The 144,179-nt window shown below is 46.0% G+C and overlaps 5 protein-coding genes and 1 long non-coding RNA gene across 7 annotated transcripts in view; 5 read left to right on the top strand and 1 right to left on the bottom strand.

The window, feature by feature from the left end:
* The window catches only part of LOC138795299 (b(0,+)-type amino acid transporter 1-like), a 12,560-nt gene extending 8,393 nt beyond the window's left edge, over nt 1-4,167 (top strand). The window contains exons 5-7 of the mRNA XM_069974289.1: nt 202-326; nt 1,617-1,704; nt 3,937-4,167. Coding sequence (XP_069830390.1) covers nt 202-326; nt 1,617-1,704; nt 3,937-4,167 — 444 coding nt within the window. The remainder of the gene's footprint in view (nt 1-201; nt 327-1,616; nt 1,705-3,936) is intronic.
* Nucleotides 4,168-10,455: 6,288 nt separating this feature from the next.
* On the top strand, nt 10,456-48,186 carry LOC138795298 (b(0,+)-type amino acid transporter 1-like). Its single transcript, XM_069974288.1, has 10 exons — nt 10,456-10,628; nt 23,188-23,347; nt 23,435-23,638; nt 24,728-24,858; nt 28,652-29,417; nt 30,337-30,470; nt 31,247-31,376; nt 42,131-42,255; nt 42,909-42,996; nt 45,589-48,186. Exons 1-10 carry the CDS (start codon nt 10,456-10,458, stop codon nt 45,817-45,819), a joined length of 2,142 nt encoding a protein of 713 aa, XP_069830389.1. The 3' UTR covers nt 45,820-48,186.
* Nucleotides 48,187-52,012: 3,826 nt separating this feature from the next.
* On the top strand, nt 52,013-68,071 carry LOC138794489 (b(0,+)-type amino acid transporter 1-like). Its single transcript, XM_069973129.1, has 6 exons — nt 52,013-52,937; nt 59,565-59,698; nt 60,627-60,756; nt 62,866-62,990; nt 63,386-63,473; nt 67,479-68,071. The coding sequence occupies exons 1-6, from the start codon at nt 52,212-52,214 to the stop codon at nt 67,707-67,709; spliced, it is 1,434 nt and encodes a 477-aa protein (XP_069829230.1). The 5' UTR covers nt 52,013-52,211; the 3' UTR covers nt 67,710-68,071.
* Nucleotides 68,072-73,484: 5,413 nt separating this feature from the next.
* LOC138794487 (b(0,+)-type amino acid transporter 1-like) lies at nt 73,485-82,879 on the top strand. 2 transcript variants are annotated; one of them, XM_069973128.1, is made up of 7 exons: nt 73,485-73,566; nt 73,929-74,737; nt 77,564-77,697; nt 77,840-77,969; nt 79,346-79,470; nt 81,164-81,251; nt 81,563-82,879. In XM_069973128.1, exons 1-7 carry the CDS (start codon nt 73,512-73,514, stop codon nt 81,791-81,793), a joined length of 1,572 nt encoding a protein of 523 aa, XP_069829229.1. In that variant the 5' UTR covers nt 73,485-73,511; the 3' UTR covers nt 81,794-82,879. The 2 variants fall into 2 exon arrangements, with proteins under 2 accessions (XP_069829229.1, XP_069829228.1); XM_069973127.1 differs by having other exon boundaries at nt 73,519-74,737.
* On the bottom strand, nt 81,840-128,083 carry LOC138794488 (uncharacterized). The gene is made up of 4 exons (XR_011363457.1): nt 127,952-128,083; nt 126,302-126,466; nt 125,281-125,377; nt 81,840-82,165 (listed from the first exon to the last, which is right to left on the bottom strand). It is a non-coding gene; the product is annotated as an uncharacterized lncRNA (long non-coding RNA).
* Nucleotides 106,198-107,286, top strand: RHOB (ras homolog family member B). The gene has a single exon (XM_069973126.1). The coding sequence runs from the start codon at nt 106,357-106,359 to the stop codon at nt 106,945-106,947; it is 591 nt and encodes a 196-aa protein (XP_069829227.1). The 5' UTR covers nt 106,198-106,356; the 3' UTR covers nt 106,948-107,286.
* Nucleotides 128,084-144,179: the final 16,096 nt, after the last annotated feature.

Genomic DNA, 144,179 nt, shown 5'->3' with positions numbered 1-144,179 from the left:
AGTTTTCTGTTGTCTGAACTATATATGTACCTATATAGATGACCGGAATGTATCTGTATTTGTATAGTATAAATGGTCATATATACATATCCATAACACCTAAAAATTGTGGGTTGCTAATAATCCTGCCGCTATATGCTCGTCCCCTGGATTATTTTACCTCTAATGACTATTTTTGACTCTGACTATTTTTTGTTCAAGCCTGACACCCTATCCATGGTCCACGTGCGATACCTAACCCCATCTCCTGCCCTCATCTTCACCTGTATCATCTCCATATTACTGATCATTCCGGGAGATTTCAGTAGTATTGTCAACTACAGCGGGTATGTGCATGTTCTTATTGTATATAGAAAGGGGACTGTCCGCTCGCTAGCATGTCTGTTTAATCAAGCTTATAGGAGCATCTTTTTCTAGAACTTTGTCCCCTTCTTCTGTTATTCCTCCTGGAAATATAGGAATATATTGGCAATTGGCTGTTACCATGCCCTTTGCAAATATGATGTGTCCCTGTACACTGCCAGCACTGATAGGACAGAATCGCTACCTGTTTTTAAAGGTTAAAGGGGGATCACATTAAAGGGGTACTCGAGCAAAAAAATTCTTTCAAATTAACTACTGCCAAAAAGTGGCAGAAATTTGTAATTTACTTCTATTAAAAAATTTCCAGTCTTTCTTTACTTATCATTTGCTGTATGTCCTGCAGGAAGTGGTGTATTCTTTCCAGTGTGACACCTCTGTCCAGAGCAGGAGAGATTTTCTATTGGGATTTGTTACTGCCCTGGACAGTTCCTGACATGGACAGAGGTGGCAGCAGAGAGCACCGTGTCAGACTGGAGAGAACACACTATTTCCTGCAGCAGCTGATAAGTACTGGATGACCAGAGATTTTTTAATAGAAGTAAATTACAAATCTCTGGCACTTTCTGACACCAGTTCAATTTAAAAGGAAAAAATAAATACTGGAGTTCCCCTTTAATTAGTCACTTAGGCTGGGTTCACACTTCTGCCAATGCTCCGTACGAGAAGCTGTGACTCAAACAGTAAGTTTTTGCTTGTTCAAATTCTTCAAAATAAACAGGTACCAGATAAAAACCTAAAGTCAATGCCATCTTTCAGGTATTTGCTAGTTTCCATTCTTGAATGGACCATCTGGCTCTGGTGCTAAAATCTCTATAGGGACTGCTTTGGCACTGGCTTATCTATTCTAGAACAAAATAGTCAAGCGTCAAAAATCCAGTAGACTGGACCTCTCTCTCTCTCCACGGACATCATCAGTTGGTGGACATTCGGGAGCCACCAAACACTGAACTTGTCAGCAGTGGCATGGTATAGTAGCATCTATAAGCACAAGAAAGACCATCCTCATCCTTTCAATAAAGGAGCAGGGCAAACAGGCAACAGTGGCAAGGCAGTGTGCCAGACATAGTTAGCCTAATACTTATTACTCAGAAACCTATAAGAGACAGCAGTGACGCCAGACCTTCCTGGGTCAGGTGACTGTCTGAATAAACATAGTAACATACAGTAGGTTCCCATGTAATGGCCCCAGACAGAACACACAGATATATTATTTGCTTCACAAATAACTCCTATTATATATTGTCTGCCTTCAGCTTCACGACCTGGCTGTTCTACGGTCTTACAATCTTTGGCCTCATATGGATGAAGATTAAAAAGCCGGATATCCCCAGACCGTACAAGGCAAGTAAACCATGCTTTTACTTCTTTGCAGTTTCTAATGGTGCGGGGGGTGTCTCATCAAGGACAACGCCAGACTGATGTATTGTAGTGTCCCAGCACAGGTGTGTCACTAACTTTCTATTGCACCTGGGCAAAGTAACTCGGATCAGGTTCTCATAGTGGCATATAATCTAAGTGTATTCTGTGTTTTCACCACTAGGTGTCAGTACTGTGTTTTTGTGTGCCTTATGTTCTGCGCAGCTGAAGGAAACACTGGGTTAACTGTTCTTGCCTCATGTTATTCTTATGTCCAGTCACAGGTGCAGGCCTGTTTTCCTCCTTTTTCTGTCCTATCTCCTTCCTTCTCTCTTTTGCACACACAGCTCCACCAATCACTAGGAGATTTAGATTGCCTCTATAAAGGGAGGTTAGTTAGTCATGGGGGTTTAGTCACCAGAGAGAGCAACACAGAGACAGTTCCTGCTGCAGTGAAGCCAGGGCCTGGTTTAGGCCAGGACCCTTGTCAGGGACCAAGAAAAGACTTTATTTCCTTATGCATGCAACCACCGCTAGCATGAGTGCTAGACCCCTCAGGAGGAAAGGACGTCCTCTGGAGATCACCTTGTCCACACCAGGGATACAGGGAAGTATACCTGATTATGGCACTGACCCCAGTAGGACAAAGTTGCCACGTGCCTATGTATCCTGCTGTAACACACAGCTCTTCTGAAAGGTTTCAGGAATTCTGCTTCACCCAGCACAGGGACCTTCAGTATGATAGGTCTTAGACCTTTGCCTAGTGATCCATACCCTTTCTAGGAACATGTTCAGAGACAAAAGAGTAAGGTGACATTCACATGTTGTTCGCAATATACAGTCAGTGCACAGACAATATGCCGGTGACTGGAATGCAGAGCTTCCGGCATCCCCATTCATTATGATGCCAGGAGTTTCTAAACAGTTTCACTCTTCATGTTACAGTACTGACACAGCCGCCTGTAATCAACTACATTAGAATGCAGTGGTAGTCCTCACACGTGAATTGCTGACCCATTCATTTTGTATGGAAGCTGTGAAGACAGTCGAGTACAACTATATTCTAACGGGGGGGAACAGGTCCCGGTTAAGATCTTGGGGTGCCTCAGCAGTCTGACCCCACCTGTAATCCTCTAGTTATAACATTCTAATATGAGAAAACCCTGTTAAAGGGGTAGTTCACTAAAAAATTTCTTTTAAAGAGGACCTGTCACCCCCCGTGCCGGGGTGACAGGCTCCCGACCCCCTGCTGGAGCACCCTATACTCACCTGATCCCGCCAGGTCCCGCTCTTGGAGGTGGTCAGGTGACTGAGATATGAGCACCCGAAGCCCGGTACGCGTGGTCATCAGATGAGTCCAACACTCATATAGAATGACGGAGCGTTGGACTCGCCTGTCATTCTCTATGAGTGTTGGACTCATCTGAGGAGCGCGCGCGCCAGGCTTCGGGCGCTCATATCTCAGTCACCCGACCACCTCCAGAAGCGGGACCCGGCGGGATCAGGTGAGTATAGGGTGCTCCAGCGGGAGGTCGGGAGCCTGTCACCCCGGCACAGGGGATGACAGGTTCCCTTTAAATGAACTGGTGCCAGAAAGTGCAAGAGATTTGTAATTTACTTCTATTGAAAATCTCCAGTCTTTCAGTACTTATCAGCTGCTGTATGCCCTGCAGGAAGTGGTGTATTCTTTCCGGTCTGACACAGCGCTCTCTGCTGACACCTCCGTCCATGTCAGGAACTGTCCAGAGCAGTAGCAAATCCCCATAGAAAACCTCTCCTGTTCTCCAAACTGGAAAGAATACACTACTTCCAGCAGGACATACAGCAACTGATATGTACTGAAAGATTGGAGATTTTCAATAGAAGTAAATTACAAATCTCTGGCACTTTCTGGCACCAGTTAATTTGAAAGTATTTTTTTTTTGTGAACTACCACATTAAGCCTACAGTTGTTGAAACTGATCTATGACAGTGGGCAACAATCTTTTGAACAGGTGAACAATCTTTCACCATTATTGCCCAGAAAGATCATTGGTGTAATGGCCTCTTTCACCAGACACAATCAAGTTCTGTCTTCTTCTTCCCAGACAATGAAAAAACAATTTCTTGTAAACAATTGTTTGTCTGAAATAATGTATGGCCACCTTACCCACACTTGTCTTTATAAACAATGAGCACTCTACTTTCATAATGCTACTTTGCTTCATTGTCTTCTAGGTTCCGATCATCATCCCTGTGATAGTGCTTATTGCCTCCATATACCTGGTGTTGGCCCCGGTTATTGACAGCCCCCAGATGGAGTACCTCTATGTTACTCTCTTTATCCTCAGTGGAGTATTCCTTTACATTCCGGTCATCCACTATAAATGGTCTCCGGGCTGGTTCCGTTCTGTCACGCTCCATCTTCAGCTCCTGCTGCAAGTTGCCCCGGCTGATAAAAATGACTGACGTTAGGTTGCTTTTTAATGAATAGTGACATTATGTGCTTAATTCTTCCAGTAATGAAGCTGAATAGGTTTCACGTTTGATTGGTTCTTTATGCTCAACGATGTACAGTATGTTTTTCGGTGATCATGGTCCATGGCAAATTGGGTAGACTATAGGTCCTTGGCTGTTTCCCAAACTTTGTTCCCCTTTCCACAACACAAGCCTAATGCCGATTTGCAAAGGTTCAGCCAATCGGTGCTAGACTTGATTCCTACCTAGAGAGAGTGGATCCTCATCTATGATTTATCTATGATCTATTCCCATCTGAGTCCCATAGAGTATGAATTGGGTGGTAGTGCCTGATCACTATTCTGTTCACACAGAGAAACAAATGTACCCTGCTCTCATGATTGGCAGGGGTCCCAGCAGTCAGATACAATGCTATGCATAGGTTATAAGTAGAGATGAGAGCAACTCAAGCTTGCTCATGTTGTCTTGCTCGGAATTTGAATACCGTTGGATGCAGCCCTAGGCACTCTTCTTCAGCCACGGTATTCAAATGCCAAATGACCAGACTCAAGCATGCCCCAGCTGCGTTCATCTCTAGTGAAGGTATTTTCCTACCATGGAATATGCGCCGAAATTTCAAGGGGAGGCCGCGTGCTTAAAGTTCCGCCTGTCCCATAGACTCAATGATATTCTAAAGCTCAATCTGCCATCCACCCAAAGAATTGACATGTCAATTGTTTGGGCGCACGATGGAGTCTATGGGACAGTCAGAACTTTAGGCGGAGTCCGCCATGCGGCCTCCCCTTGAAATTTCGGCGCATATTCCTTAGTGAAAACAAACCGTAATAAGGTATTTGTAGGGAAAACCTCTTGATCCAATTTGAGGCTATGTTCACACAACGTAAGTAAAGTATTAATCATGCCCGTTGTTGCCGATTTGCAACACGGCCGTGATTAATTCTTTATCTACATTGTGCTGCAGCTGAGGGAATCCCGGCCAGAGTGTATACAGATAGTATTCACTCTGTCTGGGATTGCTAGCAGCGCCACAAAAAACTGACATGTCAGTTTCCTGCAGGCCGCTATTCATTGAATAGCGGCCACAGAGAACCTGTCAGTTCACACTGGAGCCGGAGCCGCACGCTCCATTGTGTGCAGCGGGGAATTCAGATGCGGGCGCATACGGGTGCGTCCGCATCTGAATTCAGCAGAAGTGAAGATCATCCAGGTGGGTCACAGAACGGTCAGTGTCTTATGCCATGTGAACATGGCCTGATCTTGTTTCAGAAACAAGGGGGGCGGTGACCTCAAGTAGCCAATGATTTGCACAGCAGCCATTAGAGTGATGGCCGGGGATTTCTGTTGTAAAATTGAACAAACAATTTACATGTTTCGCTATGGGTTTGTGTTTATTACTTTTTGGTATTGAATGCCATATTATGTTTCTGTCTTTTTTTTTCTTTTAGTTATTTTTTCATAAATGAAAAAGCTGAACATGTGAGGGGTAAAGAAAAAAATGACAGAGGTAGAAAATGGTGTTTGTAGGGGGTTAAATTACAAGGAACCTGCATTAGAACACAGATTATAATCATCCCCTGTGGTCAGTATTGATGAGCGAACAGTAAAATGTTTGAGTTCGAGTCGAACTTCGAACAGTAGTGAAGTTCGGTTCGAAGTTCGATTAAAGTCAATGGGAGATGTTCGGGTTAATTTTGACACCTATATGTAGTAGGAGAAACTGTAATTATCACCTAGAAGAGTAAACTGGAAAAATGGAACAACTTATAGCCTGAAATTTGGCTTTAAGAATGAAAGAGATGGGCGAATAGCGAAATATTCGATAATTCGAACAGAATAGCTCCCAATATTCGTACGAATATGGAATCGCATTATAGTCTGTTAGAAAAATACTTGGGAACTCCTCTGTACGAAACATCGATACCTCTAACAGATGAGATTATTTTTTTTTTAAAATTGTTCTGCAATGCAGACTGTCAAATATGGGCTCTTTACCCACTCAGCATAAATGTAACCACCAACTCCTCTAAACGAAACATCAATACATCTAACAGATGTTGAGATTGATTTTTCAAAAAATTATTCGGGAATATAAACTGACCAAAATGGGCTTTTTAGCTACTCATGAAAAATTTAACCACCAACTCCTCTGTAACAAAGATTGATTAATCTAAAAGATGATCAGATTATTTAAAACAAAATATTTTGCAATGCAGACTGAGAAAAATGGGCTTTTTGCCCACTCAGAAAAAATTTAACCACCAACTCCTCTGTACCAAAGATTGATTAATCTAACAGATGTTCAAATTAATTATAAAAAAAATATTCTGCAATACAGACTGACAAAAATGGGCTTTTTACCCATTCCTGAAAAATTTTCCATTTTCTCCAGCGGGGAAGAAGGAGGTCGCAGTTCAACTAAATTAGGTAGTAGAACATGGCAGGAGAGAAGGAGGCATTTAAAAAATAACCATTTGGAGGCCTACAAAGAGGAGGAGGAGAAAGAGGTGTATGCAGTGCTCAGTGATCAAGCTCATACAGGTGTATTTTTCCAAAATACATTCAGCTGTAACACTTGGAACACTAGCTGGGGGCAGCAGAAGTATCCAATTTTTAGAAGCAGCAGACATAGGAACTACAGACGTGAGATGTAGTATAGTGTGTATTTCACATTTCCAAGTAGACATGCTACAGTTTACTAGTCAGTGACATCGGCAACCGGGGCAACAAAATGGTCAGAGATCCACGCTTGATTCATTTTTATAAATGTCAAACGATCCACATTGTCAGTGGATAGACGGATACGTTTGTCAGTTATCACCCTGTCAGCTGTGCTGAATGTGCATTCCAAGATAACAACTGAACTCAAAAATATAGTGCTTTTCAGTGTTTGGCTGCTGGGCAAGATAACGCTTCCATGTCGAGCAAGCTCAGGCCATTCATCCAGTTTGGACATCCAGAAGTTGAATGGGTCAAGACTAGTGATGAGCGAGTACTAAAATGGTTGGGTGCTCGTTACTCAAGACGAATATTTCCCGATACTCGGGTGCTCGTTTCGAGTAACGAACCCCATTGAAGTCAATGGGAAACTCAAGCATTTTTTCAGGGGACCCAGGCTTGGCACAGGGAAGGTTGTGGGAAAACCTGTCAACCTCAGAAAATGATGGAAACACCACAGAAATGGACAGGAAACAGCAGGGGCAGCATGCATGGATGCCTCTGAGGCTGCCTAATCGCACCATTACACCAAATTCTGGGCAACAGCATGGCAGTGAGAACACAGTGAACCATTAAAACAGGGGTAGCATATGAACAAGCCCAAAATTTAGCCTGACACAGCATGGCAGTGAGAACACGGGGAACCATTAAAACAGAGGTAGCATATGAACCACCCCAAAATTTTGCCTGACACAGCATGGCAGTGAGAACACAGGGAACCATTAAAACAGAGGTAGCATATGAACCACTCAAAAAATTAGCCTGACACCACAGAACACCATGGAAATGGACAGGAAACAGCAGGGGCAGCATGCATGGATACCTCTGAGGCTGCCTAATTGCACCATTACGCTAAATTATGGGCAAAAGTATGGCAGTGATTACACAGTGAAGGATTAAAACAGAGGAAGCATAGGAACCACCCCAAAATTTAGCCTGACACAGCATGGCAGTGAGAACACAGGGAACCATTTAAACAGAGGTGGCATATGAACCATCCAAAAACTTAGCCTGACACAGCATGGCAGTGAGGACACAGAGAACCATTAAAGGGGTTATCCAGCGCTACAAAAACATGGCCACTTTCCCCCTACTGTTGTCTCCAGTTTGGGTGGGGTTTTGAAACTCAGTTCCATTAAAATAAATGGAGCTTAATTGCAATCTGCGGCTGAACTGGAGACAACAGTAGGGGGAAAAGCGGCCACGTTTTTATAGCACTGGATAACGCCTTTAAAAGTGAGGTAGCAAGTGAGCCTCGCAAAAATTATGCCAGACACAGCATGGCAGTGATGACAGAGTGACCAAGGTAGAAGCGGTAGCAGGTGCTCCTCCCAAAAATGCCAGACACAGCATAGCAGTGATGACAGAGTGACCCAGGTAGAAGCGGTAGCAGGTGAGCTTCCCAAAAATTATGCCAGACACAGCATGGCAGTGAAGACACAGAGAACCATTAAAAGTGAGGTAGCAAGTGAGCCTCCCAAAAATTATGCCAGACATAGCATGGCAGTGATGACAGAGTGACCCAGGTAGAAGCGGTAGCAGTTGAGACTCCCAAAAATTATGCCAGACACAGCATGGCGGTGATGACAGAGTGACCCAGGTAGAAGCGGTAGCAGGTGAGCCTCCCAAAAATTATGCCAGACACAGCATGGTGGTATTGACAGAGTGACCAAGGTAGAAGTGGTAGCAGGTGAGCTTCCCAAAAATTATGCCAGACACTGCATGGTGGAGGAATAATTGGCTGTTGGCTGAGAATTGAAGGAGGGGGAGGAGAAGAGAATATACAAAGAATCCTCACGTTGAGCTGCTTTCCTTGGGTGGACAGTTGAATTCTGGTGAAATCCAGGCTTTGTTCATTTTTATAAACGTCAGCCTGTCAGCGCTGTCAGTTGACAGGCGTGTGTGCTTATCAGTGATGATGCCACCAGCTGCACTGAAGACCCGCTCTGACAACACACTAGTGGCAGGGCAGCCTAGCACCTCCAAGGCGTAAAACGCCAGTTCGGGCCACGTATCCAGCTTTGCAACCCAATAGTTGTATGTAGCAGTGTGATCGGGAAGGACGTTGATATGGTCAGCAAGGTATTCTCTCACCATCTTTCTGAAGGCATCGCCCCTACTCTGTCTAGACTGGGGACCGGTCTAATGATAAAGAAAGAGGTGGGCACCACAAATAAAGTTGAAGGTCCAAAAAAGTAGGGTGCAGCCTACTACCCTATGAAACTATAATACATAGTACAAAAAGAAAGGAAAGAGGAACATAGGGTAAAAAAGTGAGGCGCACACCTGTAATAGCAAAATATAAAATAGCTTTATTATTACCGGCTACAAACTTATTAAAAACATTAAAAACCAAAACGACGGCATCCTCCTAAAATGCAGGAGGTTGCTAACTGCTACACATACAAGCTCAATAAGCTAAGGAGGGATAACCTGAACCATCAGATAGTCCAGCTTCATATTTTGTATAGACTATACTATACCCCTGACTTTCTTGGGGGTGGGAGGGGGTTTGGGGAAAAATGTATATACACCTAGATGTTAAATAATGATGATCTATTGAATTTGTATGTATTCGTATATGTTAATAAAAATATATTTAAATAATAATAAGCTAAGGAGGGACTATAGCGATATATACAGAAATACATACAAATCAAAATACAGATAACAGCATGATAATATATATGGTCAATACCACCTGAAAATTGAGGAGTCCCTGTGTGGCAGAGAAACAGTTACCCCACGCGTATCGCCGCTGCCCGGCGGCTTCGTCAGGAGTCTGGGGACCGGTGACATAGTCTTGCTGGGGTGCCATGAAACTGTCAAAGGCCTTGGAGAGTGTTCCCCTGCCCCTTGACAAGCTGCTTGCTCCACCCCTCCTCTCCCCAACTTTTTGGCCCACAGAACTACGTCCTCTGGCGCTAGTCGTGTCAGATGGCAAGTACATTTTCAGCTTCTGCACCAGGGCCTGTTAATATTGATTCACTCTTATATTGCGTTCCTCGGCAGGAATGAGAGTCGAAAAGTTCTGTTTGTACTGAGGGTCCAGGAGGATGAAAACCCAGTAATCGGTGATGTCAAAAATTTTTTTAACCCGAGGGTCACGGGAAAGACTGCCTAACATAAAGTCAGCCATGTGCGCCAGGGTCCCAACAAGCAAGAATTCCCTCTCCTTAATAGGCTGACTCTCAATTTCCTCCTCCTCTTCCACTAATTCCTCCTCTTCAGGCCATATACGCTCAACAGATAAGGATTGAGCATGGATACCCTCTTCAGTCGCTTGAGCAGTCTGCTCTTCTTCCTCCTCCTCTACTTCGTGCTGAGAAACAGACGTAAACAGAGGTAAACCTTGGCTACCATGTGGAAGGTGGAATTCCACCGCGTGGGCACGTCGCACAGCAGTCAGTGAGCTGGCAGTTGCAAGCGCCTTTGCACTGCCCTAAGAGTGGCAGCATCTGTGGTTGACTTGCGGAGATGCACCGCACCTTGGTGAGCAAGTCAGCCAAATTCAGGTAGGTTTTAAGATTCCGCAGCGCGAGCCAAAGATCGGTCTTCGCCATGATGCCCTGCAACAGTTCCTGGGTGGTGTGCCTCTTGTCGCCTAAGCTCAGCGATTTTAACACCGCCAGTTGGCGCTTACCCACCGCAGTGCTGATGCACCTAGCGCTAACAAATGGATGCAACGTGCTCATGGAGGGTAATAGAGAGGAGGAAGAAGAGAGACCGCAACCAAGGTAGGCCCCGCAATCCTCGATGTGGGCAGCACATGAGCCGAACCAGGGTCAGACTCTGTCCCAGCCTCCACCAAGTTGACCCAATGTGCCATAAGGGAGATATAGTGTCCCTGCCCACCAGCACTTGTCCAAGTGTCTGTGGTTAGGTGGACCTTGTCACTGAGGGCGTTGGTCAGGGCATGGATGATGTTATCTGACACGTGCTGGTGTAGAGCTGGGACGGCGCACCGTGAAAAGTAGTGGCGGCTGGGGACAGAGTACAGAGGGGCAGCCACCACCATGAGGTTCCTAAAAGCCTCTGTCTCTACCAGCCAATAGGGTAGCATCTCCAGGCTCAGCAGTTTACCTATGTGCACATTTAGGGCTTGTGCATGTGGGTGAGTGGCAGTGTATTTGCGCTTCCGTTCAGTTGTAGGGACAGTTGAACGCTGCGCTTGGACACCTTGCTGAAGGGTGTGGAGCATAGTGGAGGTGAAGGGGTGGGTGTAGGGCGGGAGGCGCTCGTGCCTGGGGCCTGGGCGGGGGGACTGACAGAGCCAGCACATGACACAAGGGAAGGAGAAGGGGTGTGACTTGCAGTAACTGAATGGCCTTGGTTCCACTGAGTGGGGTGTTTAGCACTCATATGCATGCGCATGTTCGTAGTGGTTGGGCTGGTAGTGGTGGCTTCCCTGCTGATCCTGGTGTGGCACAGGTTGCACACTACATTCCGTCGGTCATCTGCACTTTCTATAAAGAACCTCCAGACTTTTGACCATCTAGGCATGGCCACGGGAGTTTGACTCTGTGAAACAATTGCTGATCTACTTGCTCTGGCCCTGCTTCTCCCTCTGCTCACCCCTCTTCCTCTTCCAACTGATTCTGTGGCTGAACTTGCCTCCCCCTCAGAAGCACGGTCTTCACTAGGCTTATCCACCAAGCTTGGGTCAGTCACCTCGTCCTCATCCACCAGCTCCTCACTCTGCTCCCCACTTTGAGTTACATTCATTACAACGTCACTATCTAACAACCGGTTTTATCGTCATCATCAGACACCTATTTCAACCCCGCTTGCAAGTCCCCAATCTCATCACCCACTGACTGCGTGAGCTGCATATTTTGGGCATCGAGACAGATCGACTGCTCCACTCCCTTGGGTAGCGTGGGTGTACTGCGTGGAATACTGGGTAGTGGATAAGTTACTGGACACATTTTCCGCTATCCATGTGATCACCTGTTCACGCTGGTGCGGTTTCAATAGCGGTGTACCCTAAGGCCCTGTAAGTTGTGAGAAGAAGCTAGGGAGTGAATGTCTGCGGTGTGCCACTCCTCCCTCCTCAACAGGTGCTGTGTCACCCTGCCCAGAACCACGGTCTTTGCCCACTGCATCGCTTGAAACCCCATGCCCATGCCCATGCCCTCGTCCTCGACCCTTACCCCTGGGGTTCACCATTTTATGGACACTGCACAGTCAAGACTGAGATAGCTGCACTATAGATCACAGCAAGCCAAGAAAATATATTACTCAGACTACTTTTAAAGTCTGTGTGTATGTGGTGCTATATGGTGTATGCCAGCCTCTTACACAGGGCAATTAGCAGTGAGCTTGGATATGACTGCACTAAGAAATAAAGAAATAAGAAAATATACTGGTCACACTAGTTTTTGGAGGTTGTCAAATACAATCTGTTGGTAAGTGCTGCTATATACTGTATGCCACCCTCTTACAAAGGGCAATTAGCAGTGAGCTTGGATATTGCTGCACGAAGAAATGAAGAAATAAGAAAATATACTGGTCACACTCGTTTTTGGAGGTTGTCAAATACAATCTGTGGGTAACTGCAGCTATATACTGTATGCCACCCTCTTACTGGTCACACTAGTTTTTGGAGATTGTCATATAGTCTGTGTATAAGTGGTGGTATATGGTGTATGCCACCTGTTACACAGGACAATGAGCAGTGAGGTTCTGTGCAGCTGTACTACAAATCACAGCAGTACAATGTACAACAGCAGCAGCACCAGCCACAAAAAAATATAATAGTACTGAGGACTTCTTTGGGGTCTGTATGCAACACCAGCTGTCCCCTTTTTGACAGCACCCGATCACCACAGTGTGCTGCTAAAATCGTGTTAGCTGCACTGCAAGTCCCAGCCAGCAGTCTGGAATAATTAAAAAAATAAAATAAAATTTAAGCCCTTTCAAGGGCTAAGTTCTTTCTATAGTATATCTGCCTACTGGAACGCTAATTCCCTCCCTAACGCTCTCCCTGACAAGCAGCAGCTCTCTCCCTATTCTCTTCCAGCATGCATGTGAGCCGAGCGCCACCGGCACAAATTTTTATATGCCAGGGTCATCTGATCTGGCCAACCAATCGCTGCTATCGACATGTATGGGTCCCACGTGATCTCAGGATGTACCAAAGAGTCTCCTCCATGTTGATTGGCTGAGAAATTGCGCCCAAAATAACAGGAAACGGATGATGCCATTTTCTCGAGTATCGTGAGATGCTTGTCAGAGTAACGAGTACCATTGAGTACCCTAATACTCGAACGAGTAACAAGCTTGGACGAACATGCTCAATCATCACTATGAACAAGGCATCATCTTTCCCCAAACCTAATTAAGTTAAAAGTAAAAGAGTGTCCCAGTGCCTCTGATGCATGGGCAACTCAATGCAGCCGCACAGGATGTTCCTTATCACGGTTCATTTGTCACATCTAGTTCACATTCCCCTTCATGCCTCATTTGTCATGTCTAGTCTGTGCTACTGATTGATGGCCGCCTTGTAGTTTAAAGGAAGTCAGACACCTTGTGGGTTACAGTAGAGTCATCTGACTTATACATCTCAGTAGGGCCTGAAACAGGTCAAAGAAATAAGCAAGGGAGATTAGATACACAACTTACATACTACTGGTGAATGCTATTCAGACTGCCCATTAAAGGGGTACTCCAGTGAAAAAAATCTTATAAATCAGCTGGTGCCAGAGGTTTGTAATTTACTTCTATTAAAAATCTCCAGTCTCCCATGGGATACTGACGGTGGGCCAATTATTTAGTCAGAACGTATTCAAATCATTTGACCAACTGCAGGCAGAGTATGATATGCCGAGGGGCTTCTTCTTTAAGTTCTTGCAGATTCGTCATGCCATTGCGAGTCAATTCCCTCACCCCAGAAAGCCTATCTCTGATTACCCATTGATAGGAGTCCTTAAGACCCAAGGCCCGAAAGGACTTATCTCCATCCTCTACACTCACCTTTTAGCGTATAAGACAGCTGATATGCCTCTTGGAGCAGAGACCTACTGGACGACCTGCATTCCTTCTATGACTGCGGAGGACTGGCAGGAGGTTATGGCCTCACACTGATCGGTTTCTCCGGCAGCTAATCACAAAATCATTCAATTATACATTATCCACCATAGCTATCTCACACCCACGCGGCTTTTCCGCATGGGGCGTCTGGACAATGATGAGTGCCATAGATGTCACGCACCCCGCGCGGATTTTTGCCACCTTATATGGTCCTGCCCATACCTATCCGCATATTGGAATGATGTTATTTCCATATTGTCAGAAGTTCTGACTAGGCCCTTACAGATAGACCCTCTCATTTGCCTGTTCGGAGTCTTGGATGAGGAGGCCTGGAATCCCCATGAACGCACCTTTCTTAAAGAAGTGCTTTTCCTGGCACGCAAGGGGATCGCCTTGAGGTGGAAGAAAATTGTAAATGGTGTTCTTCCCTTCTCCAAAATTGTATACAAAAATCGTGGCTGCCCTAAGAAATACGATAAGGTGTGGGGCCCCTGGTGTGAACACCCATTGACACAATATTCGGTACACAACTATAGAACGACCATTGACTCCATGTTAGCATCTTTGTCAGGTTAAAATGAGTGCCGAGCTGTTAGGCTCACTATGCTACATTCTGTTTTTTTTACTACTGCATAATGCTGATTCTTTTATGACTTATGCTGAAGATTGTATGGTTTCCTCTTTTGTAGTTACGCTTGTGCAGAGCCCCTGCGAGGGCAGCTAGTAAATCCACGTTAATGCTTCTGTATCAACATGTATGGTTATTGAACTCTGCACATATTTCAATAAAACGAATTTAAAAAAAAAAAAAATCTCCAGTCTTCCAGTACTTATCAGCTGCTGTATGTCCTTCAGGAAGTGGAGTTCTGCTGTATCACTGTTAGCCGCACCACGGAGCAGAGTCTAAGGGGCTGCTGGTGATCACCAGAGCCCACCGCAAAGTGGGATGGACTTGCTGAGGCAGACGACCCCCAGGTCACTACCCCTGGCTTGGCTTGCTGGTTCTGATTGACAGGTCTCCTCACCTCTGGCTTTCTGTGATTCTCTTATGTGTTTCTCCTGCTCTACCTATCAGCTTGGAGTCCAGGACTTCTGTTCCCTTATAGCTTTGTCTCTCCCTTCAGTCTGAGCTCTTGATAGTCTTGTGCAGCTTGTCTGTCAGCTAGATCCAGCCTCATCATATTGTTTGTTTTCCTGGTTTCCTGTTCCCTTTGCCTGTTTCTTGTTATTCCTTGTCTTTTGGTTCAGTGTTTCTTGCTCTGTCCTCAGTGTTCTTCGCTTAGTCCTCAGTGTTTCTTGCTCTGTCCTCAGTTCATCTTGTTATTGTCTCTGGTTTCTGTTTCACCGTTTACCTTGTCTACTCTCTGTTATTACGCCTAGTTCCTAGTGCCTTGTCCTTGTATCTCCTTACCATCTGTATTAGTGATTCTGACCTTTGGATTTCATGACCTCGACCTTGCTTAAGGATTCTGACTTTCTACTTCTGCTGCCCGTTTGTTGCCAACCTTGCCCGACGACTATTCTTTTGTTGTGTGAGTTTCGTCTTGTCTTGTGTTTGCACTTACTGTAGCGTAGGGAATGCCGCCCAGTTGTCCGTAGTTATTTAGAGCTGTTGTAGCAAGTAGGTAGGGCGAGCTGGGGCGGGTGCTAGTGTTAGGATTGCACCAGTCTGTTATCTACCCAGTTCCCTACCTGACACAATCCTCATGGAAGCCGATCAGATTAGTCTGGCAGGGTTGATCCCTCATAAATCCATGCTGGTGCTGCGTTATAAGATTATTTTCATTAAGATACTCCAGTATAGCATCTCTTAAATGTTGGACTGGGGTATCTGGGGCCCACCAGAGGAAATGGTCCTGGGGGCCCACTTATGAAGAACCAGTGAGTAATAACATGTCATGCTGTATTTGCGCAGGTTCTAAAGCTGGGGGCCCACCTGAGGATCCTTTGGTCCTCTGGAGGGCCAGTCCGATATTGCATCTCTTACAAACCCCTCAAATACTTTACCCACTGTAGATGTCACACTTGCCAGCCTATAGTTTCCAGGATCACTCTTTGACCGCTTTATGAATATTGGTACTACATTAGCTATGCGCCAGTCCTGTGGCACAATCCCTGTCATTATAGATTCTTTAACCCCTTAGTGACTGCCATGCTGCCTTTTCACAGCGGCCACTAATGGGCTTTATTCCGATGCGTACACCTTTTAACAATGCAATGTGGCGACAGTTTTTGTGGGTTTTTGCTAGGAAGATAGTTTCTATTGCGCCAAAGTGATAATAGTTAAAAAACCTACACAAATGTGGTATCACCGTAACCGTAGTGACCCAGAGAATACATGTATTATGCTATTAGTGACCGCCGATACGGATTTTTACGGCGATCACTAATGGGCTCTATTCTGCTGCCATCAGCTCTTTATGGCGATGGCGCAGAATAGTGCAGCAGCGCCGGTAATGCCCGCAGCCCCCTCCTTGGGGCAGAGTGTGGGCTCAGTCCCGGCCACTCCCCGCACCGACAATCGCCGTTATTACCAGTATAACGGCAGCCACCGCTAACGGGCACTGCATGCTTTCATCTCCTCTCACCATTAATCCACAGTGAGAGGAGATGAATGTCCCCCCCCCTGTCCCCCCCGGAATAACCTTAGTTTTCACAGTGATTAATTCCTTAGGGTACAAACACACTTTCGCAGTGAGACTCGCTGAGGATCCCGGCCCTGTGTACTCAATGGCAGACAAAGTCGCAGCAGGGATGTACATCCCTGCTGCAAGTTTGTCCAAAGGCGACCCGTTAACCCCCCGGCCGCCGGAGACTATACGTCACCTGGTCCCGACTATACATCACCTGGTCCTTCGCTGATTCCAGGCACGTCCCGCCAATCACTGCGCTGCCCCACCGCAGCACTGATTGGCTGAATGGGCAGTGAAGACGTCGGGAGCCCCGTAGCCGGGATCAGGTGACGTATAGTCTCCGGCGGCCGGGGAGTTAAAGGGGCGAGCTGCGGACAAACTCGCAGCAGGGATGTACATCCCTGCTGCGAGTTTGTCTGCCATTGAGTACACATGGCTGGTATCCTCAGCGAGTCTCACTGCGAATACGCAGCCAGAAACTCGCTGCAGATACGACAAGTGTGTTTGTACCCTTAAAAAAAGATCAAACTCTCATTCTCTCCACCACCAGAGGTGGCGGAGAGCATGGGGCAATGATCAGGGACTAGCCAATGTGGTCCTGGCACAAGTGATCAGCGGTATATACTATATACCACTGATCACTTGTTCCAAATGCTTCCGGCACTTTTTGTCCCGTCACCAAAAATCATTGGTAACAGGATAAAAAGTCAAGTGCCCCGGATTACCTGTAACCACCTCGCATTACCTGTAACCACTCCGCATTATCTGTAACCAGCCCGCATTACCTGTAACCACCCTGCATTACCTGTAACCACCCCAGATTACCTGTAACCACCTCGCATTACCTGTAACCACCTCGCATTACCTGTAACCACCTCGCATTACCTGTAACCACCCCAGATTACCTGTAACCACTCCGCATTACCTGTAACCACCCCACATTACTTGTAACCACCCCAGATTACCTGTAACCACTCCGCATTACCTGTAACCACCCCACATTACTTGCAACCACCCCAGATTACCTGTAACCACTCTGCATTACCTGTAACCACACCGCATTACCTGTAACCACCCCAGATTACCTGTAACCACCCCAGATTACCTGTAACCACTCTGTATTACCTGTAACCGCCCCAGATTACCTGTAACCACCCCAGATTACCTGTAACCACTCTGTATTACCTGTAACCGCCCCAGATTACCTGTAACCACCCCAGATTACCTGTAACCACCTCGCATTACCTGTAACCACCCTGCATTACCTGTAACCACCCCAGATTACCTGTAACCACCACGCATTACCTGTAATTACCTCGCATTACCTGTAACCACCCCAGATTACCTGTAACCACTCCGCATTACCTGTAACCACCCCACATTACTTGTAACCACCCCAGATTACCTGTAACCACTCCGCATTACCTGTAACCACCCCACATTACTTGTAACCATCACAGATTACCTGTAACCACTCCGCATTACCTGTAACCACACTGCATTACCTGTAACCACTCCGCATTACCTGTAACCACCCCAGATTACCTGTAACCACTCTGTATTACCTGTAACCGCCCCAGATTACCTGTAACCACCCCAGATTACCTGTAACCACCACAGATTATTCATAACCACTCCAGTTTACCTGTAACTGCTCAGATTACCCGTAACCACCCCAGATAGCCAGTAAACACCCCCAGATTGCCTGTAACCACCCCAGATTGCCACAGGCTACCCATAACCACTACCGATTACCACAGATTGCCCGTAACCACCCCAGATTGCCCGTAACCACCCCAGATTGCCCATACCCACCCCAGAATGCCTGTCACTCCTCCCCCAGATTGCCCATCCCCCAGTTTGCCTGTGACCCCCCCCCCCCCGATTGCCCGTCGCAACCCCAGATAGCCGGTAAACACCCCCAGATTGTCCGTTACCACCCCATATAGCCAGTAAACACCCCCAGATTGTCCGTTACCACCCCAGATAACCGGTAAACACCCCCAGATAGCCGGTAAACACCCCCAGATAGCCAGTAAACACCCCTAGATAGCCAGTAAACACCCCCAGATTGCCCGTAACCAACCCAGATAGCCAGTAAACACCCCCAGATTGCCCATAAACACCCCAGATTGCCACAGACTGCTCGTACCACCCCAGATTGCCCATAAACACCCCAGATAGCAAGTAAACATTCCCAGGTTGCCCGTCACTACCCCAGATTACCTGTAATCTCATGTAAAAAAATTTTTTTTAGCACCTGCGCTATTCTAATAACCGATACTAGCTGCGGTTTTGCACCAGCAAAATTACGCTCCTTCCCTTCTGACCTGCTGCGTGCCCATACAGTAGTTTATGCCCACATATGGGGTACCGTTGTACTCAGGAGAACATGCTTTACAAATTTTGCAGTGCATTTTCTCTCCTGTTTCTCGTGAAATTGAGAAATTTCAAACTAAACAAACATATTATTGAAAAAATAATTTTTTTTCATTTTTACTTTCTAATTTTGAATCCTTTCCTCTAATACCTGTGGGGTCAAAATGCTCACTGCACCCCAAGATGACTTCTTTGAGGGGTGTCCTTTCCAAAATGGGGTGACTTTTGGGGTTTTTTTCTTCTGCGGACACTACAGGGGCACTGCAAACGCACCCAGCGCTCAGAAACTTCTTCAGCAAAATCTGCACTGAAAATGCTAATTGGCGCTCCTTCCCTTCTGAGCCCCGCTGTGTGCCCATACAGTGGTTTATGCCCACATATGAGGTACCGTTGTACTAAGGAGAACCTGCTTTACAGATTTTGGGGTGCTTTTTTTCTCCCTTTCCTTGTGAACTTGAGAAATTTCAAACTAAACAAACATATTATTGGAAAAATTCTAGTTTTTCATTTTTACTGTCTAATTTTGAATACTTTCCTCTAATACTTGTGGGGTCAAAATGCTCACTGCACCCCAAGATGACTTCTTTGAGGGGTGCCCTTTCCAAAATGGGGTGACTTTTGGGGGGTTTATCTTCTGCGGACACTACAGGGGCACTGCAAACGCACCTGGCCCTCGGAAACTTCTACAGCAAAATCTGCACTGAAAATGCTAATTGGCGCTCCCTTCCTTCTGAGCCCCGCTGTGTGCCCATACAGTGGTTTATGCCCACATATGGGGTACCTTTCTACTCGGAAGAACCTGTGTTACAGATTTTGGGGTGCCTTTTCTCTCCTGTTCCTTGTGAAATTGAGAAATTTCAAACTAAACATACATATTATTGGAAAAATTCTAGTTTTTCATTTTTACTGTCTAATTTTAAATACTTTCCTCTAATACCTGTGGGGTCAAAATGCTCACCACACCCCAAGATGTATTCTTTGAGGGGTTATCTTTCCAAAATGAGCTGACTTTTGGGGGGGGGGTTTCACTTCCCTGGCACTACAGGGGCACTGCAAACGCACCTGGCGCCTGAAAACTTGTACAGCAAAATCTGCACTGAAAATGCTAATTGGCGCTCCTTCCCTTCTGAGCCCTGCTGTGTGCCCATACAGTGGTTTACGCCCCCATATGGGGTACCATTGTACTCAGGAGAACCTGCGTTACAAATTTTGGGGTGCTTTTTCTCTCCTGTTGCTTGTGAAAAATTAGATACTTTAATCTGAATGAACATATTATTTGAAAATTTCTATTTTCCATTTTTTTCCGGCCTAATTGTGAATACTTTCCTCCAGCCCCTGTAGGGTTAAAATGCTCATTATACCCCTAGATTAATTCTTTAAGGTGTCTAGTTTCCAAAATGGGGTCATTTATGGGGGTTTCAAGTATACAAGCCTCCTAAACACACTTAAAAAAAGAACTGGTCCCTAAAAAAATTAGTTTTGGAAATTTCATGAAAAATTTGTAATTTGCTGATACATTTCTAAGCCCCGTAACACCGAAGAAAAGTAAAATATGTTTACGAAATTATGCCAGAATAAAGAGGACATATTGGTAATGTGACCTAGTAACTAATTTATGTGATACGACTTTCTTTTCTTAGAAGCAGAGAATTTCAAAGTTTGTAAAGTGCTAATTTTTCAAATTTTTCATGATATTTTTATGTTTTTCACAAAAAACACAAAAGATAGTGACCAAATTTTACCACTAATATAAAGTACCATATGTTACAAAAAAACAATCTCAGAATCGCTAGCATACGTTAAAGCATCACTGAGCTATAAGCGCATAAAGTGAGACAGGTCAGATTTTGAAAAATGAGCCTGGTCATTAAGGCTCAAATAGGCTTGGTCCCTAAGGGGTTAAACATTAGGAATAAAGCTCTATCTAACACAGTACTTAAAGGGAACCTGTCACCCCCCGTGCCGGGGTGACAGGCTCCCGACCCCCGGTTAGAGCCCCCTATACTTACCTGGGTCCCGCTTCTGGAGGTGGTCGGGTGATGAAGATCTCAGCCGCTGCAGCCCGGCGTGTGCGCTGAGAGATGAGTCCAACACCCATAGAGAATGACGGAGCGCTGGACTCTCCTGTCATTCTCTATGGGTGTTGGACTCATCTCTCAGCGCGCGCGCCGGGCTGCAGCGGCTGAGATCTTCATCACCCGACCACCTCCAGAAGCGGGACCCGGCGGGATTAGGTAAGTATAGGGGGCTCTAACGGGGGGTCGGGAGCCTGTCACCCCGGCACGGGGGGTGACAGGTTCCCTTTAATTCTTGCAAAACTTTAGGATGGATATTTTCTGGGCCCGATGATTTATGGATTGTAATGTTTTTAAGGGGTCGCCCCACTTCTTGTTGTGTTAGGCAGGTGAGATTTATGGGAGGATTTACATTATCCCTAGTCATGTCGTCTGTCATCAGATTCTTCTCTGTGAATATGGTAAAGAAGAATGTATTTAGTAGATTGGCCTTTTCCTCCTCCTCCTCCTCCTCCATTACACCCATATTATTTTTGAGGGGACCAACATTTTCAGTTTTAAGTCTCTTATTATTTATATAGATGAAGAAAATTTTGGGATTTTTTTACATTTTATGTGGCAATCCTTTCTGTTGCAATTTTCCTTCTTTTATTTGTTTTCTTTTTACACAATTTATTCTTCTGCTTTGTAACACCCCCTAATGGAGCTTCCAGTGTAAGGAGGGGGTTTTGGTTTGTTTCACCTTCTCACTCAGCGCAGTGCCTCCACCTGAGTCTTGACAAGAGCTTGCGTGGTATGCAGGAGATTGTCACTCTTCTGCCAGTGGCTGACTCAGGAAACCCCCTCAGGAACCAATTTAATGCTTGGTAAAAATCAATACTGGTCTTGACAATGGGGTATGAAGAAACAGGGAATGGATATGACATAAACATAAATGTGGCAACACAGAACCTTCCCCCTGAAAGCGGAACACTTCAGCAGCAGGAGGGGAGAGGGGGTGGGGGGGGTTGTTCGGTAACAGTGGTGAATAGTGTGAGCACACTAACAATTTAGACTCTAGGAGGTGACATCACACACAGTCACTGCACACCAAGCCTGCCAACACATACATCCACACTGACTATATGCAATAAGTGAGACTGCAGCCATTTAGTCAGATAAATGTCTATACGTTGGGGCCCAGTTGCCGTGGATGTTGGCGCACTTTAGAAGTTGTTGGTGCACTTAAAAACAAAAGACTGGCAGCTTGAACGATCCACCAGGTCACAGCTCTTGTGAACAGAACAGATTATTTGTCACTGTCCAGCCACAGCTTCACCTGCCAGGATACAAAGGGTTACTGACACTTCTGCTGCTGATCTTTGGAAATCCGCTCCAATTTTTTTTTTCTTGCTTTCTAAAATGGCAGCCGCCATTCTAGAAAGCAGGAAGTGTTCCGGGCAGGAAAAGCGCTTTCCCATTATGCCCGGAACACATCCAATCAGCAGGGATCTTGTACTAGCCCACCCACCGTGTGACGTCGGTATTGTTTTAAAAGGAGCGGTCACATAGTGTGTAGAGGGGGAGAGAGAGAGAGAGAGAGGAAGCAAGCTGCTGTTGTGTACTACAGACTACTGAGAAGATATTGTGGGGAAGGAAAGATTAGGAAAGCGGAGAGGAGAAACATCTAGTGATTGAGAGAGAAATATAGAGAGGGCGAAAGATAGAAAGATTAGGCATAGGACAGCAAAGGGTGCACGGAACCAAAAAGTGCAGTACAGATATACAAGTTTTATCCTGAGAGACTAAAATTCTTGGTGCAGGTGTAAGCATTATATTTAAAAAAAGAGCTATATATATATATATACACACACAAGTCCTATATATTACAGAAAATACTGTTCTCATCTACCAAGTGTAGAAATCATAATTTGAATATAAAGTCATGGCACAGCGGCAGCAGGAAACCTCACAAAGCGTTTCAGGCAGAGGGCAGGGGGCAGAGAGTCTGGCTCAAGGGGCAGAAGAGTAAGTAGCGCAGGAAGAGGGTCCAGTGGCAGGCCTGAGCTTCCTTTGTCACACCAGGGTCGTGTCCACACGTCTAATTCCACAGTCCTGGAGTGGCTGGCTCACACTTCAACGTCCACAAGGATGAGTAGTGAGACAGCCAGCCAGGTATCTGTGGGTACCTGGGACACGACCCTGACTTGGCACGGGCACGCAGCAATTCCCCTACATCCTCCATCTGACATCCTCAGCAACATCCCGCTAACTTTTGACGCGCCGCCTGCAAGGGAACTGTTGGCGTCTATGAGCAGCGAACTGCTCTTTGAAGACAATGAGCACATGGGGGATGAGACAGGGGACAATCAAGTGCAGGGCATAGCTGTGTCGGAGGCGATATCAGAGCAGGCCCATGTTAGGCCTGGCAGGAGAGCAGTAGGCAGTAGACGAGAGAGGACTGGGCAGGAGCCTGATGAGGATGATAGCATCATTCTGGAACAGGATGATGCTACATCGGATGTTACATGGGATCCACGGCAGGATTTGGCTTATTCAATGGATTCGTCTACCGGGAATCCGTCCGCCAGCAGGCCTGCGACAAATAAAAAGCAGACAGTCAGCAGTAGTCAACTAACAAGTCGGAAGCGTAGACGGGACAAGCAGATGACCACTGGGGAACCCTTCTCCACTGCAGGTCCTAGTATCGTCAGTGCCCGCTCATCCTCACAGCCTGTCGGTACTAGACTCTATACCTCGCCTGTGTGGCAGTTTTTTAAAAAGTGCCCGGAGGATACCTATTTGGTCATCTGTCGTCTGTGCGACATGCGCATTAAAAGAGGCAAGAGTTGCCATCCTGGCACCAGTGCCATGGCTGCCCATATGAAGTGCCACCACCTTTCCGCCTGGGAGAAAAGGGGTGATAGTGGGTCACAGCAGGCCCAGGCAGAGCCGCGGTCAACAGCAGCAGGAAGCAGCAGTGGTCAGGGGGGCCTTTCACAGAGTCAGACCTCCTCTAAGGAAGGGAGTGTGGCTTCACTCCCTTCTTCGGCTGGTGGCCCCTGTGTTGCTAGCAGTAGGCAGCCTGTCATCATGGAGTCCCTATACCGGAGGCAGACATATGCACCCAGCAATCCCGCAGCAGTCAAACTGAACGCCCACCTGGCCAAGTTGCTGGTGCTCCAGGCTCTGCCGTTTAAAGTTGTCGACTCGGCACTAATTTTCCAACACAGCTATCCCGGCCATGTACAGCTATGTTCGCGAAAAGGTTGCTGACTCGCTGAGCCATTCAGTGAGCAGACATGTACATTTAACTACAGACATCTGGAGCTGTAATTATGGGCAAGGGCAGTATATGTCCATTACTGCTCAGTGGATAAATGTAATATGGCCAGCGGACCCCCAGCAACTTTTCAGGGAAGGGCGATGACACCACCCCGTTGTCACAGCAGGGTTCCTGTGTCGCGGTCCTCCTCCACCTCCTCCAGTAGGTCCAAAACCTCCTCAACCGCCAGTGTTCCTCCCTTGTACCACTTGGGTGTAGCACGGAGGTGTCACGCTGTGCGCATCTAGCCTGCCTGGGTGAAAGGAGACACACAGGGGAAGAGCTGCACCGACTGCTCGGGAAATCCTCTTGTGGCTGACTCCACGCCATCTTAAAGTTGGCACATGGTGAGTGACAATAGGAGCAGCATTCTCTCCGCGCTGCGCCGAGGAGCTATGAGGCACGCTTCGTGTATGGCACATGTTTTAAACCTAATAGTTACACACTTTCTAAAGCCTTCATCCCATTTACAGACTGTGCTATCAATGGCTCGAAAGCTGTGTAACCATTTCAGCCATTCAAGTCACTCTCACTACATCCTCCTCGACCTGCAGCGCAGGAATGGTCTTCCCAACCATCGTCTCATTTGCGATGTGGCCACGCAGTGAACTCCACCCTCCACATGTTGGACCGGCTCTATGAGCAGAGGAAGGCCTTGACTGATTTCCTCTTGATGCAGGCGGACACGGCGACCCCCCTTTGTAACCTGGAGCTCGGCCAGTGGCAGCTCATGCGTGACACGCTTGCTACGACCCTTTGAGGAGGCCACCTTTCTGGTCAGTAGGCAAGACACAGGACTGAGCGCCATCATAACCATGCTTTATGTACTGGAGCTGATGTTGATGAGACTCAGTGGCGAGGGGGAAGAGGTCTTGCCACTGTCAAAGCCTGGCTCGCTGGAGGAAGGCTTAGCAGAAGAGGACGTAGAGGAAGTTTAGGAGGAGGAGGACCTGAACGCACAGGAACTCTTAGGGGAGATGGGTGGAGAAGAAGGAGATGAGCCTTCCTGCCAGGCCAGAGGGGGGGCAGAGGAGGATATTCAGGGCTATGAGGAGGATGGAGGCAGTACCCATTGGCAGTATGCTGTGGAGACGGAGGTGGGGACTCCTTCCCACTCCCTGGTGGAAATGGCTAAGCGCATGTTGATATGCTTTCGGGCTGACCTACGCTTGCAAAGGATTCGTCAACGGGACGACTTCTGGCTGGCCAAACTACTGGACCCACGGTATCGCAACAAGCTGTGTGAATTCATTCACCCTTCCCAACGGGAGGAAAAAATGAATTATTATAGAGAGGAGTTGGGTGCACAGTTAGTGGCAGCCTTTGAAACACGGTGCTCTCATTTACGCCATTCCCACCAAGGCCACACCAGCAGCGATGCCTCCTCCACATCCTCCTCTAGCAGCTTGGGTGGCATGAGCAGCGGCACCAGTCTGAGCCTGATGTCCATGATGCACGCTTTCATGCAGCCACAGGCCGGGGTAACAGGAGCACCCGCACAGCAGCAGGACATGGCGGCACACCTCAAACAGCAAGTCCAGGTGTTTTTGGACTCTACGTTGCCACCTAACGTCCCTGAACCCCTGGACTACTGGGTGGGAAAATTAGATGTCTGGCCACAACTTGCTGAATTTGCTTTGGACATACTCTCCTGTACGGCCAGCAGTGTGTCATCCGAGCGAGTTTTCAGCGCAGCAGGTCATATGGTCAGTTCCAGGAGAACCAGATTGTCCTGTGATAGTGTGGAACGTCAGACTTTCTTCAAAATGAACGCCACATGGATAGATAAGGACTTTGTGACACCTGCTCCTGATACCACAGAGTAGGATTTGGTCCTGTTGTCACCAAGATGTAGGACCTTTTCTGCATCTATTATGGCTTATATGTGAACTAGACCTTACTGGTCATTCCACCATTCCTGCTGCCCTGCTACCTCTCGCCTGTCCATGGACCTCATTATTCTGCTTCTGCTGTTCATGTCACCCTATTACAACTGCTACTCCTGCCCTAGCCTTCACTGGCCTCATAATTGGCTACTGCTGGGCCTTAACTGGCATCCATGTTGACTACTGCTGTGCCTGCCCTTGCCTCCTTGTTGGCTACTGCTGGGCCTTAACTGGCATCCATGTTGACTAATGCTGTGCCTGCCCTTGCCTTCTTGTATGCTACTGCTGGGCCTTAACTGGCATCCATGTTGACTACTGCTGTGCCTGCCCTTGCCTCCTGCTGGGCCTTATCTGGCATCCATGTTGACTATTGGTGTGCCTGCTCTTGCCTCCTTGTTGGCTACTGCTGGGCCTTAACTGGCATCCATGTTGACTAATGCTGTGCCTGCCCTTGCCTCCTTGTTGGCTACTGCTGGGCCTTAACTGGCATCCATGTTGACTACTGCTGTGCCTGCCCTTGCCTCCTTGTTGGCTACTGCTGGGCCTTAACTGGCATCCATGTTGACTAATGCTGTGCCTGCCCTTGCCTTCTTGTATGCTACTGCTGGGCCTTAACTGGCATCCATGTTGACTACTGCTGTGCCTGCCCTTGCCTCCTGCTGGGCCTTATCTGGCATCCATGTTGACTATTGGTGTGCCTGCCCTTGCCGGCTACTGCTGGGCCTTAACTGGCATCCATGTTGACTATTGGTGTGCCTGCCCTTGCCTCCTTGTTTGCTACTGCTGGGCCTTAACTGGCATCCATGTTGACTACTGCCGTGCCTGCCCTTGCCTCCTTGTTGGCTACTGCTGGGCCTTAACTGGCATCCATATTGACTACTGCTGTGCCTGCCCTTGCCTCCTTGCTGGCTACTGCTGGGCTTTACTGGCATTCATGTTGACTACTGCTGTGCCTGCCCTTGCCTCCTTGTTGGCTACTGCTGGGCCTTAACTGGCATCCAGGTTGACTACTGCTGTGCCTGCCCTTGCCTCCATGTTGGCTACTGCTGGGCCTTAACTGGCATCTAGGTTGACTACTGGTGTGCCTGCCCTTGCCTCCTTGTTGGCTACTGCTGAGCCTTAACTGGCATCCAGGTTGACTACTGCTGTGCCTGCCCTTGCCTCCATGTTGGCTACTGCTGGGCCTTAACTGGCATCTAGGTTGACTACTGGTGTGCCTGCCCTTGCCTCCTTGTTGGCTACTGCTGGGCATCCAGGTTGACTACTGCTGGGACTTAACTGGGATCCATGTTGACTACTGCTGCTCCTGCCTGGCCTCCATGATGGCTACTGCTGCTCCTGCTTGGCCTCCATGTTGGCTACTGCTGCTCCTGCCTGGCCTCCATGTTGGCTACTGCTGATCCTGCCTGCCCTCCATGTTGGCTACTGTTGCTCCTGCCTGTCCTCCATGATGGCTACTGCTGATCCTGCCTGTCCTCCATTATGGCTACTGCTGCTCCTGCCTGGCCTCCATGTTGGCTACTGCTGAAACTGCCTGGCCTCCATGTCGGTTACTGCTGATCCTGCCCGCCCTCCATGTTGACTAATGTTGCTCCTGCCTGGCCTCCATGTTGGCTACTGCTGCTCCTGCCTGGCCTCCATGTTGACTACTGTTGCTCCTGCCTGTCCTCCATGTTGGCTACTGCTGCTCCTGCCTGGCCTCCATGTTGGCTACTGTTGCTCCTGCCTGTCCTCCATGTTGGCTACTGCTGCTCCTGCCTGGCCTCCATGTTGACTACTGCTGCTCCTGTACTGGCCTCAAATGACTATTGCTGGACCCCCACTGGCCTCCAATGACTACTGCTGCTCCTTCACTGCATTTGTGACCTTTTTACTGCATAGACCCTGTAATGGTGAGTTTCCTGCATAGACCCTGTAATGGTGAGTTTCCTGCATAGACCCTGTAATGGTGAGTTTCCTGCATAGACCCTGTAATGGTGAGTTTCCTGCATAGACCCTGTAATGGTGAATATTGAAGTCTAAAAAAAAAAAAATGACTTTGAGACATCGAAAAGATAATGATGTTACTGACATGTAGAGCCCTAAATTCAACCAAATACCCCCGTATCATATAGATGCTTTAAACTATGAAATCCTACGAAATCCGAAATTGGGTCGAACCGAACTTTCCGAAAAAATCCGGAAGTCCGGTCGGACCGAACTTTTGAAAAGTTCGCTCATCTCTAGTTACATCTTTACTTTCTTGTTTTAGTGGTCTGAATGTTTTTTTTAATTTATTTATCATTTATCCCTTACAGCTGTAGTTAACCATCTTTCAGCATAACTTATGGTAGCATCCATATGTCACCTATCCCTCATCACTAACCACAATATATGATTTATTAGCTGTTTAGTAGCAGATCATTAACCATAATACTATATAGAACGTGCTATGTACTCGTCATTTTAATAATTAACTTGGGTATTAAATATACATATATAATAAACAACTGCAGTTCTTTTCTCTTTCAGAAGCCTTGGTTCAGAGGACTACACTGACAAGATGGGGATAAAGGTTACTTCTTCTGATGATGAAAAAATGGACAATGACACAGGGAAGATCTATCTGAAACGGGAGCTCGGCCTCACCAGTGCTGTGTCTATGATAGTTGGCACCATCATAGGCTGTGGGATCTTCATGTCTCCACAATGGGTCCTGTACTACATGGGAAGCCCTGGGGCTAGTCTTTGTATATGGGCAGCTTGTGGCCTCCTGGCTATGCTAGGTTCTCTATGTTATGCTGAACTTGGGACTGTCATTAAGGAATCTGGAGGAGAATACATATATATTTTAAGGAATGTTGGCTCCTTACCGGCCTTCCTCTTTGCATACACCTCGGTCATTGTGCTGAAGCCGGCCGGGATAGCTGGCGTCACCCTCAGTTTTGCAGAATACGTTGTGACTGCTTTCTTCCCAGACTGTCCATCTCCAGAAGTCGTCATCAAGTGCACAGCAACCGCCTGCGTCCTTGTCATGGGAATTATCAATTGCCTCAATGTCAGACTTTCCATGTCCGTCATGGTCTTGTTCACGGCAGCTAAGGTGATAGTCCTGGTGGTAATAATAGTAGGTGGCATAGTCCTTCTAGCCCAGGGAAACACCCAGGTTTTACAGAACAGCTTTGAAAACACAGCGGTTGGTTTTGGTCCTGTTGGGATGGCGTTTTATCAAGGTCTCTGGTCCTACGATGGATGGAATAATCTGAATTTTATTACAGAGGAACTGAAGAACCCTGAGGTTAGTAAGTGTTGTCCTTTCTAGACAACATCTTCTTTTGATCTAGCCAGTTATCACTCGGGTAAGCCTCTGGAGGTCATAGAGCAAAGTATTGTAATATAGCATCTACCTAGCTATAGTCATATGCCGTAATAAGCTATACTGACAGTGGTGGTCTCAGTAGGATAATCTTTTGCCTTACCTACCTGCAGTAACTGAATATATGTGGTTTAGAACACTGTCCGATTTTCCAAAGTCTATAAAGAACTCCCAAGTATGCTTTAAAGCGACTCTGTACCCACAATCTGATCCCCCCCCCCCCCCCCAAACTACTTGTACCTTCAGATAGCTGCTTTTAATCCAAGATCTGTCCTGGGGTCCGTTCGGCAGATGATGCAGTTATTTTCCTAAAACTTTTAAACAGGCAGCCCTGTGCCCAACGGCCGGGGCTTAGAATGTGTATGCATTAGGCTGGCACACCCTCTCTGTTCCTCCTCCCCGCCCTCCTCATCATTGGTAATGCTCCAGGCAGACTGTCTCCTATTCCTCACCTGTGTGAATACTGAACATGGGCTGGATCGTTAAGGCACCTGTGCAATGTTCAGACAAAAGAAAATGTTCCAGTGGCATTCCTAATGATGAAGAGGGCGGGGAGGAGAGACGGAGGGGTGGTACAAAGTTAGGGCACATATACTCTAAGCCCCAGCCGTTGGGCATGGGGCTGCAAGTTTAAAAGTTCTTTTTTAGGACAATAACTGCATCACCTGCCGAATGGACCCCAAGACAGATCTTGGATTAAAAGCAGCTATCCGAAGGTACAAGTGGTTTGGGGGAGGGGGGGGGTCAGATTGTGGGTACAGAGTCGCTTTAATCTTCTTTTACATCGTTCATAGAGTGATGCTTTGTAACTTTATTGTAACTCCTTTTGTATATGTTTTAGGTGAACCTTCCTCGAGCGCTGATGATCGCAATCCCACTTGTCACATGTATTTACCTTCTGGCTAACGTCAGCTATTTTGCAGCAATGACACCGCAGGAGTTACTTACATCAGATGCTGTCGGCATTAGTTGGGGGTCAGTCTATAAATTGTAATTTGTTTATTTAATTTTTTAAATGGGTGTTATGGCAAAAACCAGACTCTGGGTGCAAAAGAAAAAAAAGTTCTCCTCTGCTTCCATCTCTCATCGCTGCCGTTCCAACAATGCTAGATTCCTGCTGCTCCCCGCTTCCTACATATCAATCCTTCCAAGAAACACTCACTCACTGCCAATCACTGCTGTGGCTTAGAGGGCATTTCCAGCAGGGTCAACGCCTTCTAGGAAGCAGGGAGCAGTTGTGAGGAGCTAAGGCCTGGTGAAATGGGTGTGGGGGGAAAAGGGGCAAGTGAGTATGCTTTTTTCTTTTCGGTATTTTTTTTCTACTTTTCACTCCTGTCCTAAATCACTTAAAAGAGTTATCCTGTGTTAGAAAAAACATGGCCACTTTCTTTCAGAGACAGCACCACTCTTGTCTCCAGTTCGGGTATAGTTTCCAATTAAGCTCCATTCACTTCAATGGAAATTAATTGCAAAACCTGCACCCAAACTGGAGACAAGACTGGTGCTGTCTCTGGAAGAAAGTGGCCATGTTTTTCATATGCTGGATAACCCCTTTAAGCCTAGATGTAGCCTTCCCATTTGTCATATGCCGCACAGGGAAAGAGAGAGGGAATGGGGGACAGTCACTCGTTTTGAGTAGTTAGGGAGGTGGCGGTGAAGCTATGTTATTTTATAGGTGGCCGTCCTGATCTTTACTTTTTCAGACTACAGTCCAACTTATTTCTTATTTTTCCAATAACCATTTCCTGCAGATGGAAGGTGCTGGGGACATGGACGTGGATTATCACTTTGGGGGTCGCATTTTCTACTTTCGGCTGTGGAAATGGGAATCTCTTCACTACAGGACGAGTGTGCTATGTGGCCGCCAGAGAAGGACACCTGGTAATTCCCATGTTTAACCCTTTCTGTGTTTTATATATATATATATACAGATGAGCGAATAGTGAAATATTCGATCATTCGAAATTCGATCTGAATAGCTCCCGATATTTGACTATTCAAACGGCAGGGCAGGCCAGCACCGCCAATGCTATATAATGAGAGTTCGAGCCACGTGTCAAACTTGGGGACCCAAAACAGGTAGGGCGCCGAGGGATCAGGGAGGACAGGGTTGTGTTCGGCCAGGTACTCCCGCAACATCCGCCGATACTTGTATCTTCTGTTCGTACTAGGCCCTGCAGTTATGGAACTTTGGCGAGGGGGTGCCATGAACGTGTCCCATACTGTGGAGAGTGTTCCCCTGGTGGCTGTGGACCTGATGGATGTTGTCCGGCTTTGGGAGCAACTCTCTTCTCTACCGCCAGCAATGGAAGGTGGGAATATCTCCATCATATTCTGCAGCAGTTCTCTCTGGTACTCAAGAAATTTGGTGGTCCTCTACTGTACTGTAATAAAAGAGGAGATATTATCTTCATACCGGGGGTCCAGCATTGCGATAACCCAGTATTTTTTGCTCCCCATTATGTGGACAACGCATTTGTCCCTCGCAAACTGTGAATTGGCATCACTTTGCTGCTCCCACCAGAAGGATCGCTCAATATTTCCTCCTCCTCTGCCTCCTTTTCGCCCCATCCTGGCTGGACCAATGGGACGCACACAACTGCACCGCTAGCCTCGCTGACAGTGTGGCCAACAGCTTTCTCCTCTTCTTCCTCGAAGAATCGACGCTGAGAAGCTGACAGGAGTGTAGTGTGACTGTCTAGTTCCGTCACGTCTCCTATCCCGGCCTCCTGTGCGTGCAAGGCGTTCTATCTGATGGCGATGAGGGATTCTTTAACAACGCATAGCAGTGGGATGGTTACGCTCACTTTGGCATCGTCGCAGCTGACCCTTTTGGTGGACTCCTTGAATATCCTTAAAACTTTGCATAAGTCTGCCATCCATTGCCACTCATGTTTGGCAAACAAACTTAAGGAGCAGAGTTGCTTTATGCCTTGGAGATACGTGTCCGGGGTGGAACGAATGATGAAACGCAGGGCATTTCCGGTTCGCCGCCTGAGGTGGAACGCATGATGGAATGCAGGGCATTTCCGGTCTGCCGTGCGTCGCGTCACTTACGGCCCGGCGCGAGATCCATACAGCTTTCCGGTGATCATGTAAGTAATCATTACTATAAAAACTCTATTCTTTGTAAATACTGTTGGCTTGAAAAAGGTGGCATATCCACTGAAACGCGTTGCCGTCTACATTTGGAATAAACCATTTCTTGGAATATATATCTGCTATATGCCATCTGATGCCATTTGATATCAAGCGTCCTGGAGGGGGTCAGGTCAGTGTATATGATCTTTCCCCCATAGTGAAGTAAGTGGATTATTTCGCTCTTTTTTCCCCAACACAACATATTGACGAGTGTCTATCTCTGAGCGCTATTGTTGTTTTTCTTGTGTTTTAAACATATGATATGTAGAATTCCAGCGAGTGGTAACATCGCACAACAGCCGGTGTTCGGGCAAATGCAGGTGTTTTTGTAGCTTTTTAAGGCTAGCAGCCGCCATGGTGGACTTCCGAAAGTGGGCGCACAGGCGTCGCACTTTCACCAGTAGCTCCGGCAGGTAGGGGTAGGTCTTTAAAAAGCGCTGCACCACCAAATTAAAAATGTGGGGCAGGCATGGAACGTGTTGGAGTTCTCCAAGCTCCAGAGCTGCCAGCAAGTTACGGCCATTATGACACACGACCATGCCTGATCCCAGCTGCAGCAGCGACAGCCAAATTTCTGCCTGCTGCAAGATGGCCTCCTTTACCTCTGGGGCGCTGTGCTGCTTATCACCCAGGCTGATAAGCTTGAGCACGGCCTGCTGACGTCTCCCCACGCAAGTGCAGCAAAGTTTCCAGATCACGGCTGAGGACGATTTTACGGAGGAGGAGGAGAGGGAGGGGTTGTCAGAGCCCGTGCTGGCAATCTTAGGCGGGGGGAGAAGGGAGGCTGTCCCTGCTTGAGACCCGGTACCCGCCTCCACAACATTCACCCAGTCTGCCGTCAGTGAGATATAGCTTTCCTGGCCGCAAGCACTTGTCCACGCGCCAGTGGACCTTCGCGCTAACCACGTAACTCAGAGCCCACCCAATGTTACGGGACATGCGCTGGTGCAAGGCGGGGACGGCACACCCGGAAAAGTAGTGGCTAGGGACACAATACTGAGGTGCGGCAGCTGCCATCAGGTCACGGAAGGTCTGCGTCTCCACAAGCCTAAGCGGCAACATCTCCATGGCCAGCAATTTGGAGATGTGGCAGTTTAAGGCTTGGGCAGAGGGGTGAGTAGAGGCGTACTTACGCCTGCAATCAAATGCCTGAGTGATGGACAATTGCTGTGAAGAGGCGCATGACGGTGCAGGCGAAGGAGCAGACGCAGGCAAAGGGGAAAGTGAAGAAAGCACCAAAGTGGCCGAAGCACAGGCAGATGGCGAGGTGTCTTGGCTGGTGGTTTGGACTGTAGCGCTGGTTCTCCTGTGTTTGCTCTTTCCCACTGAGCCCAGTGCTTTGCTTCCAGGTGACGCCACATGGCCGAGGTGGTCAAGTTGCTCTTCTCCAAGTCTCTACTTAGTTTGGAGTGACATAGAGTGCACACCGCACTCAGCTTGTCATCCGCGCAAACATTAAAAAACCTCCACACCAAAGAAATGCGTGACCTCAAGAGAGGAGCTTGGCGTGACTGGCTGCTTCGGAGAAAAGCTTCGGCCCTGGTGACTCTGGCCTGCCTTCAATGACTCATCTGTCCTCTACCTCTGGACATCCCTCTGCCTCTTTGCTCCTTTTTTGGTGCTGCGCGGGCCTCCACACCTCCATTACTTGCCCCACTGGACATCACCCCTTGCCAGGTCGGGTCGTTCACTTCATCGTCCAGCCCCTCCTCTTCTATCTCCTCACTCTGCTGTTCCTCCTGCACACTGGGCATGTCAATTGTTTGGCTTAACGGCAATTGGGTCTCCTCATCGTCAGTCCTCACGACTTCAGGTTGCCGGTCCACAACAGCAAAATCAACTGGACATGGCGAATGCTCCAAATTTTGTGCATTGCTACAGATATACTGTAATCTTCAGGTAGCTCCTGGGATTCATCAAGTATTTGAACACTGTCCAATTGGGGAAAAGGACCCGAAAAGAGCTCCTCGGAGGGGGCAAGGGTGGGATGACTATGATGGACTAATTGTGCAGGTTTGGAGACATGAGGGTCAGACTCTTGGCTAGCCTCGAGACTGGAGTGAGTGGATAAATGACTGGAAGCACTCTCCGCCATCCATCGTAACACTTGGTCACACTGATCGGGCCTCAACAGTTGTGTACCCCACCCCCTGCACAACTGTCCTATAAAGCTAGGGATGGTGGATGCATGGGATACTGGACGTCCCTCTGAAGCACGAGCTGTATCCCCCAATCACTTGACTGTGGCTTGAAACCCCAGCAGCATTTCAGTGTCCCTGTCAGTGTCGCTTTGCACTACACATTGTAGTAGCCGTGTCACGAGTGGCTGGGGGAAGATAAGACACAAGACAGTGGGCCCTAAATCTGACCCCACCCACTGTCACCTGCCTACTTGCCTCAGTCGACCCTAGGCGGTCGCGGACAACCACGAAGACAATCCCTATACTGTATACGTGCAGAACATAAAACGCAGACAGACAGACAAACAAAATGCGGAGAGTCAACTAGCCGAGTCAGGAACCAAACGAGCAACGCAGTACAAAATCAGAACCGAGCGGAGAATCAGGGGACAGGCAAAAGGTCAGAATCCAGGCAAGACAAAATGGAGAAGGATAGGACAGAATACAAGGGACTGGGGAGCTGGGATCAGGACAACTAATAGCCAGCGATAACCTGCTGGCCACACTGAAACTTTATACTGGACCAGGAGCCCGGACCAAAGGCTGATTGGTCCGGCCTCCTGAGTCCAGCCTCACTGCAGCTGTTGCACTGCAGGCTGAGCGGCCGGGCGACCTGTCACTCAGCCCGAGTGCAAAACACATCAGCTGCGTGCCGGCCCGCTAGCTGACGGTCACGTGACCCCACGGCGTCCCCGGTTGCTAGGGACGCCGTCGGGTCTCCGTGACGTCACTCGGCTCCGGCGGGCGGAGCAGCGGCGCGCTCCCGAGCCGACAGCCGGAGCCGAGCTGGAAGGAGACGCCGCTGGAGCCGGACAAGGTAAGTTCCTTACATTACCCCCTCCCCTATGAGGGGCCTCAGGACCCTTAGTAACAGGACCTGGTTTAGACGGGTTGTGCAAATGATATTGCCGAATGAGACGAGGTGCATGCATATCCCTACTTGCTACCCAAGTGCGCTCCTCTGGGCCAAATCCTCTCCAATGAACCAGATACTGTAAAGAACTCTGAACTCGGCGAGAATCCAGAATCCTCTCTACCTCATATTCAAGTTCACCCTGAATAATCAAAGGAGCAGGAGGAGCAGACGGTAACACGGGATTAATATATTTCTTTAACAGAGACTTATGGAAGACATCGTGAATTTTTAGACTCTTAGGCAACAGTAACTTAAACGAAACTGAGTTGACAACTTTTACTATGGCATAAGGACCAATATATTTAGGAGAAAGTTTACCAGATGGTGTTTTCAATCTCAAGTTTTTAGTAGAGAGCCATACCTTGTCACCTACCCTGTACTCAGGGCCAGATATACGTCTTTTGTCTGATTGTTTTTTACAATTTTCTTGGGCTTTAACCAGGTTCTGAAGAGCCTGGGCCCAAACTGTGCACAGTTTTCTGTAGATTTTTTCGGCGGATGGATTAATGGACTCGGCCGCATGTACAGAAGAACAACGAGGATTAAACCCAAAATTACAAAAAAATGGTGACATTTTGAGAGACTGACTTTCACGATTATTCAGGGCAAACTCTGCCAAAGACAGGTATTCTCTCCATTTCTCCTGTGACCCTGCAACAAAACATCTCAAGAACTGCTCCAGTGACTGGTTAACCCTTTCCGTCTGACCATTGGACTGCGGATGGAAAGCTGAAGAAAAGGACAAGGATATGCCCAGGCGACCACAAAACTCCCTCCAGAATTTAGACACAAATTGTACTCCCCTGTCAGAAACAATATTCTCTGGTACACCATGTAAACGTAAGATATGATTAATAAAAAGAGAAGCCAAGGTACGAGCATTAGGAAGCTTGCTGAGAGGAATTAAATGGCACATCTTAGAGAACCTATCAACCACCACCCAAATCACAGTTTTACCCTTAGAGGGTGGTAAATCAGTTATGAAGTCCATTGAGATGTGGGTCCACGGTCTAGCAGGTACCGGTAGGGGTTGGAGAAGTCCCTCGGGTAATCTGCGAGGAACCTTGGACCTGGCGCAAATCTCACAAGCCTCCACAAACAGCTTAGTATCTCTGACCCAAGATGGCCACCAATAATGACGAGATAATAAATACTTAGTACCAGCAATACCTGGATGACCTGCCAAAACTGAACAATGTGTTTCTTCCAGGACTCTCAAACGAAGATTTGGGGGAACAAACAGTTTGTTCTCCGGGGTATTTCTAGGCGCCATAGATTGAGACTGGACGACTTGGGCAGCCAGATCGGGCTGCAGTATAGCCACCACCACCCCCGGAGATAAGATGGTTTCAGACTCCTTTATGGGGACTTCATTGACGTCGAAACTACGAGATAAAGCATCTGCCCTTACATTTTTGGAACCCGGTCTGAAGGTGATTTCAAAGTTAAACCGTGTGAAAAAGAGTGCCCATCTGGCCTGTCGTGGAGTAAGACGCTTAGCTTTATCTAAATAAACAAGGTTTTTGTGGTCGGTTAAAACCTTAACTTTGTGTTTAGCCCCCTCTAGAAAGTGCCTCCATTCATCGAACGCCCACTTAATGGCAAGGAGTTCCCTATTGCCTATATCATAGTTGCATTCTGCTTTGGAGAACTTTCTAGAGAAATAGGCAATGGGTCGGAGATTGGTGAGAGTTTCAGGACCCTGTGAAAGAACAGCCCCCACCCCTACCTCTGAGGCATCCACCTCGACAATAAAAGGTTGCTCAAAGTCAGGTTGAATCAACACCGGAGCTACAGAAAAACATCTTTTAAGTTTGTCAAATGCCAGAATGGCTTCAGGAGTCCAGTTATCCACATCAGCTCCCTTTCTGGTAAGATCTGTTAAGGGCTTAGCAATCACTGAAAACCCCTTAATAAATTTTCTGTAATAGTTAGCAAATCCCAAAAATCTCTGTAAAGCTTTAAGATTCCTTGGGCGCTCCCACTTGGTAATGGCCGTCACCTTAAGGGGATCCATCCCAAAAGAACTAGGGGTGATTTTATATCCCAAAAAAGAGACCTCCTGAACACCAAACTGGCACTTTGACAATTTAGCAAACAAATGGTTAAGTCTTAGGAGTTCCATAACCTTACGAACATGACCAACATGCGAAGACCAATCTGGAGAGAAAATCAGGATATCATCCAGGTATACCACTAAAAAACGTCCCAGGTAGTCGCGAAAAACATCGTTAACAAAACGTTGAAAAACTGCAGGTGCATTACACAACCCGAAGGGCATGACAAGGTATTCGAAGTGTCCTTCGGGGGTATTGAAGGCAGTTTTCCATTCATCGCCCTCCTTTATACGAATCAAATTATAGGCCCCCCGGAGGTCAATTTTGGAGAACCACCGGGCCCCTACAATCTGATCAAACAAATTAGGAATCAGAGGGAGAGGATGTTGATTTTTAATCGTGATTTTATTTAATTCCCGATACAATTCTTATCGAGTGGTACCTGTGCGCCTGAGTGACCCCCTCGATAGTCACTCAGGCGCTGGAGTTTTCCGACGATGTTCCAGGCCTGGAGGTACATTCCCGCACCCGGTGTCCAGCTTTGCCGCAGTATAAGCAAAGATTATGCTGCATCCGATGGGCTCGTCTAGTTCTTGTATCGGTGGCGCCAATTTGCATAGGTTCCTCCGGTGGTGGCAGCAGGGAAGAGGGGTTTTTAGGAAAAGACACAGGAGAGAAAGAGGTACTACAGGGTTCAGAGGTGCACTTCTCCCTTCGTCTGTCACGCATCCGGCGGTCTACCCTAATGGCTAACGTCATTGTCTCTTCTAACGTTTCAGGGGGAGGATAAGCTATTAACAGGTCCTTCAACTGGTCAGAGAGACCCACCCGGAACTGGTAGCGCAGAGCGGAGTCGTTCCAACCAGATGGGATACACCACTGGCGGAACTCTGCGCAATAATCTTCCACTGGTCTTTTCCCCTGTTTTAGGGACGTCAATTGTCGCTCGGCCACTGCAGTCCTGTCAGGGTCATCGTACAATAGTCCCAATGCCGAAAAGAAAAAGTCCACAGAAGTTAGTTCTATGGCGTTAGGAGGGAGAGAGAATGCCCACTCTTGTGGGGGACCCTGCAGGAGGGACATGATTATTCCCACTCTTTGGGCCTCATCTCCTGACGAACGGGGACGCAGTCGAAAAAACAACCGACACCCTTCTCTGAAGGTTCGAAAACTCTTTCTATCCCCCTTAAATTTTTCCGGGAGTTGTACAGGCGGTTCAGGGGGAGAGGGCGTGGTCATCGTAACCTGTCGAGGAGCAGCCTCCTGCTCCTGAACCCGTTCAGCGAGATTCTGAACCAATGTGTTCAGATTCTGCATCTGTTCCACTAGTGCCTTCATAGGATCCATGATAACAAATCGTTGGCACACGTCACACAAAATTTTTGGGCTGGCTATTCTGTCACGAGTGGCTGGGGGAAGATAAGACACAAGACAGTGGGCCCTAAATCTGACCCCACCCACTGTCACCTGCCTACTTGCCTCAGTCGACCCTAGGCGGTCGCGGACAACCACGAAGACAATCCCTATACTGTATACGTGCAGAACATAAAACGCAGACAGACAGACAAACAAAATGCGGAGAGTCAACTAGCCGAGTCAGGAACCAAACGAGCAACGCAGTACAAAATCAGAACCGAGCGGAGAATCAGGGGACAGGCAAAAGGTCAGAATCCAGGCAAGACAAAATGGAGAAGGATAGGACAGAATACAAGGGACTGGGGAGCTGGGATCAGGACAACTAATAGCCAGCGATAACCTGCTGGCCACACTGAAACTTTATACTGGACCAGGAGCCCGGACCAAAGGCTGATTGGTCCGGCCTCCTGAGTCCAGCCTCACTGCAGCTGTTGCACTGCAGGCTGAGCGGCCGGGCGACCTGTCACTCAGCCCGAGTGCAAAACACATCAGCTGCGTGCCGGCCCGCCAGCTGACGGTCACGTGACCCCACGGCGTCCCCGGTTGCTAGGGACGCCGTCGGGTCTCCGTGACGTCACTCGGCTCCGGCGGGCGGAGCAGCGGCGCGCTCCCAAGCCGACAGCCAGAGCCGAGCTGGAAGGAGACGCCGCTGGAGCCGGACAAGGTAAGTTCCTTACAAGCCGTTTAACTTTTTTCAATACAATTTAGCTATACCAGATCGTTTTTAATTTATCCCACACTAACAGTATACAGCCGTATACCGGATATAGAATTGTTTTTACAACAATAGAAATAAAGGGCTATTCAATGCCTTCACAGGACGCAGACTGCGCAAATCAGTAGTGGTAAGATAGGAGGTATTATCCCACACTTACAGTATACAGCCGTATACCGGATATAGAATTGTTTTTACAACAATTAAATAAAGGGCTGGTCAACGCCTTCACAGGACGCAGACTGCACAAATCAGTAGTAGCAAGATAAGAGGTACTATCCCACATTTACAGTATACAGCCGTATACGGGATATATAATTGTTTTTACAACAATTGAAATAAAGGGCTGGTCAACGCCTTCACAGGACGCAGACTGTGCAAATCAGTAGTAGCAAGATAAGAGGTATTATACCATACTTACAGTATACAGCCCTATACCGAATATAGTATTGATTTTAAAAATAATAGAATGAAATAGCTGGTCAAGTCTTTGACAGGACGCAGTCTGCGCAAACCAGTAGTAGCAAGATAACAGCTATTATGCCACACACAGAGTATACAGCCGTATACCGGATATCGTATTGATTTTTTAAATAATAGAATGAAATAGCTGGTCAAGTCTTTGACAGGACGCAGTCTGTGCAAACCAGTAGTAGCAAGATAACAGCTATTATGCCACACACAGAGTATACATCCGTAATACTGGATATGGTATTGATTTTAAAAATAATAGAATGAAATAGCTGGTCAGGTCTTTGACAGGACGCAGTCTGTGCAAACCAGTAGTAGCAAGATAAGAGGTATTATGCCACACACAGTGTGTCTGAACACACTGCCTGTCTAACAACAGCTTCTAAATCAGTTTGTTTTTTATAGCTTTAGCCCTAACAAGGGCTTTTGGGGGTCCCTTCCTTCCTAACTACACCTAAAAGCTTCCTCTCCCTGGTATACAGCATTGTCCCTCTCTAGCTCCAACCAGAAAGCGACACGAATCTCAAATGACTATTCTAAGATTCAGGAAGTCATATGGTTTAGCCAGCAAATCACAGTTAGAGGTTTTTTTAACGTCTTGCCTATTCCTAGTACTTGTCCCTCCCCCTGCATGTTTATTGGCTGGAAAAAAGCGCCAGGGGAAGTGGGAGGGCGAATCGAATTTTTAATGCGTTTTTGCTCTAATGTTTGACTACAATCGAATAGCTCAAATAGCGTACTATTCGATCGAATACTATTCGCTCATTTCTAGATATATACAATTTATACAATGAAAATAAATTTGTTAAATAGTTGAATGATTTTTTCCCTCTAAAGTGGTGACTTTCTAAAGGACTTATGTTTATAAGATGGCCTCCTCCGGCGTCATTTATCATTATTTGCGCCTGCTCGCAGTTGTAAATCATGATCCAAATCTACACCAGCTGGAAGCAGGTGTAAATTTGGTACGTTGGGCGCAGGATCAGGCGCCTGGCTAAGAAAAAGGGGACCTGGCCTAATTTAAGACCGATGTACGAGTATGGTGGTCTAGATAAATCCCCCCCATGTGTAATAGCGATGTGCAGCTGACGGCTAACGATTAAATAAACTGTTAATATATTACCTCTCCACACTTCGAGTCATGGCTCCGTGAAGAAAGCAGAGGGCAAGAGAAGACCAGGAGCATTGAGAGGTAATGTGTAACAGTTTAGGGCAAGGGCTACACATATATATATAGATATAAATATATATATATATATATATATATATATATATATACAACCCTTTTACAACCCTATTACACCAATCGATTATTGGCCGATAATCATTTGGAAGTGTTAAAAAGCAATGATCTTTGTCTTTGATATGCCCCTGTCTGTTCTATGGAGAGGGGAGGGGGGAGGAGGGAGGGGGGAGATTAGTTGGCAGCAGAGAGCAGAGAACATAGGATTACACAGCGGGACCTGTGTGAAAGCTGCTATTCAGAGGTCAGAGAGGTCAGTGCTGACTCCAGAGGAGATAGCCCAGTGGTGTAGCTGTAAATTAACTCTTTGTTGTCCTGTTTTGGTGCCTCATCTCCGACACTCCTCCCCTCTCCATAGAGAACAATTAAGACAGGGGGGAGAGCTTCAAACGGCTTTCTCATTATAAAAATGCTTTTTTCGGCGAATAAACCCAATTACAAAGTTTCTTAAAATTGCCTAATGACTATTTTTGATTTTGACTATTTTTTGTTCCAGCCTGACACCCTATCCATGGTCCACGTGCAATACCTAACTCCATCTCCTGCCCTCATCTTCACCTGTATCATCTCCATATTAATGATCATTCCAGGAGATTTCAGTAGTATTGTCAACTACAGCGGGTATGTGCATGTTCTTATTGTATATAGAAAGGGGACTGTCCGCTCGCTACCATGTGTGTTTAATAAAGCTTATATGAGCATCTTTTCCTAGAACTTTGCAAAATCCCCTTCCTCTGTTATTCCTCCTGGAAATATATTGACAATTGGCTGTTACCATGCACTTTGCAAATATGACGTGTCCCTATACAGTCTCAAAACTGCCAGCACTGATAGGACAGAATCGCTACCTGTTTTTAAAGGGGAATCACATTCTAATGAGCTCCTTAAAGGGGTACTCCAGCAAAAAGCAACTAGTGCCAGAAAATTGTAATTTACTTCTATTAAAAAATCTCAAGTATTCAAGCACTTATCAGCTGTTGTATGTCCTGCAGGAAGTGGTGTTTTTTATTTATCTGAAACAGTGCTCTCTGCTGCCACCTCTTTCCATGTCAGGAACTGCCTAGAGCAGGAGAGGTTTATAGTAAGCCTGATACTTATTACTCAGAAACCTACAAGAGACAGCAGTGACGCCAGACCTTCCTGGGTCAGGTGACTGTGTGAATAAACATAGTAACATAGGTTCCCCTGCAGTCTGATGTAATGACCCCAGACAGCACACACAGATATATTCTTTGCTTCACAAATAACTTCTATTATATATTGTTTGCTGTCAGCTTCACGACCTGGCTGTTCTACGGTCTTACAACCTTTGGCCTCATATGTATGAAGATTAAAAAGCCGGATATCCCCAGACCGTACAAGGCAAGTATACCATGATTTTACTTCTTTTCCATTTCTAATGGGGAAGGGAGGGGGGTCTTATTAAGGACAATGCCAGACTGATGTATGAATACATATATACCATGCTACTCTCTGTGGGAGAAAGTATGCCAATCCTGACACAGTAACTTTCCATTTTAAGGCTATGTTCACACTACGTAAAATAACGGCCGTTGTTTTGAGGCCAAAACAACGGCCGTAGAATTACTATCGTACGGGCTAGTCGTGAAACTACAGCCGTTGTTTAATTTTGATTCCTAGCATGATTATAAACGGGATGAAAACAGGTCATTTACTGCGCCCAGCCCGAGAAACCACTTTTTACATCAAAATCAAGTTTAAGTCGGCAGATATAAGTTTTACGTTCGCGGCCGCATTGAAATCCACGGCCGTTGTTGCAGTATTACCGGCCGGAAATAATTGACATGTTCATTTTTCACGGGGCCGTATAAACAACGGCCGTTATCTGATACGTAGTGTGAATTCAACGGCCGTAGTTACATTGCATTGCAGTCATTATAGGGAACCTCAAAACAACGGCCGTAGTTTTGCGGCGTGGACAACGGCCGTTATTTTACGTAGTGTGAACATAGCCTAAGAGAGATTCTGCCTTAGCTAAGACATGCATGCACGCTCCCTCCACCATCCTTTCCAGCTTTAAGAGCAGGGCTCCTCTGCCAACACTGAATCCTGCATGTCAATTGGTCAAGGCAGGGTGTAACGCCAGTGGGTGACTGTCACTTACTGCTGCCAGTTTCTGACTCTCCGATGCAACCTCAAGCCTTCTCATCTCTCCCGGCCGCATGCGGCTGCCTCTCCTGTCACTTTCCTGACTGCCTCCCTGCTTACTTCTCTGCACCTTCCTGTTCCTATGGGGCCCACATGCAGCCACTTCCACTTATTGTATGGATGTAAACCTCTAATTCTTCCTTCACCAATCCCAGGCCCATCAGTACCTATTTAAGTGTGTTCTAATCCTGATCTTTAGCAGTTTAAAGTTGGCCAAGGTCCCTAAGAAACTAGACCCTACCTGACCACTAGTTGCAGACATAGTCGGGGAACAGAAGCATAACCTAAAACTTCAATGCAACAATAGTATAAATTACGTAATGTAGGGCCTGACCTTGTCACATGTGATTGGGCTTTCCTCTTCCCTACCAATGCTACATCCGTCCATGGGTGAACCTTACCAGGAAACAGCCATGGGACATCTCACATCCTCAGCAATGGGACACCTCACATCCTCAGTGCTCCTCCACCAACCAACAACGCCTCTTTAATACTTTCCTGGAGGCCCAAGTTAAAAATGACCAGGTCAATGTCCATTAAGTGGGCATATTAGGCTTGAACAATTCATTTGCACCCTCCTTCAAGTAAATTGTGGTGGACCACAACATCCTCTATTGTACAGAACTATTGTGCATCTTTGATGACTGGTGCTGAGCCCCTAGACCGGTTAGCTCTGAACAAATCAGTTTCTCTCCAGGCCCTAACAAGGGCCTTTTTCATTTTCTTCAGTAGGTTCCTCTGTGAGACTTTTCCCCATATCCCCCCAAGATGTACCATCATCCCATCCGGTGCCACCACAAGCTGTTTCAACTACACCAGTTCCGCCCACAATGTCCGTCATGACATGCCCGCTAGCTTAGCCCCCATAGCCCTACCTGGGCCATGGAGAAACCAACTTCTACCTCCAGGAGATCTGCACCCAATTGCCCTGCTTCTTCTTCAATACCAATATGAACTGTAACTTTGCAAGGGGAAACCATCGCCATGAATTAGCCATGATAACGTTGCTTCTCTGGGCCTCATCTCCATAAAGGTCCTAGCTACAGTTGTTGGGCAAATGGCCCCTTTAAGGTCGAAATAAAATTTTAAGAGATTACCATTCATAAAATGATAGGTCTTAGACTTTTGCAAAATGATCCATACCCTTTCTGGGAATTTGTTTAGAGACTACATTCGAATGGAGTGGTAGTCCTCCCATGTGAATTGCTGACCCATTCATTTTGTATGGGAGCTGGGGAGACAGCCGAGTACAGCATTATTCTAACGGGGGGCTCATTTCATGGGGTGCCACAGCAGTCCGACCCCTGCCTGTAATCATCTAGTTATAACATTCTAATATGGAAAAAAACCTTTAATCCCTCTGATTGGTGATTGTAATGCAATGTATGTATAGATATTAGAAAAAAGGATGATGGCTGAACAACTATTTGTATGGTGAACTATAGTTTTGCCGATTCAGACATTCAAATTTTCACCCACAGTTGTTCAAACTGATCGATGACAACGGGCAACAATCTTTTGAACGGGTGAACAATCTTTCACCATTATTGCCCAGAAAGATCATTGGTGTAATGGCCCTTTTCACCAAACACAATCAAGTTCTGTCTTCTTCTTCCCAATGAAAAAACTATTTCTTGTTAACAATTGTTTGTCTGAAATAATGTATGGTCACCTTACCTACACTTATCTTTATGAACAATGAGCACTCTACTTTCATAATGCTACATTGCTTTATTGTCTTTCCACGTCAGTCATATGGTAACCAGTATCCTCTTTGTCTTCTAGGTTCCAATCATCATCCCTGTGATAGTGCTTATTGCCTCCATATACCTGGTGTTGGCCCCGGTTATTGACACCCCCCAGATGGAGTACCTCTATGTTACTTTCTTTATCCTCAGTGGAGTATTCCTTTACATTCCGGTCATCCACTATAAATGGTCTCCGGGCTGGTTCCGTTCTGTCACGCTCCATCTTCAGCTCCTGCTGCAAGTTGCTCCGGCTGATAAAAATGACTGACGTTAGGTTCCTTTTTAATGAATAGTGACATTATGTGCTTAATTCTTCCAGTAATGTAGCTCAATTGGTTTCATGTTTAATCGGTTCTTTATGCTCAACGCTGTAGGTTTCTTTTTTCCAATGATGATCATGGCCCATGGCAGATTAGGTAGACTATAGGTCCTTGGCTGTTTCCCAAATTTCAAGGGGAGGCCACGTGGCAAACTCTGCATGAAGTTCTGCCTCTCCCATAGACTCAATGATATTCTAAAGGTCAATCCGCCATCCATCCATCCATCCAAAAAAATCCATCCATCCAAAATCCAAAACATGTCAGTTTGCTGCAGGCCGCTATTCTTTGAACCTGTCAGTTCACACAATGGAGTGTGCGTCTCTGGCCGCACGCTCCATTGTGTGCAGTGGGGAATTCAGATGCGGGCGCACACAGGTGCGTCCGCATCCGAATTCTGCAGAAGTGAAGATCATCCGGCTGGTACTGCAGTACCGGCCGGGATGATCTTCTCTGACACCGGCTGTTCTGTGACCCGGCCGCGTCACAAAGCGGCCAGTGTCTAACGCCATGTGAACATAGCCTGATCTTGTTTCAGAAGCTCAAGTAGCCAATGATTTACACAGCAGCCATTAGAGTGATGGCTGGGGATTTCTGTTGTAGAATTAATCAAACAAGGTATTTGTTCCGCTATGGGTTCGTGTTTATTACTTTTTGGTATTGAATGCCACATTATGTTTCTCTCTTTTTGTTATTTTCTCATAAATGAAAATGCTGAACATTCAAGGGGTAAAAGAAATGACAGAGGTAGGGAATGGTGTTTGTAGGGCTTTAAATTATAAGGAACCTGCATTAGAACACTGATTATAATCGTCCTCTGTGGTCATCGCATATATGTGGCATGTGTTTATGGTGTGCGCAGTGCATGTCCTCCATTAGTTCAGCAGGAAGGTGGTGCAGGCTCCTATGGGTCTAGTTAGTGGACAAATATACAGCATGCAACCTGCGTGTGTGCAGCTACAGAGCTGTTGTCCACATAGTCCCACAAAAAGCCTGAACTTACTTAAAAGGCCTATGGAAATCTGGATAAACATGATGTATAGTAGAAGTTAAGCCAGCTACGCTTTGGCTGTCCGAATTGTGGGAATTGTAATTTTGCAACAGCTGGAGGGCTTTGTTTAATGATGTACTCAAAATCTGTACAAAGTGAATTTTAGTTATTGTCACTCTAGCCTATGGCCAGGAGGTGGCGCCATTGTATGAAGAATTGAGGTATGCATGCACCCATAGATGAAATGACTTGTCAAATGCCTTATCATTTAGAACTGATTTTGTGAACCACAAGCAGATTATGGCCATTATCACATTATAAAGCACATAAGGCCGTGTGATACCTGTTACCACTATCTATATCTGTGTTCCCCAACCTATGGCCTTCCAGCAGTTGAAAAACTACAACCCGCATAATGCCGAGGCAGATACTTTGTCTCTGTTTTCTGTGAATCCCCATAAAAACCTATGCTGTTCCGGACAGTTCCTGTCTCAGCCAGAGATGTCAACAGAGAGCACTGTGTCAGACTGAAAATAAAACATTTCCTGCATGACATACAGCAGCTAATAAGTATGGGAAGACTTGAGATTTTTTTATAGAAGTAAATTACAAATCTATATAACTTTCTGACACCAGTTGATTTGAAAGAAAAAGATTTTCGCTGGACAACCCCTGTAAGTTTTATGCATTTCCGATTGCACATTATTTCTTTTTCAGGGTTCACACAGAGTATTTTGGGCCTCATTTTGGTCAATAGTTTTACCGTGAGAGAGAAAAATTGAAAGATTTATACCTGTTATGATAAGAATTTGCAGAGAATGTTTGTCTTTTTCTGTTGCCACCACTAGGGGGCTCTGAACTCTTCCTAGAAGTGACTGCTGGCTGCCAGATTAATTTTGCATTGTGAATGAAAGCTGTACGGGATGTGATTTATAAATGTACATATGCCAATAGTTTGAGATAAATACATTAAAACATATGGTGGTTAAAGTGAGTGCAGCTGCAAATAATTGCAACTTAAAGTTATTTATAAAATTCTCCACTTTTCTAAAAAGTGTTGAAAAAGGTCCAGCCTGGCATTGTTTTATCTGTAGGGTCTATACCCCATTAATAAATATCTTACCCACTGCACTGTGTATGAATGTTAACAGAAGTCTTCCTGTAAAATTATGATGAACACTAACTTAACCCTTTAAGGACGGAGCCAATTTTCGTTTTTGCATTTTTGTTTTTTCCTCCTTGTGTTTAAAAGGCCATAGCACTTGAATTTTTCCACCTAGAAACCCACATGAGCCCTTATTTTTTGCGTCACTAATTGTACTTTGCAATGACAGGCTGAATTTTTGCATAAAGTACATTGCGAAACCAGAAAAAAATTCAAAGTGTGGTGAAATCGAAAAAAAAACAGCGCATTTCTTTTATTTGGGGGGTATGTGTTTTTTCGCCATTCGCCCTGGGGTAAAACTGACTTGTTATGCATGTTCCTCAAGTAGTTACGATTACAATGATATATAACATGTATAACTTATATTGTATCTGATGGCCTGTAAAAAATTCAAACCATTGTTAACAAATATACGTTCCTTAAAATCGCTCCATTCCCAGGCTTATAGCGCTTTTATCCTTTGGTCTATGGGGCTGTGTCAGGTGTCATTTTTTGCGCCATGATGTTTACTTTCTATCGGTACCTTGTTTGCACATATACGACTTTTTGATCGCTTTTTATAAAAAAATTTCTGGATTTGATGCGACCAAAAATGCGCAATTTTCCACTTTGGGATTTTTTTACGCTTACGCCGTTTACCGTGCGAGATCAGGAATGTGATTAATAATAGTTCGGGCGATTACGCACGCAGCGATACCAAACATGTTTATTTATTTACTTTTATTTAAAACATGGGAAAAGGGGGGTGATTCAAAGGGTTTTTTTTACCAATAACAATACTTTTTTTTTTTTTTCACACATATACTAGAAGCCCCCCTAGGGTTAGGGTTGTTCCCCCTGGGGTTAGGGTTATTCCCCCTGGGGTTAGGGTTGTTCCCCCTGGGGTTAGGGTTGTTCCCCCTGGGGTTAGGGTTATTCCCCCTGGGGTTAGGGTTGTTCCCCCTGGGGTTAGGGTTATTCCTCCTGGGGTTAGGGTTGTTCCCCCTGGGGTTAGGGATATTCCCCCCCTGGGGTTAGGGTTATTCCCCCTGGGGGACTTCTAGTATATACACTTTGATCTCTCATTGAGATCTTTGCTGTATACTTATACAGCAAAGATCAATGAGATCAGCACTCGTTTGCTTTCGGCTGCTGCAGCCGAAAACAAACGAGTGCCGAGCCGGGCTCAGCACCATCTTGGAGCGGTCCCCGGCCGGCACCAGACACGGAGATCGCCCCCACTAGACACCAGGGAAGTGCTGCATCCGGTAATCGGAGGCAGCTGTCAACTGGGTACAGACTACAACCCCCACAGTGCAGGGAGCTGGTGAAGGCTGCCAGGTCTGGACGGACAGGAGAGGGTTACTCTGCCTGGCAGGTCAGTTCCTGTCAGGGGGCAGGGGTGTAAGGGCAGGGATGCGGGGGCACACCAGAGGGCAGGGATGCGGGGGGCACACCAGAGGGCAGGGATGCGGGGGCACACCAGAGGGCAGGGATGCGGGGGCACACCAGAGGGCAGGGATGCGGGGGCACACCAGAGGGCAGGGATGCGGGGGGCACACCAGAGGGCAGGGATGCGGGGGGCACACCAGAGGGCAGGGATGCGGGGGCACACCAGAGGGCAGGGATGTGGGGGCACACCAGAGGGCAGGGATGCGGGGGGCACACCAAAGGGCAGGGATGCGGGGGGCACACCAGAGGGCAGGGATGCGGGGGCACACCAGAGGGCAGGGATGCGGGGGGCACACCAGAGGGCAGGGATGCGGGGGCACACCAGAGGGCAGGGATGCAGGGGGCACACCAGAGGGCAGGGATGCGGGGGGCACACCAGAGGGCAGGGATGCGGGGGCACACCAGAGGGCAGGGATGCAGGGGGCACACTAGAGGGCAGGGATGCGGGGGCACACTAGAGGGCAGGGATGCGGGGACACACCAGAGGGCAGGGATGTGGGGGCACACTAGAGGACAGGGATGCGGGGGCACACTAGAGGGCAGGGATGCGGGGGCACACTAGAGGGCAGGGATGCGGGGGCACACTAGAGGGAAGGGATGTGGGGGCACACTAGAGAGCAGGGATGTTTGCAATGTCTGCACACATCCCCTGCTCTCACTGCGGTACCTGTGGACACTCAGCATGAGGCTTGTCAAAGCTGAGGGGAGGGGGATTTGTAAAGGGAGCTAATTTAAGGTGGAACAGACAGCCTGAACCTCGGCCACCAGGAAGATTAACCTTTGCTGCTGGCCAAGGTTCAGGCTGTCTGTTCCACCTTAAATTAGCTCCCTTTACAAATCCCCCTCCCCTCAGCTCCGGGAAGCTCCCAGCTGTCGGACCTCCGTTACTCCGTGCATATTCATGTGTGCACACTCAGGCCGGTCAGGAAGCGCAGCCACTGAGAGTGTGCACACAGGAATATGCATAGGAACAGCGCCGGGGATGGACGGAGGGCGAGCGGGCATCAGAGTCCTCAGCCCTAGACGCAGCTCCTCACTCCGGCTGCTGCATTCCAGGAGGGACAGGAGGCTGAGGTGTGACGGGCTGCGGGTGATTAGCAGCGGGGGTCTGTTACACATAGTAGCCGACCCCCACTGCTTCTGGAACGGCTCAGGATGGGTCAGATGCCGCTGTCAGTGTGACAGCGGCATCTGCACAAGTTACATAGCCAGCACATGCGATCGCTGTGTGCCGGCTATAACTTCTCACTGCAGTGAGCGGAGGAAGGGGCGGGCGGAGGAGGAGGTGACTGCAGGGGGCAGGGGGCGGCACACAGAGAACATGGCCGGCGCTTAGCTAGCCGCCGGCCGTGTTCTCTGCTCTATACTTTATATTAAGCTGCGTTATTAGGCTATAAAGTATCGATACCAGGAAATCCTGGTACCGAATCGTTTTTTGGCCCCAAATATCGATAGTAGTATCGATATTTCGGTGCATCGTGCATCCCTAATACCTTGCTTAGCGCTTTGGGTTGTGTTTAAATTTTTTATATGTTCCTTGCATATACTGCTACACACTACTTGGTTGCATACATTATTGTCAGTGCAAGGTTTATGCTGTCACACCCAGAGGTCACATGTATGAATGTAAGATGCATTGGTCACATGATTCTTTCAATCTTTGAGGGCAGTCCCTAGTTCAGCCCCTTTTAACCTGAAAAAAGGTGGACCTAAAACCAGTTGGAGTCTGGATTTTTGCCAGAGGACATCTGCTAGCACAGATGTAGACAGTGAAAGACAAGCAAATATAGAGATAGTCCCAGCTGCCTAAATTTGTCTCTGAGCTCAAACTGATTGAAAAGCTTTTTGACTGTAAAGGTCAAGCCAAAGGAGAAGATTTTCCCTCGTCAAGGCCTCTGAACCTGCAGTCAAGTGAAGTGTATCAGTAATGTCAGGAGACTAAGAAGCTACTAGCAGAGACCTGAGTCGACTCAACCACTTCCCAAAGCTGCTATAAGCAAGTTCATGCTGTAAGGTTCTACAAACTTCTTCTAGTCCAGGGTTGGATATTTCTGCTCAAGGGCCTCTTGGCATCTACTGTTCTCTTAGTAGGCCTCTGGTTGGAGACCAGAGTGCTGATCGGCTTCCATTTCTAAACACAGCCAGTAAACCAATAAAAGTCCTTGTAGGCAGAATCAAATCTAATTAAGCTGAGCTTAATTAAATCCATAACTTATAGCAACCATTTTTCCAGGTGAAATCTACAATGCTTCATAAAAGTTGATGTGGTTTATGCAAATTTCATTGAAGAGTGGTAGGAGAAATGACTTGGTACAAAAGCCTGATGGCACTTGCCACTACTGTGCATGAATTCACCAGGCATCCCATGGTACATGTAGGCCTAAGCGTATAGCAGTGGAGGATCTGTTATATAACAGAAACTCTTTTTACAAGTGCACAAACAAATCTAATAGTATATCACACCCCGAGGCTTTATACAACCAAATGACCCGTTGGCACCATGGCTAAGGTGCAAAGTACCTGTTTCTGCAAGATAGTGGAAGTAATGAGGCTGCCAGTTCCGTGAATCATAAGAAAAACAAACGGTGGCATCCACACAGGTGGGTTAAGGGGGCAGCGTTCAGTGAGGTAGCAGGTTCCATGGGATGTCGTATGTGCAGAGATACAAGAAGAAGGATATCTCCATAAGTTCTTCTCTCTTTCAGAAGCGTCTGTAGGAATTAATCTACAAGATTGGGATAAAGGATACTTCTTCAATGTTGGCTGACGAGAAAATGGACAATGAGGACAATGACACTGGGAAGGTCTATCTGAAACGGGAGCTCGGCCTCACCAGTGCTGTGTCTGTGATAGCTGGCACCATGATAGGCTCTGGGATCTTCATGTCTCCCCAATTTGTCCTGTATTACATTGGGAGCCCTGGGGCTAGTCTTTGTATATGGGCGGCTTGTGGCCTCCTGGCTATGCTTGGTTCTCTATCTTATGCTGAACTTGGAACTGTCATTAAGGAATCTGGAGGAGATTATATATATATTTTAAGGAATGTTGGCTCCTTACCGGCCTTCCTCTTTGCATACACCTCGGTCATTGTGATGAGGCCGGCTAGCATAGCTGTCATCTCTCTAAGTTTTGCAGAATACGTTGTGGCTGCCTTCTTCCCAGACTGTCCATCTCCAGAAGTCGCCATCAAGTGCACAGCAGCCGCCTGCGTCCTTGTCCTGGGAATTATCAATTGCCTCAATGTCAGACTTGCCATGTCCGTCATGGTCTTGTTCACGGCAGCTAAGCTGTTAGTCTTGGCGGCAATAATAGTAGGTGGCATAGTCCTTCTAGCCCAGGGGAACACCCAAGTTTTACAGAACGGCTTTGAAAACACAGCGGTTGGCTTTGGTCCTGTTGGGGTGGCGTTTTATCAAGGGCTTTGGTCCTACGATGGATGGAGTAATCTGAATTTTATCACAGAGGAACTGAAGAACCCTGAGGTTAGTAACTGATCTTTAAAGGAGTTGTCCCATCTAGACAACCTCTTCTCTAAATGTGGACCGGCTGGCTATCTCTCCTGGTGCTGCCACTGCAAGAGAGAAGTGTTCTAATGTGGCATCTATTCCATTGAACGGGCAACTGTCCAAAATGCAGTCATGTTAAGTCTTTGTTGGTCCTCTTTGTGGCACCTCTCTACTCTGGCTGAGGGTACTATTACACAAAGCGATTATAAAGCGGCCATACTTGGCCAATTACCGGCTGTTCCAGAAGATAACCATTTTGTGTAATAGCTCATGCAGAAAGGCAATGATCAGCCAACATGCACATATTGGCTGATCGTTGCCTTTCTGCATTAACAAAAATCCTGATAACAATAGCGACGGTCTGCTGACCATTGTTCCATGTAATAGACTGTAGACCTCCATACAGTAATAATGCCCCCTGTACCTCCATACAGTAATAATGCCCCCTGAACCTCCATACAGTAATAATGCCCCCTGTGCCCTCACTCATTAATATTGCCTCCTGCGCCATAATATAGTAATAGTGCCCTATATGGTAATTATCTCTCCTGTGCATCCATAATGTAAAGTGCAATCTGTGCCCCATACTGAATTAGTGCCCCCTGTGCCCCATACTGTAATAGTACCCATGTGCCCCATACTATATTAGTGCCCCCTGTGCCCCATACTGTAATAGTACCCATGTACCCCATACTGTATTAGGGCCCCTTGTGCCCCATTCTGTACTAGTGCCCCATACTTCAATAGTATCCATGTGCCCCATACTGTAATAGTGCCCTCTGTGTCTCCATACTGTAATAGTGCTTCCTGTGCCCCATTTTTTTATAGTGCCACCTGCACCCCATACTGTAATAGTGCCACCTGTGCCCCATACTGTAATAGTGCCACCTGTGCCCCATACTGTAATAGTGCCACCTGTGCCCCATACTGTAATAGTGCCCCATACTGTAAGAGTGCCCTCTGTGCCCCATACTGTAATAGTGCCACCTGTGCCCCATACTGTAAAAGTGCCACCTGTGCCCCATACTGTAATAATGCCTGACAACCAAACAGGAAAAAACAAATACTCACCTGCAGCTGCTGTTTCTTTCTTCAAGAATGCAATCTGTGAACTTTAGAAACGAGATCCCTGGGAATGCTTGATGAGTGGCTCAAAGACTGCAGGTATGAACTGTAGGAAGCCTGTGCAAGTAGATGGTGGAGTGAGGAACTTACAGCTCCCGCTTTATCATTCTACTTCATTGCATTTGCCTCCAGATGTGCAGTGCTAGCACATGGACTGTGTGTTTGAGAACCTGATATGTGATTACAGTGCAGTTACATCCAGTGACACAGAGGTAAAATCTACTCGGGCAGTTTCCTTTTTGCTCATTCCAGACTGCCTGAGTGATTTTCATCCAGCCAAAAGTCATCTCTGCAGAATAGGCTAGACAAACATCTTAGGCTCTGAACTCTTTCAGTATTCTCTCTCTAAAGTGCTCCAAATAATAATATTTACCATATGGTGTCACATGCAGGCCTGTATTTAGAGTTCATGCTGCCCTAGGCACTTTGCACGCAGAGGCGCCCCCCCCCCCCCCCCCCCCGCGCCGTTACTGTACATGCATGGTATATACCCTGGCACTTGGGTGCCGCTCTGCTTGATGCCCGCTGTTCTCATCAAACACGTGATGGAGGAAGGAGGCCCGGGACATCTTAGTTTGGGGACTGGTTCTGTCCAGTGTTGGACTGGGGTACCTGGAGCCCACCAATATACAACCAGTGAGACACGACATGCTGACCCGCTCCTTTCCTGAATTCATCTGTATCTGTGACAAATCTCAGAACACCCTCCATTTATACAGCTCTCAGGGTATGCTGGGAGTTGTAGTCTCTGAGAGGACAACCCTGTAATAAATCACTGTGTGCAGAGGCTCCTGGTGGCTGCAATCTGTGGGTGACAACCATCAGCCCTGAAGGTCCAGCAATACATCTGTCTACAGCGGCATTTATCAGAGGATTGTACTACTGTACTACAACTCCCATCATATCCTGAGGGCTGCAGACTATCAATACATGCTGGGAGTTGTAGTGCCTGCAGCTGTTGTAGTTGAGTCCCATACACTGGATGCTTTGTGGCATATAAGAATACATAGATCTGTGGGGGCTCAGTGCAGGGAAGTGACCCCAGAACATCACTAATAGGGGATAGAACAAAAACATCTCCCACTATCCCCTATTAGTGATGTTCTGGGGTCACTTCCCTGCACTGAGCCCCCACAGATCTATGTATACTTATATGCCACAAAGCATCCAGTGTATGATGCACCTAGGACCCAACTACAGCAGCTGCAGGCACTACAACTACCAGCATATCCTGAGGGCTGCAGACTGTTCTGGGAGTTGTAGTGCCTGCAGCTGTTGTAGTTGGGTCCTGGAGGTGTTGTGGGAGATCAGAATACATAGATCTGTGTGGGCTCAGTGTAGGGAAGTGACCCCAGAACATCACTAATAGGGGATAGAACAAAAACATCTTCCCCTATATCTTATTAGTGCTATTCTGGGGTCACTTTCCTGCACTGAGCCCCCACAGATCTCTGTATTCTGATCTCCCACAAAGCCTCCAGTGTATAATGCACCTAGGACCCAACTACAACAGCTGCAGGCACTACAACTCCCAGCATAATCTGCAGCCCTCAGGATATGCTGGGAGTTGTAGTGCCTGCAGCTCTTGTAGTTGGGTCCTAGTTTAAAAGTTTGCGCTAGTGTACTGTAGTGACCGCAGGGCTGTGTCAGTACACTACCGCAAACAATACACTGACCCATTTAGACCCCAATGGTACACAGGCTCTGCACAGTATAGAAGTGATTACAGTGCAGTTACTAATGACTCACAAGTGACGTCTTCTCGAATTGCCGTCGCAGAGTCTGGGGGGGGCAGGGGAGAGTCTGGGGGGGCAGGGGAGAGGCTGGGGGGGCAGGGGAGAGGCTGGGGGGCAGGGGAGAGGCTGGGGGGGGCAGGGGAGAGGCTGGGGTTAGGGGGAGAGGCTGGGGGGCAGGGGAGAGGCTGGGGGGCAGGGGAGAGTCTGGGAGGGGCAGGGGAGAGTCTGGGGGGGGCAGGGGAGAGTCGGGGTGGCAGGGGAGAGGCTGGGGGGCAGGGGAGAGTCTGGGGGGGGGCAGGGGAGAGGCTGGGGGCAGGGGAGAGGCTGGGGGCAGGGGAGAGGCTGGGGGGGGCAGGGGAGAGTCTGGGGGGCAGGGGAGAGGCTGGGGGGCAGGGGAGAGGCTGGGGGGGGCAGGGGAGAGGCTGGGGGGCAGGGGAGAGGCTGGGGGGCAGGGGAGAGGCTGGGGGCAGGGGAGAGGCTGGGGGGCAGGGGAGAGGCTGGGGGCAGGGGAGAGGCGGGGGGTAGGGGGAGAGGCTGGGGGGGCAGGGGAGAGGCTGGGGGGCAGGGGAGAGGCTGGGGGGGCAGGGGAGAGGCTGGGGGCAGGGGAGAGGCTGAGGGTAGGGGGAGAGGCTGGGGGGGCAGGGGAGAGTCTGGGGGGGCAGGGGTGAGGCTGGGGGGGCAGGGGAGCAGCTGAGGATGCAGGGGGGTCGGGGGGCGGGCAGACGCTGGGGGGGCAGGGGAGAGACTGGGGAGAGATGGAGCGGCCGGGAGCAGGATGGGCAGGCAGGCTGGTTCCCTCCCCCCATGCAGCGCCGAGGTCCGGGGTGTGGGGCAGGGGGTGAGCTTCCGGCACACACAGTCTGACAGAGGCCGGAAGCTCACAGCTGCAGCCTGCGGTCCCGGAGCAGGAGAGAAGATCGGGCATCGCGGGGCTGCAGCTGTGAGCTTCCGGCCTCTGTCAGACTGTGTGTGCCGGAAGCTCACCCCCTGCCCCACACCCCGGACCTCGGCGCTGCATGGGGGAGGGAACTAGCCTGCCTGCCCATCCTGCTCCCGGCCGCTCCATCTCTCCCCAGTCTCTCCCCTGCCCCCCCAGCGTCTGCCCGCCATCCGGCGCGGACTAGGCACCCGCGGGCCGGTGCCTACGGAGGTTTTTTTTTTAAAAAAAAATAATAAAAAAAAGTGCTCCCTGCGGGTGCCGCCCCCCGCAGGGCGCCGCCCTACGCACCGGACCACGGGTGCCTAGTGGCAAATACGGCCCTGGTCACATGCAGTAAAGTGGGTAGAAAAATAGGTTGGGGCATGAGTAGGCTTAGGAGGTCACTCCATTAGATAGACAGGTTTGTAGTTTCATCAGTTTATAGGTGCCCCAGCAGCTAGTTTCCCCAGTTTATACAGTAGGTGTCGAATGAGGTGCTTTCTCCAGTATATGGGTACTCCAAAAGGTAGTTTTCGATGTATACTATAGGTTCCCCAGTAAACATTTTTCTTTGAATACATGGGCCCCAGTAGGTAGTTCCCCTTTTTTATATGGTAGGTACCACAGTATGTGCCTTTGTAGTGTCCCAGCACTGGGTGCTATGTAATGCACCTGTGGAAAGTTCTTGCTTAGGTTTTGCAGGTTTTGGGAGGCGTGGAGGTGTCTTATTGTGTTTTCCCCACTAGGTGTCATGTCTCTGTATTTATTCAGTATTGTTAGAGATGAGCAAACCGGGCTCAGGTTCGAGTCCATCCGAACCCGAACGTTCGGCATTTAATTAGCGGTGGCTGCTGAACTTGAATAAAGCTCTAAGGTTGTCTGGAAAACATGGATACAGCTAATGACTATATCCATGTTTTCTACATAGCCTTAGGGCTTTATCCAACTTCAGCAGCCACCGCTAATCAAATGCAGAAAGTTCGGGTTCAGATCGACTCGAGCATGCTCCAGGTTTGCTCATCTCTAAATATTGTATATGTGGAGAACCAGCTGAAGAAACAAAAAGTGTTCTATGTCATGTATTATCTTTTCGCAGGTGTAGGTGCCTTCCCTCCTTTCTCTTCTTTTCTCTATCCTCTCCTCTCTTCCTCCTTACACACACACCACCAATTACAGGAGGGTTTAGTTAGCCCCTTTATGAAGGAGTTAGTTCCTGGTGGGAGGAAGTTAGTTGGATGGGTGAGGAAGAAGCCAACAGTCCAGAGGAGCCACAGCTTTTTATTATGCTAGACACAACTAAGATGCAGTGCTAGAGCTACACAAGGGGGAGAGAAGCCATACAGGGATCACCTTGTCCATGCCAGGAACCTCTCAAAATCTAAGATACCCAACCGACCTAAGATACCTAATAGAGATGAGAAAACGGTGTTCGGGTTCGAGTCGATCTGACCCCGAACGTTCAGCATTTGATAAGTGGTGGCTGCTGAACTTGGATAAAGCTCTAAGGTTGTTTGGAAAACATGGATACAGCCAATGACTATATCCATGTTTTCCACATAGCCTTAGGGCTTTATCCAAGTTCAGCAGCCACCGCTAATCAAATGCCGAAAGTTCGGGTTCGGATCGACTCGAGCATGCTCCAGGTTCGCTCATCTCTAATACCTAAGAGTTACAGGTACTGACCCCTGTGGAACAAAGCTACCAAGGAAAGGTCTACGTATTCCACTGTGCTGCGCCAGATGACTGGGAAGGCTTTGAAGTCAGCTTAGCCAAGATAACTTTGCCTAGGGCTCATTCTACCCACCTAGGATAAGTAGCCCGCAACTAGGGGACAGAAGGCAGTCAGACAGTTGTCTATACATGAGTGTTCTCTATTAGAGATGAGCGAACCTCGAGCATGCTCGAGTCCATCCGAACCCAATCGATCGGCATTTGATTATCAGTGGCTGCTGAAGTTGGAAAACATGGATATAGTCATTGGCTGTATCCATGTTTTCCAGACAACCTTAGAGCTTTATCCAACTTCAGCAGCCCCAGCTAATCAAATACCGAACGTTCGGGTTCGGATGGACTCGAGCATGCTCGAGGTTCGCTCATCTCTATTCTCTATCTTTATCCAATCTACGCACTAGAAACTGTTCCAGACAGAGTTCATTTCTACATTGGACAAGGCCCCTCAGGCACCTCCTCTCCTCTCTCTACTACAAAGTTCTCTTCCTAAAAGCATTTGGTTCTATCTCAACTACCAAGCACCTGAGTAACTCTAAACACTGTTATTGCATTGCACTGAACTGTACTTTTGTCCAGGACCCCTGGTTTGCACTACGTTTTGCCAGTAAACTGTTCTATTCTTGTGAGCATTAGACTCCGGCCTACTTCTTGTGCACCTGCACCCACACACATCTGCACACTTGGGTTAACCTTTTTTCTTTGTGCTGGTGGGCACCAAGCTGTCCAGGGCGAATCCCAAACCACTCCAGGCTACTGTGAAAAGTGCCCAAATGATCCTAGAGCCACTCAGCTACCACACCACCATACCAGCTGGCCCGGCAGCACACCAACATCACCCGGTGCCCCACCGCACTTTACCCAGCACATAGGACCCCAGTAGATGGTTCCCCCTTCAGATAAGCCCCAAGTAGGTAGGTTCCTCCTGCACACCATACACACACAGGTTTTTTTTTTATGTGGCCTTCTAATCTCCTGACAATTATTTTTGTAATCAGGAAACCCTTTTAAAGTTGGAGTTGCACTTTAATTAAAAAGTAGGCAACCTCCATCACACTTGTAACCTTATTGTAACTAGTTTTGTATATGTTCTAGGTGAACCTTCCCCGAGCGGTGATCATCGCAATCCCACTTGTCACATGTTTTTACGTTCTGGCTAATGTCAGCTATTTTGCAGCAATGACGCCGCAGGAATTACTTGCATCAGACGCAGTCGCTGTCAGTTGGGGGTCAGTATATACATTTGTGATTTTTTTTTTAAACTATTCGCAGTCCTTTATATGGGTTATAATTTCCAGCGTTCCCCAACCTAAGGCATCCTACATGTTGTCAATCTACCACTCTTATCATGCCCTAACAGCCTATCCATGCTATAGTCTTCAATCCATAGTCAACTGCTGGAGAGCCTGATCTTCTGCATCTGAAAACTCCAGCATTTTTTAAAATAATGAACTTGGAATACAGTTAGGGATATGGGGGTATTAAAGGTGTATGCCACTCAAATCTAATTTTTATATATGTTGCTGTCCATGTTGACACTAACAATTCATTCCATACTATTATCTATTAAGCCTCCTTCCCCTAACTCCAAGCTGTTGCTTTCTGCTAAAGAAACAAAAATCTGTGTGTGAGCTTTTCTCTCTGTCTCCCCCTCCTCCCCTTCTGAGACAGCTGATGTAAACCAATCCCTGACTGGCTGTATCTGCAACTTTGTAGCTTCTTTGTAATGTTGGGAGGATTAATCACAGCGAGTTAATCAGCAACTTGACCTCTGATTATAAAGAAGCTACAATGTTGCAGATAAAGCCTGCCAGCTACTTGTTTACATCAGCTGTCTCGGGGAGAGGGGAGGAGGGGGAGACAGAGAAAAAAGCTTACACACAATTTTTTGTGTTTTCAGCAGAAAGCAGCAGCTCAGAACTGAGGAAAGGAGACTGAATAGATAATAACAAGTATGGACGGAGTTGTTAGTCTCACCATGGGCAGCAACATATCAAAAGTTATGTTTGAGTGGAATACCCTTTTAACCATCTCCAAAACTAGTCCTATTTTAATCTTAGCTGTGTGATCCCCAGCAATAACCTTTACTCTGTTATGGGTAGCTGCCCTTTTTATATAATGTATCATACTGTACCTTCCCATTACCGTTTACTGTAGATGGAAGGTGCTGGGGACGTGGACGTGGATTATCACTTTGGGTGTCGCACTGTCTACTTTTGGCGCTGCCAATGGGAGTCTCTTCTGCGGAGGACGCATGTGCTTTGTGGCTGCCAGAGAAGGACACCTGGTAATCAACCAATTCCCATACTTTTTCTGCAATGGTAGTGAGTGTTGAAATTTGTTTGCTATCCACATTGGACACTAAGGCCATGTTCACACAACGTAAGTGCCGTACTAATCACAGCCATTGTTGCAACGGCAGTGATTGGTACGGAACCTGCGTTGTGCTGGAGGCCGAGGGAATCATGACCGGAGGGTATACGCTCCGGCCAGAACCCCTAGCGGCGTCGTACAAAACTGACTTGTCAGTTTTCTGCGGCAGCTATTCATTGAATATCTGCCACAGAAAACCCTCTCAGTGCACACTCCATAGTGTGCAGTGGGGAGTTCTGATGTGGCACTAGAGGTCATCCGTCCAGTACTGCAGTATCGGCCGGGATGATCTTTTCTGAGATCACGGAACGGCCCTTCTCATACCAAATGTGAACATAGCCTAAAGACGTTTTTTGCGCCGGGCTTAAAAATTGTCCCTGCATGGCCGAGGCTCTGAGGATTTATATAAAGGCGCAATGCCTCTACACACCGGAGCCCGTCCGTGGAAACAAAGTGAAACCTATGGCAGCTCAGAGCTGGCGTAGGTTTCACTGACATATCTTTACAAGCATCGGGCCCATCTGCCCCTTAAAAAGGCTTTTTAGCCGTATAATAAAAGTGCCCCTAAGGGTCCTATTAGACAAAGTGATTTTTAATGATTATCGATAAACAATTGTTAACCTGAAATCATTCACCATATAAGGGCCCCATTACATGGGTCGATTATCCAGTGTAAATACAGGCAGCGATCAAACGACCAACGAGAAATCATTCATTAATCGTTCGCTGTAATTCCGCTCTCGTTTGCTAATTGTTCAGAGTAATTCCACATCGTTCCTTCAATTGCTGGGATCGTTAATGTGTAATACGGTTTGCGATTTCAGGTTAACGATAAGCGATCTAGCTTGTGATGGTTTTCGTTAACAATCACGTTAGGCCCTATTACACCAAGCGATTATCGGCCGTATTTGGCTGATTATTGGCCTTTATGGCCAAAAATGGCTTGTTGTAATAGCTCCTGTTAAAAGACAACTATCAGTCGACATCGTGCATCCTTGTCTTTCAACTTGTTGAAAAAATTTCGAATGATAACGATGGTCTACAGGCTGCTGCTCCATGTAATAGGAGGGGCGGCAGCAGACCTCTGCTATCTCCTATGGGCTCCGCGGATAATCTAAGGATTGTTCGGGCAGCCCCCCTGCTCTCACCCGCTCGTTGTCTTTGCATGTAATAGTGCCAGCAGCGAATGGGGAACGAGGAGCAAGCAGTGTCAGCACAAAATGGCTGATTAACGATTTCTCATTGGACAATTGATCGGAGCTGTATTTACACAAAACAACTATCATTTAAATTAGAAAGTAGTATAGTATAACAATATTTCGCACAATAATCGTCCCATGTAATTGACATGTCAATTCTTTTGGCGGACGGCTATGGGATGGGCGGCACTTCAAGCGGGGGCGCACGGCGGAATTCACTTAAAGTTCTACGCACGGATTCCGTAGTGTGCACATACCCTTATAGTGACTTTGCTTTTGAGTCCCAAAACAAAAACAGAATATGTTCGTAAAGTAGACCGTGATATGTCCGCCTACCATTTTACTGATATCATAACATATGAGCAGCATATTGCATTTTATAGATGTGAAGGTAGCTATAGTGAAAAAAGACATCCATACAGTTCAGCCTATTACCCTGTTGTGTTGATCCAGAGGAAGGCAAAAACAAAAACCAACAACTTGGGTTGCCAATTTACCTAAAATATTTCTGCCTGACTCCATACCTGGTGGTCACTTTTGTCATCTTTATACCAACATATGACGGCCATACAGAATTCAGGCTGAAACACGGCACATATGCTAGATGGCCACATTCCCTTTTTCTATATAGTTGATAAAAAGTATGATCGAAAAATTGGCTAAAATACATGAAAACTGCAGTTACTAAATCAGCTGCAATATGCTCATCGCCTGCTATAGTCACTCTATTCCACAATCGCCTGTAAGATATCCTTCTCACTCTCTGGAAACTTTCTATTCGTTTTTCTGTAAAAAACAAATTATTTGACATTTTTGTTTCACAGCCAGACGCCCTTTCCATGATCCACGTGAAGCGCTTAACCCCGTCTCCTGCCCTCATCTTCACCTGTTTCATTGCCATAATATTGATAATCCCTGGAGATTTCAGTAGTATTGTTACCTACTTCAGGTATGTGTATACTCCTACTATATATAACATGCAATATGTAGAGTAAATATCGGCACTCACCAATAATTTTCTTTCATTTATTCAATGGAGATGCATCAATAGTTACAATCAGTACTCGTTTGGGTGAGGCATGAAGCTGATGAATGCCGTGCCCGGCCAAAACACATCCTGATTGTAACTATTGATGCAACTGCATTTTGCACTGAATAAATGAAAGAAAATCATTGGTGAGTGCTGACATTTTCTCTACATATTGCTGGTTTCCTCACCACGTGCGCCACCGACCCGCGGAGTGACGCCCTTCTCCTTCAACTACGCTACCTCTTACATGACATGTCAGCTCTCTATTAATAATTCTATAGCATCTTTTCCTGTCATGTATTATCTTCTCTCAGTTTCATAGCCTGGATATTCTACGGTCTTACAATCTCTGGCCTCATATATATGAAGATTAAGAAGCCGGATATCCCCAGACCGTACAAGGCAAGTAAACAATGCTTTTATTTTTTTTTCCATATCTACCCTATTTCTCAAAAACTAAGACAGCGTCTTATATTATTTTCTTTCTCTAGAAAAAGGGCTAGGTCTTATTTACGGAAAAATACAGTATGTCCCCACACTATACTGTAGCTAGCCACCATACTGTATGTACCTGTCAGGCACCGGACGGCAGAGACAAGACAAGACAGTGAGCCCTGACGCTGAACCCACCAACTGTCCCTACCTACTTGCCTCAAACGGCCCTAGGCAGCCGTGGACAACCACAAAGGTGGTCCCTGCACTAGTATAGGTGCACACAGAACAAGACAGACAAACAAACACACTGAAGAATAGTCAACAGTCTGGGTCACAACAATCGGGCAGCAAAAGTACAAAATCAGGATCCAATAGGCGTAGTCAGAGAACAGGCAATATGGTCAGGGGCAGGCGGCAAGCAAGGGAGGTCAAAGGTACAAAGCAAAGATAAGGAGATGCAAAGAACAGAAGACACAAGCAGGCAGAGACTAATGCTGGGTTTACACGGAACGATAATTCGCCCAATCGTACGATTAACGATGTCGGAGTAACGTTTTTTTTTTTCCATAACGATCAGCGTTTAGACAGTACGATATATCATACGGAAAATTCGTTTTGCGATCGCTTAAGCCTATCTCACACATTGGTTAAATCGGTGAACGACTGTTTACATGGAACGATCTGCGAATTTTTTGCAAACGATCAACGACGATTTGAGAACTTGTTCAAAGATCAAAATGAACGATTTATCGATCGTTTGCAGCGTTTACACGTACGATTATCGTTCGAATTCGACCGTTATTGTGCAAATTCACACGGTAATCGTTCCGTGTAAACGCAGCTTAAGTTAATAACCAGCAATGAGTGCAAAGACTGAGGTTAGTTATATAGGAGGCCAGGGCTCTGGTCCAGAACACAATTGGACCATCCCCCTGATCTCCAAACACAGGCACCTGACAACAAAACAGATCACTGGCAGGAATACTTGTCAGTCACAGCAGAACGAAAACATAGATTAACTTTGACATGACCAGTCAGAAATCAGCAGGTGCAGGTGTGTCCACCAAACCAATTGAGCAGATAAACCAGTGTTCAGACACTGCAAAACAAAACACAGAAACAGAACAAATACAAGAAAATCAGGGCCTTCTCGGCCGCACATCCTGACAGTACCACTGTTGCATAGTTACCAAAATTTGAAAATTTTTCCAGGGACACGTTAGCGTTGGCAACAAGGGGTGTGGCTTATAGTAGGTGTGTTCTCAGTGGATGTGGCCTATTGTGGGTGTGGTTTGCGGGGTGTGGCTTGTCACCAGTGTTTTGGGATTATTTCCCCAGAATTTTCTATTTAGAATTTAGGGCAGACTGAGGGTGACTGAAGCAGACTGAGGGTGGCTGGGGCAGACTGAGGGTGACTGAAGCAGACTGAGGGTGGCTGGGGCAGACTGAGGGAAACTGGGGCAGACTGGGGGGTGACTGGAGCAGACTGGGGGGTGACTGGGGGTAGCTGGGGCAGACTAGGGGTAAATGGAGCAGACTGGGGTGACTGGAGCATACTGGGGGTAGCTGGGGCAGACTGGGGGTGACTGGAGCAGTCTAGGGGTAGCTGGGGCGTGACTGGGGGTAGCTGGGGCGTGACTGAGGGTAGCTGGGGCATGACTGGGGGTAGCTGGGGTAGACTGGGGGTGACTGGAGCAGACTGGGGGTAGCTGGGGCAGACTGGGGGAGACTGAAGCAGACTGGGGGTGACTTGAGCAGACTGGGGGTGACTGGGGGTAGCTGGGGCAGACTGGGGGGGTGACTGGAGCAGACTGGAGATTTATTTCCTTCAGCATAATCCCCTCATGTGGGCCCCCCAGTATACCACCAGTATAATACAGATGTGGTTTATAATCCCCTCATGTGGGCTCCTCAGTATACCAGCAGTCTCACACCTCACTGTATTATTCTGGTGGTATACTGAGGGGCCCACATGAGAGGATTATATACCAGTATATACGAGTCAGACCTCACTGTATTATACTGGTGGTATACTGAGGAGCCACATGAGAGGATTATATACCAGTATATACCAGTCACACCACACTGTATTATACTGGTGGTATACTGAGGGGCCACATGAGAGGATTATATACCAGTATATACGAGTCAGACCTCACTGTATTATTCTGGTGGTATACTGAGGGGCCCACATGAGGGGATTATATACCAGTCACACCACACTGTATTATACTGGTGGTATACTGAGGGGATTATATACCAGTATATACCAGTCACACCACACTGTATTATACTGGTGGTATACTGAGGGGCCCACATGAGAGGATTATATACCAGTATATACCAGTCACACCACACTGTATTATACTGGTGGTATACTGAGGGGCCCACATGAGGGGATTATATACCAGTATATACCAGTCACACCACACTGTATTATACTGGTGGTATACTGAGGGGCCCACATGAGGGGATTATATACCAGTCACACCACACTGTATTATACTGGTGGTATACTGAGGAGCCACATGAGGGGATTATATACCAGTCACAGCTCTGATCATATTCTCCTGGTCTCTCACACCAGTGTATATAACTTTCCTCCTCCACCATAATCCCCTCATGTGGGATCCTCACCATTACCTGGCTCCCTGCAGCACACGGCCATCTTCATCCTTCAGGCTCTTCTGGGGCAGGAGTGGTGTCCCTGCCAGGCCCTGTAGCTGGGAGGAGAGAGCGACATCTAGTGGCTGGAGGAGGAATATACAGCCTCCAGCCAATACTGACAGGGTTACTTTTCACGGGGGCGGGGCCTGTGGGGACATACCTGGGACATTAATTTGCTGGGACTGCCCTGGAAAATCCGTCCCGCCAAAAACTGGACTGTTTGCAAATATGCTGTTGTTAGGCTCCTATACTGTAAGATCCCTTGTAGTTAGGCCTCCATACTCTATACCCCCCTCCCCTCTGTAGTTGTTCCCCCATACTTCATACCCCTCCCCCTATGTAGTAGTTCCCCCATACTGTATACCTCCCTCTCCCCCTCTGTAGTTGTTCCCCCCATACTCTATACCCCTCCCCCTATGTAGTAATTCCCCCCCATACTGTATACCTCCCCCTCTGTAGTTGTTTTCCCCCATACTGTATACGTCCCTCCCCCTCTGTAGTTGTTCCCCCATACTCTATACCCCTCCCCCTATGTAGTTGCCCCATACTGTATACCTCCCTCTCCCTATGTAGTAATTCCCCCTCATACTGTTTCCTCCCCCCTCTGTAGTTGTTTCCCCCCATACTGTATTCGTCTCTCCCCCTCTGTAGTTGTTTCCCCATACTCTATACCCCTCCCCCTATGTAGTTGCCCCATACTGTATACCTCCCTCCCCCATCTGTAGTAGTTCCCCCCCCATACTGTATACCTCCCTCCCTCTGTAGTTGTTCCCCCATACTGTATACATCCCCCTCTGCAGGTAGTCCCCATACTGTATAACCCCCCCCCCCCCCCTCTGTAGTAGTTCCCCCCCATACTGTATACCTCCCTCCCCCTCTGTAGTAGTCCCCCCCCCCCATACTGTATACCTCCCTCCCTCCCTCTGTAGTTGTTCCCCCATACTGTATACATCCCCCTCTGCAGGTATTCCCCATACTGTATATCCCCTGCCCCCCTGTAGTTGTTCCCCCCATACTGTATACATCCCCCTCTGCAGGTAGTCCCCATACTGTATACCCCCCCCCCTTTCTGTAGTTGTTCCCCCATACTGGTATTCCTTTCTGATACCAGTTGATTTAAAAACTTTTTTTTCCCCTCCCTTAAACAATGAATTGTTGGCTAAATCCTCCTTTTGATCACATTTAATGTCATTTGTCTTCATTAACAATGAGTTCTCTAACATAGAAATGGCATTTTGTTCCATTGTCTACACAGATTTTAGCCATTGGCTCATTATATCGTTTGTCCTCTTTTTTATCTTCCAGGTTCCGATCATCATCCCTGTGATAGTGCTCATTGCCGCTGTATACCTGGTGTTGGCCCCGGTTATTGACACCCCCCGGATGGAGTACCTCTATGTTGCTCTCTTCTTCCTCAGTGGAGTCATAGTCTATATTCCGGTCATCCACTATAAATGGTCTCCGGGCTGGTTCCATTCCATCACGCTCCATCTTCGGCTCCTGCTTCAAGTTGCCCCGGCTGATAAACATGACTGACTCTTTTATACATTATGGGACATTATATATTTTATTCCTCCAGTTAATCCTGGATATAATGTACCTCTATGTCATTTTCATGTTTTAAATGTTCTTTATGTTCAAAAATGTACATGCAAAGAAAAAAACACAAACGGCGCTGCATGTGCAGGTCAAAACACACTTTGGAGAAACATGCATATGTGTGCAAATGCACGCTCACCTGAGTGGGTTGTACACAATTAGGCACGACTCTAATAAGCGCTCTGGATCAACGGGGGATGCTGCCTTCCACCTTCCGATTCTCCAAAGTGGGTCCTCGGTGTCAATCACAATAGTGGTAAAAGGAAGAGATTGGTGGGATTTGTCTGGCGCAACCACCCCTATTGGAACACCGGCCACAGTCCGCTGTACCTTCTCTGAATGAAGAGAACTCCTGGCACTGGTGTGAAGTCAAATTCAGGCTTTTATTTGATGCAACGCGTTTCGAGGGTGCAATCCCCTTTTCATCAGGCATAATACAGGTAACAAACAACAATCTTTTATAGTAAAACAGTAATGGATGACCCGGAAGTGCTTTCTGCTCTCTGGTGACCTCTGACATCATCATCCCACATTACACTGATACTAACAAACATTTGGCTAAAAACACATATCTTTCAACCGGACAACCAGCAATTGTCTGTATGTTATTAGACCTAGATTTACACCGAGTGATCACAATTAATGGAAAACTTTGGTTGGATGGAGGATTTGAACCCAGGAGTACAGCACTGTGATTGTATTGTGCTGGGAGGTGAGCCACAGACTCTATGAGGTCTGTCAAGTGAAGATTCACATATACTTATACCTATGTGCCGTGTTCAACGATCACAAATAGTACATACTATAGAGGTATTTAGCAAATGCCGTTTTTATACAATTTTTTATATATCTTTTTATATTATATTCTATATTATAATGATTTCCAAGTAGCAGAGATCTGATGTATGTTTTAAGGTTATAATCAGTCACACAATATAAATTCATAATCACTCACTGTAGGGTGGATTTACCTTGTACTATGTAGTATCAATATAGATATATGTAAAATGAAATTTATTATACTCTTAATTAACCTCCCAAGGGGCTTGAACCCATGACTTCAGCTAGGCTCACTGGTCATAGGCCAGACACTTACCACTAGACCATTTAGACATTCTGCCTCCTGCAGTTTATATTGGTAATGATCTATGTCCAGCACTATAAAGCCATATGGGATAGAGATAGTGATCTTATAAGTCTGGAAAACAGCAGAGAAGCATTTCCACTAAATGTGTATTTTTATTTTATTTTACTCAATCTCCGGTTGAAAGATATGTGTTTTTAGCCAAATGTTTGTTAGTATCAGTGTAATGTGGGATGATGATGTCAGAGGTCACCAGAGAGCAGAAAGCACTTCCGGGTCATCCATTACTGTTTTACTATAAAAGATTGTTGTTTGTTACCTGTATTATGCCTGATGAAGAGGGGATTGCACCCTCGAAACGCGTTGCATCAAATAAAAGCCTGAATTTGACTTCACACCAGTGCCAGGAGTTCTCTTCATTCAGAGAAGTTACAGGGGAACGTGGCCGGTGTTCCAATAGGGGTGGTTGCGCCAGACAAATCCCACCAACCTCTTCCTTTTACCACTATTATGTTCAAAAATGACATTTAATGAATGTGGGTAGGCCAAGTAACCATACTGGTTCATCAGATTAAATTTTTGTATTTTATTCAGCACGACTCTTCTCAGTTTGTGTGTGGTATTACTGCTAAGTTTCATAGAAGTGAATGGAACCAAGTTGTAATACCACACGCAAGCTAAGGACAGGTGTGGTGCTGTTTTTGGAACCCTTAACCCATAGCTGCACCAGGACGTTATTGAACGTCCTCGTGCCGCTATGGGAGTTCAGAGGGGGGTCGCCCGGCGACCACCCTCTGAACTGCCGCGATCCCGGGTGCCGCGAGTAGCCCGGGCTCGCGGCTATTAGCGGGCACGGTCCGATCGCCGTGCCCGCTAATTAAGTACTTAGAAGCAGCTGTCAAAGTTGACAGCTGCTTCTAAATACTTGCTGTTATACATGCCTGGTGGTCTAGTGGGGGGATCGCCCCCCTGCGGCGCGATTGCGGGGGGGCGATCCCCGCATCCATCCCGGGCCGGGGTCTGCTCCGTAATGGCGCTGATCCCGGCTCGGCATTCTATTGCTTTTGGCTGCAGCAGCCAAAAGTAATAGAACACCGATCTCATGGATTCATGCAGTATAACTATACTGCATGGATCTCTATGAGAGATCAGAGTGTATATACTAGAAGTCCCCCAGGGGGGCTTCTAGTATATGTGTAAAGTAAAAGAAAAAAGTATTTTTAATAACACAAAATCCCCTCCCCTAATAAAAGTCTGAATCACCCCCCTTTCCCCATTTTATAAATAAAAATAAATAAATAAATTAATAAACAAACATGTTTGCTATCGCCGCGTGCGTAATCGCCTGAACTATTAATTAATCATATTCCTGATCTCACACGGTAAACGGCGTCAGCACAAAAAAATCCCAAAGTGCAAAATTGCGCATTTTTGGTCGCATCAAATCCAGAATAATTGTAATAAAAAGCGATCAAAAAGTCATATATGCGCAATCAAGGTACCGATAGAAAGATCATATCATGGCGCAAAAAATGACACCTCACACAGACCCATAGACCAAAGGATAAAAGCGCTATAACCCTGGGAATGGAGCGATTTTAAGGAACATATATTTTCTTTAAAAGGTTTTAATTTTTTACAAGCCATCAAATCAAATAAAAGTTATACATGTTACATATCGTTGTAATCGTAACAACTTAAGGAACATATATAACGAGTCAGTTTTACCCCAGGGCGAACATAGTAAAAACAACCACCCCCCAAATAAAAAAAAAACATTTTTTTTTTCAATTTCACCACACATATAATTTTTTTCTGGTTTCCCGGCACATTTTAGGCAAAAATTACATCTGCCTTAGCAAAGTACAATTAGTTGCGCAAAAAATAAGGGCTCATTTGGGTCTCTAGGTGGAAAAATGCAGGCGCTATGGCCTTATATACACGAGGAGGGAAAAACGAAAACGCAAAAATGAAAACTGTCTGTGTCCCCTAAGGGTTAAAGGCATTATCCAGCGATTTATTTTTTCTTTCAAATCACCTGGTTTCAGAAAGTTATTGATATGTAAATTACTTCTATCTAAAAATCTCCAGTCTGCCAATTCTTATCAGCTGCTGTGTGTCCTGTAAGAAGTGGTGTATTCTTTCCATTCTGACACACTGCTCTCTGCTGCCACCTCTGTCCATGTCAGGAACTGTCCAGAGCAGCAGTAAATCTCCATAGAAAACCTCTACTTTTCTGGACAGTTCCTGACATGGACAGAGGTGGCAGCAGAGAGCACTGTGTCAGACTGGAAAGAATACAGGACTTCCTAAAGGGCATACAGCAGCTGATAATTACTGGATGATTTTTTAAAAAGAAGTTAATTACAAATCTATATACTGTAACTTTCTGAAACCAGTTGATTTGAAAGAAAAACTTTTTTGCTGGGGTACCCCTTTAATTACTCCTTTTCTGACATGCCGACCCCCCAGAAAATGCCTGCTCAGCCAATCGGTGTCTTTTGTTTGGCCTGCACCTTCTCCAGACCTGAATCCCATAGAAAACCGACATTGTTGTCAAGTTGTAATTGATGCACAGTTAATGAGCCAGTGACATCTTGTTGGGATATATCCACCATTGGTGTTGGCTTCTGTTTCAATAAATTGTCTGAGATGAGGAAATCCCCATTGCTGCCTCTACTTACATGCCCTACTTTCATGATATAATATCACTGGAGCGGGAACATTTTATGTTTTCCTAAAATCCCCCCCCCCCCCAATCCAAATATCCCTAATTTTTTGTGAGTGATCTATACATATATAAGATATACTGTGGTACTTCGATCTAAGAGTAACATGGATTAGGAGCGTTTTGCAAGAAAACTTGCAACTTGGTTTAAGAGCATTGCTTTGGTGTAAGAGCTCCCTGTACTGGGTGGGAGGGGGAGCTGGGGGAGGGGCATGGTCTGCATAGCGGGGTCTACAGCCCTGACCCAGGAAGTCTCCCTCACCTTCCAAATCATAGCAGATCCACTTCAGGCTGGGGCTTACATCAGGGGACAGGACTGTGGAGGTAATCTCTCCATAGCTGTAACCCCTCTCTCCCCAGACAGAGAGTGCTGCATGTATGTGCCCACATCTGCACTGCTCATTCCTTCATGCTCTCTGCAGTCTCTCTCAGCCCTTGTGTTTCCTATCCCCCTATTCCTGCTATAATGTGCCTGCACTTACACTTAGCTATACACACTGCTGCTATAATGTGCCTGCACTTACACTCAGCTATACACACTGCTGTTATTATGAGCCTGCACTTACACTCAGCTATACACACAGCTGCTATAATGTGCCTGCACTTACACTCAGCCATTCCCACTACTGTATAGAAAAGTTTCTGTCACTGTCCTCCTGCACAGCTCTGTGATTTTCACTTCCTAATTGGTCCATGCTGAACACCCCCTCCCCTTCCCCATCGCTGTCATGAGACCACATAGGCCTCTGACAGCAGCCCTACTTCTCTATTCTTGCCTGTTGTACTACACTACAGTCATGGCCAAAAGTTTTGAGAATGACACAAATCTTATATTTTCACATGATCTGCTGCACTCTGGTTTTTATGTGTGTTTGTCAGATGTTTTTATGACATACAGAAATATAATTGCAATCAATGCTTGCATTTTGTCAGAATTTGTTGGTTTTTGTTTGTCCACCCGTCTCTTGATGATTGACCACAAGTTCTCAATGGGATTAAGATCTGGGGAGTTTCCAGGCCATGGACCCCAAATCTCTATGTTTTGTTCCCTGAGCCTTTTAGTTATCACCTTTGCTTTATGGCAAGGTGCTCCATCATGCTGGAAAAGGCATTGTTGATGGCCAAACTGCTCTTGGACGGTTGGGAGAAGTTGCTCTTGGAGGACATTCTGGTCCCATTCTTTATTCATGGCCATGTTTTTAGGCAAGACTGTGAGAGAGCCATGACTGTACTGCATTATGGGGATCTGCAGCTCCATCCTGTATCCACAAACTGCTGCTGTTTTTTCAGATTTTCTGATTTTCTCTGAGTTTACTCCGGCACTTTCCAAACACCGCTACAAGCAAATCACTCCCACCAGCTGATACAAAGTTCTCCCAGGGGTTGGATAATTCTCTCAAGGACCCCCTGGCATCTACCGTTCTGTAAGCAGGCCTCAGTTCAGAGACGGTGCTGATTGGCCTCCATGACTGTGATGGTGTCCCTATCATGTGACCGATTTGCAGTGTTCTTTTATGAGTGAAAATATTTCCTCTTAACCACAGCCAGCCAAACTGTGAAGATCCTCATGAGCAGAATCTAGGCTAATCAGATGTCCCTTTAAATTCCCTTTAAATAGACCAATAACCTATAGCAACCATTTTTGTAGATATAGTCTACAATAAAACATGCAAAAAAAGACGCAGAGAGAACATACGGTCCCAAGCCTCATGAATGTTGATATGGTTGCAATCCAGTGTATTCTTGCACCAGGCATTGCATGGCACATGTAGGCCTAAGCCTAAAACAAAGGAGGATCTGTTATGCAAAACTAGTGCACAAACAAATCTTTTTAGTATTGTACAACTCAAAGCTTTACATAGTCAGCTGACACATTGACACCATGGCTAAGGTGCAAAGTACTTGTCTCTGACACATACAGGAAGTAATGAGGCTGCAAGCTCCTGGAATCATAAGAGAGAATAACGGTGCCATCCAATCAGGTGGGTTATGGGGGCAGCATTAGGTGGGTGGCATGTTCCATGGGATGTACAGAGGTACAGGAAGCATTGTTTCTAGGGGAGGCCATCCCAATACATACTGAGAGACAGCTGGTAAGGCAGTACATAGAGGCTATACAGCTTCATCTTTGTGCTGCCATGACCCGGCCTAGTGGGTAAACCCCATCTTTCAGCATAGCTTATGGTGGCATCTATAGGTCGCTGATCCCTTATCATTACCACAATGTGTGATTTATTGGCTCTTTTAGATAGTTACAGTATCTACCATGATATAGAGCTTCCTATGTTCTTTGTACTTGTCAACTTAATAATTAACCCTGGTGATAATATCAAATGTTGTGCAGGGAACGAGCACAGTTCTTCTCTTTTTCATAAGTGTCTACAAGAAGACTTAATCTACAAGATTGGGATAAAGGATACTTCTTCAATGTCGGCTGATGAGAAAATGGACAATGAGGACAATGATGCTGGAAAGATCCATCTGAAACGGGAGCTCGGCCTCACCAGTGCTGTGTCTATGATAGCTGGCACCATGATTGGTTCTGGGATCTTCATGTCTCCTCAATGGGTCCTGTATTACATGGGAAGCCCTGGGGCTAGTCTTTGTATATGGGCGGCTTGTGGCCTCCTGGCTATGCTAGGTTCTCTATGTTATGCTGAACTTGGGACTGTCATTAAGGAATCTGGAGGAGAATACATATATATTTTAAGAAATGTTGGCTCCTTACCGGCCTTCCTCTTGGCATACACCTCGGTCACTGTGGTGAGGCCAGCTAGCATAGCTGCCGTCTCCATAAGTTTTGCAGAATATGTTGTGACTGCTTTCTTCCCAGACTGTCCATCTCCAGAAGTCGTCATTAAGTTCACAGCGGCCGCCTGCGTCCTTGTTCTGGGAATTATCAATTGCCTCAATGTCAGACTTTCCATGTCCGTCATGAACTTGTTCACGGCAGCTAAGCTGATAGTCCTGGTGGTAATAATAGTAGGTGGCATAGTCCTTCTAGCCCAGGGGAACACCCAGGTTTTACAGAACGGCTTTGAAAACACCGCGGTTGGCTTTGGTCCTGTTGGGGTGGCGTTTTATCAAGGTCTCTGGTCCTACGATGGATGGAATAATCTAAACTATATTACAGAGGAACTGAAGAATCCTGAGGTTAGTAAGCAATTCTTAAAGAGTTGATCCAACTAGACCAGTCTTTTAAATTTAGATCAAGTGGCTGGTTAACACTAGAGTTAATCGAACCTCGGGAAATCATAGGTTCGATCGAACTCGAACGTTCATGAACCTTCCGCATTTAATTGCTTATGCCTTCCCGGTCCGTGGGGAAGGAGGAGACTGCCCGGGTACCACCTGGAATTCCGGGATTCAGCCCATTACCTAGGCTATTACCTAGGCTGAATCCCAGAATTCCAGGCGGTACCCGGGCAGTCTCCTCCTTCCCCACGGACCGGGAAGGCATGAGCAATTAAACGCGGAAGGTTCGTGAACGATCAACTCTAGTTAACACTAAGGGTCTTATTAGATGGGCCAATGACGGCCCGATCAATAATGTAAACGAGCACCAATCGCCACTTTTTTACTGAGCCTATTATAAAGCTCAATAATTGTTTCAGAAGGGCTGCACAGACATCATTACTGATGTCCGTGAAGATCTTGCCCTAAATTGTATACATGACCTCTTCACGCTCCCAGTGTTCTTCTGTCCTCTGCTTGCTTCCCTCTCTGTAGCTTCAGAGTAGGTCTCTGAACTGACAGGCCCCTCAGCTAATCACTGGCCACGGCACACAATTGTCAGTTGTTTTTAGGTCAGGACCAAAAGACACGATCAGCGGATGATTGCTGTCAACCGCTGATCATTGTCTCTTTTTTAGTGCCCGCTGTGCCCCATACTGTAATAGTGCCCCCTGTGTCCCATACTGTAATAGTGGCCCTTGTAGGTAGATTAACCTTGTATAAAGACGCCCAGTAGGTCGGTTCCCCTTGTACATAGGCCCCCGTTAGGTTGGTTCCCTTTGTATAAAGGCCCCCAGTATGTAGATTACCATTAAAGGTAGGTTTCCCTTGTAAATAGGCCCCAGTAGGTAGATTTTCTTTGTACATAGGCCCCCAGTAGGTAGGTTCCTCCTGTAGATAGGCTCCCAGTAGGTAGGTTCCCCTTGTACACAGGCCCTAAGTAGGTACATTACTCTTGTAGATAGGCCCCCAGTAGGTAGATTTCCCTTGTAGGTAGGTTCCCCTTGTATAAAAGGCCCCTAGTAGGTAGGTTCCCCTTGTAGGTAGGTTTCCTTTGTAGATAGGCTCCCAGTAGGTAGGTTTTCCCTGTAGATAGGCCCTCAGTAGGTAGGTTTCCCCATATGTAGTACATATGTAGTATCTCAACTGGTCACCTACTAAATTGTTCCTGGTGACACCACTTCTGTGGTGGTTGGTCAGTAGTGACATACAGCTCAGCCGGTGATGGTACTGTTGTGATGCCAGTGCTAACTCAGCACACAGGTGTGATGGTATACTGTACCTGTTTTTAGTGTGTGTGGCTGGCTGTACTGATCCCCGATGGTCAGTGACCTGCCGGGCTGTGATGGGTCCCTTGGGCTCTTATCACGGTGGTCCAGAGTGGAGAGATGAGCCAACCAGACTGTCGGTAACGCTCCCACTGAAAGGGGAAAATGATCCAAGGACAGTGTAGCCTGTGTGTAGGTGCTGGTGCAATTATCACTGAGTCTCAGTAGAATAAATAAACTGATCTTTACTGACAAGTCTCTTGCAATACAGGATAAGGTAATGAGTGACTTCTGAGTTCACTGGATCTGTGCTAAGAGATGATGATGTGCTGAGGTAGAATAGGAGAGTTCAGAGGAGTGGAGAGGAGTTTGTCAGGAGAGCCCCAACCCAATTTAGTAATGTGCTCTGCCAGAACTTGTGAGAAGAATAGAGAATACTTGTGCCCGTGTGTTGACCTGAGTGTCGCAAAACCACCTTCTGCCCTGCAGTGTCGGGTTACCCATCCTTCAAAGGTGACACAAGCCCCAATTCTGGTTACCTGAGTTGAGCTAAGTGTCAGAGCATGTCCCGGTGTCACCTGTGCTGCGAGATAGAGTACATAGGCCTTGGATACGGCTGCTTTGCTCTATCCGGGTTAGTTCTACCGGGTCTAGGATATCGCCCCACTCTTTTAAGAGAGGTCCACGGTGTGGGTTGGGGTGTTCTCTGACTTGTCCTACTTTAGCTGTTTAGCACTGCATCTTGTCTGTAAGTGTTGCTTTTGGAAAGAGAGTCTCTGTGTTCTCCATACATGTGTCCACTATCACAGCTGGTCTGTCCCGGACGGGGAACCTGGCAGAGCCAGGCCCTGGCTAAGTACAGCAGGGCTACCTGGTCTGTGTGCGTCCTACTCCTCAGAGAATCAGAGGGGAACTAACTAAGTGACGCTACACTTCCTCTCCCCATGTGATAACTTCCTATAGGGTGTGTGTAAAAGTCCCTGTGAGTGGTGGAGAAGAAAAGTGTGCCAAGAAAAGAGAATAGAGATAGGTAGGAAGAAAAGAGCATCTCTCATTGGTGCACAGAACCACACAGTAAGACAGTAATCCTATAGTGACAAGAGCTGTGCAATACATACATAGTGATACATAGTGACATCGAGTGGTGAAACTTACATACACCTTTATCACCACGCTACTCTAAAGTACAAGGCTTTTGCGTCATGTGCCTAAACTAGAAACACCCGTGGTGGGACACTACACATAGACCCCCAGTAGGTAGGTTTCCCTTGTACATAGGCTCCTAGTAGGTATATTCCCTTAGTACATAGGCCCCCGTTAGGTAGCTTTCCCCTGTAGATAGGCCCCCAGTAGGTAGCTTTCTGCTGTAGATAGGCTTCCAGCTACTGATAGCTTTTATTTTACTGTGTGTGCACATAGCCTTAAAGTTAAAGTTGCACTTATAACTTTATTATCATTAGTTATATATACGTTCTAGGTGAACCTTCCTCGTGCACTGATGATCGCAATCCCACTTGTCACATGTATTTATCTTCTGGCTAACGTCAGCTATTTTGCAGCGATGACGCCGCAGGAGTTACTTACATCAGATGCTGTCGCCATCAGTTGGGGGTCAGTACATCATTTTTTTGTAACTAGTCCTTTATGTGGGTAATTTGTAGGTGAACAACCCCTTTAAGCTGTTCTATGGTTGGTTGGTTGAATATTTATATGTTGTATCATACTGTACCTTCCAATTAACCATTTACTGTAGATTTAAGGTGCTGGGGACGTGGACGTGGATTATCACTTTGGGTGTTGCACTTTCTACTTTTGGCGCTGCGAACGGGAGTCTCTTCAGTGGAGGACGAGTGTGCTATGTGGCCGCAAGAGAAGGACACCTGGTAATTAACCAGTTCCTATAATTACTCATTTCTATGCTTGATTTATGTATGAAAAAAAAATTACTTTGGTCAATTAACATTAACAATTTACATGGCCTGTAGACCCCGGTGGTGCGGTCCATTTTTTTAAATCGCCGCCCAGTACCCACCATCTGCGCAGGTTTCATGATATGCTAATAGGGTCACTTGGTGCACTGCAGGCAGGCCCGTTACCCCCCCTCCACCTGCCCCCAGTCTTAAGGCCCTATTCCACTGAACTTTTTCGAACGATTATCGTTCATAAAATCGTTCAAACGTCCACACGTTAACGATATTCGTTCTGTGGAATAGCTGTAAACGAGCGAACGACAACAGCGAAATCGTCGTTGAGTCGTTCACTATTTTTTTTCAACATGTCGAAAAAAAATCGTTGGTCTTTCAACAGTAATTCGCTAATCTTGTTGAATAAAAAATCTTTCAGTCGTTCTTGAAATGTCTACCTACATTTCCCCACGTTTTAAACAACCATGTAACGATGTAACGGCCGCAAAAAAATTGTTACACTACAGATATCGATCACTTTCCCACACCTATTATGTGTTATCGTTCGCTTAAAAAAATCGTTAAGTGCTCGTTAACGAGCGGTCGTTGGAGCGAGTCTATGAACGATAATCGTTCTGGGAAATAGGGCTATTATCCCCTCAGTGAAGCCACCAGACTTGATTCTGAAGGTGCGTTTACACGTAACGATTATCGTGCGAATTTGCGCGATAACGATCGAATTTGAACGATAATCGTACGTGTTAACGCAGCGAACGAGTAAACGACGAACGAGAAATCGTTTGTTTTGATCTTTCAACATGTTATCAAATCGTCGTTCGTCGTTCGCAAAAAATTCGCCGATCGTTCCGTGCAAACAGTCGTTGCGTGAAAGTCCGGCCGCCCCGCTCATCTGCAGCCCCCTGCGCCAACTCGATCGCCACCCCCGCCGCCACTCTGATCGCCACCCCCGCTCCGATTGCCTTGATCGCAAAACGATTTTTCCGTACGATATATCGTACCATCTAAATGCTGATCGTTATAAAAAAAAATAGTTACTCCGACATCGTTAATCGGACAATCGGGCCAATTATCGTTTCGTGTAAACGCACCATGAAGGTGGTTAATCACCGAGAAGATATCAATGCAATGGAGCGCACCTGCAGTGCACAGAGCGGCCCTATCTGCATATCAAGAAACCAGAGCAAATGGCAGGAACATGGCGGCATTTTGAAAAATGGACGGCGCTACTGGGATCCATGTGCCGATACTTAATGTAGGGAAATGGAACATTCCTTTTAAAATTTCTTTTTTCATTTTTTAAATGTTATTTTACATTTAAAGTTTTTGTTTCACAGCCAGACGCCCTGTCCATGATCCATGTGAAGCGCTTAACCCCGTCTCCTGCCCTCCTCTTTACTTGTATCATCGCCGTAATAATGATAATTCCTGGAGATTTCAGTAGTATCGTTAACTATCTCAGGTACGTGCACGCTCCTATTATATATGTAGCTTAATGTTCACACAGAGTAAAATTATACCAAAAAACGGCTGTAATTATGGGGCAAAAATAGGGTCGTATTTTCAATATAATAATGCACTCCATTGAAGTCAATGGGAAATTGGCCAGAAGTGTACACACAGTATAGAATAACAGCCGTGGTTCATTATTATATGTTCACACTACGTAAAAGTACGGCCGTTGTTGCCATCGGCAACAACGGCCGTACTTTACATGTGTGGACTAGCCTGATGTTGTTCTATGGGATCCCGGCCGGAGGGTATACAAATAGTATACGCTCCGGACGGGATCCCTCGCGGCGCCGCAAAGAACTGACATGTCTAATCATGTTCCAGAACATCCCATTTTTAGGCTATGTTCACGCAGCGTAAAAGTACGGCCTTTGTTGCAATCGCCAACAACAGCTGTACTTTGTGCGACTAGACACGCTGCATGTTCTTTTTTGGGATCCCGGCCGGAGCGTATACACATAGTATACGCTCCGGACGGGATCCCAAGCGGCGCCGCAAAGAACTGATATGTCAGTTTTCTGCGGCCGCTATTCAGTGAATTGCGGTTTGTAGGAAACCCTGTCAGTTCACACAATAAAGTGAGCGGCTCCGGACGCTTGCTTCATTGTGTGCTATGAGGAGTTCTGATGCGGGCGCGTGCTGATGCGCCCGCATCAAAACACTGCGGCCCGAAAGTACTGCAATACTGGCCGGGATGATCTTTGCAGAGACCGGCTGCTCCGTGACCCGGCCGAATCACGGAACAGACGGTCTCATACGGCTGCGTTCCTGTATTTGGAGGTACCGATATGTCCTTGAATGAAACGGGCACAGGTTTATATCGTGTGTACGCCGGGGGGAGTATGTACGGTAAGCACTTGTAGGTTGCTTTTGCACCTTCAGTTTTTTTTTCCTGGGGCTTTTCCCCATCTTGATTGGTAGATTTCTTCATATATCCAAATTTGGAGACATCAATCAAGGAGGAGAAAAGCCACCGGGGACCCCCCTGATGACTGGAGGTTTAGGCAGAATGGAAGCAATTACAGGTTTCCTGTAAGAGTGTTCATTTATTTCCCTCTATGCCATCTGAGCTTCCTGCTGAAAGGTGAATGGGTCAGTGGACTCCGGACGTGTGTGGCATATATGTCTTTGAGTAATATGTTTTTGTATAGTAAACTTTGCCTGTGCAACATGTAAAATAATCTGTCTGCATTTGCCTACCTGCTGCAAGCACGCCTCCAGTCTCAATCATCAGACAGGAGGCGTGCTTGCAGCAGGGGGACAAATGCAGACAGATGACTTCTTGACTGCAAGTAACACCTTAGTGACTCCACATACTTCATTTACATCTTGCACAGGCAAACTTTACCGTCTAAAAACGTACTTCTCAAACACATAAATCACATATAAAATATAACACATATAAAACGGGTATTAAATGACCTACATCACACTGCCAACAGCTTCACTTTCAAATGGCCAATGATAGGCTCCCTTTGACTGTGTGTCATGTGACGGTCTGACTAAACATAGCTAAGTAGGTGCTCTTGCAGTCCCATGTAATGCCTCAGACAGTAGACCTGATCCCTCCACAGATATATCCTGTGCTTCTCTAATGACACAGACATGTTTCTTTATAACTCCTCTTATATGTTTGCTTTCAGCTTCACAATCTGGGTGTTTTATGGTCTTACAATCTTTGGCCTCATATGTATGAAGATAAAGAAGCCGGATATCCCCAGGCCGTACAAGGCGAGTAAACAATACCACCCTATCCAGACTTGCAGTGTGTTCTCTACTATAGTAATGCTATTTGGCTTCATTGGGGAGATTTATCAAACATGCTGTAAAGTGAAACTGGCTCAGTTGCCCCTAGCAACCAATCAGATTCCACCTTTCATTTTCTGAAGAGTCTGTGAGGAATGAAAGGTGGAATCTGATTGGTTGCTAGGGGCAACTGAGCCAGTTTCACTTTACACCATGTTTCATAAATCTCCCCCATTGTCTACACAGATTTTAGCCATTGGCTCATTATATCCATTATCCTCTTTTTTATCTTCTAGGTTCCAATCATCATCCCTGTGATAGTTCTCATTGCCTCCGTATACCTGGTGTTGGCCCCGGTTATTGACACCCCCCGGATGGAGTACCTCTATGTTGCTCTCTTCTTCCTCAGTGGAGTCATAGTCTATATTCCGGTCATCCACTATAAATGGTCTCCGGGCTGGTTCCATTCTATCACGCTCCATCTTCAGCTCCTGCTTCAAGTTGCCCCGGCTGATAAAAATGACTGACTTTTATAAATTTTGGGACATTATATATTTTATTCCTCCAGTTAACCCTGGGTATATACCTCTATGTCGTTTTTACGTTTTATTTGTTCTTTACGGTCGAAAACGGCCGACATTTGTTTTTCCGACATCGTATATTTGTATATCAACCGCCACTTAAAATGGATATGTTTAACGGACTGCAAAACCGCAACATGAACCCAGCACATATAAGTACACAATTCTTTCATACACTGTTAGTATACCCAACCGTGGCATGTTTCGGTGGCATTGAGTATGAGTATACTCTCGGTGGTGTGGAATGAAGAAGAGTTGAATGTGATCCTTCTAAAATGGTGGACGGCCATCTGTGCTTCTGCCTGTTCCTCTGTTCCCCTGTGTGAAATAAAGAAAGTCGAGAATTTTTTACTACATTCAAGGGGCTGGATTTTGTTTTCTTTTATGATGTTGATCCTATTCCGTATTTTTCCGCACAATGTTTGGAGAGCAAAAGCCGGTGAGCTGATCCACAAGGGTTTGATGTGTTCAATTGGTCTCACTGGTTCAAGTAAATTTTTTTCATGTACTTTGCAAATAGTGTTCGTAATAGGGAATAATGATTACTGTCCGTGTACGCGGGTCTAGGGAGAATCTGGCACAGGCACCCTTCCGACATGGCCTCTTGAGTCGCTGTGCGCATGCCCGCCTGCGTTCCACCGGCAGGCCTGTGTTCCAGTGACGTAGGCCGGGAGGAAGCTGCGTGATTCCTGGCCCCTCCTATGACCCGCGTCCTTCCCCGGAAGGAATCCTCATCTGTGATATAAATAGTGCGTGAGACAGGAGTTAGATACGCCCCTTGATAAAGCGACCTGTACACGAAACGTGCGTCGGGGTTTCTGATACAAGACACCACGATGGGTAAGCTTCCTATTTTAAACTACTTAAGGTATTTGTAGGATTGGGCTGATACTATGTACAGCTATCCGAGGCTGTGTGGGTACACTGCATGGTCATATGGGTGCTAATTTGGATGTTTACATGATATAGTGGGATATAATAACACTGTGTATGATCAGGTGTCTTGGTTACCATTTATTACTGGATTGCCTTTTGCACTTAAAAGATTTTTTATATGATTTTTAATCATGTCAATAAAAATTGCTATATTTAAAATTTAGCTTTGTGTTGTGTAATCGATAACTATTTCCAGCAGAAGCAGCAGCTGGTATTCTATCATAGGTAATGGAGGGGCCAGCGCAGTCACCAGATCACCACCCCATTGAGCTGTTGTGGGAGCAGCTGGACCGTATGGTACGCCAGAAGTGCCCATCCAACCAATCCAACTTGTGGGAGCTGCTTCTAGAAGCGTGGGGGGCAATTTCTCCAGCTTACCCCAACAGATTAATAGCTAGAATGCCAAAGGTGTGCAATGCTGGAATCGCTGCACAAGGAGGATTCTGGGACGGAAGCAAAGTGTGATGTAAGAACAATGTTATTTCACATACAAATCATTATTTCTAACCTTGTCAATGTCTTGACTCTATTTTCTATTCATTTCACAACGTATGATGGTGAATAAGTGTGACTTTTCATGGAAAACACTAAATTGTTTGGGTGACATTAAACTTTTGAACGGTAGTGTATATGTATGTATATATATATATACACTCACCGGCCACTTTATTAGGTACACCTGTCCAACTGCACGTTACCACTTAATTACTAATCAGCCAATCACATGGTGGCAACTCAGTGCATTTAGGCATGTAGACATGGTCAAGACAATCTCCTGCAGTTCAAACCGAGCATCAGTATGGGGAAGAAAGGGGATTTGAGGCCTTTGAACGTGGCATGGTTGTTGGTGCCAGAAGGGCTGGTCTGAGTATTTCAGAAACTGCTGATCTACTGGGATTTTCATGCACAACCATCTCTAGGGTTTACAGAGAATGGTCCGAAAAAGAAAAAACATCCAGTGAGCGGCAGTTCTGTGGGCGGAAATGCCTTGTTGATGCCAGAGGTCAGAGGAGAATGGGCAGACTGGTTCGAGCTGATAGAAAGGCAACAGTGACTCAAATAGCCAACCGTTACAACCAAGGTAGGCAGAAGAGCATCTCTGAACGCACAGTACGTCCAACTTTGAGGCAGATGGGCTACAGCAGCAGAAGACCACACCGGGGGCCACTCCGCTCAGCTAAGAACAGGAAACTGAGGCTACAATTTGCACAAGCTCATCGAAATTGGACAGTAGAAGATTGGAAAAACGTTGCCTGGTCTGATGAGTCTCGATTTCTGCTGCGACATTCGGATGGTAGGGTCAGAATTTGGCGTCAACAACATGAAAGCATGGATCCATCCTGCCTTGTATCAATGGTTCAGGCTGGTGGTGGTGGTGTCATGGTGTGGGGAATATTTTCTTGGCACTCTTTGGGCCCCTTGGTACCAATTGAGCATCGTTGCAACGCCACAGCCTACCTGAGTATTGTTGCTGACCATGTCCATCCCTTTATGACCACAATGTACCCAACATCTGATGGGTACTTTCAGCAGGATAATGCGCCATGTCATAAAGCTAGAATCATCTCAGACTGGTTTCTTGAACATGACAAAGAGTTCACTGTACTCAAATGGCCTCCACAGTCACCAGATCTCAATCCAATAGAGCATCTTTGGGATGTGGTGGAACGGGAGATTCGCATTATGGATGTGCAGCCGACAAATCTGCGGCAACTGTGTGATGCCATCATGTCAATATGGACCAAAATCTCTGAGGAAGCTTCCAGCACCTTGTTGTATCTATGCCACCAAGAATTGAGGCAGTTCTGAAGGCAAAAGGGGGTCCAACCGTTACTAGCATGGTGTACCTAATAAAGTGGCCGGTGAGTGTGTGTATATATATATATAGTAAAGAGAGTGAGAAAGAAATATCCTGGACCTTTTTATCTCATGTAAACGTGCAGCTTTTTTGCTTATCTGTCACAAAGTCCCTCTTTGAGGTTTAGATTAGTTCTAACATAGACGTAACAATATACAATCCATGTGATTATAATATTTTTCTTTTCGGATGGGGATCGTCATATTTACTTTAGCTTTTTGCATGTGGGAGTAAATATTCCTCCTCTTCCCATATATGCCAAATACTTCACCATAACCGTATATATATGCTAAGTGTTTTCAAATTTTTAACAGTATGAGCCCTCGAGATCAAGTGGAAGGAGACCCCTGATCCATCATCCTTTCTGTAAGGTCGAGTTTCCCATGTTGCTCTCGGCTTTTAGTGTATGTCCTATTGTTCTAGAAATCTATATTACCCTTTGATAATCCACCCTAGTGCAGATACAGTGTGTTTCTATGGGGATTTCTTTTATTCTCAGGAAGAGAGACCTCCATGTTCCATATGCAGATCCGGAGCGCACAAGGCCTCCTCTCATTGACCGCACACATGAATAGTCTTTCCCTGTATGGGACCCTTCAGATAATACAAAGGCGTTATGTATGTGACATTGCCCTGACTTGCTGCTCTCCTCCTACTATACCCCCATGATGCCCTGTGTGGGCCTTCAGACACCAGCGTAGCTCTTAATACCAGTTCTCAGGCAAGGAACAATGGGACTCTGTGCCACGTAGTATATCATGAAGCCACCACTATATCTCTGCACCCCAACTACTCATCTATTGGTCATAAAAGAAGTTTTTACACTGTAAGGATATTTCTAGTGACATTAATATAACGATAAGCATCTTATTCTATATATGAAAACCTTCTTTCCTCCTAGACACCATAATGGCCCAAAGTTCTGGAAGACAATTCCCTATGAGGGTAGGGTCTCGGCGGAGATGCAGTTTCAATCCAGATGAAAACTACATAAAAGTGCTGTTCTGCATGGTTTTATATTGGTTGTTATTGGCCACTTGGTTGGCCATATGATTTAGCAGGTAAACATGCTTTCAGAATGCCTAATATAAGGTCTTTGTTTCACCTTTGGTTTTAGCCGAGATCCAAGATGAGATTGGGCATGGAGGATACAGGGCATGGAGGGTACAGGGCATGGAGGAAACAGGACATGGAGGATACAGGGCATGGGGGATACAGGGCATGGAGGATACAGGACATGTAGGACACAGGGCATGGAGGATACAGGACATGGAGGGTAAAGGGCATGGAGGGTACAGGGCATGGGGTATACAGGGCATGGAGGATACAGGACATGGAGGATACAGGGCATGGGGTATACAGGGCATGGAGGATGCAGGACATGGAGGATACAGGGCATGGGGTATACAGGGCATGAAGGATACAGGACATGGAGGATACAGGGCATCGAGGATACAGGGCATGGAGGGTGCATGGAGGATACAGGACATGGAGGATACAGGGCATCGAGGATACAGGACATGGAGGGTACAGGGCATATAGGGTACAGGGCATGGAGGGTGCATGGAGGATACAGGACATGTAGGATACAGGGCATGGAGGGTACAGGACATGAAGAATACAGAACATGGAGGAAACAGGGCATGGGGGATACAGGGCATGGAGGGTACAGGGCAGGGAGGATACAGGACATGGAAGATACAGGACATGGAGGATACAGGACATGGAGGGTACATGGCATGGAGGATACAGGGCATGGAGGATACAGGACACGGAGGATAAAGGGCATGGAGGATACGGGGCATGGAGGAAACGGGGAATGGAGGATACAGGACATGGAGGATAAAGGGGATAGGGAATACAGGACATGGAGGATACAAGGCATGGAGGACACAGGGCATGGAAGATACAGGACATGGAGGATAAAGGGAATGGAGGATACAAGGCATGGAGGACACAAGACATGAAGGATACAGGGCATGGAGGATACAGGACATGGAGGACACAGGTCATAGAGGATACAGGGCATAGAGGATACAGGGCATAAAGGATACAGGGCATGGAGGATACAGGGCATAAAGGATACAGGGCATGAAGGATACAGGGCATGCAGGATACAGGACACAGGACACAGAGGATAAAGGGCATGGAGGATACAATTACCATATGGCATCCTGCAGCACATGTGCCCATCCTGCTCATAGTTTACCAAAGTCGCCTTGCCACAAATGCTTGATTGGTGATAAATCTGGTGACCAGTCAGGACAAAGAAGTGGTGTAAACTGGTGGAGACATTCCTGAGAGATACCACTTGGAAGCCCGGGTAGACAACACTTATGGTGGCAGGATGTGCTGTACATATCACTGGGCTGTTAGTGTCCATCGTATCACTACTAGGGATGACCGACTGCCATATACGATGGCTCCAAAGACCATCTTACCAGCAGGGGGCAGGGTCTCCCTCCACATTGAAGCGTTCATCATGAGGACTTTATACTCCAACCAGTCATCAGATCCCAAACAGAACCTGGAGTCATTGTTAATGATGATGGTTCCAGTCTATAGAGATCTCCATTTTTCTTTTGAAGATACCACTATAAATGAAGGAGAAGGTGGCTTTCCATCATTAAAAGGACAAGTATTGGGGCAAAAAGACACAAAATTTCAGGGGGTTTAATGAATGAGCCCCCTGTGTCTGGATGGTGGAGAAGAAAACCATGGGAGCTGCTCAGGCTCTTCAGTAGATCAAACCACCCTCTATACTTATAGTCTGTCAAGGCCATATAGAACCTGTCCTCTGTGTATGGCCTCATGTAACCACTACGCCCAACACCTTCTAACAGCAGGTCAGAAAAGCTTAGATGGTGGGCAATTTATTTATATGACCATCCTGCTTCTCTCATAGAGTCAATGATCTCTCACCAATATGTACACTACCCAAAAGTAGCCTCAGAGCCAAAGGGGAAGCACTTTTACCCTTCTTATGTATGATTCTCTGGCTCACTGAACAATATGTATTGCTGCCATGCTTTATACTTGTTCCCGCTGGTGTTAGGTCTACATCACTAAGGTCATGAAGTTGCGTACCTTGCATCGGCTGATATGTTATACTCCTCAGAATCTGCTGACAAGTGTATTCGCATGCAATAATAAGACATGAGGATCCAGATAGGAATTCTAGTCATAGCTTAATGGGGCTGTGTCCTCATCTTAAATTAGGTTACAAAGTGTGAGAACATGGAATGATTACACCCTGTAATGTGATAGACAGTAGTAATATGGAACGTTACTGCTGATCGCGGCTACAAAGTGCAGGTCCTAGGAGGGAGAAGTCATCCAGTTCACAGGAAATACAGTCCGAGGTCTATATGGAAATCAGAAGGCTAAATAGTCAGGATGCGTACACCCCCTACCAAGAGCTTAACCATTCCTGCATTTCTAGGTCCAAAGAGCTGATTAAAAGGGGATATCCAGCAATAGAGAAAACATGTCTGCTTTCTTCCAGGATAATCCTGCAATACCAACTACATACTGAGGACAGGAGTGGCGCTGTTTCCTAAAGGGCAACTCTGTCTTTATGTCTCTTTCTTGATATAATTGTGATACCTGCAACTGCCACTAGATGGAGCTAACTGCATATGGATTTTACAGCTAGTTTGGAATCCCTTCCCACCCTGATCTACCTTTCTGATAGGTACACTGCCGGCCACTAGTGTGCAACGTCCCAAAAATGATTAGACAGCTCAGTCCTGCTGTAGACAAGCTGTTCATTTAGTAACATTTGTCTATTTATCTATCTCCTATCTATCTATCTATCTATCTATCTATCTATCTATCTATCTATCTATCTATCTATCTATCTATCTCCTATCTATCTATCATCTATCTATCTATCTATCTCCTATCTATCTATCTATCTATCTATCTATCTATCTATCTATCTATCTATCTAATCTATCTCCTATTATCTATCTATTATCTATCATCTATCTCCTATCTATCTATTATCTATCATCTATCTCCTATCTATCTATCTATCTCCTATCTATCTATCTATCTATCTATCTATCTATCTCTCTATCTCTCTATCTCCCATGTATCTGTCCGCCATGCTTTTACCATCACATGTAAGGGCAGCGGTAACAGCACAAGGTCCTGCAGAACGGCCATGTTTAGTTGGGGCAGCATCACCATGGTGCCCGGACCATAAGCCGCTTGGTCACATGTGTGTTTATTGCCCTCTGCGGTAAAGTGATCACCAGTCATGAAAGGGTTATTATGTCAGTTCACGGTGTAGTCACCATGGCAACCGTTAGCTGTGAGGACAATTGCTTATGTCATAAAGAAGGTTCCATAAAAGAAAGGCCCAGGGGAGGGGCAACTCACCAGCCATGGCTCCCTCGAGGTTTCCTCCACAGGGGTTTTTTCCTCACCTGAGGGCTGGAGACGGGGGTCCTGCCGTTTTCAGTGTCATGTGATTACAAATAAAACTGTGACCATTTGACACCTGATTACAACGTGTCAGGTCTTTATTTTGTTTTCTTTGGTAAAGTAGGACACCTGCCGTCAACGAAACACCTAATTCCTTCCATCTACGGCTGGGGATCGGCCGATATCTCTCTATATGAGCTTCAGGGGAAACTCTTGCACTCCAATACCCATGTGGACACTGCCCCCTGGAGGAGGCAGTTTACAACACGTCACACCTTTATCTGTATGTGTATGCTATAATGTATATGTATGCTATATAGTGTTGGTGAAACTGTTAGCTTACACTTACTCCAGTGCAGGTCTTCAGAAAGTATAACCCAGCTTTCTCAGGTGCCGGATGGTAAATCTGTATATGGGGGGAACCAGATGGCAATCTCAATCAGCCCTGTCATCATGTACCCACATCATCCATGGGTTAGGTTATGCAGTTGTCATATATAGAGATATAGGCAACCCTAATCTGCATATGTCTCATAGCGCCCCCATGTGACATCTATATGAAAGTCTCACTCTACTTTAAAAACTTATTTGCAAAGTAATTTGTCACAGTAAATGGTTTATTTACACAGTTGCCCCCCTGATGAGACTGCGGTTACGGCCACCGAGTTCCCATACAATTATCTAATACATCATCATAATGACTGCACAGCAGAGCTTCATATGGACGTTATATGGCTGCATGATATAGAGCAACATGACCCATTGCAGTTCTACTAGACTAAACTTGGACCCCCATAGGACCCAATAGGGATCTAAGATTGCTTGAACTTTTAAATAGTTTAAAAAGTCTTTTATAAAACTGTATAATGTTCTGGCACCAGATGATTTGAATCTAAGGGCCTTATTACACAGGGCAATTATCGTGCGAAAAGTCATTATATCGTTCGAATTTAAACGATAATCGTTCTGTGTAATTGCAGGCAACAATCGAAAAATCGTTCGTGTGTTGTTGATCGTTGATTTAGAGCTGAACCTAAAATTATCGTTAATCGTTCGCTGTAATTCCACATTCGTTCGCTCAAGTTCCGCATTTTTTCACTAATCGTTCAGTGTAATTGCACATTGTTGATTGTTTTGCTGAGATCAGAAGGAGCAAACGATCATAGTAACGATCATACCTAACGATTATCGTTCAGTGTAATATGGTGAACGATTTCAGGTTAACGATAAACAATCTCGTTTGTGATCGTCAGTTGTTAATCATTAAAAATCGCTCCGTGTAATAGGACCCTTAGTTTCTTTGGAATATCCCTTTAACTGCTTTAAAGGGGTACTGTGACGAAAATCTTTTTCTTTCCAATGAACTGGTTTCAGAAAGTTATATAGATTTGTAATTTACTTCTATTTAAAAATCTCCAGTCTTCCAGTACTTATCAGCTGCTGTATGTCCTGCAGGAAGTGGTGTATTTTTTTCCAGTCTGACACAGCGCTCTCTGCTGCCACCTCTGTCCATGTCAGGAACTGTCCAGAGCAGGAGAGATTTTCTATGGGGATTTGCTGCAGCTCCGAACAGTTCCTGACCAGGGCCATATTTACCACTAGGCACCTGTGGTCCCGGTGCCTAGGGCAGCACCAGGGAGCAGGGGGAAGGAAACAACTTTTCTTTTTTTTTTTTTTTCCCACCTCCTGTTCAGACTTTTCAAGGGGGGGTGGGGATATGATGGCATTGTTCAGGTCAGGTATGGCGGTGTAATACAGTATGGCATATGGGGCGTCTTCAGGTTTAATGCCTAGGGCAGCAGCAGCTGTTAATACAGCCCTGTTCCTCACATGGACAGAGGTGGCAGTAGAGAACGCTGTGTCAGACTGGAAAGAAAACACTTCCTGCAGGACATACAGCAGCTGATGGGAAGTATGGGAAGACTGGAGATTGTTAAATAAAAGTAAATTACAAATCTGTATAACTTTCTGAAACCAGTTGTTTTGAAAGTAAAAGATTTTCGACGGAGTGCCCCTTTAAGGGTTCAGGATCCTCTTCTGTTGACTATAGTGGAGATCAGTTACAATGAGCATCTCTCGCTCTGGAGGACCAGTCCTGTCCTGCGTTCCATAGACCACTCATTGATGTCAATAGGCACTGTGTAATACCTCACTTCTCCTGCGGGAGTGCTAAAAGAACATGCTGCTTCCAGGGCTTCCAGACAGCTGACCTGTCCATAGTGAAGATCTGGACTATACCCAGCGTCCATCTCAACCACCAGTCCAGGCAGTCTCCTCATCATTTGTATGTCTGACAGATTTATAGCAGCTCCTGGGTTGTGCAGACATTAGCCCCAGGCTTCTTGTTCCCTGCTTCAGTCTCCTGACCTTCTGGTTGTCACTGCATCCATAGCTGAAGATTTATAAAGCAGGACCCCTCTCCTACAGGTTTATTGCAGCCTCCTGGGCCCTCTCGATTTGGCTATGATGAAGCTGCAGCTATCCTTTACAGAGAATTAACCCTTTCATGTCATTTTTTCCAAACAATTTCCTATATTTTGTGGTTATTGGAGCCATAATACAGCCATGTGAATAAAGCTGTGGGACTTCTTATATATTTATATACCGCTACTGGAACGTGCATCGGAGGAAGCAGACAGTCTTTGCAGCAGAGTCCATTCATCAGGGTAAGAGGTTTATTTAAACAGCTGCCCCCTTGGCGGAGATATCGGAGTTCCCATATACTTAAATAAAATGAGATAATACATCACCAAAATGATCGCTCATTAGCCTCGCCCGGGGGCGCTTATATCCTGGTACAAATGAACGGGTTATCCCAATGGGCTGAACACTGAGGGAACGGATGTCATTTGTCCTTGAGGTGACAATCCTGTATCTGGCTTCCAGTTGTCTCGCCCCACCATTGTGGATTGTAATCCATGTGTATGATGTCTTATGTGCTTAAGCCATAAAAATAATAATAAAAATTGGTTGTATAGCTTTTACACATAGACAGGCCTAATGGTGCACATACACAGAAAAATTTATCTGACAGATTTTTGAAGCCAAAGCCAGGAATGGATTTGAAAAGAGAGAGAAATCTCAGGATTTCCTTTATGACCCGTTTCCTGTTAATAGTCTGTTCCTGGCTTTGGCTTCAAAAATCTGTCAGATAAATCTTTCTGTGTAAACGCACCATTATTCTCAACAATTAGGCTATGTTCACATGGTGTAAGCGACCGGCCATTTCGTGACCCGGCCGGGTCACGGAGCAGCCGGTCTCTGAAAAGATCATCCCGGTCGGTACTGCAGTACCGGACAGATGATCTTTCGGCCTGCAGAGCTCTGATGCGGGCACATCCGTGCGCGCCCGCATCAGAACTCCCCACTGCACACTATGAAGCTTGCGGCCTGAGCCACTGGTGTGCACTGACATGGTTTTCAGTGAATAGCGGCCGCAGAAAACAGACATGTCAGTTGTTTGCGGCGCCGCTAGGGGTCCCGGCTGGAGCGTATACATATGTGAATCTGATTGATTGCTAGGGGCAACTGAGCCAGTTTCACTTTCCACCATGTTTGATAAATCTCCCCCTTGGTGTATACACACTCACCGGCCACTTTATTAGGTACACCTGTCCAACTGCACGTTACCACTTAATTTCTAATCAGCCAATCACATGGCGGCAACTCAGTGCATTTAGGCATGTAGACATGGTCAAGACAATTTCCTGCAGTTCAAACTGAGCATCAGTATGGGGAAGAAAGGTGATTTGAGTGCCTTTGAATGTGGCATGGTTGTTGGTGCCAGAAGGGCTGGTCTGAGTATTTCAGAAACTGCTGATCTACTGGGATTTTCACGCACAACCATCTCTAGGGTTCACAGAGAATGGTCCGAAAATGAAAAAACATCCAGTGAGCGGCAGTTCTGTGGGCGGAAATGCCTTGTTGATGCCAGAGGTCAGAGGAGAATGGGCAGACTGGTACGAGCTGATAGAAAGGCAACAGTGACTCAAATAGCCAACCGTTACAACCAAGGTAGGCAGAAGAGCATCTCTGAACGCACAGTACATCCAACTTTGAGGCAGATGGGCTACAGCAGCAGAAGACCACCTGTTACTAGCATGGTGTACCTAATAAAGTGGCCGGTGAGTGTATATATGTTGTATAATGTATGTGAATATGCTATATATACACACCAGCCAGACCACTGTTTTTAGAGCAGAGTGGTGGCCAGAAACCTAGACAACAAGCTGTCAACAATGGGAGGGAAAGAGCAGCATATAAGGAGAAGGAAACAAGTTTGCTAAATGACTGTATCTACTCAAATATATAACTTAATGAGCCCTACAAGTACATTAGCTGAGAAGTCCTGGCCCTCTGTCATTTCCAATGACCTGAAGTGATAGTTGCAGCTGGATACTAGCTGAATCATAGAAGCAAATCAATAAAATAAGTTGCACGTCTATAATTCTCTGTAATTCAGGTCTGTTGCCACTAGATGGCGACATTGCCCAATGATCCTGGAGCTTTGGCCTCTACTTGAGGTGCCGAAGTCAGTCTGTAATTTTTTTTTTACTGACGGCTTCACTTTTACTTGCAGACTTGCAGCAAACTTTCTACAAATGAAAGCTAAAGTGTCACCTACAGCAATATGTAATTTTGGGTACTAATAGGTTGAAGATAAATCCAGCTATTTAATTTATATCTATTTCATTATCTTACTTATAGCAATCAATTATGCTATGAATAGAAGAAGGGATCAAACAGGGTCCCCAGTACAGTGCCCTCCACCTCTTTATGACCCAGATCCTAGTTCCACATCCCCTTATTTGGTTTAGGCTAGGCTAGGTTCACACCAGGTTTCTATTCGCTGTTGTTCTACTATCTCATTGGAACAAAAAAGTGCTGATAGACCTGATGCACGCTGAACACCAAAGAAGGTGCCTGGCAGCCCCCATCGACTGTTATGGGGTCTACATACTGCACCATATTATTCAGTGTACTTGACGGAACCTCTGGTGGATGGGTGAGCCCAGTCTATCAGTGCAGCTCTGCATTCGTTCTCACCCAACAGAGATAGGTTTAGGTTCAATCATAGCTCTCATAGCAACCGGGGACTGTCTCTATGGTATATAGGTCTCTATGGTATATAGGTCTCTATGGTATATAGGTCTCTATGGTAGATAGGCCTCTATGGTATATAGGCCTCTATGGTAGATAGGCCTCTATGGTATATAGGCCTCTATGGTATATAGGTCTCTATGGTATATAGGCCTCTATGGTATATAGGTCTCTATGGTATATAGGCCTCTATGGTATTGTTAAGGTTAAATTTATATGTTGACCTCTCTCTATGGAGAGAAGCCAAAAACCCAGGTAAAGGATGGTTTTTTAATTATATCTAGAGTTGGAATCCTGCAGTATTACCAGCTCGTTACTTATACGTCACTGACACAGATAAGACAATGTATCATGATTATAAGCCTGGAGAAAATGGCCCAAGTTTTATTATGGTCATCACATTTTATAGACAGATAAAATATAGGGTGGTAACAAATGCTAATAAGACATAGATGAGGCGGTGCTAGTGATTTAGATATTCAGTCATGCGCAATGGCATCTATATTAGTATTCATTATTATTATTCAAAAAGGTTAAAACAATACATTCTCTGCAATGATACTTTCACATTATTCCCACTGTAACAGACAGGCAGCTTTCCTCTGAGAACGGCCTTGAACGCTGATAAACATGTCTCTGAGGGAAATAGTTCTTGAGACAAAACATTCTTTCTAGTGTCATATCAGAAGTTTTCCAAGGTAAGAAATGGTCCAACTATAAGTTAACCCTATCAGGGACTCTCTAATGTGCTGGAGCTTCTGAGCAAGAGGCCTATATATATGTGTAGTCATATAGGTACGGTGCAGGTAGGTAAAATCGTATGGCTGGCCTTATCATTCCCCCATTTGACATCCGTGGAGCATGGATATGGTTCATCACTGGTGGTTGGGTCGTAGCCGGAGGTTTTAAGGACTCTACCCTCAGCCGCAGGTTGATCAAGGGACCACAGGTGAAAACATCCTCCAAGTACTAGTACAGCATCCAACCTCCAGAAATGTCCAGGCGGCACAGATTCAAGAGAACCGATAAGAGAAAGAAAGCATAGTAACGTTAGTCTCTTATATGAGGGTGAAGCTTCTTCCTGTTTGTCGAGGTTTTATACGAGAGAAAATACACATGAACACTTTTACTGAAAAACAGATCAGTATTATGCATAAGACCACTTGGAAGAGACCCTGAAGGACTCCCATTAGTTTATGGGCATCACCATAGGATAGACAAAAATAGTACCATACGTTTTATTGAAAGTTATAGATGGCGGAACAAACTTACAGCAGATGTGGTAGTAAGATCTGCAATAACCGAAAGAAAATACTAAACAATGGGTGAGTCTGTACAGTATACATCAATATACAGCTTAGTTACAACAAAACAAATAAAAGCTTATTATCAATACCCAAACTAATATATGTATATGACAAATACCTCTCCGGATTTTATCAAAATAACCAAACCTTATTGTCTCATCACTCCTGTCCCTAAGATTTGTCCCTAATCTTGACTACAGATGTAGCCCCCTTCTCTAGGTCCCTTTACCGTAGGACTGCTTTAAAGGTAAGACAATCCTCCGTCCCGAACCTAACTAGTCTCCTGTCACTCCTACGTCTCCCTGTGACACTGAGTGATCAGACAATAAGTTCTTCACTGTATATAACAGATGTGACTCTATCACAAAAACTCTACCACTTAGGCATCATGTGGATATTGGAAAATCACAACAACTAACTTTAAAAAATTTCTGAAAAAGAAAAGTTAAGATGTGAACAAATCTTATCTCATGGCAAAAGCAAAAAATAAAAATTCATTGATACATAAACCAAAAACAGCATAACAGGTAAATGCAATAACATCTCCACAATGTGACCTACTATGTAACCACTAGATTCACTTATAATAACCAGATAGTGAATTCACAATCTTTAGTACCGGATTCTCAAAATTTCCACTTCTTTTTAGTCTTTTTACGTAATTTTGTACCTAGAAAACATCTTTATGATTAGATCACACAGGACTAATGACTGGTCGCATGGTCACATCTGTTCCTGTAAGTAATCATATAATATAATACATAGACCAATAATATGGAGTAACTGGGCGCTTATTACCTACATAATATTTGGATCCTACTGAATTGTCTCTTGTCTGACTGAGATCATCATATATTACACATAAAATAACCACCATAGAAATAACAGCAAAGTGTAAACGATACATCACCTAAGGTTTCAAAGCCTTTTTATGAGAATAATATATCATATGATCCTTTTTGTAATAGTAGCATTGGTATGGATCCTTTATCCTTAAACCCATCTTTTGACTGACAGGCCTCTTTACAGACACTTGGACTCTTGGCCTCAGTTATATATAGGCCACTCGTATAACCTCAGACATTGGCTTTGTTGTCTCCCATAGTTTTGGCTTGACCTGTAAAGAAGACACCAGTACAGACAAGGACATACCTATATAGGCCACCTGTGGCAGCTGGATGACGTCCACTTACATTCCCTGTGACAGGCAGGAAGATGACAGACTATGCAGACAGGCACTTTACGGTGTTACTTACAGTAGGTTATGACAGGTGTAGATAATACAGCCGTACACAACCCTCTCTTCTATATTTGTTGTCCCCTGGGCCGCCCAATGTGAGGATACTACATCACATTACACATGGCTTCCTTCTGCTGGTTTTGTCAGATAACTTACAGTGGGATACAAGGCTGTCGGCAAATAGTTATTGGATGCCATCTTTACCCTGTACCTTCTCTCCATCCGCTGGTCTCTCAGCTTGTTGCTGATTGTCTCTGGAAAAGACTTAAAAACAAACAGATCCACATCTCCCCTCCACCTGTACACTATGTACGGTTACCTCAGGAAGAGACTGGAAACATCTCCCCATTCCCTTGTACGCTTTGTACGCTGTTACCTTGGGAAGAGCACAGAAACCACCGCATCACCAGCTTTATCCATCATCCATCACCCTTTTTGGCATCAGGGTTTGTCAGCGTGAACGTTGTGTCAGCCGCTCTATGGCAGCTTTTCTTCTTCTTTGAACAGTTTTTTTTTTTCTACAAGTGTTTTTGGTAAGCCCAGGGACCAAACAAATCTCTAATTTGCCAATTAACCCATAATGGTGGGCTTCATATAGACATCTGCACAGTTACCTTCAACCATCCTACATGTCTCAGTGATTGTCCTCACCTCCAGCTTATAGCAGGAGCGGTTTCTGCAGTGGAACGTCACACTGCATGGCGGTCACCATATATCCTTGCGTCTTGTGTCATCCATCTTTGAAAAGTCTGGGATAATCTACAATGAAAACTTTTAAACTTTCATTAATATTTGGGCTTTCAATTACATTTTCATCTTTCACAATTTAAAATATCAAACACAATAAGTAACAAAAACATCCTTATTCAAAAATAAAAAATTTGTACGGTGTTTAAAAAAATTTAAAACATCAAAATTGGCTACTCCATCAAAATGGGCTGCTCCCATTTCCATTCACCTCTATCCCCTCCCCCATTTGAATCTACATCAATAGGCAACAGAGATGCTGGATTCAATGCACTTAGCACAAGATATATATATATTGGGGGGGCATAAGGAGTGCAGACTGGAGCCATGGACATGGGTTTGGTTTTTACTAGGGATAAAAGTACATATATATTCATGAGCTAAGTCTGCTATAATCATCACAAAACTGTTACTCCTAAAAATAAAAACATTAAAAAAATTAAATGAATTCGCTGAAATGAATATTCCTTCCATACGCTGCTCTTATCAGTAAACAGAACGCTCTGTACCTCACTTCTAACCTTGAGCAGTGAGCAGTAAAATCATAGATACAAGAGTTAAAATTTCTTGGAAGTTTTTTTTTTTTTTTTTTTTTTTTTCTAACATCCTTGAAGTTACAGAAGATATCAGCGCTGTGCTCTTATGCACCAGACTGTAACCTTGGACAGTGGCACACATACTTATAACTTAGTAGGAAAAAAAACCAATTTGCGTAGAACTTATTAGGATAGATGTGTACACATATATACACATATATATATATAAAGACTTGTTAAATAAAGTTACATAGAAATATATATTACAGTAGTAAGTTACTACTCCTTAGAAGTATATATATTTTACTATAGTAAACTACTTCTTCTTTGAAATATCATACGTTGGGGACACACACTTAAAGAAAATCTGCTTACAATATATATTGGGATACATATATATACCTACAACATACTTTTTAAATACAAATGTGTAAGTTACAGTAATAAGTTACTACAGGCTCCTTATACCATTGGGTTCTTAATAAGTGCACAAAATTCTGCGTTTGATCTTTACCAATTATCACTTTTCTCTTGACATTCCAAATAAACGTACTTTTTCTCTCTGACTCCTCCTACTGACACTTCCGTATAACAATCTTATACACTAATAGGTCTAATAGACCCAGCTCCTTCAAACAGTCTCATTGCTTTTCCCTCCAACAAACCTTTGTCTAACTTTCTTCACCATCAGGTAATAATATTCATTAATAAATGTGCAAAACAGTTGTTAGACTCTATCGGAAAGTCCTGTGCCCGCCCCCTCAGTGACACTAAGCAGTATGGGCGGAGGACAGAAATGCCAGGAGTTAAAATGGCCACCGGACTAGATAACCGGATATAGGGGTGTTGGCTTAGGGCATGGTTTTGAGACGTCACAATTATAATACAGACGTGGATGATATGTGGGAGTGGTTGGCTTTCAGTCGCCATCTTTGAGGGCTGATTACAGAAAAGTGGCGTAGCTAAATAAGCAAATGTTCCACGGTCGGGACAACAGAAAATGATCAACATTTTGTAACACGTAACATACTTCTAAAGGGGAACACCAGCTTAGTAAGACTGGCTGAAATACAGTATAATGTAGGAGCGTACATTACATTACACTAACAGCTCTGATTCTTTTTTTTTTTTTTTTTCTAATGCTGCTTGCATGTGATCTACAGCCCTCAGAGCTGGTTGATGGCCTTGTACAAAACATAACAAATAACACACAAAAAAAACTTTGTATGCTGCTTCACTACGCAGCATTAATTAACCTCTTCAGCTCTCTCAGTACTGTATCTAGCAATGAGCTGGACTGTTCTCCTTGTCTGAGTACGTGGCTTTGTACTCAGACACTTATATGGCACTATACACTATTTGAGGTTAGGCTTCCCACCTCCACAAAGGCATTGGTCTTACTATCAGGTAAGGGGCACTTTAAATCAAAGTAACTACTTCAACAGCTGACCAAGGGTAAGATTCCTGCAGAACAAAGGGTCTATAAGCCACCATTGGACGTAGGTTGGCTTTTCGCAGGATCTGGGGTTTGTATACAGATATAAACTGGGTACAATGATGTAACATAATGATGTGGCTTGGGTCTGCCACACACACTACAATATTCTGTCTTATCTAGATATTGTTGGTCACCGGCACATGACATGTCCACCCAGCTGGACTTGTGCTTCCCACCCATTATCCTGAATGTTTTCCTTCTGTCTGACCCTCTGGCTCTCATCTCTCTATCTACTTCCCACCCTCCCCTCTTAGAACTCTAATCCTTGATTCCCCCTTAGGGATAGTACTTCGATTAACCCCTAAGATTCCTGGAAATTCCAAGGACCCATTTGCCCTGCATGTTACATGTAGGTCTGGTTACCTACCCACAAGGCAAAAATAAGTGTGCACAGGAGTGTGGGGGGTTTCCCAGGTGTTGGTCAGAGAGCCAGAGGTTGGTGGGGCTAAGGCATGTATCTGCCTTCATATCAAGCCTCCTAAAGATCTGTTCTAGATCTTGCACTGCATCTTTACATGCCCATCGCTATCTTCCTTAGCTTCACATCAGCTTCACATAAACTTCTTGTGGAGACTGGTGATCCCTTTTTTTTTTTTTAGAATAACTGTCTCATCCTTGCTCAGCTAATCCCTAGGTAGCGTATTGGGGAACGAAACCTAAACCTTAGGTTTTAACAAGCACAGCCGCTATAGGCCCAGCCGTCACAGTGACACACTATGGCGACGCACTACAGCAACCTTGCTATAGGCCCAGCCGTCACAGTGACACACTATGGCGACGCACTACAGCAACCTACTGTCCCTCGTTGCTAATTCCTCCTAGGGGGCAAGGGGGTAAGTCACAGATCTTCTGACCTGCTCTCTACCACAGTACAAGCACAAGTAATGGGATCAATACAAGTATTGTTCCCGCTGCTCGAGACAGATATCACTTATCAGGAACCCGTTCACTCCAAAAGTTATATGCCTACTGTCTGTGACCTCGCAGGTGTTCTCGATGCCATGCTGTATTACAAGGGTTAAGCATTAATCACAGCCTCCCCGTAAGGACGCAGAAGTGAATAAGTTCGGCAATCCCTTTCCTTAATTCAGCATAAATACAGCAACAGCTTATCTCAATCACACAACAGTTTGCGACGGCAATGCAGCACTTTAACCTTGTCCTATCCTGGGTTACAGAGTTCTTTGTCTAACAATTAGACTCAGCTTTACAAACATATAGAGAACACAGGTGACGGGAATCTCATTAGATCCGTTCCCCTGAGGCACAGATAGTACGTAAGAAAGGAAAGTCTTTCTTACCTGGCCAGTTATATCTGCGCGTCCGATGACGGATAAATCACCACATCCCGTCTGTCTGCGTTCTAGTTTGCAAGAGGCTGAGTCCCAGTTCGGACGCCAAATGTTAAGGTTAAATTTATATGTTGACCTCTCTCTATGGAGAGAAGCCAAAAACCCAGGTAAAGGATGGTTTTTTAATTATATCTAGAGTTGGAATCCTGCAGTATTACCAGCTCGTTACTTATACGTCACTGACACAGATAAGACAATGTATCATGATTATAAGCCTGGAGAAAATGGCCCAAGTTTTATTATGGTCATCACATTTTATAGACAGATAAAATATAGGGTGGTAACAAATGCTAATAAGACATAGATGAGGCGGTGCTAGTGATTTAGATATTCAGTCATGCGCAATGGCATCTATATTAGTATTCATTATTATTATTCAAAAAGGTTAAAACAATACATTCTCTGCAATGATACTTTCACATTATTCCCACTGTAACAGACAGGCAGCTTTCCTCTGAGAACGGCCTTGAACGCTGATAAACATGTCTCTGAGGGAAATAGTTCTTGAGACAAAACATTCTTTCTAGTGTCATATCAGAAGTTTTCCAAGGTAAGAAATGGTCCAACTATAAGTTAACCCTATCAGGGACTCTCTAATGTGCTGGAGCTTCTGAGCAAGAGGCCTATATATATGTGTAGTCATATAGGTACGGTGCAGGTAGGTAAAATCGTATGGCTGGCCTTATCAGTATATAGGCCTCTATGGTATATGGGCCTCTATGGTGTATATAGGCCTCTATTGTAGATAGGCCTCTATGGTATATAGGTCTCTATGGTATATAGGCCTCTATGGTATATAGGCCTCTAAAGTATATAGGCCTCCATGGTATATAGGTCTCTATGGTATATAGGCCTCTATGGTATATAGGTCTCTATGGTATATAGGCCTCTATGGTATATAGGTCTCTATGGTATATAGGCCTCTATGGTATATAGGCCTCTATGGTATATGGGCCTCTATGGTGTATATAGGCCTCTATTGTAGATAGGCCTCTATGGTATATAGGTCTCTATGGTATATAGGCCTCTATGGTATATAGGCCTCTAAAGTATATAGGCCTCCATGGTATATAGGTCTCTATGGTATATAGGCCTCTATGGTATATGGGCCTCTATGGTGTATATAGGCCTTTATGGTAGATAGGCCTCTATGGTAGATAGGCCTCTATGGTATATAGGTCTCTATGGTATATAGGCCTCCATGGTACATAGGCCTCCATGGTACATAGGCCTCCATGGTATATAGGTCTCTATGGTATATAGGCCTCTATGGTATATACTGTAGGTCTCTATGGTATATAGGTCGCTATGGTATATAGATCTCTATGGTATATAGGTCTCTATGGTATATGGGCCTCTATGGTATATAGGTCTCTATGGTATATAGGCCTCTATGGTATATAAGTCTCTATGGTATATAGGTCTTTATGGTATATAGGTCTCATAGCAACCGGGGACTGCCTCTATGGTATATATGCTTCTATGGTATATAAGTCTCTATGGTACATAGGCCTCTATGGTACATAGGTCTCTGTGGTATATAGGCCTCTATGGTATATAGTCTCTATTAGGTCTCTATGGTATTTAGGCCTCTATGGTATATAGGTCTCTATGGTACATAGGTCTCTATGGTACATAGGTCTCTATGGTACATAGGTCTCTATGGTACATAGGCCTCTATGGTATATAGGTCTTTATGGTATATAGGTCTCTATGGTATATAGGTCTCTATGGTATATAGGCCTCTATGGTATATAGTCTCTATTAGGTCTCTATGGTATATAGGCCTTTATGGTATATACTGTAGGTCTTCTCCATTTATACATTCAAAAGTGCATTGCGGGAAAGAGCTGTCTGCCATATTCGGCCAATAATACGGCCACCCTGAGACAAAAATACTCTGTGCTCCAGCACTTCCCTGCGCGGCAGCCAGGGAACAAAACAAACTGATCCGTCTGGGATGATTCACTGCAGCTGGCAGATCAGGGCTGCCCAGGAAAGGAGGAGGAATCCGGCCTCCATGATAAGGGAGGCTGACGGCTATACTGAGCTCTACACCATGCTGGAGATAAGGGAGGCTGCCGGCTATACACCATGCTGGAGATAAGGGGGGCTGCCGGCTATACTGGGCTCTACACCATGCTGGAGATAAGGGGGGCTGCCGGCTATACTGGGCTCTACACCATGCTGGAGATAAGGGAGGCTGACGGCTATACTGAGCTCTACACCATGCTGGAGATAAGGGAGGCTGCCGGCTATACACCATGCTGGAGATAAGGGGGGCTGCCGGCTATACTGGGCTCTACACCATGCTGGAGATAAGGGGGGCTGCCGGCTATACTGGGCTCTACACCATGCTGGAGATAAGGGAGGCTGCCGGCTATACTGGGCTCTACACCATGCTGGAGATAAGGGGGGCTGCCGGCTATACTGGGCTCTACACCATGCTGGAGATAGGGGGGATGCCAGCTATACTGGGCTGCTATACACCGTGCTGGAGATAAGGGGGGCTGCCAGCTATACTGGGCTATACACCGTGCTGGAGATAAGGGAGGCTGCCGGCTATACTGGGCTCTACACCATGCTGGAGATAAGGGGGGCTGCCGGTTATACTGTGCTATACACCATGCTGGAGATGGGGGGGGGGGCTGACAGCTATGCTGGGCTATACACCATGCTGGAGATAAGGGCGGCTGCCGGCTATACTGGGCTATACACCATGCTGGAGATAAGGGAGGCTGCCGGCTATACTGGGCTATACACCATGCTGGAGATAAGGGAGGCTGCCGGCTATACTGGGCTATACACCATGCTGGAGATAAGGGAGGCTGCCGGCTATACTGGGCGGATATACTGGGCTATACACCATGCTGGATATGGGGGGGGCCTGACAGCTATACTGTGCTATACACCATGCTGGAGATAAGGGCGGCTGCCGGCTATACTGTGCTATACACCATGCTGGAGATAAGGGCGGCTGCCGGCTATACTGGGCTATACACCATGCTGGAGATAAGGGAGGCTGCCGGCTATACTGGGCTATACACCATGCTGGAGATAAGGGAGGCTGCCTGCTATACTGGGCGGATATACTGGGCTATACACCATGCTGGAGATAAGGGGGGCTGCCGGCTATACTGGGCGGATATACTGGGCTATACACCATGCTGGAGATAGGGAGAAGGGGAGATCCTGCTGCAGACTCTGTACATTGCGCCCCTGCCTATTATAATGGGAACACCACCCAAAAACACCCAAAATTGCATTGAAAAGTGGTCATGAATGGGAGCGACCTCCTCACGTGTATGAGGTATGGGGGGAGCAGGACGACTTACACAGGGGGCAGCGATGAGCGAATCTGCAGAACATTCACCCCAGAGCTCCGCACCTGACTTCTGGTGAATGCGGCCTATGGTCTATGACTGTAGCCAGGTTTTCCAGGAGTCCAGAGGGCGGCAGCAGCCAATTTCTACAGCCGCCGGAAATCAGACGCTGATAGGTCGGATAACATTGCCGAATCCGAACATTGTGACAGATAACCCTACAAGGGAACCTACTCTATTGTAGATGACCCCCTGTATAAGGTCTCATAGCCCCCAGGTGACCCCCTGTATAAGGTCTCATGGTCCCCAGGTGACCCCCTGTATAAGGTCTCATAGCCCCCAGGTGACCCCCTGTATAAGGTCTCATAGCCCCCAGGTGACCCCCTGTATAAGGTCTCATAGCCCCCAGGTGACCCCCTGTATAAGGTCTCATAGCCCCCAGGTGACCCCCTGTATAAGGTCTCATAGCCCCCAGGTGACCCCCTGTATAAGGTCTCATAGCCCCCCTGTATAAGGTCTCATAGCCCCCAGGTGACCCCCTGTATAAGGTCTCATAGCCCCCAGGTGACCCCCTGTATAAGGTCTCATGGTCCCAAGGTGACCCCCTGTATAAGGTCTCATAGCCCCCAGGTGATCCCCTGTATAAGGTCTCATAGCCCCCAGGTGACCCCCTGTATAAGGTCTCATAGCCCCCAGGTGACCCCCTGTATAAGGTCTCATAGCCCCCAGGTGACCCCCTGTATAAGGTCTCATAGCCCCCAGGTGACCCCCTGTATAAGGTCTCATAGCCCCCAGGTGATCCCCTGTATAAGGTCTCATAGCCCCCCTGTATAAGGTCTCATAGCCCCCAGGTGACCCCCTGTATAAGGTCTCATAGCCCCCAGGTGACCCCCTGTATAACGTCTATAGGCGTATGATTATATACAGGGGTGCCACATCCTCCTCTTATCCCCCCTCAGTCTAAGTGATCCCAGTCCATTACACATACAACCATAGCCCATCACCAGCCAAACTACAACTCCCAATATGCAGAAGAGACACAGATCATCAGTTCAGAGTAACGGAGTCCCTATACACCACTGTTCCCCACTATGCAAAACTACAACTCCCAGCATGCCCCGCCAGCCCAAGACCTGGGATTGACTTATTGGGGGCATTTGCAGGAGATCAGATGACGCAGGATCTTATGATTCTTCATTCGTATTTTACATTGAAATTATTTGCAGTTGCAAGACTACAACTCCCATCATGCCTGGGCAGCTGTGGCGCTGCCAGTGACACATCAGGGCATGGTGCATAGGATCTGGGGAAGCTTAGTGCAGGGGTAGGGAACCTTGGCCCTCCAGCTGGTGCAAAACTACAATTCCCAGCATGCCTGGACAGCTGGGAGTTTTAGTTTTATACCAGCTGGAGAGACAAGCCATGCTGGGAGTTGTAGTTTTGCACAGAGCCAGTGCACGCTGGGAGTTGTAGTTTTGCACCAGCTGGAGAGCCAAAGCATGCTGGGAGTTGTAGTTTTGCACAGAGCCAAAGCATGCTGGGAGTTGTAGTTTTGCACCAGCTGGAGAGCCAAAGCATGCTGGGAGTTGTAGTTTTGCACAGAGCCAAGGCATGCTGGGAGTTGTAGTTTAGCACCCGCTGGACAGCCAAGGCATGCTGGGAGTTGTAGTTTTGCACAGAGCCAAGGCATGCTGGTAGTTGTAGTTTCACACCCGCTGGACAGCCAAGGCTCCCTGCCCTAGCTACAACTCTAGTCATAGATCCTCTTCTCTGCCCCCTCAGCAGCCCCTGCGCTCTGCCCCGGCCCACCCCGCAGCCTCCCCCACTTTTCCCAGGCTGAAGCCAAGGAGTGTAATCAGTCTGTGACACCCTGTCAGCTGCTGGGACGTAGCCCCGCCCCCTCTTCTCCTCTCCACCAATCAGAGCTTAGCTTCCTGCAGCATGCCGTCACTACCTCCTCTCCCATTGGCTGGCTATATTAAGAAAGCCGCGCTCGGGTTTATATAGCGCGGACGCAGCGTGGTGGAGGTTTAAAGAGACTGAAGAAGCAGGAGGAGAAGAGATCGGTGCAACGCGGATCTCCTGCATATATATATACATATATACTCAGCCACCATTAGAACCATAGGCAAGCTGAGAAAGCGCCGGGCAGCCGCCGGCAGTAACAGCAGTAAGGTGGCCATGGCTGCGATCCGCAAGAAGCTGGTGGTGGTCGGGGACGGAGCCTGCGGCAAAACCTGCCTGCTGATCGTCTTCAGTAAGGACGAGTTCCCCGAGGTCTATGTGCCCACCGTGTTCGAGAACTACGTGGCCGACATCGAGGTGGACGGGAAGCAGGTGGAGCTGGCGCTGTGGGATACGGCCGGCCAGGAGGACTATGACCGCTTACGGCCGCTTTCCTACCCGGATACGGACGTTATCCTCATGTGCTTCTCCGTGGACAGCCCGGACTCTCTGGAGAACATCCCCGAGAAGTGGGTGCCCGAGGTCAAGCACTTCTGCCCCAACGTCCCCATCATCTTAGTGGCCAATAAGAAAGACTTGCGGAACGACGAGCACATCCGCAACGAGCTGGCCCGGATGAAGCAGGAGCCCGTACGCGCTGAAGACGGACGCGCCATGGCCGTCCGTATCTCCGCCTATGAGTATTTGGAGTGTTCCGCCAAAACCAAGGACGGCGTCCGAGAAGTCTTCGAGACGGCCACCAGGGCGGCGCTGCAGAAAAGGCATGGGCCCAGCGGGGAGTGTATGAGCTGCTGCAAGCTCCTCTGATCCCTATGGGGCTATAAGGACTCCATTGACTTCTATGGTACCCTCCATGGAGGAGGGGGGACTGTGAACCCCACAAATCACCATTGTACTGTATACACTACTCTAAGACTGATGGCGGCATCTCGGCCTAGGACTGTACCCTACACCTTGTACATAGATCTGTATATTATATATATGTATAGTCTATTGCAGTGTCGCTTTCCAGCTGTTGCAAAACTAAGACCCCCCCCCCCCACCATGGAGGGGGTGGGGTCTTGACCTAGGACTGTACCCTACACCTTGTAAATAAATCTGTATATTATATATATATGTATAGTCTATCGCAGTGTCGCTTTCCAGCTGTTGCAAAACTACAACTCCCAGCGTGCCCAGACAGCCGTTGGCTGTCTGGGCACGCTGGGAATTGTAGTTTTGCAACGGAGGACACTGAACCGTGTCTTCTGCAGCTGAAGTTTTCAATGTTTTTTTTTATTTTTATTTTGTAGCAATATTTTTGTTCATTATTTAAGTTTTCCGATGAAAACGTTTCTTTTTGCACATTTTTTTTATTTTTTTTTTATTTGACACACGTGCACTCGCCATCTGCGCATACACTGTAACCTGATCGCCACGTGTAACCTCATAGACTGAAAACCACTGTATTCTGAAATGCGAAGAAAAAAAAAAATTGTGAATGTAGCAGAGCTGAGTTTGTCATGCGTCCAGGCTACTGCTAGGGTCAATTTACACGGAAAGATTTGAAGCCAAAGCCAGAAATAGACTATAAACAGATCAGATCATAACAGAGACTGAGATTTCTCATCTTTTCAAATCCATTCCTGGCTTTGGCTTCAAATCTTTGGCAGATAATCTTTCCTTAGATTTGATGGGAAGGAAAGAGGTGGCATGCTGTGCTATTATCTTCAATGCAGAAACCTAACTTCTATGGAGGGTCCTTGTGGGGACCATCACTGTGAATGGAGCCTCTAGGTTTACATAGGACTGAACAATACATGAAAGAACCGATTCAGCTCTGCTACATCCATCATGGAGCGAAGTTACATGATCCTTCCCCGTCATCAGTGTTGCAGGACACTAAAGTATGGTGAAGTCCGATAATGTTTTTTTTTTTTTTTTTTTTTACTATTACAAAGGCGGATAATTTAATTTTATTATATATATTTTTTTTTTTTGGACAGTGGTACTAAACTGTAACACTTTTTTGGAAAACAAAAGCTGTGGGCGGTAAAGCGACTCGTTCGGATCTGTTTACATGAAGTTTAATATGTGTATATACAGGTTTTTATGTGAAATATTAAAATATTCTATAAAGATTTTTTGTTGTTGCTTAAAGTGATTTCTTAAAGGGGGTTTGTATTGGATATCGTTAAAAAGTGGGTTTAAATTGAAGCTTTTTGGTTTGTTAAACTCTGTGGGTTCGTTAAAATTTCAAATCAACTGGTGCCAGAGATTTGTAATTTACGTCTATTAATCTCAAGTCTTCCAGTACTTATCAGCTGATGTATGTCCTGCAGGAAGTGGTGCATTTTTGAGAACAGGAGAGGTTTTCTATGGGGATTTGCTACTGCTCTGGACAGTTCTTAACATGGACAGAGGTGGCAGGAGAGAGCACTGTCAGACTGGAGAGAATACACCACTTCCTGCAGGACATACAGCAGCTGATAATTACTGGAAGAGTGGAGATTTTTAATAGAAGTAAATTACAAATCTATATAACTTTGTGGCACCAGTTGATTTGAAAGAAAGTTTGGTGAATAACCCCTTTCAGGGCCTACAGACAAGCATATTGAGCATGGGTGTTTACATCTGTGTTAGGGCCTGATTGTGGGTCTTACACATCATAGTGTAATTCTAATCCATGCGCTATGACTAGCATTGCAGCTTAGTCCCATTTAGTAGAATGTTGATGAGCTGCAATACCAGGCATGGCCCATGGACAAGAGTGGTGCTGTTTCGGTGTAAATTTTCTGAAATGTCATCACCCCTTGTAATGTCATGGTGAAAGCCATAAGTGGCATCTAGGGCTGATTTCTTACTAGCAATGTTGTAGCTATAGGAGGCAGCACATGTGTCTTCTGTACAGACCGAACGTAGTCGGCTACTAGGTATTCTAGCATGGGCAAATGTGATATTGATGACCCCAAGAGCATAGGTCGTTATTGCAAAGGAGAAGTAGTGACCTTCCATATAACTGCATATGCTACCGCCATATAGTGATATGACTGCAGTGTATGAATATGTAGCTGGAAGCTTGTATGGTCGTATATGATGGGGGTGTGTATAGACTGTATAGGATCTTTGAGTCTCTCTGCACTTTCTATATGAGGGGTAGGGAACCTTGGCCCTCCAGCTGTTGCAAAACTACAACTCTCATCAGGCCTGGACAGCCAAAGCTTTAGTTTATGCTGTCCAGGCATGATGGGAGTTGTAGTTTTGCAACAGCTGGAGAGCCAAGGTTTCCTATCCCTGTCCTATATAACGGACTTTGGCACTCCAGCTTTGAAAAACTACAATTCCCATGATACCAGCTAACACCATATCTATGGTCATTCAGGCATGATGGGAATTGTAGTTTTGCAAGTGTAGTGCAGAAGGTTCCCATACCTGGTATATAAGCGCCATCTCTTTGAGCCGGATATTATTTGCATCCCTTCCTATTGATCCAATGCAAATTTCCTTATGTAAACTAAATGCTGCCCCCTACATCCAGCGTCTCTCAGTACTTCTGCCTGGTTATACATTCCTGACATTGCTGCTGATGTGCGGACATAAGCTGTAGGCCCGGCCCTTGCAGTGGGAGCTGGGGGGAGCCTGCAGTGCTTTTTAGTGAGTACAAAAGTTTCCCCTCCCCCCAACTTTAAAAAAGTTTCCATGCTCCACTTCCCAGTGTTTAGAGAGAGAGTGTATATGTGTATATGTGTATATATGTATATATGTATATATATATATATATATATATATATATATATATATATATATATATATGTGTGTAAGCTGGGTAAATCCCCCACACACATTTTATTTTTATTTAACTTTTACCAATGTAAGAGCTGGGTATGGTGTTACTGTCACTTTAAATAATTTTTGACACATTTTGATTAATTGGCATCCAATTCCCTACTGATCGCTGGTTAGCAATGGGAGAAGCACACAGCAAAGCACTTCACTCTCCAGCTCACCTCAGGACACTTGTCCACAGACTTACTATAAAACCTGTCTCCTGTAGTGAGCTGTGGAGTGAAGCGCTCAGCCGCATGCTTCTCTCAGTTCCAGGGGCCCGGCGCAGATTCTCTTATGGCGTCCTGTGTGTGACGACTGCTCCTGTATCCCTGGTAGCTTTCACCCCTGGGTAATAAAATCTTTATTAGGCCTTGTTCACACACCTTTTTTATTAAATTTTATAGCATGTAGACAATGGCAGGTGTTAGATATGCTGGGATACTAGTAGTTATGTGCTGCGTAACCCAATTTTTAGTGTAATAAAAAACATGATGGGATCAGTGACCTGAAATCTAGTCTGAACGTGCCTCTAAATACGTCCTGCGGCCGTACACTTAACCTTAGTGACCTACACAGCCATGTGCTGACTGCATTGGCCCAATTTGTCAAACATAGTAAAAACAAAGCTGTTGCCCATAGCAACTAATCACAGTGAGGCGTAAAGTTATCTAGTGCAGGATGTGGGATAGAAGCCGCTTGGTGATTGGTTGCTATGGGCAACCTATTGATAAATGAGGCCTCATGTAGGCCGCAACGGTGTAGATTTACCTGAATACTAGGCCTATTAATAAAATAATGTTTGGCTCGTGAGAGGGCGGCGCTGCATATAAGAACGTACGTGACTTAAAGGGAATCTGTCAGCACCCGGACCCGACACAAGTTGCTGCCAGTGTGCATTAAGTGGCAGCTCACTAGTTAGTAGGTCTCACCTTTGCCTTAGCTGTTAGTGGAGATATGTTATACCAGGGATGGGGACCTTCAGCCCTCCAGCTGTTGCAAAACTACAATTCCCATCATACTTGGACAGCTTTGGCTGTGCAGGCATGATAGGAATTGAAGTTTTGAAACAGCTGGAGGGCCGAAGTTTCCCCATCCCTGTGCTACACTCTGGCACGCCTCACTGTTCCATCCTCCTCCCTCTTCTCCATGAATATTTAGCGGCAGCAAGCCTTCACTCGCACTTACGCCATCTTACATTTTCGCGCCACTGCTGTCAATAGCCACATGCGCTGTCCAAACAATTTGTGCATAAGGTAACAGCCTGCACGCTTCCTGCCTTTGCTGTTTGCGCAGGTGCCGCATGCGCTGATAGACTGAAGCAAATGCCCCCAGTTGGGACACCCAGTTCCTTTGGTATAAGTGCCTGTGTGAATGGCAAAGGCAGGAGGCGCATAGATTGTCTGGACAGCACGCACGGCCCTTAAAGGGGTTATCCAGCGCTACAAAAACATGGCCACTTTTCCCCCTCTCTTGTCTCCAGATTGGGTGGGGTTTCTAATGCTGCGTTTACATGGAACGATTATCGTTCGAATTTTCGTGATAACGATCACATTTGAGCAATAATCGGCTCGTGTAAACACAGCGAACGATCAAGTGACGAGCGAGAAATCGTTCATTTTGATCTTTCAACATGTTCTCAAATCGTCGTTGGTCGTTCGCTAAAAATCCGCAGGTCGCTTTGTGTAAACAGTCTTTCAACCATTCACCCTATGTGTGAGATAGGCTTAAGCGATCTTAAAACGATCACAATAACACGTTTTTTAACTTTTATTCTGACGATTTATTCGTCTAAACGCTGATCGTTATAAAAAACCAAATTGTTACTCTGAAATCGTTAATCACTCGATTGGGCGAATTGTCGCTCCGTGTAAACACAGCATTACTCAGTTCCATTGAAGTAAATGGAGCTTAATTGCAAACCACACCTGAACTGGAGACAAGAGAGGGGGAAAAGTGGCCATGTTTTTGTAGCGCTGGATAACCCCTTTAAAAGCAGCGGAGCAAAAATGAAATATGGCGTTAGCAGAGGCCAGACGCCACAGAATATTCATGGAGAAGAGGGAGGAGGACAGAGTCCAGCACGAACGCTTCACCGCCACTCCTCTTTCACTCTTGATTACAGAGCAAGAAATGATATTGTGTAGCATCCCCTCCACTGTAACCGAACGCAAAGGTAACCAGCTGAATAGTGAGCTGCCACTTACTGCACACTGTCAGTTCTGGGCACTGACAGATTCGCTTTAAGGTGTGGTCCTCTCCAGTTGATAACCAGTCCCATCATTTTCAATGGAAACCCCTTTTTAGGGGTCATTCACACGTCTGTACATGGATGTTGTTCTGCAGCCTGGACCAGGAAGCTCCCAGCATCATGATTAGTTATGATGTCGGGAGCTTCTAAACAGTTTAAAAGTTTGCGCTAGTGTACTGACACAGCCATAATTTTTTATGATGCTGAAAGCTTCCAGGTCCAGTCAGCTGGAGGCTTGTGCCTGTGGCCATGTTTTACCTGTGTACTTGTTTCCCTTGACCACAATAAAGGAGATTCCCTGCATGCTTCCTACACAGGTATATAGTATCTTCACCTTAATACTGACTACAGTGATGTGAATATGTCACAATATGGATATTTTTAACAGAGTTTGGCTGATACTCAATTCGGAGGCCCTTAGGCCCCGTTCCCACTGAGGAAAGGTAGTGGAATTCCGCGACGGAATTGTCCGCCGCGGAATGCCGTTAGCCTCCCGCTCATAATGGGAGTCTATGGGAGGCGCGCGCTCCTGCTCTGTACGCGCTGAAGAATAAGCATGTTCATTCTTCAGCGCGTACAGAGCAGGAGCGCGCCTCCCATAGACTCCCATTATGAGCGGGAGGCTAACGGCATTCCGCGGCGGACAATTCCTTCGCGGAATTCCGCTACCTTTGCTCAGTGGGAACGGGGCCTTATAGTCACAGACCCCTAAGCAGCTGTCCCTGCATCCTTATAGGTTTTCTGTCTCGTCTCCTCTGTCTCATACTCCCTGTTTCTTATGGCATCACATTACCTTGTATGTTTGTGGAATGTATTATATAGTTTTAGGATTATACACGTGAGCAGATGAAATTCCACCATTGTGTAAATGGCCATCTATGGATTAAAGGGGTACTCCATTGACAATGTTTATTCTTCCAAATCAACTAGTTTCAGAAAGTTATATAGATTTGTAAGTTACTATTTAAAAATCTCCCATCTTCTAGTACTTATTAGCTTCTGTATGTCTTGCAGGAAGTGGTGTATTCTTTCCAGTCTGACACAGTGCTCCCTGCTGCCACCCCTGTCCATAGCAAATCCCCTTAGAAAACCTCTCCTGCTCTGGACAGTTCCTGACATGGACAGAGGTGGCAGCAGAGAGCACTGTGTCAGACTGAAAGGAATACACCACTTGCTGCAGGACTTATAGCAGCTGATAAGTACTGGAAGACTGGAGATTTTTAAATAGTAAATTACAAATCTATATAACTTTCTAAAGCCAGTTAGTTTGAAAGAAAAAGATTTTTGCTGGAGTACCCCTTTAACTTCACGAGTATCTTACTCATGGTGAAGATCTTTGTTACTCTTGTGGGTTGTGAGTCTGTCTGCTCCACTCCCAGTTTGTGTTGGGAGGTGACACAACCCAATTGATTCCTCAGAATCTAGTAGTAGGTTTCCGACCCCCCACCCCCAATGTGGATATGACACTATAGATTATATCACTGACATTTCCCAATCTGCTGTAATGCTAGACTGCCCTTAGTAAACTGTGTATCTCCTTGGAGCTCGGTTGCCTGGTTATGAACACTTTGTTTTGCTTTGTTTAAAAAAAATAAAAAAAATAAATGAGAGTACGGCTGCCCACGTCCTGCAATATATACACATTGTGATTCTCCCCTTTAAGATTTGTAAAGAGGACAATATATACAATATAATATAAATGAAGATAATCCCTTGAACAGGGACGTAATGAAGGGACCCCTAGCTGGAATGGTGCACCATGCCTGCTTTCAGAGATGATGCAACTCACACATGCCAAGTCCGATCTGGAGATTTGAATACCAGTGGCTAAAGAAGCTGGATGCAGCAGTAGGGAGTCCTGGGAAACATGGATACAGCTCATCTGTAATAATAAGTAGTTATATCCACTGCCACGGTAGTTATACCCATTGCCTTGGTAGTTATACCCACTGCCCCGGTAGTTATACCCATTGCCCCAGTAGTTATACCCATTGCCCCGGTAGTTATACCCACTGCCCCGGTAGTTATACCCACTGCCCCGGTAGTTATACCCACTGCCCCGGTAGTTATACCCACTGCCTCGGTAGTTATACCCACTGCCTCGGTAGTTATACCCACTGACCCGCTAGTTATACCCACTGACCCGCTAGTTATACCCACTGATCCGCTAGTTATACCCACTGACCCGGTAGTTATGAAGGGACCTGATCTCGGTTTCTACCTCTCCTCATGGCACATGCAGAGGTGGCACCTATAGAACATACCCGGCACCACCATTCCTATCATCCAACCCTAGAAGGCCATTAGACGCACAGGTTCACTGGACACAAAGAAACACAAAGTACAGCCAATAACAGTGATTGCTGTGGTCATAATCGTTGGCCCAATCAGGCCAAATATGTGGAATGAGCATTCCTAGGAAGAGAACCTATGGGTACAGAGGGATGTCACTGCACACTGCCTCGGTAATTATGCCCACTGACCCGGTAGTTATAGCCACCGCCCCGGTAGTTATGAAGGGACCTGATCTCAGTTTCTACCTCTCCTCATGGCACATGCAGAGGTGGCGCCTATAGTACATACCCTGACGGCACCACCATTCCTATCATCCAACCCTAGAAGGCCATTAGACGCACAGATTCACTGGACACAAAGAAACAATCATGTAAATGGATTATATTGGTGAATCACAAAGCAGTGAATAGAGGGGGGGGGGGGGGGACAATGGATTTTATAGGGACAATGGGGGTTTAAGGAAGAAGAGAAAGTGTGACCGCCCAGGGCCTGAATAAACTCTGTTTATTCAGTACTTTGCAAGTGAAAGGCGAGATGATGGCAGATCTTCTGAGGAGCTGATAGAGTCTGATGGAGCATGCCATGATTTCAGGCTTTGTCGACCTCTACTTCAGCCCTGCATTGTACGGAGCTGTAACAGGCCTTATATACCATGTTAGGCCTTATACCATGTTAGGCCTTATACCATGTTAGGCTATGTTCACACTACGTAAAACAACGGGCATAGTTTTTGCGGGGTGGAACATTTCCTTAGTTTCAATGGGATCCCGGCCGTAGCGTATATACATCGTATACGCTCCGGCCGGGATCCCGTGCGGCTCCGCAAATAACTGACATGGCAGTTTTCTGCGGCCGCAATTCAATGAATTGCGGTCGTAGGAAACCCTGTCAGTTCACACTATGAAGCGAGCGGCTCCGGCCGCTCGCTTCATAGTGTGCAGGGGGAATCTCTGATGCTGATGCGCCCGTATCAGAGCTCTGTGGCTGGACAGATCATCCGGCCGGTACTTAAGTACCGGCCGCAATGATCCGGGCAGAGACCGGCCGTTCTGTGACCCGGCCGGGGTCACGGAACGGCCAGTCTCTTACGACGTGAGCCTCATACTGGAATTCTATGGGCCCATACTATACTGTTATTCCCAGTTTTACACAGATGCACATGGAAAGCAGGGCCGTTTTAATACATTGGTGGGCCCGGTGCACAGCCCTCAAGAGTGGGCCCCCCCTTCCCTTTCGGCACATTGTATAATGTACTGAATTTGCCCCCACACTGTATCAAGAGCCCCAATACATACAGTAGTTACCTTATAACACTATTTCCACCATACAGTGATTACATATTACATAAAAACTGCACTAAACAAAACAGAAAGCTATCATCAATGATACCATTACATAATACCGCCACATCATGACCCCTAACACTACAACCCTATAACAGAGTGCAGTTACATCCAGTGACTCACCGGAGGCGTCTTCTCCGATCAGAGTCTGTCACCTTTTCTTTTTCTCTCCATCCAGCCTGGGCCACCTTGAAGTCTTCTCCTGGCTGTGAATCTTCTCTCCAGAATCTGCCAGAGAAATATTTTAGGCTCCAACACATACAGTAGTTAGGTCCCCTGTACCCCTATATAGTAGTTACACCCCTCCGTGCCCCTACATAGTTACACCCCTCTGTGCCTCCATAGTTTTAAGGTGTCCCTGTAGTATATAGACCCTCATGTGCTCCTCCAGTTATATACAGCCCTCCTGTGCGCTCCCCCATTAGTATATAGCCCCTCATGTGCTCCTCCAGTTATATACAGCCCTCCTGTGCGCTCCTCCATTAGTATATAGCCCCCCTGTGCACTCTCCCCAGTAGTATATAGCCCCCCCTGTGCTCTGCCACAATAGTATATAGCCCCCCTGTGCTCTCCCCCAATAGTATATAGCCCCCCTGTGCTCTCCAATAGTATATAGACCGCTATGCTCTCCCACAATAGTATATAGCCCCCCTGTGCTCTCCCCCAATAGTATATAGCCCCCCTGTGCTCTCCCCAATAGTATATAGCCCCCTGTGCTCTCCCCAATAGTATATAGCCCCCCTGTGCTCTCCATAATATATATAGCCCCCCTGTGCTCTCCCCCATAGTATATAGACCCCTGTGCTCCCCAATAGTATATAGACCCCTGTGCTCCCCAATAGTATATAGCTCCCCTGTGCTCCCCCATAGTATATAGCCCCCTGTGCTCCCCCATAGTATATAGCCCCCTGTGCTCCCCCATAGTATATAGCCCCCTGTGCTCCCCAGTAGTATATAGCCCCCTGTGCTCCCCAGTAGTATATAGCTCCCCTGTGCTCCCCAGTATTATATAGCTCCCCTGTACTCCCCCATAGTATATAGCTTCCCTGTGCTCCCCATAGTATATAGACCCCTGTGCTCCCCAGTAGTATATAGTCCCCTGTGCTCCCCCATAGTATATAGCTCCCCTGTGCTCTCCCCCATAGTATATAGACCCCTGTGCTCCCCAATAGTATATAGACCCCTGTGCTCCCCAATAGTATATAGCTCCCCTGTGCTCCCCCATAGTATATAGCCCCCTGTGCTCTCCCATAGAATATAGCCCCCTGTGCTCCCCCATAGTATATAGCCCCCTGTGCTCCCCAGTAGTATATAGCCCCCTGTGCTCCCTAGTAGTATATAGCCCCGTGTGCTCCCCAGTAGTATATAGCTCCCCTGTGCTCCCCAGTATTATATAGCTCCCCTGTACTCCCCCATAGTATATAGCTTCCCTGTGCTCCCCATAGTATATAGCCCCCTGTGCTCCCCAGTAGTATATAGCCCCCTGTGCACCCCCATAGTATATAGCTCCCCTGTGCTCCCCAGTAGTATATAGCCCCCTGTGCTCCCCCATAGTATATAGCTCCCCTGTGCTCCCCCATAGTATATAGCCCATCGTGCTCCCCCATAGTATATAGCCCCCTGTCCTCCCCCATAGTATATAGCTCCCCTGTGCCCCCAATAGTATATAGCCCCCTGTGCCCCCCATAGTATATAGCCCCCTGTGCCCCCCATAGTATATAGCCCCCTGTGCCCCCCATAGTATATAGCCCCCTGTGCTCCCGAATAGTATATAGCCCCCCCTCCCATATAACATTGAAAAAACAAACACTGTTACTCACCTAGGTCCTCGCGTTCCTCTTCTCTTCCCTCTTGTGGCCGCACTTCCTGCGGTCACAAGAGGCTGCACTCCCCTTACCCTCGCGCCGACGCTCCAGTGACGTCGGGCGCTAGAGGGAGAGTGCGGCCTCTTGTGACTGCAGGAAGTGCGGCCACAAGAGTGACTGACAGGGAGGGAGCCAATGGCTCTCTCTCTGTCAGTGTCGCTGCTGCTGCAGCGCTGAAGCGCCGCAGCAGCAGCGGGCGGGGGCAGCGGCGGACGGGGGGGCCCTGCAGGGGCGCCATGGAGGGGTAAGTAGATTACCCATCCATGGCGCTCCCCCCTGACAGGCTGGTGGCCGGAGCCCTGTGCGACCGCATTGGTCGCACATAGCAACGGCCGGCCTGCTCGGGGGGGCCCCTTTAACCAGTGGGCCCGGTGCACGTGCACCATGTGCCCTTTGGTTAAAGCGGCCCTGATGGAAAGCATCGTGTCAGAGACTGGAGAGCATACACCACTTCCTGCAGGACATACAGCAGCTGATAAGTACTGGAATACTTTTTTTTTTTTTTTTTTTTTTTTTATAGAAGTAAATTACAAATCTCTGGCATATTCTGCCACCAGTTGATTTGAAACAATTTTTTTTCCGTCAACTACCCCTTTAAATCTGTAGTCCAGGACCATATGCACTCCATTGACCACAGTATATAGTCCCAGCATACAACTTTATTGTCCTAAAACCTCTGTAGCCTACTACAAAGAACTGATCGCTTTGCGCTGAAGTTTTAGAACTCTTGGCGGTGTTTATGAGCAGAGAAACCTAAGCCTGTGATCTCATAGAGGGAAGCTGGATAATGGAGATGAAGAATAGAGCCACAGGCTGCAGCGCACACACAATGGAGCCCAGCACCAGCTGACCCCTGGGCAAGAAAACAAGCGTCAGCACTTTCCTATGGCACGGAGGGACTGTGTGACAGATGAGTGAGCTCAGCCTCACCAGGCCCACAACCAACAATCATCCAGTGAATAGGAGGCCGCTGCATCCAAACCTTAACCCTTCCACAGAGCGGAGAACAAATGCTGCATTATGTCTGCAGCCTCAGATCTATGGACGCCATTGTGCTGCTTTCCTGTGCATGCTAAGTATGCTGCAGAAAATCTGCAAAGGGGCAGACTTAGGAGGAAGTTTCCCTGTAGATTAGGCTGGGTTCACACTGCGCTTTTGCAATCCGTTTTTTTTTTCTCATCCATTTTATGCAAAAAAAACAAAAACGGATGCATTTGTGATTCTGTTTTGATCTGTTTTCCCTCCGGTTTAAACGCATCAGTTTTTTTTAGCGCACACAAAAACGTAACCAACCACATTTTTGTGTACGCTAAGAAAACGGCTGCGTTTTGATCTGTTTTTTTTTTTTTTTAAATGAAAGTCAATGGAAAAACAGATCACAATAGATGCACACAAATGCATTCGTTTTCCTTCTGTTTTTTGCATAAAGCAGATGAATAACGGATTACAACAACGCAGTATGAACCCGGCCTTATAGATGTCCTATAATAGGGGAAGTAGCTCATAAATGCCGAGCAGTGGCCAGAATATGTCTGGGTTCACACTACGTTTTTGCAATCTGATTTTTTCATCCTTTGTTGCAAAAAAACAGATGGAAAAAATGGAGGCAATTGTGTGCATCTGTTTTGATCCGTTTTTCTACTGACTTCCATTATAAAAAAAAGGGATCTCTTTTTTTTTTTTTTTTTTACGTCTACAAAAATGAGGTCAGGTACGTTTTTGTGTATGTTAAAAAAAAGCATGTGTTTTGATCCTCTTTTTTTAATGGAAGTCAATAGAAAATGGATCGAAACTGATGCACACAATTGTATCCATTTTTCCATCCATTTTGGAAAAAACGATAAAAAAAACAATTGCAAAAACAGCTAATTGATCAGCACCAGTTTTTGTGTACGTGATACCGATGGGGGTGATCATAAATTTCCCATGTAAATGAGATGATAGATAATTAATAAAAATTCTGTTAATCAATGTAAAAATTGATAATGCTGTATATATATAGGTATGCTGGGCTCTATATATAATAGTATACTGGGCTGTATATATAATGGTATGCTGGGCTGTATACAGTATATATATAGGTATGCTGGGCTGTATATATATATATATATATATATATAATGATATGCTGGGCTGTGTATATATATATATATATATATATATAATGGTATGCTGGGCTGTATATATATATATATATATATATATAGGTATGCTGGGCTGTATATATATATATATATATATATATATATATATATATATATATAATGATATGCTGGGCTGTATAGCTAGAAGTATAAAGCTCTAGTGACATCACATCTGTAATACTGTGTCCAGTTCTGGAGACCTCACCTACATATACTGATAAAATAGAACGGGTCCAAAGACGGCTACAAAAATGTTGGAGGGTGTGAGGCATAACACCTACCAGGAAAGACTCACGGATCTGAATCTGTATGGTCTGGAGGAAAGAAGAGAAAGGGGGGACATGATGGAAACCTTTATATATGTTACAGGTCTAAGTAAGGGGTAAGTGTTTTAAGAAAAAAACCGAACACAAGAAGCAGCCATGTTTCTTATTATCCTGTATATCTCCTTTAATTCTGCAGTAATCCCTTTCTATCACGATGTACATGGATATACACAAATATATTCTTAGAATAGATAGGCATGACAATTTCTCTCTCCACACATTTTCGAGTTTTCTTTGAGTTCTATAGGCTGTGAAATGTTAATAGAATTATCCGGCCTCTCGGGAAGGAATTCTTGGAATCGCAGTAATTGATAAGTACCATGAAAAATGGACGAGCAATGTATTTTCCAATGCAAAGACAATTACAGCACGTAAAACCGGCACTTAATTTCCGGGTCTGTTTTCTGCGGTATGAAGAGTCGTCATTGTACAATTCTATTATGTTCCCTATCCCCTAGGAGAGATCAGCTGTAATCTGACTGTACCGCTATAGCAGGACTATGTAATTAGCTATCCAAGGCAAAGATAGCACAATTGTTCCTTATGAATAGACCCAAAGACGTAGTGGGTGCATCTTATAAGAAACCTGTTCTAATATAAACAATAAAGGAGCCCTCTTTGCCATTTAGAGGAATTAAAGGGGTATTCCACTCAAACAACTTTTGATATATTGCTGCCCATGGTGAGACTAACAATTCCTCCATACCTTTCTCTATGTCTCCCCCTCCTCCCTTCTGAGACGGCCGATGTAAACAAGTCCCTGACCGCCTGCCGGTATCAGTCCCACTTAGGCTTTGGTTACTAAGGAGGCCACAAGAGAAGACACCAGTGTTATAGATGACGGACTCCATTACAGGTTTCACATTGGGGCCCAAGAGCAGCTTTCATTTACGCCTTTGGTGATGCCTATTGGAGTAGTGTTGGGTTCCTGGTGACTTTCACAGTCACTCTCCAGTCTCGGCTTCCCTTTGGTGATGCCTATTGGAGTAGTGTTGGGTTCCTGGTGACTCTCACAGTCACTCTCCAGTCTCCGTTTCCCTTTGGTGATGCCTATTGGAGTAGTGTTGGGTTCCTGGTGATTCTCACCACCACTGTCCAGTCTCGGCTTCCCTTTGGTGATGTCTATTGGAGTAGTGTTGGGTTACTGGTGACTCTCCCCACCACTGTCCAGTCTTCGCTTCCCTTTGGTGATGTCTATTGGAGTAGTGTTGGGTTCCTGGTGACTCTCACAGTCACTGTCCAGTCTCCGTTTCCCTTTGGTGATGCCTATTGGAGTAGTGTTGGGTTCCTGGTGACTTTCACCACCACTGTCCAGTCTCCACTTCCCTTTGGTGATGCCTATTGGAGTAATGTTGGGTTACTTACTGGTGACTCTCACCACCATTGTCCAGTCTCCGCTTCCCTTTGGTGATGCCTGTTGGAGTAGTGTTGGGTTCCTGGTGATTCTCACCACCACTGTCCAGTCTCCGCTTCCCTTTGGTGATGCCTATTGAAGTAGTGTTGGGTTACTGGTGACTCTCCCCACCACTGTCCAGTCTTCGCTTCCCTTTGGTGATGTCTATTGGAGTAGTGTTGGGTTACTGGTGACTCTCCCCACCACTGTCCAGTCTTCGCTTCCCTTTGGTGATGTCTATTGGAGTAGTGTTGGGTTCCTGGTGACTCTCACAGTCACTGTCCAGTCTCCGTTTCCCTTTGGTGATGCCTATTGGAGTAGTGTTGGGTTCCTGGTGACTTTCACCACCACTGTCCAGTCTCCACTTCCCTTTGGTGATGCCTATTGGAGTAATGTTGGGTTACTTACTGGTGACTCTCACCACCACTGTCCAGTCTCCGCTTCCCTTTGGTGATGCTTGTTGGAGTAGTGTTGGGTTCCTGGTGACTCTCACCACCACTGTCCAGTCTCCGCTTCCCTTTGGTGATGCCTGTTGGAGTAGTGTTGGGTTCCTGGTGACTCTCACCACCACTGTCCAGTCTCCGCTTCCCTTTGGTGATGCCTGTTGGAGTAGTGTTGGGTTCCTGGTGACTCTCACAGTCACTGTCCAGTCTCCGTTTCCCTTTGGGTGCCTCCTGTTTTGGCCCAATAATCAAGAATCTTCTGCCCGGTGCCCCATTTATATACTCGTCTTTTATAACCTTATCTAAGTATGCCTATAAATTTGACTGTAATAACAGGAAACAACGATATGGCGGATAAGGATTACACTTTGCATTCACATAGTCACCTAAATGTAATGTACTGAGACAACTAGACTGCTATTTCTGGCTCGTATTCCATCCATTGTGCTATTGATCAATGATTCGTAGATCAAAGCGGCCTTGACTGCCGTCCCAGATGACTCTTGGCACTGCGCACTCTTATTTAATGTTTCTGTCTGTGTAGTTACAACCATTATCAATAATGCATTAGATATTGCAGTGTGGTCCATATCAGGCACTGTAAATAGGGATTAGGTATAACTATTGTATTAGTGTATTATATATAGTGTGAGCAACAGTTGAAGGACACTGTGGTTCACATTGATGAAGGATAGACAGAATAATGCAACTTTCTAAATAGTCTTTATTAAAATAATAATAATAATAATCCTGCTGTTTTGCTATATAGTGGGGAGGAGTAGGGGGTTGGTGTGGACAGAAGGGAGAGAAACCTTGGAGGACAGCTTGCTAAGGCTATGTTCATATGCAGTAAGAGACCAGCCGGTCTCTGAAAAGATCATCCTGGCCGGTACTGCAGTACCGGCAGGATGATTTTGGCCCCGTAGAGTTCTGATGCGGGCGCATCTGTGTGCCCTCATCAGAACTCCCCACTGCTCACTATGGAGATCCCGGCCGGAGTGTATACTATGTGTATACGCTCCGGCCGGGATCCCATAGAAGCCTAAGCAACGTATCTTTTCGTAAAAAGTACGGCCGTTGTTGCCGATTGCAACAACGGCCGTACTTTTACGAAAAGATACGTTGTGTGAACATAGCCTAAGGATGTAAATAGGTCGGAAAGAAGCAGATACAAGCTGATAAATCACATAGGCTGCATATAAGTGTAGAGTGAAACAGAACTAACACAAGCAAACAGCAGAGGCTGTAGAAGAAAAACTAAGCTACATTTTTAATGAAGGCCTAAGGCAATAATAAAAAAAGCTTTTGAATGGCGTCCATAGTCTTTTATCTTTATCTTCTTTCCATTAGGAATGTGATTTACTAAGCAAAGGCCCAGACGGACAACCAGTAAGTGCTGTTGTAGTTGTAGGGAAACTATCAGCAGGATAGGAGCAGCTAACCTGCAGATATGTCTCTACTGCACACGGGGTGCTGAGGATGAAGGTCTTACCTTAATGCTCTGCATCATTTTTGTGTACTTTGTAGTTTGATCTTTATGCTAATGAGGTGGTTTGGTGCACTGGGCAAGGGGAGTGCTGATACATATGAAATGTATATTTAAAGGGGTAAAAAATTATTCTTTCAATTTTCTTTCAAATCAACTGGGGCGAGAAAGTGCCAGAGATTTGTAATTTACTTTTATCAAAAAATCTCAAGTCTTCCCGTACTTATCAGCTGCTGTATGTCCTGCAGGAAGTGGTGTATTCTGTCCTGTCTGACGCAGTGCTCTCTGCTGCCACAACTGTCCAGAGCAGCAGCAAATCCTCATAGAAAACCGCTCCTGCTCTCCAGACTAGAAAGAAGACACCACTTACTGCAGGACATACAGTGGCTGATAAGTACAGAAAGACTTGACAGGAGACTGAAGATTAAAAAAAAAAATTCTGTGGCACTTTATGGCATCAGTCGATTAAAAAAAGAAATTGATGAATTACCCCTTTAAGGGAGTATTTCCATCTCCGCTGGTTATTCCCTATACCAGGGATGGGGAACCTTGGCTCTCCAGCTGTTGCAAAACTACAACTCCCATCATGCCTGTGCAGGCATGATGGGAGTTGTAATTTGGCAACAGCTGGGGGGAAATAACTATAGGGATAATTCCTTGAACATGCCTAGTTGAGATCCTTGTGTAGCTTGAGATTATCTGTAGCGTATACTGTACAGTGGAGAAATACAACAACAACAAAAAACAATTGAATGTAACAAACTTATTACATAACAATTATGATTTTCATGGGAAAGTCAATGAGTCGGTGCAATTAGCCTGACAGAGGCCACGATCGGCACTAAGCAGGAGAGTTGGTTACTTTCATGCCAAATTAAGATTGACATGAGAAGTTTTATAGTCCTTGTGGAAAGTTGTAAAACAATGAAATAATCCTTTTACGTTTCATGTATCACAAAGAAAAGAAATGATTCGGGGTCATAAATCTCAAGGTCGGCTTGAAAGCTTCGAAAATCTACTTGATGTTTTCCCATCCAGATGTTTTTCTTGTTAAACACTTGACCCCCATCGTCTCTTTAAAGTTTAAAGATGATATTGAGAGAACGGCCCCTGAGGCCGTGCACGGAGTTCTTTGATGACCATACACCGGCTGCAATTATTCTGGCACTTTAAAGTCTATTGCAGGTCAATTACTCCTATGGATGGTACGGATACGATGGGAACATCATTTCTTACTGCTTCTTGGAAGAACTTGTTGGAAGATCTACTCTCTTCTTCTGTCCTATACCTCCCTCTTCATATACTAATAAGTCATATCCAGACAAGCAGGGGCGGAGCTAATGTCTCCTGGGCCCTGGAGCGAGAGGTAAACCTGCCCCCCCCTTCATGGCCCCACACCAGCATATTGGAAGAGAAAATATTAGCACCATACATATTACCGCCATACTGTTACTGACCAAATCCTGTATAGTAAGAGCAATATTACCAGTAATACCAGTATACAAGGGGGAAATATTACCGCCACACCAAAACCACTACCATCACCACCATATTGTTACTGACCAAATCCAGTATACTAAGACCAATAAAACACAGTACCGGATAACAAGTACCAAATATTACCACCACATACTGACTAACACCGCAACATACTAACACCACCGCTGCTAATGAATAATCCACTGTACACACATCACTATCACATTATACAGTCATATAGAGGTTGATGCAGCTCTACACAGGTTCTGTACACCATATAAATTACAGAGAAGTTATATTTAGTGACTCACAGGGGGCGTCTTCTCTGATCGGAGTTCTTCCCTTTTCATCTTCTTCTCCATCTGCCCAGGGCCATTAGAACTTCTCCGAGCCACGAATCCACAGAATCTGCCAGACAGACATATTAGACTCCTCACTCTGGCACCATCCTCATCTCTCTACACACTGCACATCTGTACTAGCCCCTTTACACCCTCATTTAGTGGGTAGGCTCACTCTATGTGATCCCCCTTATAGTATATGCCTCCCTCCTCCCCCCTTATAGATGGCCCTCACTGCATGTTGCCCCCCCCCTTATAGATGCCCCCCCTATAGATGGCCCCCTCTCTAACCCTCCCTTATAGATGGCCCCTTCTCCCCCCCTTATAGATGGCCCCCACTGCATGTTGTTCCCTATTATAGATGGCCCCCTCTCCCCCCCTTTATAGATGGCCCCTTCTCCTCTCCCCCCTTATAGATGGCCCCCTCTTCCCCCACCCTTTATAGATGGCCCCCTCTCCCTCCCTTTATAGATGGCCCCTTCTCCTCTCCCCCCTTATAGATGGCCCCCTCTTCCCCCATCCTTTATAGATGGCCCCCTCTCCTCCCCCTTTTAGATGGCTCCCTCTTCTCCCACCCCTTATAGATGGCCCCCTCTTCTCCCACCCCTTATAGATGGCCCCCTTTTCCCTCTATGCAAAGCAGATAAAAATTTTTTTTTAAAAAAACACAACTCCCCTAACAACACGCTCCCCCATCGAGCCTCTCACCTCCTGGTCTATCCCCGGCTGATGCGTGGCTGCCGGACATACTGCCTGGATAGAATGTGATTCTTTTTAGCCTGCTGCCATTGTCTCCTAATTTCACCGCTCAATGCAGGACAAGAAGAGTCACCTGTCGCCAACCCTGATGTTTCCTTCCATGGCCATCACTTGTAAATGTGCAGGCAAGGCATCAAGAGGCCCATGACCTGCTGCCTTCCCCAACATCCCCTACCACCAGATGTAGAGCTGCATACAGTCTGCTGTTATGCCGCCTGCCGCCATACTGTACCTGCTGTGCTGTACGAAGGTGCTGTGGTAAACTCCCCTGGTGGTCGGAAGCTGCCATACCATACACTGTCCCTGCTGTGCTGTACGAGTGTGCTGTGGTGAGCTCCCCCGGTGGTCGGACACTGCCATACTGTACACTTGGCCCTTGCTGTGTGACATGTGAATTCTTCTCCATAGAAAAATAAGACATTCCTTGAAAATAAGACCTAGTGCATCTTTGGGAGCAAAAATTAATATAAGACACTGTGTTATTTTTGGGGAAACACTGTGGGGGAGTTTTATCAAACATGGTGGGAAGTGAAACTGGCTCAGTTCCCCTAGCAACCAATCAGATTCCACCTTTCATTTTCCAAAGAGTCTGTGAGGAATGAAAGGAGGAATCTGATTGGTTGCTAGGGGCAACAGAGCCAGTTTCACTTTACACCATGTTTGATAAATCTCCCCCTGTGTGTATGTGTGTATGTACAGGTGTATATATATATATATATATATATATATATATATATATATATATATATATATATATACACACATATCTTGGTGGTCATATATGCCACTGTTCACACACAATATGAAACGGTTAAATGAGTGGTAAGCTGAAGCCCTGAGCGGAGTATATTTTTAGGTTGGTTGTTGACCTCTCTAATGACTGCAGCACTAATGACTGTCGGTAAATTTCCCTGGTTGTTTTCCTCCAAACGCCATTACCTGTAAGTGCAGAACCATTGTCCGGAGCCAGTAATGGGAAACGTCCCAAATAATTGGTCTGTACTGGTCGCACTCCTTGTAATTGACACCATTGTTTTTGCGTAGATTGGAAATGATCTGAGGATCTGCCTATATACTGACACCATATGATGTATAGGGTTATATAGTCAGGACTGCCACGTTTACTCCCATAATGCCCAGACAGATAAGCACAGGGTGTGACAGAAAAGACTTATGGTCCTTTTACATGGAACGATTATCGTTCGAATCTTCACAATAACGATGGCATTGGAGCGATAATCGGCTCGTTAAAACACAGCGACGCTATGGAGATTACCGGGGGTACAGAAGTCGGATCACCTGTAATCTCTCCTGTCAATAAGGGGCAAGTTAGCTATAAATTGGAATACCACTTTAATGTCAGTACCCCTGGTGGTCTAGGGTAGTGAGGGGTTCATATCAGTATCTCTGGTCTTCTAGAGCTGTGAGAGGTTACTGTCAGTATCCCTGGTGGTCTAGAGCAGTGAGAGGTTAATGTCAGTATCCCTGGTGGTCTAGAGCAGTGAGAGGTTAATGTCAGTATCCCTGGTGGTCTAGAGCAGTGAGAGGTTAATGTCAGTATCCCTGGTGGTCTAGAGCAGTGAGAGGTTAATGTCAGTATCCCTGGTGGACTAGGGCAGGAAAGGGTCTTTCCTATTGTCTGTTGTTGCATAGATAGACCTGATTCCTTACCATTACATCCAATAAGGCGGCATAAACACAGTCGATGGGATATAATTAGTTATGGGTGGACTTAGGGAATACTCTGCTCTGGATGCAGCCCTAGGGCTGCCAGGAAAACATGGGTACAGCCTATGGCCTATGGTTGTATCCATGTTTTCGAGGACTCCCTAGAGCTGCATCCAACTTCTCCAGGCAGTGGGAGGCACGTTCGCTCACTTACCATTGATAGTTGTTAGTGGGAACATTTTTGTAAAGTCTGGACGTGTAAATGGTGAAACTCGTTCTACACGCTGGTGTTTTCCATCTGTTTCCTTCCACACATGGGTGGTTTGCGCTGAGTCAGTACATTGTATGTCCACCACCTGCCGGCACGGTGTCATACCCACTAATCATTAACTAATAGATTAGATGGTAAACGTTGCAGTGGAACACGTGAAGACGTGACCGCAGACCAGTAGTACCGCTAATAGATGAGTAGCCAAACAACCCTACATAACACCACAATATATCACTAGACTATCAAACATTTGCATCAGGTTTTACTCTGACATTATTGGTGCTTTTTATGTGTATATTCATTTAGTTCTGCAGCTCGTAGCTTTGCTGTGTACACTGGGACATGATCAATAGAGTCATCTCATTATTATTAAAGGTTGGACAAGATAAAGGGGTATTCCACTCAAACATAACTTTTGATATGTTGCTACCCATGGTGAGTCTAACAATTCCTTCCATACTTGTTATTATCTATTCAGTCTCCTTCCCCCAGTTCTCATCTGCTGCTTTCTGCTGAATACACAAAAAACTGTATGTGAGCTTTTCTCTCGGTCTCCCCCTCCTCCCCCCTCCCTTCTGAGATGGCTGATGGAAACAAGTCCCTGGCAGGCTTTATCTGCAACACTGTAGCTTCTTTGTAATGCTGCATTACAAAGAAGCTACAAAGTTGCAGATAAAGCCTGCCAGGGACTTGCTTGCATCAGTCGTCTCAGACGGAAGGGGATGTATTCTATTACAGTAGACAACGATTGTCTATGAGCTTTTCCTGTCCACTGATTCCCACTCATTGCAGCTACTATAAATTTCACATACATCCCACTCTACTGTCTATTCCAACAAAGCAGGAAGAAAGTGTGTGTTTCCAAAAGGGCTGCCACCTAGGGAAGCTTTTAAAGAGGTACAAATTGTTTTCAAATTAATTAGTGTCAGAAAGTTATACAGATTTGTAAATTACTTCTATTTAAAAAATGTCAAGTCTTCCAGAACTTATCAGCTGCTGTATGCCCTGCAGAAAGTGGTGTATTCTTTCCAGTCTGACACAGTGCTCTCTGCTGCCACCTCTGTCCATGTCAGAAACTGTCCAGAGCAGCAGCAAATGCCCATAGAAAACCTTTCCTGCTCTGGACAGTTCCTGACATGGACAGAGGTGGCAGCAGAGAGCACTGTGTCAGACTGGGGAGAATACACCACTTCCTGCAGGACATACAGCAGTTAATAAGTACTGGAAGGCTGGATATTTTTAAATAGAAATAATTTACAAAACGCAATAACTTTCTGGCACCAGTTGATTTAAGTCAATTTTCTCTGGAGTATCCCTTTAAGAATAAAATATACATATCTACAACATTTAAAAATTTGTTGTTTTTACCATGATTTGCACAAACCGGGTAATATTGGGCAATTTTTTGCCTTAATTTCAGGAAAAAAATAAAATGTTTCAAAACCATGTGACCTGTAAGACTTAGTAGAGTTCATAGTAGTAGTTACATTATGATATAATAACATATTTCAAACCACATACAGCAGATTCATGGCCTGATGTTATTTGGGTGAAAGGTCGAGCTGGTCCGTTGTTTCCTGAGTGAGCTTATATAATACTCTGATTGCCCTTTAAGAAGACCACCCAAGACTGCATTAAAATTTGCTGAAAGGGTTGAAAAAAAATATACATTAAAGGGTTTGTTCACCAAAAAAGTTTTTCTTTCAAATCAACTGGTGCCAGAAAGTGTCAGAGATTTGTAATTTACTTCTATTAAAAAATCTCCAGTCTTCTAGTACTTATCAGCTGCTGTATGTCCTGCAGGAAGTGGCATTCTTTCCAGTCTGGAGAGCAGGAAAGGTTTTCTATGGGGATTTGCTGCTGCTCTGGACAGTTCCTGACATGGACAGAGGTGGCAGCAGAGAGCATTGTGTCAGACAGGAAAGAATACACCACTTCCTGCAGGACATACAGCAGCTGAAAAGTAGGGGAACACTTGAGACCTTTTTAATAGAAGTAAATTACAAATCTATATAACTTTCTGTCAGCAGTTGATTCAAAAGATTTTTTTTTGTGAACAACCCCGTTAAGTGCTGCCCTAGGCTCAGGACCTTGGGTTCTGCAAAAGTCCCTAAATATATATATATATATATATATATATATATATATATATATATATATATATATAAAAACCTGTAAGTAATTAAAATGTTATGTTATGAATGAGCCAGTGAGGACATTGTCCCAGCAGTATAACCTCTGTGCCTCCCGCCTCATTGAGCTCAGCAGTGAGTGGCCGGCTGCCATATGTGTAGGCCCAAGTATACATGAAAAACACAGACTTGCCAAACGAGTCCCACCTGTTGCTGGATCACCCCGACGGCCTGTCCGTATCACCGTGCCATGAGGGCGCCAGCAGCTCAGTCTCTTATCCCGTGTTTTCCGTCACTTTAACAACAGCTGTGCGAAACACAAAGTGCTCGATGCTTTGAAACGCTGAGACGGCGAATAAAAACAAGAATTTTAATTAAGGAGCTATATTTGTCCGCTCGGGGTCTGCGCAGATATAGGGCCCGTACTCCTAACAGGTCCCAGCATTCCACTGCACTCACCCATATCAGGAAAGGACTGGCCGCCCCCGGGGCATTGTCTGGACCTGTCGCCCCATTGTTCGATGCTGTTATTGTGCTGGGACCCTCCAGCGCTGCAAAAAGCTTAAAAAAAAGGCTTTACTGTTCTCTCATGATGCACTGGGAGATACAGTACATGCCGAATTATGCAGAATTTCTTTGGATTTGCACTTTTTTCACAGGTGCAAAAATATACAGAAGGGGAAGAGAACTGATATATATGTAAGTAGGGCAGCTCAATGCATGGGGTTGCCGAGTTTATTTTCTAACCTATGGCGCTTTCAAATGCTGCCTCGAAATACATGGCATGAAATTATTACAAAATTAAAGGGGTATTCCGAAAATGTTTACTTTTTATCTAGCTGTGCTCATAGTTATGTAAAATAAAACCTATACTCACCCTCCTCGCTCCCCGTTGCTGCCATTGTCTTAGGGTCCTATTAGATGGGCCGATCAATAATGTAAACAGATCGGCACTCGTTTACTGAGCCTATTACACGACTTGATTGTTTAGCGAGGGCTGTATATATATATATATATATATATATATATATATATATATATATATGGGCTGTGTATATATATATATATATATATATTTATATATATATATATATATATATATTGTTAGTGATGTCCGTGCAGCCATTGCCCTAAACTGTTATACATTACCTCTCCAAGCTCCTGGTCTTCTCCTGCCCTCTGCTCTCACTCCCGATGCCGCTGCTGCATCTTCAGAGCAGTCTGACAGGCTGACTGACGCTCAGCCAATCGCTGTTTGGGACTGCTGTGGCCAGTTATTGGCTGAGTGGCCTGTCAGCTCAGAGACTGCTCTGAAGCTGCAGAACAGTCTACCAGGAAGGAACAACGAAGCCAAGGGAGGATCTCCAGTCAAGGAAACCACCTTCCAACAAGCCAAGGCAAAAATGACAGGGCTGGGAAATTCCCAAGCAAGGTATCCATCCACAGACAGCTGTTTTGGAGTATTTGTCCCTCATCAGTGTGGAGCGGGATTCCGGCTACTGGGAGCAATAACGGGAGGAACACATGATGGTGTCTCTGCAATGTTTTCATTGAGCTCCCTGAGGTCAACCATCATTCTGCTGAATGCACTTACTAGGCTTTGCTCTAACTAGCCAGAATCCTACTCCACACTGATGAGGGGCAAATACCCTGAAACAACTGTCTGTGGATGGATACCTTTCTTCAGTGTTTTTTCTTGACTGGAGACCTTCCTTCCCAGTAGACGGTCTGGTTAGCTCACTGACATTGAAAAGCACGTGATAGTGTCTCTGCACTGTTTTGGTTGATCTCCCTTGTGCCAAAACTAACACTAGAAATACTGTGCAGCGGAGACTGACACTGAGACAGTAGCAGCAATGGGTGAGCAAGGAGGGTGAGTATAGTTTTTTCTTTTATTAGATGTCTGAGCACAGTTAGGCTCCTATTAGACAAGTCGATTTGTAACGATAAACGAGAGCTACCTGAAATCGTTCACTGTATTACACAGAACGATAGTCGTTAGTTACCACAATCGTTTACTCCATCTGATCCCACCAAATGAAGGAATGATGTGGAATTACACTGAGCAATTAGTGAACCAAACAAACGATAAACGGTAGCTGGGACTATGTTATATTGTAGTCAGGGCATTATGGGAAAACTACGCCTGCCTGTTTGACCATTGGCTGCACAATGTAGTCCCAGTCCCAGCAACACAGCGCACCCTATGCAAGCACAGAGAACAGTATTGGGCTGTATCGGTACACTCTCTGGAAATGCGCAGCGGGTAGCTAGTGTATAAATAACTTTTTAATTGCTGGGACAACCCCTTTAAGGCTGAGCCATTCCGTAGTTATATATGTTTTTAGGTAAGTAGCTTTCATAGAGTCCTGACTACCTTAGCTGCCGTGGAGTGTAATGATAGGGTGTGTTTACACACTGCGGCCAAAGCTGCTATATGACTGGTAAGTGTGAATACACCTATATGAGAGCTGGGAGTGTATCACCGCATAACTAGTCAGATTAGTCAGTCAGGAGTCTAGGGGCTCTGCATGGCAACCGACTGTGTGTAGGGGCTGTAATGGGGGTCATACTGGGGATCACCCAGAACAGATATGACTAGGAACAAGGAAGGCCACTTTAAAGGGGTAGTTCACCAGTTGATTTGAAAGAATTTTTTGGGGGGTGAACAAACCTATTATGTCATTTCAAGCCTCGATGTCAATCTTTTGACGATTTTTTTCAACGCTTCACAGTGTCAAAGGTTTAGTGTCCATGGCGGGCACAGAGCCGGTCTGTGATCGCTGCACATATTCCGTTATGTTTGTCCTCTCCTAGCGTCACCTCCTCTGGATCACACACGCCATAACACGGGTATTTTCTGTTCTCTGCAATACAAATAAATATTAGATTCACTCAGGAGACTGAAAGGAGGTAATGTCCACTGTGCTTTCCACTGAGAACAGGGCGGAAGAAGAAATTCTATTTAACCCTTTCAGGACCAATATACTGTGTATATTGGGATGTAGCAGAGCTGGATTCCCTATTCACTATGCTTCATTCCTGTGCAAAAACATACAATGACTTCAATGGAAGTTTTGCCAAATGACAAATACTTTTGTGCATTGACAAACTCATTTATACCGCCTAGAATTTGGGCGTTCAAAACAAGGCAGACCTATTGAGGTCATATTGAAATCTGGGATATAAACAGAGGGGGAATATTTATTGTACAGCAGTCTTAAACAAAGTCTCGCCCCCTGGATTTACAAAGAAGCGCCCTCTGGTGTCTGAACTTACAGTCAGCTCAACCAATCACTGTCCATAGCAGTCCCAGACACTGATTGGCTGAGCAGCTTGTAACTTCAGAGAACCGCTCTGAAGTTGCACTGGTGGCTGCAGACAGCGAGGAGAAGACAGAAAGATATCGGGGAGTGGAGAGAAGACAGGAAGACACCGGGGAGAACACAGTAAGACACTGGTGAGTGGGAAGAAGACAGGAAGACACCGGGGAGAAAACAGTAAGACACTGGTAAGTGGGAAGAAGACAGGAAGACACCGGGGAGAAAACAGAGAGACACTGGGGAGAAGACAGGAAGACACTGGAGAGTGGGGAGAAGACAGGAAGACACCGGGGAGAAAACAGGAAGACACCGGGGAGAAAACAGGGAGACACTGGAAGGAAGACAGGAAGACACCGGAGAGTGGGGAGAAGACAGGAAGACACTGGAGAGTGGGGAGAAGACAGGAAGACACCGGGGAGAAGACAGGAAGACACCGGGGAGAAGACAGGAAGACACCGGGGAGAAGACAGGAAGACACCGGGGAGAAAACAGAGAGACACTGGGGAGAAGACAGGAAGACACCGGGGAGAAAACAGGGAGACACTGGGGAGAAGACAGGAAGACACCGGAGAGTGGGGAGAAGACAGGAAGACACTGGAGAGTGGGGAGAAGACAGGAAGACACCGGGGAGAAGACAGGAAGACACCGGGGAGAAGACAGGAAGACACCGGGGAGAAAACAGAGAGACACTGGGGAGAAGACAGGAAGACACCGGGGAGAAAACAGGGAGACACTGGGGAGAAGACAGGAAGACACCGGAGAGTGGGGAGAAGACAGGAAGACGCCGGGGACAAGACAGGGAGACACCGGAGAGTGGGGAGAAGACATGAAGATACCAGAGAGAGGGGAGAAGACAGGAAGAAACAGGGGAGAAAACAGGAAGACACCGGGGAGAAGACAGGGAGACACTGGGGAGAAGACAGGAAGGCACCGGAGAGTGGGGAGAAGACAGGATGACACCAGAGAGTCGGGAGAAGACAGGAAGACACCGGGGAGAAGACAGGAAGACACCGGAGAGATGACAGGAAGACACCGGAGAGAAAACAGGGAGACACCGGGGAAAAGACAGGGAGACACCGGGGAGTGGGGAGAAGTCAGGGAGACACTGGGGAGTGGGGAGAAGACAGGAAGACACCGGAGAGAAAACAGGGAGACACCGGGGAGTGGGGAGAAGACAGGAAGACTCCGGGGAGAAGACAGGAAGACATGGAAAGAAAACAGGGAGACACCGGGGAGTGGGGAGAAGACAGGGAGACACCGGGGAGCTGTCCGAATGTATGAATTTTAAAATTTTCCTTACACATTTGTCAGCCATCGCTCACACATCTCTATGAAACGTAGCAATGCAATCAATCAATCAATGAATCAATACAGTCAATGATTTGGGGTCAGGAACTAAAGACGCAATCAGCCGATGATTGTTGTCTTTATAACACAAAGCAAAAATCTGCCAAATTAGCCAGATTTGGCAGATTATCGCTCTGTCTAATAGGGCCCTAAGACCCTATGTCTAAGACCACTGTGCTTTCTAATTATGCAGCACAATACAACTTAAGGCCGGGTTCACACACAGTATGACACCGGCCAATCTGTGACAGACCAGCCGGGGTCAGTGAAGTCCATCCCGGCTGGCAATGCAGTACTGAACTTAGTTTCTTTAGAATTGGGATGCGGGAACATTGCAACGTGCCCCCATTCCAGTAACTACCATCTGGCTGCCAAAGAGTTAGCGGCTGTATATACTTTAACATCATGTAAATGAAAGCTGCTAATGACCGAATAACAATTGGCGGTACATACAGTAAGGTTACATCCCCCGCCGCTCTTCAGACATAAAACATCTACTATAATAAAAGTCAGAACTTTTTAGAATATGAATCATTTCGATAGAACCGCAGAACTGCCCTTGTGGATTCCGTTGCTTAGTAACTGGCGGAACAAAAGACTTTGCTGTCTCTATGCTGCAACTTTTTTCTTTTCTTACGACATTTATAAAGCTATATAATCTACATTATGTTGGGTGATACGCTGATATATTCAGGGGAAAGGGTATTAATGCAGAAAAACATCAATTCGTAACTCGCAATAGGCTGTGGAATGGAAAAGAACTTTCTTTACCGTAATACATGGCAGTAATATATGACTTATAGCGTAGAGCGGTACATAAACCATGCTGGTGTGGTTAGTGCAATGAGTTGTGATTGAGGAATGAAGCCGTTTCACTGGAAATCCATCAGGGCTGGGTCTCCAGGGTTGGATAAGCTAAAGTAGGACCCAATAGCACGGCTTGATCTGGAGGAGCGAGAGAGTGTCAACCTGTCAGGTCAATAATCTTTGGCTCCATGTCCCCACTCGATGTCGGTGCTATTACTTGACCCAATGGTGAGTGGGTAAGACCGTGAGGGGGTGCAGGGAGCTGCAGGAGGAGCTCCCCAGACAATCTAAAGATCGTCCAAGTACCCTTAGACTCAGTTCACGTTTTTTTTTTTGCCCCATGTTGAGCTATATACATCAGCAACCTGTCAAAACGGGATTCCGGCACATATGCTGATTTGTTTGATTGACTTTGATGTAATCTAACTGATCCATTCCCGCCATTTCCTAGATGTATGCACCGTGTGCACAGGACCCAAAAAAGTGGTAAACCATGTCTTTGTATCGACCAAATGTAGTAACAGTTAGACCACATTTGGCACATGAAAGTCAATGAGCCAGTCCGCAATATGGCTATACATTGCCATCCCTTCTGGGCAGGTTGCTGATATATTGGCCGATGTAAGGCAAAGAACGAGGTGGGAACTAAGCCTGATGGCGCACAAGTGGCAATACAACCGAATAGCACCGAAGTCAAAACGATAGATATAAATGGTATCTGACAAACCCCATTGAGTCACAGTGAGCTCTGTCAGGGTTTAGTTGTGGTGTCCAAGAATAGTATTTTATGACCTGCCATTCTTGCCATCACATTAGATAGGAAGTGCTGGTGGAGCTTCCCATGGCACCTTGGCCTCTTTGCCCCATCCCTAAAGGGAAATGTTAGATACAAATTGGCCGAAGTGTTCCGTATGGACCATATTAGTTGAGTCTCTGGCTGTTAATCTATTACTACAGATTGGCCACATGTATTTTCCATGTAACCACCCATGACCTCTACCAACATTTCTCTATAATGTTGCCGATGAAATCTGGAGAGATAACTTTCGCCAAATGACTGTTCACCCAGCAGTTATTGAAGGTGTATCGGCACTTTGAGTAGAGATGAGCAAACCTTGAACAAGCCTGGGTTCATCCAAACCTGAACTCTCTGCATTTGTAAGGGAAGGGGAGGGGGCGACTGTAGAAGTTGGAGGCAGCCCTAAGCTTGCCTGGCAAACATGGATACAGCTATAGGCCATAGCCTGTATCCATGTTTTCCCGGACTCCCTAGGGCTGCATCCAACTTCCTCAATCATCGATAACCAAATGCAGAGAGTTCAGGTTTGGATGAACCCAGGTATGTTCAAGGTTCGCTCATCTCTTACCTTGAGGCGAATGGTGTCCTGTCGGTGGCGAGAAGGGTGAGGTTTGCTGGATTTTTACCCTTGGAGAAATAAGCCTTACTGAACATTTATGTGCATGGGAGAGGTCGGGGCAGACAGCCATGTTCTAATTAATGAATGTAAAAGAACTATCCAGCTTTATAAAACTGATGACCTATCTGGAGGATCTGATCGGTGGAGGTCCATCTCTTCGCTCCACTGCTGGAGGATCTGATTGGTGGAGGTCCATCTCTTGGCTCCCCTGCTAAAAGATCTGATCGGTGGAGGTCCGTCTCATGGCTATCCTGCTGGAAGATCTGATTAGTGGAGGTCTATCTCTTGGTTTCCCTGCTGTAGGATCTGATTGGTGAAGGTCCATCTCTTTGCTACCCTGCTGGAGCATGTGATCGGTGGAGGTCCGTCTCTTGGCTCCCCTGCTGGGCCATCTGATCGGTGGAGGTCCATCTCTTGGTTCCCCAGCTGGGCAATCTGATCAGTAAAGGTCCATCTCTTGGTTCCCCTGCTGGAGGATCTGATCAGTGGAGGTCTGTCTCTAGGCTCCCCTGCTGGAGGATCTGATCGGTGGAGGTACATCTCTTGGCTCCCCTGCTAGAACATCTGATCGGTGGAGGTCCGTCTCATGGCTATCCTGCTGGAGGATCTAAATAGTGGAGGTCTGTCTCTTGGTTTCCCTGCTGTAGGATCTGATTGGTGAAGGTCCGTCTCTTTGCTACCCTGCTAGAGCATGTGATCAGTGGAGGTCCATCTCTTGGCTCCCCTGCTGAAGGATCTGATCACTGGAGGTCCGTCTCTTGGCTCCCCTGCTGGAGGATCTGATTGGTGGAGGTCCTTCTCTTGGCTCCTCTGCTGGAGGATCTGATTGGTGGAGGTCCTTCTCTTGGCTCCTCTGCTGGGGGATCTGATTGGTGGAGGTCCTTCTCTTGGCTCCTCTGCTGGGGGATCTAATCGGTGAAGGTCTGTCTCTTGGCTCCCCTGCTGGTGGATCTGATCAGTGGAGGTCCGTCTCTTGGCTCCTCTGCTGGAGGATCTGATCACTAGTGGTCCATCTCTTTGCTACCCTGCCGATCAGCTGATTGAAGCTGCCGCAGCCTTTGGTCTCTTCTAGGTTTCTCATCTCTGCATTGTCGTACTATAAGTAGGGAAGATGCAAGTAAGTAGAATAAGGAAACACTGCAGAACCTTGTACCATTGCTACTAAAGGGATGAGCAGAAGTACACAGTGACACACTGAAGAAGCTGCAGCACATGTACGAATGCTGAGAACCATGGTGGGGGTGTCGGGAACTGGACCCCAGCTGATCTAATATCGATGATCCCCTCTGGATAGGCTGGATAACCCCTTTGACCCAGAATAGAGCAGAGTAATAATGAATCGACTTATCCGGAAACATCGTACAAAGCCTGTATTGTTGGCGGCAGAAGGCCAGTAAATAGGTGCCCACAGTCAGCTTACCTTCTAAAGGCGAGAAGACACCATAGATTCAGCCTACTCCCATCCCCCAAGCATTCTTTGCTCCTTTTAACATGTTCCTACAACAGGTTTCCCACTTCACCCCCTGCTGCATGTAATGTCTCTTCACACTTTACACTTAAAAATAAGCATCTCGTAAGTATTTTATGCCGTCAGATGGCCTGGGGCGAGGTGAGAGTCTCACGGAGGCTGATAGAAGACTAGCTGACTGTGAAGAAATCATCGGCTGAGGACCCTCACACCCACAAATTCACTACAAGTTACAACAAAAAGTTTAAAACTTTTTAATGTTATATATAAAAGCAATAGAAAAGTCTAAAAATGGACACAAAGCTCAAATACACCAGACCGATAGATATGAATACAAGTGAGAGAGACAGCCAAATGGGAATTCCTTTACTAATGAGAAAACTGCTGGTAGGCAAATGAGACACCCATCTAGGATACACTCATATTAGAGAACAGGGTGTTGTATAAGGATATATGAATCCAATTAGCAGCATATTAGGGGCATGAGAGGCCCCCTTTTATAATTAACTGGTGTCAGAAAATTATACAGATTTATTCCAATTTAAACATCTCCAGACTTCTAGTACTTATCAGCTGCTGTATGTTCTACAGGAAGTGGTGTCTTCTTTCCAGTGTGACACAGTGCTCTCTGCTGCCACCTCTGTCCATGTCAGGAACTGTCTAGAGCAGCAGAAAATCCCCATAGAAAACCTTTCCTGCTCTGGACAGTTCCTGATATGGACAGAGGTGGCAGCAGAGAGCACTGTGTCACACTGGAAAGAATACACCCACTTCCTGCAGGATATACAGCAGCTGATAAGTACTTGAAGACTGGAGATTTTTAAATAGAAGTAAATTACAAATCGATAAACCTTTCTGACACCAGTTGATTTGAAAACTATTTTTTCCACTGTTAAGTCTGCAGAAATATAGGAAGTGTTTAACTTAGGTCACATAGCTGCTTTCTTTAAGAAACAGTGCCACTCTTGTCCTTAGTTTGTTTGTGGTATTGCAGGTCAGTTTCTAGTGAATGGAGCAGAGCTGTAATACCACACACAACCTGAGGACAGGAGTGGTGCTGTTTGTGGAAGAAAGCTGCTGTGTTTTTCTAATCTTGGCTTAGCTGCAATGCCAGATGGAACCTGTCACCAAGACAATGCTATGTAATCTATCAGCATCAGGTTATAGAGCAGGAGGAGCTGAGCAAATTGATATATAACTTTGTGGGAAAAGATCCTTATAATTTGTAAGTTGATTGAAATCCCTGATCATTATGTGATAAGGAGTCCAGTGGGCGGAGTCAATCAATGCACTGGACTCTTTAGCATGGAAACAGCAGAGATTTCAATCAATAAATTACAAATTATACTATATCTTTTCCCATAAAGATGTATTTTACATCTATTCAAAAATCTCCAGTCTTCCAGTACTTATCAGCTGCTGCATGTCCTGCAGGATGTGGTGTATTCTTTCTAGTCTGGAGATTTTCTTTGGGGACAGTTCCTGACATGGACAGAGGTGACAGGAGAGAGCACTGTGTCAGACTGGAGAGAATACACCACTTCCGGCAGGACATGCAGCAGCTGATACGTCCTGGAAGACTGGAGTTTTTTTACGAATCTCTGTCATTTTCTGACACCAGCTGATTTAAAAGAATTTTTTTTCCGCTGGAGTACCCCTTTACAGGCAGGACAGGTTGAATAGTCTTTAATGTTAGTATCTATAGAGACATGGAGGAGATGGTTTATCTAGCACGTACGCTGGCTGTCGGGGAAGAACCTTTGTAGATTATAGATGTCATATGTTAATGATGCAGAGAGGTTTGTTAACATATCTGAATGCCATAGAGGTCTATAGTCCACGCTGATGACGTCTTGGCTCAGGCGCAATAATGGGTCCAAAAGTCTTGCACAGGGATGGGGAACCTGCCGCCCTACAGCTGTTGCAAAACTACAATTCCCATCATGCCTGGACACCCGAAGACCCTTGGTTTAGCCATGACAGCCCCATAGGAAGGAGACTTTGGCAACAAAAGTTACAAACTGATTGAAAACTGCACCTAAAGCCAAAGTTTTATCATAAACACTATGGGGGAGAGTTATCAAACATGGTGTAAAGTGAAACTGGCTCAGTTGCCCCTAGCAACCAATCAGATTCCACCTTTCATTCCTCACAGACTCTTTGGAAAATGAAAGGAGGAATCTGATTGGTTGCTAGGAACGACTGAGCCAGTTTCACTTTACACCATGTTTGATAGGGCCCGATTACACGGAACGATAATCGGCCGAATCAGCCCTATCCGGCCGATTATTGCTCCCTGTAATAAACAAAATGATCAGCTGATGACAACAATCATCGGCTGATCGTTGATTTAGGTTTGGACCTATAATTGTCGGGAGCCGATCGCGCATCGCTACGTGTAATAGCGATGCATGACCGGCGCCTGAGGATTTGAGTCAGCTGAGGCAGGCCGCTCTGGAGCTGCCGCGCGGGACCCGGGGAGAAGCAGAGCGCAGGAGAAGACCTGGACCATGGACAGGTAATGTATGCAGTTTAAGCAAGGGCTGCAAGGGTATCGGTAACGATGTCCATGCAGCCCTTGTTAAACGATTATCAGGCCGTGTAATAGGCCCAGTAAACGTTTAGTTACAGTTATTATCGGGCCCCCATCGGCCCATGCAATCGTACCCTTACAGACTCCGTAGACAAGGAAGAACAAAGCACATTGTCCTCTGGATTTCAGACCACTGAATAGGACGGCAAGTTCCCCAAGTGTCAGATATCCCTAACAGATGTAAGAGGAGCCATGTGGACAGATGGCCTCATTCACAACCCATCATTGAGCTATTGTGCTACTGTACAGCGTCTGTCCAGGGGGGCTGATAGATGGGGGTGAATGGGCGTACATCGGACAGTGACAGATGAATTTGCTACTGGATTTCTGTAAATGGAAAAGTAAGCTTCTAAAAATCTGGCGCATGCGGCACCGCGGTGAAGTTAATGGAATATTTTAAAGACTGATCCACCAAGTGAGTTGTTACATGAACCTGCAGATATTCCATAAAAAGTGCACATGTGCTATGTTCTCCTACTGTATGTACTGTACTTTGCTTATGTTTGACCGGTTAGTTCTATATCATGTGCACAGATAAAGCATCCAGGAGGGAGGGCTGAGCTGCAGCATGCACGCCGCCTCCTCCTCTGTACAGGCCTTGGCTGGTTTCCACTTCCTGGATAACATGGTGATGTCACTTCCTGGATAACATGGTGATGTCACTTCCTGGATAACATGGTGATGTCACTTCCTGGATAAAATGGTGATGTCACAACCCGACTCCCAGAGCTGTGCGGGCTGTGGCTGCTGGAGAGGATGATGGCAGGGGGACACAGGGCACTGGAGGGACACTGAGCCTCCCCCAGCCATCATCCTCTCCAGCAGCCACAGCCCGCACAGCTCTGGGAGTTGGGTCGTGACATCACTATGTTATCCAGGAATTGACATCACCATGTTATCCAGGAAGTGACATCACCATGTTATCCAGGAAGTGACATCATTATGTTATCCAGGAAGTGACATCACCATGTTATCCAGGAAGTGAAGCCTTGATGCAGTAGTAAGTGCAGGGAAAAAAGCACTTTATAAGCATTTCCCATAATAAGTGTATGTTGGTGTTTTTTATAACTTTTGGGGGCACTAAAATACTTAAAGGAGAAGACCAGTGAAAATTTTTATTAAAATATTGTATTGCCAAATCACCATTATACACTTATTACAGGAAATGCACATAAAGTGCTTTTTTCCCTGCACTTACTACTGCAGCAAGGCTTTAGTTCCTGGATAACATGGTTATGTCACTTCCTAGATAACATGGTGATGTCACTTCCTGGATAACATGGTGATGTCACGACGCGACTCCCAGAGCTGTGCGGGCTGTGGCTGCTGGAGAGGATGATGGCAGAGGGGTGCTCAGTGTCCCTCCAGTTCCCTGTGTCCCTCAGTGTCCCTCTGCCATCATCCTCTCCAGCAGCCACAGCCCGCACAGCTCTGGGAGTCGGGTTGTGACATCACCACGTTATCAAAGAAAGGGACATCACCATGTCATCCAGGAAGTGACATCACCAGGTTATCCAGGAAGTGACATCACCATGTTATCCAGGAAGTGACATCACCATGTTATCCAGGAAGTGAAGCCTTGATGCAGGAGTAAGTGCAGGGAAAAAAAACACTACATGTGAATTTCCCATAATAAATGTATATTGGGGATTTGTATAACTTTTGGGGGGAAATACAATACTTTAATGAAAATTTTTGCCGGACTTCTTCTTTAACAGTGTCAACTAGGCGGGGCTTTATGGCAGTTGGGCCCCATCTCCTGACTGAGGAGAGGGCGGAACTGCTGTGAAACCCCACCTAGGTGACACTGTCCACTAATAATATGTAGTGATTTTAGAGCAGAAAAGAAGACACAGACAACCACATTTTTGCGTATGCTGAAAAAAAAAAAGATCAATTTTTATCCGTTTTTTTCTAAAATGGAAGTCAATGGTAATATGGATCCAAATGGATTGCAAAGAATTGCATTTTTTTTTAAATACCACTTATACGTTAAACGGACTGCAAAAACACAGTATGAACTCAGCCTAAGCTTGTGTTCACACTGGATTTTTGCGATCCGTTTAACAGATTCATTTTGAGTGGTTACTTTGAACATACACAAAAACATGGTCAACCAAATTTTTGTGTATGCTAAAAAAAAAATCCATTTTGATCTGTTGTTTTTTTTTTTTAATAATGAACGGATCCAAATAGACACACCAAATGCATCCGTTTTTTAATCCGTTTTTTCTTTCTTTCTATTAAATGGATACGTTAAACACAGTGTGATCTCAGCTTAAGACACAGGTTAGTTACATAAATCCATCGTTTCGGAGTGAAAACGACATTAGACCCAGACCAAACCGCGCAGAGGGTTAACCCATACCACTCTCCAGAGGTCTGCCTCCATAATATGGCTCCTGGGTTTGGCTGAGATAATCCTTTAGTTTTCTTTCTTCCTTTGAGCAAATGTTTTTTCCTCCTGTTGACCTACCTGAGACCGCCCACTGAGATCTAGTCACCTTGGAAAAGACAGACGGTATTCACGGCCATGTGCGACCACCATTATGGTGTTTGCTTATGTTAATGGAATATTTCTCATCCCATCGCTACGACAGGAGCCACGAAAATTCCAATTCATGGGAAAGAAGATGTCTAAACGCTACTGTGTTACTTGGCACAGCTACTGATGAGGTGCTAAGTGCTCTCAGGTGCACGGAGCGAGGCGTCAACCAACACAGGCATCCACCCCGCGGCTACACAACGTGCCGACATGTTACCGAACCCCAGGAGACCTGCCTGGCCTACAAACATCTGTGGTGACTGGAGAACAAGGGGCTTCTTCACAAGCATCCCCCAACCAAAACAAAAAGAAAGACCCACCATGATTTAGAATGCTTGCACACTGCACAGATGTATAGTTGGACAAACATTTTTTTTATGTTTTATCGATGTCGAAGAAAAAAAAACCCAGTCACCATCTATGTCTGCTTCACGTTATGAAACAGAATTTGAATTCTTCCCATTTTCAAAACCCCTACTTACTGTCAATGAACGGAGACATTTATGATCTGCTGAGGATGAGCACCTATAAGAGAACG

The sequence above is a fragment of the Dendropsophus ebraccatus genome, chromosome 6, assembly GCF_027789765.1.
Source record: "Dendropsophus ebraccatus isolate aDenEbr1 chromosome 6, aDenEbr1.pat, whole genome shotgun sequence".
In the NCBI taxonomy this organism is placed as follows: Eukaryota; Metazoa; Chordata; class Amphibia; order Anura; family Hylidae; genus Dendropsophus; species Dendropsophus ebraccatus.
The sequence above is the reverse complement of the archived record's forward strand: the minus strand, read 5'-3'. Positions and strand labels throughout refer to the sequence as shown.

Bases quoted from the DNA above. Each gene is read 5' to 3' on its own strand.
- LOC138794489 (XM_069973129.1), top strand. From the start codon at position 52,212: ATGTTGGCTGACGAGAAAATGGACAATGAGGACAATGACACTGGGAAG. The intron at 60,757-62,865 runs GTAATCAACCAA...TTTGTTTCACAG, and splicing joins CTGCCAGAGAAGGACACCTG to CCAGACGCCCTTTCCATGAT. The intron at 62,991-63,385 runs GTATGTGTATAC...ATCTTCTCTCAG, and splicing joins AGTATTGTTACCTACTTCAG to TTTCATAGCCTGGATATTCT.
- LOC138794487 (XM_069973127.1), top strand. From the start codon at position 73,808: ATGTGTGATTTATTGGCTCTTTTAGATAGTTACAGTATCTACCATGAT. The intron at 74,738-77,563 runs GTTAGTAAGCAA...TATACGTTCTAG, and splicing joins AGGAACTGAAGAATCCTGAG to GTGAACCTTCCTCGTGCACT. The intron at 81,252-81,562 runs GCGAGTAAACAA...TTTATCTTCTAG, and splicing joins ATATCCCCAGGCCGTACAAG to GTTCCAATCATCATCCCTGT.
- LOC138795298 (XM_069974288.1), top strand. From the start codon at position 10,456: ATGCCCTGCAACAGTTCCTGGGTGGTGTGCCTCTTGTCGCCTAAGCTC. The intron at 10,629-23,187 runs GTAGGCCCCGCA...TGACATCCTCAG, and splicing joins GAAGAGAGACCGCAACCAAG to CAACATCCCGCTAACTTTTG. The intron at 42,997-45,588 runs GCAAGTATACCA...TTTGTCTTCTAG, and splicing joins ATATCCCCAGACCGTACAAG to GTTCCAATCATCATCCCTGT.
- RHOB (XM_069973126.1), top strand. From the start codon at position 106,357: ATGGCTGCGATCCGCAAGAAGCTGGTGGTGGTCGGGGACGGAGCCTGC.